The sequence below is a fragment of the Leuresthes tenuis genome, unplaced genomic scaffold (genome assembly GCF_036924035.1).
Source record: "Leuresthes tenuis unplaced genomic scaffold, fLeuTen1.0.hap1 SCAF_9, whole genome shotgun sequence".
Lineage (NCBI taxonomy): Eukaryota > Metazoa > Chordata > Actinopteri > Atheriniformes > Atherinopsidae > Leuresthes > Leuresthes tenuis.
Window position 1 is genome coordinate 20,114,537 of NW_027325363.1, and position 121,896 is coordinate 20,236,432.

Consider the following 121,896-nt stretch of genomic DNA (forward strand, 5'->3'; position numbering starts at 1 on the left):
CTCAGCAGCTAAACCTTTCTTTGCGTACTTAGCCTTTATGATTTATCTGTGAATTTGCCTCCCAGTAGAAACCAATACTGAAACCAGGGTTATGAGTTTAAATACTATTTGATGAGTTTGTTGAGAACACTCATGTACTGTATGTATACGACGGCACTGAAATATTGTTGCATTGCAAGTGTTTAGAATCAACAACACCTCATTGTCTTTTCTTTTTAGTTATTGTTCAAATTCTTTCGGTATATGTGAGGATTCAGAAGATGAGGTCCTTATGCTGTTTTGTGAATGATCAGTTTTCTGGATTTTCTGTAGAATTCTGCTGTCTGTGGGTGAGGTGTATGGAAACCAGCTGTCTAAGTTAAACCTGGGACTTGTGTGGCAGGCATATATCAGGTAAATGCTGAAAGTAAAGTTTTTTTTTACGTTGTTGCTGTTACCCAAGGCATTTTAACCCAAATAGCTGCACTTTGTATAAGACACAGTCACAGAGGACATTTAACCAAAAGTAAACTCCGAAGCAAAGTGAATGGATGGCATGTCCAATCTTGCGCTGAGCCCAGTTTGGCGCAGCACAGATCACTTCTCAGGTCACACAACACGCAGACATGAAAGGATAGGAAAGTGGGGTGTGGCATTCAGTGCATCAAATGGCCCTTTCAGACCGAATACAACATGCACTGTGCCTGTAGCTGGGTTCAGAGCACTGGTCTCTGATGACAGAGCAAAACAGTTTGAGTTTTCAGAACTTCAAGCAGGTCATTTTGTTGTTAGCAGGCAGAGAGGTTCTGGTTTGTGTGCATTATACATGTTGCCAACATGGAAGATGCATCAGTCCCAAAAAATAAGCAAAGCACTATCACTTTCCCGGATAAAAAGAAGAGTGTCCTTAATGTCCAAATCTGTAGAACTGTGTTGTTCTCTCAGACTGCAGTCCAATGCTGACAGGAGAGAACAATGCAAAGTTGTGTCAGAGTTCACGCACACAAAACAGTTTTTCCTGCATTGCTGCCTTCTGCGCCTGGATGAATGCCTCCCGTTTACTGCCTGTGCAAGTATTTGTCACTGCATGCTGCATTGAGCTTTGAATGCTGCACATCGTGAGCTCCCTGAGCTGTCTCCCATGTTGAGTGTGCACTGCCTTTGATGCGGCAACAAACTATAATTTCACAGCACAAGCTACTGAAATTAATGGGTTTCAGAGCACAGCGGTCACCGCATTTGGTCTGAAAGCAAGTGAAAGCAGTTGAGGTACAGCAGTAGCGAGATAGATCTGAACATTCACCTGATGAAACCCTGTATTCTAGCAGCCAACACAAGCAACAACAACTTAAGATAAATGCAGTGACATTGAGGAATTTTTCCACCACATCTTAGCCACAACACAAGAGATTAAATACAATCACTGCATCAGTTAAATTATTTATTCCTACAGATTCCCAATGAGCTTTACGATTGAGTGTTGGCTGTAATGATGAGAAACAGGACAAACACTGGAGCTATCGTAACAGACACAAACTAGACACTATATTACAGAGATCTGAGAAAAGGATTGAGATGCTGTTTAAAATGTATAGAAAGACTGTCTACCAAATACTGAAAGTGAGATATTTGGAGACTTCTTTATGGGTAAGGGATACGGCTGAAAATAGATGTTGGAGCCTGTAATCGTTGGGTCCTCAGGTGGCACTGCAGTAAAAACAGGCGTGATTCTGCCATGGAAATCAGTGCATGGGCTCAGGAATACTTCCAAAAATGTTCTCTGTGAACACTGTTCACCGTGCCATCCGCAAATGCGTTTTAAAGCTCTGTCATGCAAAGACGAAGCTATATGTGAACATGACCCACAAACTACAAAAGCTAACAAAGGTCATCCCTGGGCCAAAGCTCATCTAAAACTGAGGTGAAAGAAAACTGTTATGTACACTATTTCTAGATTGATCAAAATGACTTTCTTTTGTGATAACATGAACATCTGGCTTTTTATCAGCCCTCAGTTAAAAAAAGCCTGCATCTCTGATTGTATGGGTTTGTTTTTGTACCTGTGGAACTGGCAACTTGCAAGTCTGGAAAGACGCCATTGATATGAAGAGACATAAAGCTTTTATAGCAGCATATGTTGCCATTAAGATGACATCTTTCCAGGGGAGAAATTCCAAAAACAAGACAATACTAACTAACATACCTGTATGTATCTATCCCACAGCATGGCTTAGTGGTAAAAGCATCCAGGTGCTGGACTGGCCTATCTGTATTCCAAACCTTTCACCAATTCATCATGAAATGCAAAATACAATAAAGACCCACGAATGCTGAGCAGCTCGAATCCAAAACCCGACAAGAATGGGACCACAATCCTGTCAAAGGTCCAGAAACTTGTCTCTTCCGTTAAAAAACAGGGGACGTTACACATTAGTAAATGTGTTTTTCATGAAATAGTAAAGTGTCTCACTTTCAGCAATTGATAGGTTCTATTATTGAGAAGATTAAAAATTAAATATTGGTATTAATATTTTAGAAGCATTCTGTTTTTAGCTACATTTCACACAATGTCCCAACTTTTCTGGAAATGTGATTGTAGATATTGCTCATTTCCAAATAGTATTAAAAAAATAAAAAATATTAACAGTTCTTTAACTAATGTCATGAATTGCACTGTATCATACCCAAAGTATCTAAATAAGTACTGAATTGGCTTAAGAGGGAAAGGATGCAGACCCCCTCGCTTTTTGTATTTGATGCAATTCTTCATTGTGTTTATTTTTATTTGATTTTGCATTAGTGTGCAACTTTTACCACAAAAAGACTAATTTCATTTTGCATGAACAGCACAGCAACATTTAGAAATAATGATCCTCAAATTGCTGTAACAAGGGAGGCCGCTGTAGTGGTGACAACGCTGAAGAAGGAGCTGACTCAGAGCAAGTTATTCCTCACGTGCTGCCTGATTCGTGCCCTTGAAGCTGTCAGCTGTACAAACTTTTCTTTATGAATGGTATTTATCTAAACTTTGCACAGAAACAGCTGGCAGAATAGTTCTTTGAAAAAGTGTTATTTTTTTGTTTGTTTTTTTTACTTTAAAACTCAAAATTCATTTCATAACCTGTATTTTTTCACCTTTACTGAGAAAAAGAAGCTTAATCAATACTTCTAATTTTGTCAGTCTGTACTATTTTACAAAGGTATGTGTACTTCTATCTGAGTAAAGTGTGCACTTGTACAACCTCTGATGGGTCTTGGTGAATATTTTTTTTTTTTTAAATCAGCCTTACTCTCTGTCGCTCGCAGTCTTCTGTTCAGCAGCACAGATTTTCTCTATGTCTCTGCACGTCTGTGGAGAATAAACAAGATCAATGCTGTTAAATGAGCGAGCGAGAACTTGCTCATGATGTGATGCCTTGTGTGTAGGGATAGGAGCTAAGAACTGGTTACAAATTGTCCAAATCATCAGAATCGTGTTGCTCTGAACTTTTCAATTTCTCTATCGATGTTGGTGGATGCTGGCAAATGTGAATTATACATCAACAACATACAAACCAGGCTTTCAAGTCTAATAATAATAGGATGTTTATGCGATGGGGGCTAATGTAATTTAGAATTGTCAAGTTGATTGTTGATTAGTATTCTAATCAGTTTACAATTGCCATCACATTATTTGTTGAGAGCTGACAAAGAAACTCAACCCAGAGTTGATTTCCTTTGGAATTTCAGTTAGTAATCAGCAGTTGTGCTCATGCTGAAAATCTGTGTAGTTTACTGGTCTAATAGAAAACTGAGCCAAGAATTGATAGGAAAATCGATGAAGGAGACCGATAAGGAGCAGGGATAATGACATTGGTATCAATAAAATCTAATCAATTCCCACCCTTACATGTGTGCTGTATTAAGTCTGTGTGATTTGTACTCCTCCGATGGCATAAAATAAATGTGCATTCATGTAGTGAAAGTGCTTTTTTCTTTTTTTTTCCCTAATTCTTATTTTCTTGCCTTTCTCACCTCATCCAAGACTTCTATGACTAAGCATGATTCAGGTGTGGTAGTCTGTGGCTCAGTCCTGCTCTTGCTGACAGGAACAGCAAACAGTGACGCACAGTAGCGACGAAAATCCTCTTCCTCAGCTGAAAACACACACACACACACACACACACACACACAAATCAAGACAAGAGGAAAAAGCCATGCCCCCCCCTCAGATTCACTTTATCTACCAATTATCTTTTTTCAAAGAGACTTCAAGAGGAACATACGGAGTGAAAGAAGAATACATTTTAATAGGACATTAACATTAGCACATTGCTATTTAATGGTGAAGTAACTATTTTCTAAGCCCAAACTGAAAATGGTTTGCACTTACGTAGCACCTCTTTTAACCCTGCCTTTGTTGTGCAAGTGTTTCTCATTCACCCACAATGTACACAACAATAAAGAAACCCTAAATTCATTGAATCTCCTTTATTCCACATAGACTATGTTAAACTGACAAAGAAAACAGCATCTAAAGCAATTTTCAATTGAACTTTAATGACCTAAACTTTTGTACAGCACAATACGGTACTTTGCTGGTTTGACTCCAGTTCTTTTTGTTAGTGTTCTACTGACTGTGAAAGATTGAAATGTACATGGCTTTCATCTTGTAAACCCTCCTCTTTCAGGCATCAGACTGTGGCATCATGGAGAGCTGCACACTTGGATCTGTATAAATGTATGATATTGATGGAGCTGAAAGCCGTCGCTGACACAGCAGGGGCCCATGATGGTCTGTTTAGTGAAGACGACCACATCACTGCTGGTTCCCTTTAATCTCTGCCATCTGGGAGTATGTTAACATCACGTTACTGTATCAACAAGTGTTCTGGATGGATATTAGTATTTGTGAAAGTGTGCCATGACATGCATCTTCCCACTTTTATAGGAACGTAAACACATCTATTTGTCATAGTGATAAAAAATATTTAAAAAAATTTAAAAATCTATTTCTAAATATTCCTCTTCAGTTGTTTTATCACTACAAGTTATCAGTCTGTACAAGTGCACGAACACACACACTTCTCCCCATTGTTCTATCATATCACCACATGAGTCTGACAGCACAAGAAAATGATAATTTAAAACAAGGGGGTGCTCCCCACATGATGCAGGTAAACAGTTTTTATTATTCATGTGCACACTCATGTCTCACACTTTCTTATTCATAGACAGGAGAGGAGGAGAAACTGCAACATGTTGTAACTGGCATGCATTAAAGGAAAAGTTTCAAGCAGGTGGTAGGAATAGGTTATCAAGTGCTGAAGTGCTCTGCATTTCCCAAAGACACTGCTGCTTTGCCCATATTTGCATATAACAACAAGCGAGAAGTATCAATTAAAACATTCTAAGCAGAGAAATAAAAAATGTATTGTGAATATCAGATTGTTTTTTATTAAAGGGCCGGTGCTTTTCAGAGCTGCAGGAAAGGTCTTCATGCAATTTAGAAAGAAATGTAAGCAAATATGCAAGCATTATTGACATCAAGGCCTTGTTCTCTTACAATATAAAGTAAACACCAGCCAGTCAAAAATAGAGTTTAGGTTCTAGTGTTTATCAAAATACATCTAATATCAAAATCTGAAATCACAAAGACTGTTGCAGCTGGCTTCACAACTGATGTTGTCAAAGGAAATTTGTCTGGCAGAAAATATATCGTCTTCTTAAATCTGAAATCAGCACTGTAAAAAGATCATTCAAGTCTGATTCGTTTTTCTGTTGTTTGTGTGCGTTTGTCTGGCAACAAACAAAGAAATAAGCTGGAGTTAATCTGGTCATACTTCAAAACAAGCATTCTTCTTCTGGGTCATACTGGTTGCAATATGTTTAATGAATCAACCAGAATGTAGACAGGCAGACGGGCAGATTGTAGAGATGCCGAGATATTGTTAAGCCACAGAGAGACTCCATTTATCACACGATTTTAATAAAAATTCATTACTCCTACAACTCTCTGACTGTTGTTATTATTAAACAGTACAGCCATGAGCGCAGGGAATTATTTTGAACCACAAAGATTTGATGGGAGTAATCATTTAAGACAGACAGCTAGAGGGGAGGGGGAAACCAAGAGCTTGCAGATCATATCAAGGTCAGGATCAGAGTCAGTCTTCACTGTTGCAATGAAAGACAGTTGACAACCCCAGGGTCCAGAGGTTTGGAAGCAGAGAGATAACCCCAGTCTACCCATCTCCTTTTGGGAACGGCTGGGGGGCAGAAAGTCAGAACACTCCACTGACTGATGAACCCCAGACAGTGAGCCCTGACTACAAGCCACACCCCACCTCCTCCATTCTTTACCCTGTCAGGCTTGAGCCACCTCTAACAGCTCCCTGCCCACACAATCACAGCCAGTGATTACCCATCAAACTGCCTCGGATGGATGGGATAGCACTGACACATCTGACCCGCTGAGAGACAGAGATTTTGCAGTTATGCGTTTGTAAATGTGTGTTGTGTGTGTGCTTGTGCAGGTCATCTGTCAGATTACCGTCTTGACTTCAGTTTGTTTGCTTTGAGAGTCTGTTTGTGCTGTGCGTATCAGAAAGGTAGGGTGCACAACAAAAGCACACAGCTCCTCAAAATACCAATGGACATCTGTGTAGATGCACCTATGCATGTGGTTGTGTGTATATATGTGTGTATTACCGGTTAGGTTGCTTGCAATCTCCTCTTCGGTTTCTGCACCAGGTAGAGATTTTAAATCTGGTCCAAAGCTCACTGATGAACGATCACTTTTAATTGGTGTTCTGTAATAGAAAAATTATTTCATATCAGTAAATAAATCCGATAAAAATTATACAATTTATGTTATATTTTCATCTTTTTCAACCCCTTTTCCTGACACTTTTTATTATTATTATTACTTATTATATCTTAATCCTTTTTGATATCAAATAGATTTTTTTTTTCCCAAACTTTATTTCACATCACAATTTACCGTACATTTCAATTTGAAATACATATCAATTTACAAAAACTCATTTGAGGAAACATTTGCTTGCTGGTATCAAATAGATGTTATAGAAACTATTTGATTATTAAAACTCACAAAAAAGTGACATAAGAGAGCAGAGGATTTTAATACAATAAAAAGATACTACATCTAAACTAAGAGTAAAGATACCGGCTTACACTAATCAGTCTAATCTAATCTCTCAAAAAGAAGTATTGTGACAGTAAGATGCTACTTAGACACAAATTATGGATGTATATCATTCAATGGCTTGTGAGGTACTGATGCGATGTGGCGCTTCAACATCTTCAGTTTTATATGTAACAATGAAAATAAAAAAATAGCTGTTAGACTCTTTGTATATCTTTTTGTTCTATACCCCTGCAATAAAGCAAAGACAGCAAGAAGGATGAGCCCTTCAATGTAACTTTTTTTGTTGCCAGATTTGCCCTAAGGTTACCACAATCACATGTAATATTTGAGCTAAAATTGCCTTACAAAATTCATTCTATCCAGTAGAGGTATTCCGACACCATTTCAAGCTTCCATCTGTGCACTTAAAACTAAACTTTAGCTCTGTGTAACTCTGTGGCATGGGTCAAATTAGCTGCTCCAGACTCAGTCACACCAGCCTTTGCTTCAGAACAGTTATTCGCCGAAAAAAAAAAAAAAAAAAAGCACAATGTGTGGATCTACAGATTCACTCGAAAAACAGGGTCAAAGCACTGACGATGCCAGGAGGAAATAATCACATGGTCTTTTTTGTTGTAGTTCAAACAGCTGCATCCAGGAATCTGCTGTATACATAGTTCATAAAAAAAAAGCTGAATGAATATATTCTCTTGCTAATCAGACATAAAGCAACATTATCATGCTGCTGAAGTCATTAAGAAGCCATTCTATGCTATTTGTGTTTTGACTAAAGTTCTTCAGTATGTCAGACTGATATGGTGCCTCAAGATTAGTTGATATTGAAATACAGCGTTTTTCTTGAATGACAACAAAGGAAAAAGTTTTAGGTCTTAAAAGAGTAATGGGTTGGATTTAGTTACATCTAGTAGCAAAACTTCAGACTGCAACCAAGTGAATACCCCTGTGCCATCTGCTCCTTCCATGAAGGGGATAACGCATCACAAAGTAAGCGTTAGAGCACTTCTTTTGTGGTAACAATTAGTTTGGCATTTCAAGTGATCTGTTACTCTCTCAAACAGGCAGCCCGCTGCTGTTGCCGTTTTACCGTTGTGTGTTCTGTTGCCACAAAATTAACAAAAAGAGAAAGCAAGAAAAAGCAAATCACCAACTCACTATGTCTCTTCTGCTCAACAGGCAATTGGTGCTGCACACATCAGTGCGCATGTGGAGCTTACCCAGCCAGCGAGACAGCAGAGAGGACAACGCCTACATAGTGGAAGCTCTCACATTATTCTGAAGTTCTCGGCGAAAATGACAAGAGCAGTCATGCTGAAATATCGTACCTTAGTAATAATAAGTGTCTGTCAGCACTGAAGAAATTAATTCAGATTTGCAGAAGCACCTGCAAGTTAACCACAGCTCAACAAGATTTTGCCAGAGCTGCAGTCCCAAAATAATAATTACTAACTTTCAGCTCCGCTCAAGCTGCTGCTCTGAGGAAAATTAATTAATATGTTGCCAGTTATGTGATGAAGAAGATGTCAAAAACTGTGGAGTCATCATCTTTGTGTGAGACCACTGATAAAATCCTTATAACTTGTTAAGTATACGCATTGAGCCCCACGCACTTTTTTATGTTTATTTGTATATGTAATCATTAATTAAGTGCTCTAAAGGAAGTAGTGCATCTGATAACTGCCACTCCACTGCATTTAGTTAGAGCAGCAATCCACATTCAAAGGTAACCAAACTTGTTGAACGAACCTGTACTATAGCTCTGTTAGCTCATAGCTGCTGTTATGTGGCTACTTGCAGCTATTTCTACACAGGCACTCTACTGGGACCATAGAATTCCCTCCGTTAGCTCTCCTCTAGCTGCAAGTAGCCACATAACAGTAGCTATGTGCTAACAGAGCAATAGTACGCGTTAGTTCATTCATTCTTCTTAAAGTATTGGTGAAATAAAGACAGATAATGCTTTATTTAGAGGCTGCATCGTCCCTGCCCTGTTCACTCCATTATGTGGATATACGCCGATCGCGTGTTATTTAAATAGCTTCTGATGGACTTTCGCCAAACTGTTCTCAGTGACTAGATAAACGTATTTCATCCCAGAAATGAGGTCTAGGTTTAAAAATACCGGAGTTCCCCTTTAAGAACGAGGCCTTGCAACATTTGAAAATATAAATGTCATGTGCTAAGGTGATGAAAGCACCTTTTTTTAGAGGTAAAAATATTAGAATTACCAATAGAAAAAAAAAATACACTGGAATGTTAGATTTGGCACACTGGCAGAATTAAAGCCTTTACAAACACTGGTAGAGGTCAGTTCACTTCCCAGGACTAACTGTGCAGACTTTTATTTCAGGCTTCAGTGCCTTGATCACATGCATGTTAAATCTGAGACTTAATGGAAGGACGAACATCCACTAACCTAATAATAATTCCCAGTCAGCTCAGGATATCACACTGATGCTGCTCTGGTCAGAGGTTTGCTTTTTATAATCTGCAGGACGTGCACAAATCTACCAGGGTGATGGAGTTTATGACTCTAATATAGCTTAGCGCTTTTAGCAAATTCTTTAAAGCTCCCTTCTGCTCCACGCTCCCTCCTTCTCCCATTCTGTTCCCCATTATTATTGCACCTTGTTAAAATTCAACCTCTCTTTCTTTCTTCCTGCCAGCCAACAAGTCTCTCTGTTTCTCCATTAAGCTCTTCCACCATCACCGCTGCAGGCTTATTGCACTCCAGATTGGTTCTCTGGTCTATTCCACAGTTAAAGGCTGCTCCAGCTGGGGATTTTGAGTATTCCAGCTCAGGCAGTCAGAGGGCCTCAAACGGCACTCTTCTCTCCCTTCTCCTGACCTGCTCTCCAGTGGAATACTCAGCCCAAAAGGAGCTGCTTAAATAAAGGTTGTAATAATGCTGAAGCCAAACCTGCAGGCAGTGTACTTCACAATAAGTGGAAAGAAATTGCTTTGTACACTAGTGACTTATGTGGGCTGACTACGGAGAGACACGTGTGTATGTGTGTGTGTGTGTGTGTGTGTGTGTATACAGGAGAGTATATTTATGTCCCACTAATAGAAGTGGCAAGAAACAGAAGGAATATGTTTCTAAAAGGAGGACTTGATGTGAGACATGCATGCATGTGTGGTTATATCCTTGTACCTTGTTGTAGAAAGGACCTCAGAAAGTTGTTACTTGGTAACCAAAATTTGATCAGATACACATCTATTCTAAAGTAGCTATGGAGTATCCTGATGTTCATGGGGACATGTACACATCATTTTAAAAAGGTGAAAAAAAAACAGACAACCTTGAAGAAAAACACAAACAAAATACAAATTAAATTTCATTAAAACAAGCAACAAGAACTAACAATGTGATTGCAGCTGCCACAACTTGCTGCCACTATGCCGTGGCACATAAAAAAGCACATTTTTAGTGTTTCTTTGCACCACATAAATGATGGTGGACATTGTTTTAAACTTATCCAAAATTACATCTTTATAAAATGGATTTGCACATTTACAAAACAGTGAGTAATGCACAGGCAAACAAAAGTTCCAAGTAGCAAATGTCATTGGCACAGATCCACTTGCCACAAATCACCTGCTCTGTGCATTAATTGACTCATTTGCACATCATAAACATTCTGTGGAAAATGTATAGAAAATATCTATCATAGCTGCAGTGCATGTTTGAAAACGAGTTATATGTTGTGCATTCACATGGTCGTGTCTACCTGCGGTGCTTCTTGAGAAGCAATCTGTCCAGATAGGTAAGGTTGTTTTCTGTGAACTCCACCTTAACAGTTATCCTCTTGTCTGGCCCTCTGCTCCTTTGTCCTTCTTCTGCTCTGTCTGAAGGGAGGTCAGCCTGGGTCGCCATAGCTGACACTGATACTAGAAGAACGAGGGGGGGGGCAGATCACACACAAAACAGTTAGGATGAGAAAAGGAAAACATAGCCTGCCAGCTTCTCAACACCCCTAACTTCAAGGCGTGAGAAAACGCCACGTCACTGCACTAAAATGCAAAACACAAACAGACAGGAGGAAACAGACTGAGCGTGAGACAAAAAGAAAGATAGAAATAAGTCAAAGACATTTTAGGACTATTTTCAAGACTTTTTGATCGTCCACAGTGGCCACTTTAAAATGGGCCTGGGTGCCACTGGCTTGACAAAAATAATTAGGGCTGGAGGGGCTAGCAGCAATTTGCAGTAGAGCGAAGAGAGAGTAGCAAAGTGTGTCCAAGCAGTAGAGCAGAGAAAATAGAAAGTTGAAAAAAAGCACAAACACTGAGACACTTCAACAGACAACCAGGTAGAATAGTGCAACTAATAAACATTCACATGAACCTGGACACACACTTAACATGTGCAGGTGTAGAAAGATGGCCCAATATAGTGGACTTTTTACATAAAACATAGACACAGCTTAGGCAAATAATGCAGTGGTGTGGCACCCCCCCAAACACTCCGCTCTCATTATCCTAATATGGGTGTGTTGTAAGAAATGCTCTTCTGGTAGCTCCGCCTATTGCTATAGTTGCCTGGTTAGATTTGTTTTATTTGGCTATAAACAGACAGCTCTAATAGAGAGGGGGAGGACATTGAGAGCGTAAAAAGGTGAGGGAACATTGGCCTTAAAAGAAGGAAGTGAATCACACCACAAAATGTTGGATCCGCTATCATATGAGCTGGTATTGTGCCAAAATCTGACCTCCTGCAAAAATCTAACCCACCCACCCCTCCTTTTTAGGCTAATATAGGATAATAAAAGATGTGTTATATTCTTTAAACTCATTTAACACAGTGGACAGATAGGTTTAGCCTACGGGTATGGAGAGTAAAGATGGAATTGAGCAGTTTGATCGTAAAAACACTATCCTGAAGTCAGAATTCCAGGTCTGAGCAGACAAAAGACAAAAGGCTTAGAGCTTGCAGAAATATAGCATGGCATCTAAAGCTACCAATTTTTTAAATCAACTCCATATTCTTCACAGTGGTATCCATCTGCAGTGGCTGAGAGTGCTGCTTTCTTTTTCTAAGCAGATGAAAAAAAGTGCAATCCTCCAAAAAGCTAACAACATAGGCTGTGGAGATAACAGTTTGCATTGATCGAATGCTGATTTGTTGAAAGTTAGCTCAACCAACGCCTTCACGTCAACAATAAATTTCAAAACATTGTCAACAGCTGCACTGAACAATTTCACTGTCTTCTGCAGTATCATCTTCATTATCTCAACACTTAGTTTCCCTCCACTACAAAGCAGATCTTTGTTTATTTTGAGTTCTGTCTTTTCCACAGCAGATTACAGCTGAAGGACCAACAGCAGCGATAATACAACTTAGGGCAGCTCACAGCTCGGCCTGTTCCACATATTTATATAACTGCCATCAACAGACAGCAAAACCCGATATCATGCAGGCATTAACATATAATGGGCCATCTACAACTTAACATGTTTGCTGAAAAAGCTGTGATGACCGGTATAAGATCAACAAAAACATCCTCCAAGCGCATAACAACTTTATCATTTATTTCAAGACTGTGTCTGAATACCATGTCCACTGTTGCAAAACGGCTAACATAGCATGCTTTCAATTAACCTTTCGTGTTAAATACACTACAGCCTCCAAAGCACATCACAAGTGACTCGTACTGCCATAACAATGACAAAGTTGTCAACAGCAGTGCTGCTGAGGCGCTGAATGTTCAGTGACCTAAAAAACACAAACGTATACATGCATTACATACTGAAATAAGGGACACTAAGAGGTTCCCATACGTGGGGGGATACCATCATGCTATTTGTGCTCTTATGTCAGTGTATTATTTACCACATATATAAGTAACCTGAACAGCTTGAAATGAGAATACAATAAAGGAGGCTTTAAACCGTCCAGCAGCTGAAATTCGATCTCAAGCGAGAATGGAAAAACATCCGTCTCTTTCTCTTCAGTTTCCAAACACAGAGTGTTGATACTAAAAGTGGAGACGCAACACTGGGATAAACATGAGATTTGTGTGCCTGTAACAATGTCTTTGAAGCTCACCTGATCTGAGAGGTGTCCACATTGCCTGAGAAATCCTGCGCTGCTCTTCCTCGTGACTCCTCTCTCCTCTCCACTCTCTCAGAGCCTCCTGGAAATATCTTGCTGACTCCTCTTCACTGTACTGTCCTGTAAGAAGTTTGGAGGGCAATCCTCCCTTATAATCTTCAGTTACTTCCACTTTTGTCTCCTCTCCATGATTCAATACCAACACCTACAACAAAAAGAATATCTCATGAGTCATTGATGGCCAAAATGTCGTGCAGGTCTGACAACGTCTCTCACTGAGTCTCATTCATAAAGGGAAGGACAACTATGAATCATATACAGCACCCGAAAGTCTTGCTTTTCTGATGTTAACGAATACAGATTCCTCTGGTGGTATAAAATCAGATCAGCAGTGATAGCACGGATTAATAATTTCTGTCCAGTGGTACATGCAGTTCACAAGCCTGCCTGTAGATACAGCATCAGTTAGGGTTCGTTTGAAGTCTGGTCAATTGACTCACAGGGTGAAGAGGAAGAATTCACGGCACGTAGAAACTTGCTTGATATCTTTCGACTATATTGTCACAGCATGTGAACTGCAAATGGAATGAAATTTCATCCACGGTCATGAACTCTTACAAAAAAAAAACTATTCCATGCAATATGTCTACAAAAAAAAAAAAAAACTGTAGATTTTCTTCTTTTACTTCTCATCTCAAATACTGTCATCCAGGAATAAATTGACAAAGGAATAAAGATGTAAAAGTGCAGCTGAAACTATCTAGAACATTGCCACACAATAGCATTTATATTTCAATAACATAAATGAACGATCAGTTGAGTTTGATTGGAGCGCAAACGTCGGATTTGTAAGAGAATTTATGGACTAATCGATATTAGGTTTAGGCCTTTTTCTTTTTGGGTGACAACTAAAAAAATCTCGTTACAGGCTGACATGTACAAGCATCATACTCACTAACTGCTAAAAATATCATTGTCGCTTACAGAGTCATAGAAAATACTAAAATAAGTGAACCTCTTTTGCAACATTTCTATTAAGAGACACTTTCCATCTATGGTTTGCCAAACACTTCACACATTGTGCACTTCTTAAGCAGTTTTAGGGCAAAGGTAGTTCCTTCCCCCACTATGAACCTTCCAGACCCCTCAGATCATCTGGATCCGGTTTTTTATCAGTTCCCAGAGTCAAAACCAGACATGGAGAAGCTGCATTCAGCTTCTATGCTCCACATGTCTGGAACAAACTCCCAGAAAGCCTCAGATCAGCTGAAACACTCAGTGTATTTAAGTCCAGGTTGAAGACATCTATTTTCAGCTGCATTTCAATAAGCTTGAGTTTCAAAACGGAATCATGTTTTAACTATTGATTTTATCTTTCATATATATAATTTTTTCTGATTTTATCTATTGTTCTTATTTCCTTCTTTTGTTTAAATTTTAAATCATGCTTTTTATTTAATCTGTTTTAATGTCTCTGTAGAGCACTTTGAATCACCTTGTTGTTGAATTGTGCTATACAAATAAACTTGCCTTGCCTTGCCTTCATAATTCAATATAGTTTGTTCAAAGGAGCACAATATATGAATGTATTCTGTGCTTGTATGTTTATTATGTTTATTTTTGAGTCTAAAAGTATGTGCAGTAGAAAGTGAATCAACTACGTAGGTGTATACTGCATATGCTACACTAAGAGAGAGTTCATATCCACATGGCTGTAAACTCAGCTTTTGATCACTTATTCCATACATACCTGGCTGCAATCAGGTTCCAATTCAATAGGTTTTTCCTGAGCCTCTTTTGCTTTTTCTGGGCTCTCGTCTCCTCGTCTGGCATTGGATGAGATTCTGTCATTGGACTCGGAGGTCGTGCTGGAACTGGGATTAAAGGTTCTGGGAGAGGAGCCACTGTTAATCGGCCTCTGAAAGTAGTCGACAATATCACGGGTGCTCACGTGTGTCTGTAGGTCTGTCTGCAACAAAAGACCAACATGACACTACATCAGTGTTGCTATTATTAAACGGATGCGAGGAGCCAAATAGATTAAATAAAGTGAATTAGCAGCAAGTGTGGGAAACTAAAATAAAATGAATTGCATCAAAGCAAGAGCTATGTGGGGTTCCACAAGGACATTTTTTTAAAACTTGCCTGACTTTCTCTTGAATGTTTTAATATGACAAAACATTCCACAACTCAGGCCTCTGTTAAATGTTTATACCACTAAAATATAATTCATAATTAATTCTGTCCATCAAGCAATAAGCAGCATCAGCAGCAATAATCTTTTCTATTTAATTCAGTTCATTGATACAGCATCAATTAACATCAGAAGTGATGTTAGGGAAGTTTACAAAGACGACAAATTCAATTACAATTTTATTTTATTTTAAAAAGAGAAGCAGAGAAAGTTTCCAAAATACAATACAAACTTAAATCTATAATTAGGTGGATTCACTTCAACCTTCATTTAAAAAAAGGTCCCATCTCAGATACCCAGTATCTGATATCCAACACAGTAGACATGTGTTCTGTGGTCAGAGGAGTCCATGTTTTGGCTGAAAAACAAAGTCTGGTTCTATATTCCACAGATGAGAAAGACCATCAAGACTGTTATCAGCAAAAGGTGCCAAGGTCAGCGTTTGTAATGGTATTGGGGTGCATCAGTGTCAGTGGTATGGGTAACTTGCACGTGTGTGAAAGTACCATTGATGCTTTCTTGGAATGTTGGAGGCACATGCAACCATCAAGGCAATATCTCTTCCTGGGAGGTCCATGGTTATTTCAACAGGACAATGCATAACCTCATTCTGTACGACCCCCGACAGCGTGGCTACAAAGACTCAGTGTGTGTGTGCGTGTGTGTGTGTGTGCTCCACTGGCTTACCCCCAGTACAGATCTGTTTTCTGTTGAAAACATATGATGCACCACAAAAAGGAGAACCAGACAACTACCACCACTCACATCAGAAATCTTGTATTCAGCCGGCGACAGATCAAGCAGATCGAATTTCAAGCATAATACCAGCAATTACAATTACGCCATTCCCCAAATGATTTGAACACTATCAAAAGGAAGAATGATGTAACACCATTGTAAACATGCTTTTATCACAGACTTTATGTCAATTTTATGTAAATTAATCCACAAGGAAATTGTGCAGGAAAATACTAGTGATGAACATCAAATTCCAAATAATATTCTTGGTCACTTCATGTTACATGTTGCAGGTATTCCACTCTTGCTACATCTGGTCAGCTACTGACAACACACTTTTTTCTGTCCCCCATATCAGTTTTTTTTTCCTTCTATTAATGTCTCACAAACATCAAACCACAGATGACAACTGTGGTCATCATCTCTAGATATATATATTTATATATTTCCATCTATATTTCAATAAATTCTTCACACAGTTCTTTTACTGTGGCAGCCTTTTTTATAGCGTAACTTGAAGTTCAGCAATGGGACGCCTTTTTCCTTCCCTATTATCATGATCAACTGCAGTGGGTCCCTTGAGACTGACCAACATGCAGTTGGGGTGAGCGTGGTTCGCCGGGTACAAAAGCTGAGCTTCAACCACGTGTTGATGTGTCCTTGTGGAAGACAGTGAATTCCACATTTCCCCTTTTATATATTCATCAGTGTGTGATGCAAAAGTTCTGCAAATATACAAAAAGAAATGCTTTAGAAGTGCGACAATAGAGTGAATGAGAAACATTGTAAAGTTAAAATGTTCTACACAGTTAATGGACAATTTACCATTACAGTAGAAAAAGGAAGTTTAGTAATTGGAGAAGGAGGAACGACTACAGATTCTAAGATTATTAGTTCGAATTTTAGACTGACCCATGCAGTTGTACCAGTGCGTCACTGAAGTGCGAGTGGCTGCTGCACCTTTTGTGAAAAGAACAAGATTCTGGCGCTCATTGAGAGAGTTAGCAGCCCTGATCTTTATTCTATCGCAGTTTGTTCTTACAATATGAGCACAGCAGAGTGAGTGTAGCAGAATCGCAGGACTTTGAGGAAGCGCTGAAAGGCAAAAATGTGGGTGGAGCTCATGAAGAAGTCAGTGTGCAATGCTTCATGCAGTATTAAGTCCATAAGAGGTTTTTTTTTTTATGGCAACAATTTAGAATCATGTACTTTTCAGGAAAATTTGGTAGGAGAGACTAAAGCAGAGGAGAGAAAGTTACCACCACGACTATATTCCTACCTGAAATTGTGTCATCGGAAAATGTGTCATTAAGGGAACTTCCATCACTTTATGTAGTTAGTTATATATACTTGATATAGTTACCCTCCTCCCTCTTCATCTCCACCTAACTTCTACTTCTGATAACACAGCCTTTTCTGTTCTTTGGATGTGGGAAGTTAAAACTCTTGTAATATATTTAGAAGCAACAGTTCTTTTTGTTAGCCGCAAAAAACCTAAACAGCGCTATGGAGTGACAGTGAAGTCCAGAGTTTTTGGAGCCGATAGGTGACAGAGAAACTCTTGAGTTATCAGTGGTGTCATCAACTGGGCATCAGCCTTTACGTTTACCAGCTTGGGCCAGTTCAGCATGTGACTCATGACCCGACTCTGACTAAAAGAGGGAACGGTAGCCTAACAGCAGTCCATGTTCCAACTGTAACGTAAAGTATAATTCTTAGTTAAGTATTTTTCTATTAGTTTGGTGTACGTTTTGATCTTTCAGGCTATTCATTGTTTGCTCTTTCCAACTGTGAGAACATGGTCAAAGGATTGCCGAGTACCAAAGATTTAAAAAGCAGCACACCCTGTGGCAGAGAGGGGCGGAGTGGAGCCGATTGGCTACTTCACAACCCCTACAATTATCTGCTTGTATAGAGGTGTAAATAACTGGCTGAAAAAGCGGCTGCTGTCCCACCGCTCTATTATTTTGACCAAAGCATGTCACAGGAAATTTTGTCAGCTTGTGAAACAATGATATGAAAGATTTCTTTAAGCACAAGTTATTGGGAGGCATAGCCACTTTGCCACACTGTCACCCCGAGTTGATGGGGAACTGCTTCTGATGTTGAGGAATAATCAAGGAACCAACAAGGCACAAGCTTTCTCCCATGGTCTGGAAGCTGTTGGAAGCTCAGTGTCACTGACAACAGTCAAGTCACTAATGAATTAACAGAAGCTGAGGCAACTACCTCTGAATTCTTCACTGTTCTTCATCTCACACCATCAGCTAAGTATAGCAGCTGGAACCTGAAAATAACGGTGTTCAAACACACCAAGACACCAAAGACACATCAAAAGTGTCTGTGGAACACATTAAAAAAGGAAAACAAAGTTTTTGAAAAGAAGTTGTCGAAGTCTTCACACCAACTGCTCGTTAAAATTTGTAAACTGTGCTCACAAGTTTGACCAGCAAACAAGTTTAATTCAACTGTAAAATTTATGTCAAGTGGTCCAATATCCAGCCAGAATTCTGTTTAAATTAAAAAAAAAAAAAAAAAAGCTAAGGAAACTAAATATCACACGTGCTGTGTTAATATCAAAACTCTAGGAGCAGTTGTTTTTGTTCTATTGAAAATACGTTGCATAATCAGTCTGCCACAAGCAATGAACGGCTCGAAGAAATCCATTAAAGCCCAACACTCAAGTGATGTGTGCAAGTAAGTACTGTTTGCAGCCATTTTTTCAATGTCGCAGAGATAAAGAAAAGACAGCAAAAGCTGAGCTTTTCCTTTCCTTAAACACAACACATCTATACTGCAGCCTCTTAACGTTTTCAGATACAAGTGGTCGAAAATAATTAAAACCTCAGGGCCCTGTGGAAAGTGAAAATGTGACGTTAACATGTAAAATATATTACATGCTCTTTTAAACCTCTATTCTTGAACCCCATTATATATTGTAACCATGACGGGATTTTACAACCGCACAATTTGATGAATCATTGATGGTAATAAATCGTACACTTTTAAAACCTCACAGCTTAGTTTAGCTAATCTAGATATGATCAACAGCTTACAGGAGACTTCTCTGGATTTTGTGGAGCTTGACTGCCATCCAGGCAGCATAGACCTGTTTTGCAGCATAGTACCATCGATGTACTCTGCAACTACTTTGTTGCCAACACCTGAAATTGGACCTTTGACACCCTCACAGGGATTCACACTGCCAGAAAAGATTCTACAGGACACAAGCAACAGATACGAATGACAAAAACGATCAGTAATAATTGTAGTCACCATTTGAACTCATCAAAACTTTTTCCATGTGGCTGTATATCCCGTCATTAGATTTATTTATTTTAAATGAAAGTTTGAAAAGAGTCTCGCTTTAAATTTAATTTTTTTGTTCTTGTGAAGTCGTTGATCTTCTGGAGCTACTGAACAGTGTGATTTGGAATGTTTTCATGTACTGTCACACTTTAAAGTTTTAAACTTTATAACTTTAATCTCAACGTCTAATTTCTGGCTGGACAGAGGAGCAGCGCAGTGAGAGGCTCATCTCACTGCGCTGCAGGACTGAGAGGTTCAGGAGGTCCTTTGTCCCCACAGCCATAAGGCTTTTTAACAGTGACTGCTGTTCTTTTCAAATTTATTTAGTCATTGATTGGTAGTAGTAGTATTATTGTTGTTCAATATACAATCATTGTAAATATTTATCTTTTTTTGACCTACTTGACCAATTTGAATTTCCTCCACTGGGGATGAATAAAGTTTTTTTTTCTTTTTTTATTTCCAATGGTGTTAAGTGATAAAGTGTGATATATGGATACTGGATGTGGCGGGCCCCACCCCTGTATGTTGGTCATCCAAACTGTTTGAAATTAGGGTGAAATAATTCTCCAACATCGTATGTGCTCCTGTTTTTGATAGATTATAACTGCCGAGTTCTATGTTCATCTATGTTCATCTTGACTTTTATGAAGAAAGTAGTGTCAAAAGGTCTGTTTGCATTATTAAAGACAGCTAAACTAATTAATCAGTTCCAACCTCCTTCCCCCCCCCCTAACCCTAACCCAATTAGTGTGACTTAATGAAAGTAATTGACCATCCCTTTGAATGTTGCGATCGCTAAGTGTTGTCGGCCGGTATATTATCTTCTCTTTATAAAGGATGGCCCAAAGTGTCCTCTACTACATGAGATAATAAAAAGAGCATTGAAGCCTGTTTCCTTGGCATTTAGAGAATTCTAACAGTATATGGTTGCATCGTATGCCAATGAAGTCATCTAACTCCATGGGAACTTTTTTTTCCTCAAAAAAAATAAATAAATAAATAAATTATTCATTCTTGAACAGAAAACATTGCACCAGCTATTTACCTTTATTTTTACCCAAGGGTCACGCTTAAATATTCAGTTATGTCAGCAGCAACTTTGGACAAAGTGATGATGCTCAGTGTTAAATAAATCAGGTTTGGTTTGAATTAGTTTTGGTTTGTAGCCACAAACTTGAATATACTGTGCACCAGTGTATTGTCTTGCAGGTGGAAAATAAAAAGGTTCCAGCCAGCACAACGCTACACGCTGGCACTACATCAAAGCGGAACTAACTCGAGGATGCTTTTCAGCAGTGGAACCAGTACCTTTAACTTGCCACTTTAAGGGAAAGAAGAGAAAATTAGACATGCTTCTAAATTCAAGAGACGTAAAGACAGATTTTGCACTTCTCATATGATCAGGTTTAGTGTCTCTAACATACAGCGCCACAAAGTGAATGCTTGAAATCATTAGCACCCCGTTTATACTCAACTATATCAGCTTTTGTGATTTCAGTTAAAAATAGTGTATTTTTTTACACTGCTGTGATTTGTCTTAGCCCTAGAGCTAAAAATTAAAAAGCATACAGACAAGGCAAATAAAAACAAAATTATAACATGTAGATGAGTATATTTAAAAAATGGCAATTTGAATTTTAATAATGTTCACAGATAAATCATCCGTCATTGTCTTGCTATACCACACCCTTCGGTACTCCGCATGATATTGACTTGACTTAATGAAATACCAGGAATGATTAGTTAATTGAACATTAACTGAACCAGGTGTATGCATGTCTGTGGAGCTGGATACAAGAGCTAATGAGGCTTTGATGAAATGCTCAACACAAACTGTCAAGGAATCAAATTGATATTAGTTTTTGTCTTTCTGTCCCTCACTCAGCCTCGACTCCTTCATCATTCTTTCTGAGGCAAATCAAACGGGATTAGCAGAGGAGAGAGATGCCTGCGTCAGCTGCGTGTGTGTAATCCCCTGATTTTATATCCTGCCAAAATACATAATTATGCATTACCAGTGACTAAAGTCAGGATGGAAACCCAGATGAACGCTGAAGAGATAGAGTCTTCTCCAGAGTGGTTCCATGGAGCCCCTTCCCTTATGTGCACTGGTCTTTGTCCATGTGAATGGCTTCATCCCTCCCCAACTAGCAGGAGCATAAAGACTGAACAAAAAGCTTCACCATCAATATAAACTAAGCAACTATGTGTTCACAAAGCAATACCTAACCACAAATGGATGCACAGCTGATCTCCTTAGAAAATAGATCAACAGAGCACCTTCAACAACACCAAGAAGCGTGCAAAACTGCAAGCATGCTTGGAAGGAAATATTCCAGGTGGAACAATACAGAGAACACCCAAAATCCAAGAGTACACAGTAATTACATAATGCGTAGGTGCCTGCCATGAAATGTATAAACACACACACTTAGCAAAAGTTAAAAAACTTCACACCCCAGCAACTAACATTACACACAACCTACTAAAGCACCGGGACTGAATATGAGGATCTTTAAAAGGGAAAAAAGGTTGGATATTTTTTTTCCTACTTTATTTCTACTATTGCTAGCTCCAATGATTATTTTGGATACTTTTGTCATTCAGTGTTGCACCCACTCAGGCTCCAACACGCCAACAGCAAGCCAGAGTATCTCAACTGCACTATGCTTCAGGAAAAGGGAAATTTCAGCTGAATGATAGAGTTCAGTTTGAGAAGCACTTCATTTAAGCAAGCAATATTTTTATGTAACAAATCAGTCCTTGTGATATTACCAATAAAACACTGCGTCTACTAGCTTGGTAAAGACTAAGTAACCGACAACACAAATTAAACCAAGTGGGAACGTAGTGTACGTTAATGTTTTGAAGAAACATCAAATTGCAACTAGTGAAAAATGTGAAAAAAGTGAAAAAAGTCCTAATTACGAATTCCAAATGACAAATCAACCATGTGCTGCACCCCCCCCCCCCCCCCCCCCGGAGTACAACCTCTTTCAATTCTACTTTTTCATACAAGACAATAATGAAAAGGCATCTGGTCCTCACAAGACCTTAAAAATGAAGTAAACATAGCCTCAGACGAACAACAACATGTTTTAATCTATACCCCACTACACCACCTTTAGCTGTGATAACCTGAAGTAATCCTTTTCTTCATTACATTACTAGTCTCTCACTTAGCTAAGTGGGACTCCCTATTCTTTCCAAAGTTGCTTTAGTTAATTATGGTTCGCAGGCATTTGTTTTTGCACAGCTCTCTACTCCGTACGTAGGCAGGAGGTGCCAGGTAGCTCAACTGGTGGAGGAGTTGAATCGTGTGCAGACCACTAGTGCCAATGAAATAAATATTTACTTCTAGACTAATTACAGCCTCCTATCTAAAGTTTTAAAAACACCTGAATATTTTTTATTTATCTTCAAAGTTTCACATATTTTGAACTGTAGTGCCCATCATTATTTTACGAGTGCCATACATTCTGGGCATGCTGATGATGGAAAATGTCCAAGCTCGGCAGTCATTGCAGTACAGTTACAACTTTTACCATCCAACAGTAAAAATATTGATTCAGTACCAGATGGTGCTGGTTTTTGTTGTTTATATTTAAAAGACAGCAAAAGAAAGTAAAGCAAGTCTTTGTAGCTTTTCTAGATCACAAATGGAGTAAAGATAACTTCTTAAAGACCTGCAGCTCTGATTGCTTCATCTTGCCCGATTCATTTGACATGTGTCCATAGTGCCAACAGGATCTTCATTTTGGCACTATGTCTTCAGTGTCGTCTCCACTGCTTTCAGTGCACCCAGGTTCAAATGGAAAAAGCTGAAGTGCTTATTTTGTTTAAATATTCACTGAATGTTCAAAAAAAATGTTCACTCAAATATGCAAAAGAGTCCTCCTGAGTGTTTGTGCAAAGATTTGGCATTCACGATTGAGAAAACATTCGTGAATTCATCAGCCCTCCACCACCGTGCTTGGCAGTTGGTAAGAGGTGTTCGTGCTGATATGCTGCCTTTGGATCGCACCATATGTGGTGCAGTGCAGTATGGCCAAACATTTCCACTTCAGTCTCATCTGCCCGACAGACATTGTTCCAGAAGTCTTGTGGTTTGTGCAGATGCAACTTGACAAACCTAAGCTGTGCTGCCATGTTCTTTGTAGAGGAAGGAGGCTTTCTCCTTGCAAACAAGCCATACTTGTACTACCTTTTTCTAACTTTACTGTCAAGAACTCAAGTTTTAACATGTTAACTGAGGTCTGTATGCTCTGACATGTGGCTTTTCTTAAGTTTCTATGAGTATTACATAGTATGAACACAGAGTGAACTTCCTGGTACGTCCACACCACAGAAAATTGGCAAGTGTCCTGAAAGCTTTCCCAGATTGATGGGCAGCAACAATTGTTTCGGAGATCTTTGCTGATGTCCTTGCTCTTTGGCATTGTGTTAACACACACCTCCCGACCAGCAAACAACCAAAACTTCTGCTTTTGTAGAGGCGCTCACACGGGTTGATGATCAGATAATGAAGTGCATTCCATTAGCAGCAGCTGGCTGCTACTTAGCTTTTCAATTCCTATGGAAGTACCAAGGGTGCATTTAGTTTTTCACACACAGCTTCTGCATTTGGCTTAGTTTTTGTTGTCATGTATTGTTGTTCATCTGAGGTTGTACTTACCTAATTTTAAGCCCTGATATGAACCACATACTTTACTATGTGCCCTTATAAGAAAACCTTTTAATGGAAAGAGGGTGTCCTCTCTGCATGTCATGTAGGTGTGTGGTGCTGATGGAGTGTGTATGGAATGGGGGGTAGAATCTACATACAATATAAAAATGAATTGTGGCATTTACCCTGGTAATAAGTTATTCAAGAAATTATTTTTAACACTCGTGGGCAACCTTCAAATCAATTTTTCAATCATTTGCATTAAGCAAGAAATCGTAGATTTCAACCCCAAGTCAAATTTATTTACAACCGAATAACGTTTGCTGAAAGATCACATCCAAGTTCTGCGAAAAAATTAAATATCAGGGGATTATTCAACGATAAAGTTACTTCAACATTGCAGGATATTCTGTTTACGAACTGCTAACCAAATAGCTTCTTATATGACGCAGCATATACAAACATTGCTTTTGGACTGCTGTGTCTTAAAAGTCTTCAGTGTTAAAATTCTCTGATTGTTCCGTGACATGATTTACTATAAGATGTTTAAACAAAGTCTGTTTAGTCCCATTTAATCTTTAATGAAGCTAAAGAGAATCCGTACAACCGGCACGACTAAGCAACTGTAACAGCTGTTCCTCATATTCATGCCTTACTGTATCGGGCTGGTTTTTGTGTTGCTCATTGTCTCCTAAAACTGCTCACTGCGAGGTAGAAGGGCACATGCCAACCACACCTGCATGTTGGTTTGACTTAGTGTGTGCATGTGAACATCAAGGTTATAAACATGCAGCCATTTGAAAGCGATTTGTATTTGATTTGGTATAGATGCTACGGGCAAGTTAAGGCAGCCGTTTTAATAATAAAAATAAGGCAAGAGTTTTAATAACAGACCAACTGTGTGAAATAACTCATTTTCTAAATATAAACTTAGTAAAATTGGGTCACCTAGAAAGCTGATTAACAAATGAATTTAATTACCCAGCCCTCATGTCTCTTCACACATACATGTGCCTATTTCACAAATGTGAAATAGGCTTCTGAAGCAGGGGAGAAGTTTAGAGTAAAAAATAAAAATATAAAAAAAGTTTTATAGTCATAGGTACGAGAATTGAAAAAGAGAAACATGAAGGAAGCCAAAGGGAATGGAGTTGGAAAAGATATAATTGAAAGTATCAGTAGAAAGAGACCGAGAGGACAAAGGCTTGACGCACATATGACAATGTTCACCTGTGTGCTGTGGAGCTTCAGTGCCCCCTTCTGGTGAAATCTAGCAAAGCAGCCAATGCAGTAGTCAATGTACTTTCAGCACACAGACATGCAGTGTTGTAAGAGTGTGCACGTGGGAGTGTGTGTGTGTGTGAGATACCATATGAAACAGGAGGAGGCAAAAATCTATGCATTCATATGGATAGATTTTTTCTTGAATGTGTCAGTGTGTACATGCTGTACAGCCTCGTATACAAGTATCTGCAGTGCCCAGCAGAGAGAAAAACAAACCCAAATCAACATATCTCCCTGTCCTCTATCCTCAACCTTGCCACACAAAATACATATCGCAGAGAAGCCAATTCAATACACATCCATTGTCAAGTTTGAGTGTTTTAGCTGTAAGGTGAGGTCATCTACAGATTTAGGAGCTACGCCAGGAGTTGCAGGGACGTAAACATGGAAGGGAAGATAGGATGGAGGAAAGGACCAGACTTTTGTTCCAAGTCCCAAGCAACTATTTATTAATTTGTTCAATTCCCTTATTTGGCATGTACGTGTAGATTTCCTTTATCGCCCAAGGCTTCATCACTTCTACCTTGTAAAAGTCAAAGTATACTCCAGTCCAACATGAAAAACTATGCAAATTTTGATTATCTTTAGAGGAACTTCATTTGTCTTTTGTGACTGTTATATAGTAGAACAAAGTGTTGACTAACTGACTCCTAATTATTAATTAAGATAAACAAGGCAATGCAATAAACAAGTCAATTCCCTGTGCCAAGCAAATTTCTTAAAGATGAGTAAAGGTCCTTCAGGGCATATTTTTACAATTTTCATTTTTCAGTTCTTTATCTCATCATCTCCCTATTTAGTTCTTTATTGTTCCTGTAATTAATATTATGTGTAATATTGTAAATTTTTTTCCTCACGTCCACTGCTACGTGTCAGTGTATGTGTGCGAGTGTGTACACACGTGCAAATCTACAGCTGTGACATAGCAGTTTAATGGTCCAACATAAAGCAGGGCCTCATTTCCCCTCTCAGGCCCGAGGATAAATTACAGCCACTCCCCAAGGACCAGGCATCCCTATCAGGCTGCAAGCAGCATATCACTGCAGAAAAGTGATGAGGTACTTTTTTTTTTTTTGCCTGGGTGACTGAATATAGCTAGGGGTATAGTGTGTGCACATGCGATTTTCACAAAAATCGCTTGTCATAGCTTAAACAAGTCAGATGTGTGTGTGTTTGAGAGGGCGAGAGCATTTGTTTCAGACAAACTACACACAATATGTGTGCAAATGTGCATGGTGTGTATTTTGTTCATGCATTTTGGCTCATGTGTTTGCCCAGGTATTGGGCTCTTCAATGGACAGTTCACCAGCATCATCAAATACACTAAAAAGTCAATTATTACTTTACGTCCAAACGCGTGTGTGCTGTATTTAAATAACTTATTCCACGGGAAAAAAACGGCCCAGAAAAATGGCAGATGTCACCTCAATCAGTTCAATCTGCCTTTCCTGAATTTCCTCTTCAAGTTGGTCTTCTCATGCCCTTCGCTTGCAATCTGTCTCAGAGGTCTTTCAGAAGCACGAGTTATTCAGCACTAAAGTCTACTGGATTCATATTGAGAAATAGGGTAGAAATTGCACAAGTAGCTGGGGATTAGGAGGTGGAGATGTGGGAGCAACCAGTCATCAAGCATGCATTACTCAGCTCAGTCTGACACAGTCCATTATACACACAAACACAGAGTAAGGCTCCTTTTCCCTCTAATGCACACATACAGTTGCAGGCCGTGGTCCCTCTTTCTCAGCCATAGTGGATGGAGGTGAGAAAGAATAAACAATGGCACCCTCAGGGGTCTAGAGTATTGATGAATGGTTCCAGCTAAACTGTTATCAGTGTAAACACAAACACTCAGATAGACCATCAAATAGGACTGTTGAGTCACAGCAAGAGAAAGGCAGAAAGAATAAAACCGCAGGTAAACATGACAAAGGGAATGCAAAACAAGACATACTGGGAATGTAACAGTTGAAACTACTGACAAGGATATAGAGAGAAAAGAAAGTAAACGAGGACATAAACATGGGTACACCCAACAACCAGGAAGAAAACAGGAGATAATGGACATTTGAATGAAGGAGAGAGAGAGAGAGATGACAGCTAATGCAGTGGAGAGACCAAGAAAAGAAATACAGCATGAGACAGAGCAGAAAAGGGGACAGTAGAGCACCAGCAAGAAATGAACGATAATTAAATGGGGAGTGACTATGAGCCAGAGAGAGAGAAGAGGGCAGAACAGGTGATAAAATGAGAATGATTGAAAATTTCAACATATCTCAAGTTGATTAACACCTGGCTTTTTCAAATAGATGTAAATTAATGTGTCTTTGCAACAATCATTGAGGTCAAATTGCAATAACTTTTTATTCAAGCTCAATTCGCCAAGAAATGGTGAAATGACTTGAAATTTAGTGCCATTATCCCATTTTCAAATCTATTGTCACATTGGATCCCTTAAAAAGGTCCCTCACAATAGGGGGAGGCATACCAATCCAGCAGTCTTGACTTCACCCTGTCCACAGATCACTCCCTTCGGTCTGCTTCCTCTCGTCATCGTAGCACCAACAGTAGGAACTTGGTGTGGAGGCGCCGGCTTAGATGGAGCTAAAAAGAGCAAGTACATTGATGATGCCAACTGGCATGAGGATTTGATTAAATATGACTAACGTTTGCATAACTCAAGTTCTACTTAGCACACAAAAGGAAAAAAGATGCATTTGGACATGAGTAAAGTGTACAGTGAAAATTTTTGAGATTAAAAAAAAATTCTTTAAAAATCAAAACGTACTTGTTATTTTTTTGCTGAAAATAAATAAATCAATGATTAACATGCTTCTACAACTACATGGATTCATCAGCCAGTTTAAGATGCATTTACTGTTGCTGTACATCTTAAAGTCCCAACAGCAGCACATTTTGAAGCTCGTTCTAGTTGTGAATTTATGCCTCAGGCATCTTCAAAGCTTTTTGTCAAGTTTGGCTAATGGTTGGATAGATCAATCTTCAACAAGTCTATGACCAGGGATCAAGGACATTGAAGTTCTACCAGTTTTCAAAGTGCTGATCATAGTTGTCCTTGACTACTACGCTCTACATATTGAACAAACAGGATCAAATGTTTGATCAAACATCCATGTCATATATACATGGTGAAGATATCTTACACTTGAAGCTTTTGTTGTGGCTGTAAACCTCTCACCTGTCAGGGGTTCATCCTTCAGCAGTCTAATCTTCAGTTTGCCTGCTGACAGCTGTTAAATTGACATATAATCACAAGTTAGCAGCACACATTTATGTATAATCTGGCACATCTTTAACCGTATATGTAGTTGTAAGTATGTCTGAACTATTGTGTTCATACTGTATGATTTAAGGTTGGTGAAACTTAAAATGATGAAAGTTTGCTGTGTACACTGCACTAAAGGAGTATGCAGTGTATCCCAACTATACACGAAAAGCAATTAGAAAAAGTAGAAATCTAAATAAATTAATGATCCTCCACACAGCAAAGATGAATACATAGATTTCTACTTTACCTTTTGGATTTTGTTCTCTTTGTTTGTCTTGAAGTTGTTTGGTAACAAGCTGCCATTTAAAGAAATGCATTGTCTAGATGTCCATCTGAACCCTCTTGAATGTCTATTCAAACAGACAATGAATTATTCATCAACACTATATCTCTATAGTATACATGTTTTGTTATATCTACAAAGTCTTATTCCATTATTCATTTTAAATTAGGTGTGGCTACTAAAACAGTTATCAAGATCATTAACAAACTACAACAGTAAAATACACTTATTTTGCAAAAGTACATTTCCATGGTACATTATATGGACATTAGTTTTGGGGAAAAAAAGTGGTCCTTATTTTGAATTAGACTTGACTTAAAAGAAAACAACACTTTGCTCATCCTGTATTTGAGATTAACTGAAAGTGTCATACTGAAGTTGCCACATTGCTGGTCACTTTCACATAAAAAGCCAGAGGAGCAAAGTTATGGGGGGGTTGGACCATGTAACATTTAGGTACAATTTTTAAGTCTAGTCAAAATAACCAACTAGCACCCACAACCAAATATTGAACTTAACTTGAAAACTACATTTTCAAAGACAAAAAAATAAAAAAGTGAATGGTTTTCTAGAGTTGACAACTGAACTCATTACCATAAGCACAACTTTACCTTTGAGTGAAAAGCCAATAAGATTCCTTTACCACACCACCTATTCAGCCAGCTTCAATGCACAGAAAAGCAATATTTTCAGCTGATTTCATTCACTGCCAATAACTTAACATCCACAGTATTGTTGTTAAGTAGTCTAACATGTTTTACTAACAAGTCTGCTCCTCATGCTGTCCAACCTCATGTGAGAAGCAAACGTGAGCATGTCTGAACGAAGTCATGAGCCACACTCATGTCAAATGTAAAAGTTACTGTAACAGAATGATGAAGCAGCAGTATGACCCATCTTATCTCTGAAATGGGCTTAAACCTTTCTGCTGCGGGCACCTGGGTGTTGCGTATTACATATTGCAGGAACAGACGGTTTCTCATGCAGGAGCTTCTGATTTCAGGCTTTGGAGCCTATTAAGGGGGCTTGAATAGGTGGCCATTTATGTGACATGACAGCTCCAAGTCAGAAACTTAGGTGGAGCCAATATCAGATGCCTTATCTTTGTACTGCACAAAATGGTAAAACGCCCTACATAGGTGCCACTTTACAGTTGCATGGCACTAAACCTTATGTTAGAAGAGCAGTTAGGTTAAAACATTTAAGATTTGAGGCCTTTTAAGCTAGGTAAAATCTGCAGATCTGTCACAGCATGCTCTGCAGTTTTAAAGAGGGGCAACTGTTGATATACCAATCAATTATCGCCACAGCGGCCTTCATAGTCTATCATTCAGAAAAGTCAATTACTTTGGTGGTGTTGAACGGACCACATTCATTTTTTCTGTGGAATAGTTATAACAAAAGGCATAGGAAACATTAAAAAAAACCACATTTAGTAGGTGTCCTTTCTATCAGCGTTGAGCATAATGGATATTACATCTTAAGTTGATCAGTTGGATTCAAATGCAAACTAAAGCAGGGGTGGGAGAGCTGCAGAGGCTGGTTTTATATTTGGAAGCCATTTGTTCCAAGGACATTTGGATAATTGAAGTAAATGCCACGTAGTCATCTTTGTACATATCACGGCTGATTTCCTGAAGATGCTGGCAGACATCAGGGAGCCGTAAATGATTCTTAGCACAATTGCCAGCTGGTTTGACCATTTCCTGAAAACAACCTAAAATGGTTTCTGCATCCATGTGATGCTTTTGTAACAGTGATTCTCACTTTAGCTGGGATTTGGCAGAGAGAACACTCATTTGTCTGAGCAGGTCTCAGACTTTGAGAAAGGCTGGTGAGATCCCAAAAGCATACATAAAAGTTAAGGTCATCAAGGTGGATTTCATGGCTGTCGTCGCTCTGCAGCGTTGGCTTGTGGTCACTGAAGTCAGAGGAAATAGCCTGCCACTCACAGTAGGTTTCACCTGGGTCACAGACACTGGTTTTCCTCTGAGGTATAAAAACTGGACAGGTCTCACTTTTCTCAAGACAGCCATTTAGTGCTTGTATAGCTACCTCTGACTTGACCAACCTGCACCTGGCAAGGTTAATTCAATTCACTTCAATAAATTACTTACAATTACACTAATTAATCTCTGAAGGGAATCTATATTGCTGCAGTATGAATTACCATCACAGATATGCCACTGGTATAGGTCGGTATCAAAATAAAGTCAAATAAAAATCAGTAAACTTTAATTTAGTAAGTTAAAGTACATCAAAGAGCAAGAGCGATATAGCAGAAATCTTCAGAGAATGCCATAAATGCATTGGGGTGTTTTTGTACTTCGGCAACAACTTAGCAAATGAGTATACACAGCATCAGAAGGTAACATCCATGTACAGACACTCAACTTCCAGGGTGCAGAGACATTCTGTTAACAAATACTACAATCCCTTTTCCTCTGCAGTTACCGTCTGCCCATACAGTCTTAAATCTGAGTAGAGAGGTGTCCTGACTCCATGTCTCTGAACAAATCAGATTTTTTTTTTGATTAAGGGAAGACATGGTTTAATGTTGTTTATCCTCAACATTTCTGGACAAATACATGCCCACACAAACACACAGATAACCAGTGGAGGACACGTCTTTCAGTTGCACAAAGTAAAGAAGTGTAGAGGGATCCTCATTTAGATATGAGTTATTCATGCTCACATTGTTGAATTATTTATGGTATTTATGCAATTGTGATGTCGGGCTGTCTTTGAAAGAAGTTTATTTTGGATTGAGCTGGCAGCCTGTCAGGGCACAGGAAGTCAGGCTCTGAATTTGTATGAGTGTGGATGTGATGGCAAGCGATGCCAGCAAGCTGACGTTGTGCTGTGCTATTCTGACACTGAGGGTAGGTGTCAGGTAATCATCCTACTAGCATCACCTAGGCAACTAAACTGTTGCTGGTGACGGTTGAGGCACACCCCTGTCGGGGGTGTCCCCTCGGGACGAGCAACAGAGAGAGACGTATGTCTGTGTATATTTGGGGATTACATAAGCAGAAAACTAATTATTTACTCACAATACATAGCAAAGATACATGAGCAGACTCAAACTTGGAAAAAATTGATGGCTAAACATTGCTTTTAGAAGCATAAATATATAGACAATCTGACAATGTTACTCTTACAATATACACTTCTTTCTTATCCAACTGTTGAGTCCTCCTATCCAAAACGCATTTGCCCTGCATATGCCAGCACCCTTCATTGCTCTCTAAAGAGAGAAGGCATTGGCAAACCTGTGCCCACAACATAAGAAAAATAAAAATCTGTGGTCATGAATGTAAAACACAAGACATGGATATTGTGTTGCATGAAAGACTCATCTGTTGCACATAATTAATCCAAAACTAATAGGTTATAAGCCAAGAGAGCAGATTTTTGTACATGGTGCCTTTTCTCACAGCAAATGGTTATGCTCACTCTGAAAAGATGTCAGACACCTCACCACTCATCAACCAGCACACTGAAACTTAGTCACTGCAGCTTCAAACAGGGCCACAACGACAAGCAGCTGATTTAGCTCGTGTTGAGGGGAAACCACAGTATTTTCATTTGAGTGCAAAAGAGAGGGATCAATTCCACCTGAACTGTACAATGCAACTGAAAACAGGTGATCATTTTACATTTAATCAGTCAATCTCAAAGCATAGTTATCTCTGATGATCACGTCAAATGACATCGTGGTTAACAAATCATTAGTTGCTGGTTCACATTAATTACTCATTTAATTCATTTTAATGACCCACATTTTAGTCACCGTTTCAAACACTTTTTACAAATAAAAAATAGCAGGTAAATGAGAATGTCTTCACTGGGCTTTCAGTTTATGAAGTCCAAGGCACCAAAAGCTACCTCTGTAGCAAGAAGAAAGCAAGAATAGCTCCATCACAAAGACAGGTCTACCTATCCCATGTACAAAGGACAATTCATGAACACACTGCGGTTGAATAAAAAAAAGATGAAGCCTTTCAACCTGGCCAAGGACAGACCTTTCTCATTTCCCAAGACAGCCAGCATTAAGCTGAACACCCAAACAGAAATCGCTTTTAACAGGCCAATCAAACCCAAAGGGAGAAGCGATAGCATCTGTGTCCACCACTCACAAACATGCAAACGCAGGAACAGTCTGAAGTCTCAGTCCTCTCGAGGATAAGGCCGGAACAATTAGTGTTGAAGAACTAAATAAACCTACCAAAGGAAAGAACAACTCAGACAAACTGAATCTGAACACCAGCACATCTTTTTTCAGGTAACAGAGTCAAAACATATACAGGCGTACAGTCTGCATGCACACATACAAACTGAAATTGGTGCTTGTTGGAGCAAAAAAGGCAGAAAAAAAATAGAACTAGAAGGATATTTTAGAGACAGCAAAGAAAGCAGGAAAAATATCTCAACAGTACTTTAAAATAAGACGAGAACTAGTCTCTATAAGCCATAAGGCCTAAAGACAAAGCTACATTAAATCTGTGGCTCGGGCAAGGCACAGCTGAGAATGATGTACTATGTTTGCCCAAAGCTGCTTATTATTGCCTGAGTACCCCTCACAAACTGATTATACCACACCTCCTCTGAGCAAACTGGATTTGTTCATCTATTCTCATTCTTACATGAGAGTGCATGTGTAGACTGACTGTTAGACAAAGATTAACGATTGATCTACTCCGGCTGCTCTGCAATCTAAGGGACAAAGAGGGGAAAGCAGAGTGGCGCAAACAAACCAGCACAAGGCAAAGTCTGGGAATAAAGATCTACAGCATGAAGATCTACAGTAAAGTCTTGTCCAAGATACACTGGTACGTTCTAAAAGAGGAGAGACAAAAGGGAGGGAGGGAGAGTCACATGAAACCATTTCATCCACAGCGAAGGAAGGCGGGAAATGCAATGCAATTAATGCGGAAGTCAAATGTAAAAGCCCGACATAAAACAACTGTTGTGTTTTGGTGACCGTCATTTACTAAGGGACTGCAAATTTCAAAAACAAATTTTCTTAATTTCATCATCTTCAGCTCCCTGTATTTTTACGAATGTTGACCAACAAACAAACATGCCAGCGGGGGAATGTGTTAAACTTGAAAAAGCAGTCCTTTTTCACCTGTGCTAAAGTCTTTAATGACGGCCCTGCACAGTGAAAACTGATCAGCTGCAAAGCAAACAAATTAGTAAAGCACTGCAAATCAACCACAGCCTGTCTGAAAATGAAGATTTCTTTTCCTCCAAGCAGAAAAAGGAGAATGCATGCATCCTAATATGAAATATTCAGTTTTCTCAGTTACATAGCTCTCAGCTATCAAATCCACAATAAACCATTTCATTTATTTACATTCAGTGTTGTTGGGCCGGCTGGTCCATTTCTCCAACTCGCACTCAAACTCTTGCAGTATTTTTCCAAGTCATTCAAACTTGCTCACATACAAATGTAAATCGACACATTTACAAACGCACACACACACACCACTGCCATTATTTATAGTGGGCCAACTTCAAAATACACACACAAGCAGCCACCCATGAATATTTTATCTTGGAGCAGGTGGAGTAGTAAATGTTGCAGTATTTCAGTGTGACACAAAAAAAAAAAAAAAAAAAAACTGTTTCTGTGCTTATTTGTAGAGCCTGGACAAAATGGTCCTCTCACCATACCAATTTATGGCTTCTTAATTATAGAAGGAGTTTCACTGGAACACAAAGTAGTGCTTAAATACAAATACATGCACGCATAAATCAGTTGCTACAACAATAAATGAGCATGGAATGCCCTTAAATGTAAATCTGTTGGATAATGGCTATATTGATAAGAATACTAATCTGTAACTGTGTGCCGAGAGAGATCATGGTGCGCTGTGTAGTTTATATTTGCTCTTTCTTGAGGGGATAAACATGTTTTTTTGCAGGTGAGCACTGAGCATACTGCTCATGCTGCTGTCCATGTGCACATGCCGAGAGTTTAGCTTCTTTTCTATACAAATACGTGCACAAACTGGGTCATAAATGTATTTAGTTTTTCCAAAGATTTTCAGATTTTTAAGTCACCCTCATGGGCGTCATTTGAGGAATGTCTTTGCATGACAAAGTTTTGCTAAATGTACACTGTCCCACTTTATTGGAATATGCAATCCAAATATTCGTGTTCAAAACCACACAAGTTAATATTGTGTTTGTCACAACATTTTTTTTTCCCCAGAATAATAATTTCCAGAGAGAACAACAACTTTTAACTACTGACCATCTGCCTGGAGTCTGAACACATACTTAACAGGGAATATCGTTTTGTTAATCTGTTGTGAACAGTAACAGACAAAATATATAAGTAGAATTTATCAAAACAAATCTAGGAATACGAGCATTGTGTACATGTTTCACCAGAACATATGTAAGCCTCCAGCTGCAATCCCCAAAGAAAAGTAAAGCTGTACACAAGTCGCTGCTCCACTTAATGAGCGTCAGCCTGTACCTCAATGGTATGCCATTTCCACCACAGAATCCTTTTCTTGACCTTTACAGGTAGAGGAGTCATTAGGTCCCCCGTCTCTCACTTCGTGTCCTACTCCATCTGTCTCCATTATTCTGTCTCGACTTCCTGCGTTGCACATTCTTTAGCAGTTGTTGCAATCTGTTCCCATCTTCTGTGCCTCTAATAATACATCCATGTCTCACCAATACCCATTTGCTCTGTTCCCTACACCTCCCCAGTCTATATGCAGTCCCTCGTGTCTCCTGCTTGTACAGACTTTATCTCTACATTTGCCTTTATCTTTGCATTTCCGCCTTTATACGATAGTGACAGTTTGTAGAAAGCGGACCCAGGAACTAACATACAGTCAAGGCGCTGCTGAAATAAAAGGTAATCTGTTGCTTAGAGATTATAACCATGGAATGCTCTGGAAATGTTTGGCCATCTACTTGCTGCCTTGTTCTCCTTTTCTTTAGCTGTGCCATAAATCCTTTTGTTAGAAGAAACTGACGTTCTGATGATAAAGACAAAAAAATAAAAGAAAGAAATACATAAACCTTTTCATTTTGAAAAAGAAAAAAGTTTAAACAGCAGGTTATTAAAATAATCTACATCTCAGGCTGCATTACAACTACAATCTGGAGTCCTGGGGCCTGGTCGAATAGTCGATTTTGCTTTAGAAATCTTCTGAAGTGAGTGAAATGACCCGGAAGCATCTGCATAGCAGCCAAGATGAGAGCTGTTCGAATTTTGCAAATGCTAAGAAAAGGAGCTCCAACGCTTCTTTAATTATCTCCATTAGCAAAGGATACTTCGGACCATCCTCTACAACAAGAGGAGAGATCGTTCCATCCCACAATTCCTTGCGGCCACAACTCTTTTTGTACTAATTGCAATTCGTGTGGATAAAAACGAAAACAGGACAGACACGTCCTTGTGCTTCGTGAAGTTTGGAGTATAATTGCACACAAGCGGAAGAAACAGAAAGAAAGAAATTACAAATATACAAGAAATGTTCATAGTTGTTCACTATGCTTCTTGTACTCTCCACCCTCTTTTTATCTCGCAATGCCTCCAATGCGCTGGTGTTTTATTTAGATTTGCCCATATTCCTTTCTTTCAACCTCTCCCTGCCCACTGTCCTCGCTTTCAAGGCCTGTAGCTCTCATACTCACCCTCTTGCCTCCTTCTCTTTACTCATGTTGTCTTTCAACTGTTGCAGTTTCTCCTCCATCGCCTTGCTCTCATCATCCAAAGCCTCAGTGTCCACCTGCAAGTCTTGCATGTTCCTATAGCAACAAAAATGCATGTATACATGTGCAATCAATCAACAACAATCAATCATACAAATGACCTACTCCTCCAGATTGGACAACCAGGCTTTCATCAATATATGTTCTGTGGATCTCGGCACAAGCTGATCCCTGTTGACACAGCTAATCAATAGTTTATTCAATTAGTTACTAGATCGGTGTACCACAAAGCCAAGCATCAACCCAGCCAATTACCTGTAGGCAAACGAGAAACAACAGGAGAAGACAGGCCTAAATTTTGCATTGTAAAAATTGGATAGATCGATGGATGGATATATATTGATGTGGGGGTGCACTGCAGACCTCAAAGTATTTATTTTTTTACTTCAAAGTCCATTTTGCCAAATAAACATTCTTGACTACAAATGAAAATGGCATGGTAGTGAAGTAACGTTAACGGACTTACACCAAACACCCTTAGACGAATTATTGCTCTCAGCTTACCTTGCATTGAGCTTGACAGACCTGGCTTTGTTGTTCGGAAGCACCACAAAATCATCTAAATTCATGCTTCTTCTGTCTAGCAGCTCAGATATTCCTCTTGCATGCGTCGCTGTGATTTTATAGAAAGTCTTTTCTCCTGTGTGGGGGGCAAAAAAAAAAGGTAGTGGTAGAAAACACCATAATTTAACTTTTTTTTGTGTGTCCTGGCAACCATGTGTATCTTACTTTGACAAACACTGGTGTCTCAACACTGTTGCAGACTCAGGTACATCCAAAAACATCATCTTCAAACTCCTTATATCTCAGTCAAATTAAACATCTTAACATCTAAGACACCCCCAGAGGTTCTGTATCCATTAGGTTGGAGAGATTTTGGCAACATAAGGAAGGCTACACAAAATTAAGCAGATAGTTGCAGCTTTACAACAGCATCAATGGAAAGTAACTTGCATAATAGCAAATTCATAAGCCTTTTCAGATTGGATATTTCCGCTCGCTGTAGCAGAGAAAAGCACAAAAGCGAAATAATAATATGAACAATGACTCAGTGAATATAAAAGTCCACTGAGACTGCACAATAAGCCAGGCATTCTCCTCTACACTTATCTTTCCATGATTTTATTCCCTTTTTTTGTGACAACCTTAAAAAAAGAAAAAAAAAGTGCACTGTGAAAGCAAACCAATTATGCTCCCTATCAGATCCCAGCACTCAAGGCAAATCTAATTGATCAAGTAAGTTTGGTTAAACAGCACATTGAAATTAAAGCGACATTGACATTTTGCTCAAAATACCTATCGCAAATACACAAAAACATTAACTGGTCATCCTTTAACAGCTAAAATACCGTCATGTACTCTAGCTCAATACACCTGATTATGGATATATCAGAAATATGCTCATGTTCGAAACTACACGCCTTTCCACAAAGCATGTAAGAAGAAAAAGAAGAAGAAACCCGTTTTAAGAAGTATTTGACTGCCAAACTTAGTAGTGGCTAACTTCAAATGTTTTAAGCACCTGTAAATGTGAAACACACGTCTGAACCGTTGGTCCCTTCAGGCGTCTGTCTAAACTGTTACGAGAAAAAAATCACAGGTGCGTTCATTCTCGTTAATGACTGCTGCATTAGGTTCAACAATGTTGCACGCTGGTTCACTGGAATAACTTATCGGGACTCTATACCATTGTCAGTATCATTTACCCCCCCTGTTATTTTCAGGCTAGTCAAATTGTCTGTCGTAAAAATAGGTCTATGTAACTTAAAGCAAGTAAAAATGAAGCTCACAGCGAACGCTACAGCCTAACAGCACATTAACTTTTAACAGCAGATTGAGAGCATTGAACTTACCCTAAATCCCTGTCAGTTTGCCCGCTTTTGTTAGTTAAGTAGTTTATTTACCTTGGTATCAGTAGGCTATGTCAACTTGTATTTCGTTATGTCTAATTTTAACCTGTTACTGTTGGAACGCTGATCATTTCTGTTGGCATTTCGTCACTATGGCAACTGATGCTACTCTCGCGATAGCTAGCAGCAAAAAAACGCTTACCGGAAGTTGTTTAGTTCTATAGACATACGTATATACATAGACATATAAAGATGTCTCTGCGTATATATGTCTATGGTTAAGTAATAACAGGAGAAATAAATGTGCACCGCTGTGAACTTTTCCCGGTCTATAGTCGTTGACTTATCTTCAACTTTTGAAAAGGATTATTGCACTGTGTTTGGGTTTGTTCAGGGAATAAACATCTCGTCCATACACAGTTATTCCCCAGTTGCCTAAACAATCATGGGAAGTAGGATTTTCCTTCTAATTTAAATCCTCGCAGCATCAAGATAAATTTAATAGCACTGATTAAAGCTTTAAACCCTCGTTATTTTTTTCAGCACGCTTTTAAGTTGTCTTTAGTCGTGTGAGATGAGAATCTCAAGATATTTCATGTTGACAAGCATTAGAGATCAGAGGAAAAATCATTCCCCTTTAGCCCCATGAGATAAATGTGCTAGAATGAATTTGATTAAAAAAAAAAAACAGGAGAAAATAGGCTTGTGTGCATGTGCATGCATGTGTGGTTATGTGTGTTTGATTGAAATTTGTCATGGCTTATGTGTGAATCTGGGAGTTTAGATGTGAGCAGTTAAAAAAAAAAAAAGTTTTTTTTGTTTGCTTTCTTCATTTTTCTACATCCTGGACGGGACACAAGTCCACCTTCCAAAACTCAGTTCATGTTAAATAAACATGTACCCAGAAACAGTTACAGACTTTGGGATCTTGCTTCTGTTTGAAGATGTAGCAAGAAACTATGTTCAGGTTCTCAGAATGTGTACCTGAGCCCAAGCAGTGTTTTCCATGGCATGATAGTGTCTGTTTTTAATGCAGTTTCACCTAAGGGCTTCAAAAATCTATTCAATGTTTGTTTTTGGCCTTGTTCTTTGCGTGCAGATTTACAACCTCATTTGTATTCTGGGCCAAGTAACTTTCTGATGATTGCCAAAGTACTCTTCTGCTACCAGCCATGCCCCCATCTTTACACCATTTTTAGCCCCTCTATCCTTCATTAACATCTTCCCACCGCACCGCAGGACAATAATGGCAGGCACACCCACACCTCATTCCTAAATCCTGCTTTATCTCTTTCCCTTCATTTATCTCTCCCTCTTCCAACATTGTTGGCATATGACCTATTGCTCCTGTCATCAGGGAAGTGTGGGTGTCTGACGTTTTGAGCGTGCTTGTGTGCGTGTGAGCGTGGATGGTCATTCAGGGTTGTGACCCTCCAGCTGCATTCTGTCTCTTCTGCTAAACAGTGACTCGCTCCCTCTCCCGTTCTCTCTCAGCTCTGCCTGCACAGACAGCGGGGCATGCCGTGGCATACCGATGAGTAGACGACTGATGAGAGAAGGAGTAAGAGGAGGGGTGGGGGGTAAAGAAATTAACGGTGGAGGCAGGGATGTGGAGGCACAGCAAGAGGCCAGAAGACGCGTGGAAAAGCAACACTAGAGGAAGAACAAGAGGGCAACATAATGCATGAAAGGAGGGCTACAACAGCGGAGCAGTTGCAGGAAAAGGACAAGCACTGTACTGTGAAATGTCAGGGCTATTTAATTCATTAGGAGACAATGATTATGGCTCTGTACTGAATGTCATCTCCTGGGTTAAACCTACCTCACCAGCCAAATGCTGCATATACTGTTTATTGACTGTTTTGAAATAGCTGGAAACCGTTTAGAAAAGGCAGAGTGGGAGCATCAGCGTTGGAGAGTAGTCAGTCGGCCAGACACAACACAATTTTGGGACCCCCTGGTAGATAATACGCAGAGTATATTGACAAAATAATGACACAATTGTTAAGTTGCATTTAAAAAGACGGCTGGAAGCTTCCATCCATCTGTCTTTTATTCTTGTTTATTCCTTTTCAGAGTCACACAAGGACAGGCACTATCCCTGCATGGACAAATGGAAAGAAAGCTGCCAATCCATCATGAGATTAATACCAGCCATACGTGTTTGTACAGGCAACTTTAATCTTCTATTTCACCTGATAAGAAAGAGGATGCAGGGGTCGGTGGCAGTGAGAGGACCAGAGGACAGGTAAACATTCACCGGACTTTCTTTCAGTAAAAACGGAGCTGCAGTGTCCCTGTGCTGCTCCCCAATAAAGGCTGATGAACACAAAATATCTACATCAACAATCATAAACTTCAAAAACCAACAAACCACAACAGATCAGAATAATATTGAATTATTCTGCTGTTTTATGTCTCTTTAGTTATTGATGTTTATTATTCTGATGTTTCTTTGGTTCATTTCTATTTTATGGAGCTGTGCAGTATATATCTATTTTGGGTGTGGACCAGTACACTCTTGCAAATGACATTTGAAATCTCAGGAGTCCTACTTTCAAAGTTAAATAATGACTAAAAAAAGCTTTTGCTTTATGCTAATTGAATTCTTACCTAAAACTGTCAAACCAAATAAAGCTAAATTCTCTCCAAAACACAAAGAGACAATAGGAGACTTTTAAACTAAGGTCAGTGGAAACCTTCTCATGTAATGTCCTGTTAAGTGAAGCAACATGAAAAAAATTAGTGGGGGAGCAGATATGCACAATATGACGCACACTGAAGATACAAACTGAAGAAGAATGGCACTAATCTGGTTTTATGCTTTCGGGCTTTAGGAGGCCAGTGACAGCTGACAAGAATGGGAAATATCAGAACAGTCAGAGCTCAGAGAAAATTTGGTTATCTCTAAAAGATAAGTTTTAGGTTTAGAATCAGCTGGCATCTTCCTTTAGTTAGTTAGTCCAAACTGTGCACATAATGCTTTTTGAAGATTTAAATAGTCACCATAATGGTTTTAGTGTGACACTCATTTTAAAGTCCATCTACTGCATGATTAAGAAAAAAGGTTATGTTCAAAATTAAAAACAGGAACATGTTCAGATTTCTTTTCAGACGCAGAACAGAGACATTGTTGACAATATAAGCTGTATGAATTCCATCTTTGCTTTTTCTGCTATGGAATAAAAATGCCTCCTGTCAGAAAAGCTGGTGGAAGAAAACACTTTTTGGTTTGTTTGATATGCTCACAGAATTCAGAATTTCATAGAAAAAAAAAAGTTTATTTGCCTTATTCTTGACTTTCATTGCAGCAACTCTCTTGAAGACTGAATATTGTACCTTAAAAAAAGGGTAAAGACTGCAAGTCATTGAGCTCATGGAACAATGGCAAAAGACCAAGACTCCAGATTTGTTTTTAGTAAGCAATAACAATGTTGTTCAACTTCAATTTACCATTTGGGAAAATTTAAAAATGTGTTAAAAAATATCAATAGGAGGAGGGATATAATAGGATAATCTATGTGAAAACACAGAGCCTTTGGAGGAGGTCTAATAAGGAAAACGATACTATAAACATGACATGAAGAATGTAAAACTTAAGCTGATAAATCATTTGTTTTAAGGTAGGTTGAGAATTAAGTTGTAATTTGTTTTCAGTTAGTAAAGATTAATGTCTCAGTTAAGTAGTACATTTATTATACTGTATATTATAGTAGAGTTATTTTTGGTATGTGCCGAAACACTAAATCAAAATGCATTACTCCAAGACAGCTAAGGGCAAATGCAAGTACTAATTTCTGGATCGTAGTCTAGATTTTAACATAATTCGACCAATCAAAAATGAGGACAGGAAGGTCTGCTTTAAACCAAAACTACTATCATGGCTGGCATTGTTGCTCTGGACTAAATGCTCACTGCAATTTAATTGTTACGTTGTTAAAAGACAAGATATTGTAAAGATCTGGCAATAGGAGTTAGAAGTGCTGTGGCCATAATTCGGTCTCACCGCAGTGTGTGATCTCTTACAGCAAGTCCCATATCCCCTAAAAAAAAAAAGATAAAAAATAATGAGATTCTTTCTCACTGAGGTTTTCTTTACTGAAAAGAAACCTCTCTCAGGCCATGACTGTGACGAGACATACTTGGTGGACATGCTAGTTTAAGAGATGTGAGTTATGATGAGGAGCCAAAGAGGCAAGTGCAGAAAATAAGATTCAGTGAAGCTACTGTGGGCCACAGTGGGATGAGAAACATGGACAGGAATACTTGTCTGGGTCCTTGACACAATGAGGAGAGTCCACTCTACTGACCCTGCTAATGATGTCCTCATCCTCCTTTGACTTTGGCACTGTAGGTCCCAAAGGGAGAGTTATTAGCTGAGTGAGTATACAGTGTATGTGTGAATGTCGCAGTTTTTGTATTGTACAATGTGTATCAGGATAGACACAACCGTGACACAATGAAAATGAATGGAAGTGGTACAACAGAACACAAAGGAACAAAAGAGACAAGAGGAGGTACAGTGATGGATGCAGATTCATAAATATGAATATGGAAATATATGGCACATACTGTGTATATCTGAAACTTATTAAAAAGATGCAATGACCAGGGAGAGATCAAAAGAGATAGAATGTATACTAAGACTACCAGATGAGGTACCTGCATGAAAGGCAGAAAGAAAATTGGGAGTAAGAACTGAAGGAAAGTGAGGCAGCGCAAGTGACAAAGAGAGCTGCGGCATGAGTGAGAGAAAGGAGTGTGTGAAGGAGGGAGAAGGATATCAAGGTGTCAGGAGCTGATGGCTGGTCATTGCGTGTCATTGAGAAAGAGACGGAGAGGTAATGAGAGCTGTGGTGGAGCGGAGAGGGGCCAGAGGGCTGGACGCAAAGGCCAAGTGAGAAATTGAGAGGTTGAGTGTGGAAGGGAGGGAGAGATGGATGGGCGCGAGAGATGACAGTGCAGATAGGTGAGGAGGGAGAGGAGCATGGAGGAGCGCACGTGAGTGCCTCTCTGTCATGTGGAGTGGCTCGAGCTGATGGCTCTGTGTCACGCCCCAGACGGGCTCTCACACAGCTGCATACAGACAAAGTGCGTACTTACACATGAGTATCTGATGACAGTTAGCCAAGCTTTAAATCTGGCATGCAGGGACTCTGATGATTACCTGATGTAAAAGAGGAAACACACGGAGGAGGAAAGAAAGAAAGAAAGAAAGAAAGAAAGAAAGAAAGAAAGAAAGAAAGAAAGAAAGAAAGAAAGAAAGAAAGAAAGAAAGAAAGAAAGAAAGAAAGAAAGAAAGAAAGAAAGAAAGAAAGAAAGAAAGAAAGAAAGAAAGAAAGAGGCTATAAAAAGAAGGTGTATCACGAAAAACTTGATAAAACACCAAAATGAACCAACTTTACAGTAGGAGCATACAGTAAATCACACCTTACCAATAAACAATGATAAATTATATATTCTGGCTTTACATTAAGGCTTCACAGCAACACTGACGGCCTGTTTACAAGTACGCTCAAATCAATTCATGTTTGATTCCTGTCTCTTTTTTTTTGGTTTGGTTTTATTTTTTATTTTTGCAATGTTACTTGGTTTTATTATACCCAACTCCAGGAAAGCCCTGGTGTGACAGTAACTATGCCGTCGAAATCTGGGACAGACATGACATCTAATAACCAGGGAACAAGCTGATACTGTTTGATCACATCAACCTGTTGTTCTGCCATGGATTATAAAGAAAAATGGTGGCATGAACATGATTTATAATGAAAAATGAAAAAAGTCTCCCCCAAAGTCTGTAAAACAATGTGCATGAGAGCACTGGTGACATAAAACCCCAATACCTTACACTATTGTTGTTGTTGTTGTTTTTTGTTTTTTTTTTTACCATTTTTATTCTTGATCACTATTGTTCACCCTCTTTTTTTTCCTCATTCACACAAACACAATTTTGCAGATACACACACACACACACACACACACCTGTGCATGAACTCACACATATAACTGAGCTGTACCTCTACTGCCATCTCGAGGTTATAAGTGGAACTCAGAGAGAGCTACACCAGAGTGATGAGAGGCTCCCTGTAAAGCTATCATTGTGATTTTCTTTACTGGCATGTGAGATGAGTAGGCGAGTCGTCGCAGTGTCCCAGAAATCCATAGATGGTTCTGGAAATGTGATCTGCATACTACAAAGGACGTGTCATTTGTTTGCCCAAATGTGTCACAAACATTTTGCAAACCAACGCTGCAGCAGTGTGTGTGAGGCACATGCTTAGAATTGAACAACAAATGATATGCATGAGCAACAGGAAACCATTTCAAATCAATCATGTCAGTTTTCATATTTGTGTGTATGCTTCAGTGATTGTGTGTGCGCCTGCGTGCAACTTCTGCGAGCCCGAAAGAGACCGTAAATGACTGTGTGCTTGTATGGAGAAACTTACAACCTAAAACTGTGATTTTTCGTTACTCTGAGTCAAGCTGCTATGTTAAGAGTTTTGTCTAACATCTTATAGAGTAGGTACTGTTGTGGAGAAAGAAAACTGTAAAAATACCCACCTGTACCAAGCATGCAGGTCAAAACCCAACTCTGAGCCCGCATCACAAAAAAGTTTAGCTCACAGCATACTCTAGATTAGTTTATTTGTATTTAGATTAATACAAATAATTGAAGCTAGGGGACCTGCTGGCTTAAAAAGTATATCTCAAAAGTATATACATTACACATCTAATCTTAATGCAAACAGTAATTGAAAACCATTATTTATCACTTATAGAGAGCTCTATGTAGTTTATGTACCTCCAGAAATAGACAGAGTTATTGCTAAGGTGAACAATGTAGGATGTGTCTGCAGCAGCTCCAGGAGATACATTTTCTTTTTACTTCCCATAACTGTCCACTTTTTCTTTATGCTATGTGTTTTGACTGCCTACACTATACCTCACATTTTGAGGCCATGGTCACATAAACAAAGGACTCTTGAGCGAAAACTAAGTCAGCCAAGCCTTGCTGTGATTTGCCCCATTGTCAGAGACGAAAATTATAGTTTTATGACCCATGACCTGCCTCTTCCTCCAAATAGCCGGCCATCAGCTGAATCAGCCTAGTCGTTTGGGTTCCTAAAGCCTACCAACTCGTTTAGGTATGTAAACCTATTAAGGAAAGGAAATTAAGCCTTGTGTCATTACAAAATATATATATATATATATATTACTCCTTTATTTTAGTCGCATTTGACTCTAGGATAAGAGGCTGAATCAGGTTGCTGCTCTCATACAAGCACAGTTTCCCTAAATTTTACCGGTATGGTACGGTATGGTATGGTGTCTCTTGGAGACACCATGCATTTTGACAAAAGGTCAAAAGGTGTGTATCCTAGGTCATCATCCTTTAAAGGTGCACTACAGAAAACATTTAAACCATTTCTAAAAACTCCATGCAGTCACTGTGGTTGAGTTTGAGGGGGAACAATACACTGGAGTCAGTGTAAGTGATTTCTTACAAATGGTATTTAATTAGCTTTGTTGATCTGTGTTTATTTATTCCATCCAGATGAAAAACATTCCTGCTTTTTAGTTAATCATCCCCTGAATCAGGCAACACCACTCACCGATACAGAGTATCTAAATACAAATATGTCACCAATCATACACACAGGCAAAAAGACAACAAGATCATTTCAGAGACATGCAGCTTTCTTTTCTTTTAATCTGCATTCATTATCTAGGATTATGGATACTTGTGCACGCATGCACATACTGTAAAGTGCATACATGCATACATGGGCACAGCACTTGGGATGGACAGTTTCTGTCATCGCCAGCACTTCCCAAAACAGTCTCTGATTAAACAGCAGCTTAGATCGCTTTAATTTCATGGAAGAACAGACAGCAAGGGAGGGAGTGACGGAGTGAGGCAGAGGAGAGAGGAGAGTGTGTGAGTGAGAGGAGGCAACAGATGTGCGGACAGGGAGAGGGGGGAAAAGGTGGAGGTGGGGGACTGATAGGAACAGAGAGAATGAAACAAGCTGCAGCGAGAGGGGAGATTGAAATGATGGATTGAAGATGAGAGAAAAACAGTGGGACCCAGTAAAGAGGGAGATTACTTAAGCAATGGAAGGCAGCAGAGATGGGCAGGATGTGGGGTAGAGGGAAAGGACATGAAGGAGTATGGCGCAGGAGGAAGGAGATAAAAGAGAAAGAAAGTGAGAGTTAAAGAAAGAGAAAGATCTGAAAGCCTGTCCAGAATTTAAAAAGCCTTGAACAGGAGGTGAGGGGAGGCTGGAGAATATATAAGCTGCAGGCAGGTGGAGGGCTTCAATATTTCAGTCACATAAAATATTTAAATCCAAGCTAAAATCTGTGAACGCTGCATATTTGTGATTGGTCTCATGTCCCGTCACACAACGTGCTCGCTCCTTATACCTCCATCATTGCACACACACACACACACACACACATAAACACAGAACCTATAATGTTTTCATGGCACACACATGCTTCCAGTTAACAGCTGAATGGAGAGCGGGGGTAGATTATTAGAGAAAATCAGCCATGGGGATGCGACCACAGGGCCAAACTGTCACACCCTGTTCTGAGCAAACACAAAGTGAGTGGTTATGTCGGGAGAGCCTAGAGCAAATTAAAGTGGTTAAGCCAGCAGCCAGCAGTGGTTTAAGTGTGCGCAAGTATGTGTAAGGTTGAACATTTCTCTCATTTCAGATGTATTATTCTATAGGTTTCCACACTATAGCAGTTCAAAGGGATTTAGCATTCAGAAAAGACAATATAGTCTCCAAGTGCTCGCACGCTAGGCTTCTGCACAGGGCTTTATGATATATGTAAAAAGCACTCACAAAATCCTTCTGCTTTGAAGAGCTCACTGTGACCTAACAGAGAACTGTAGTAGCTTGCTGTGGAACAAGAGGAGTACTAAGATATGAATACTAACGCCACAGTCACTCTGAACTGTCTATACTGTAGATGGACTTTACAGTTGAATGCCTTGATGTGTGCAAAGAGTTTGGACACTTGAGCTGCAGATGCACACTGCTCCTCACCTTTAAACTCTCAGACATGACAGGATTGATATCACACAGATGTTTCAGTGATCTGAGCATGGACATCAACATCAAACGCTGTAGCTACCAGGCTGTCTAACTGTAAAGTGTTTGTAACTTTGAATCTTTTATATTTTTGATCTTCTTCAACCACTGGAGCCAATTTAGCAGTCGCACCAGCAGAAAAGATGTTTGAAAATGTTCCTGCATGTTAGATAAGAAGATCAACGCTGTATCTTGTGGCAAGACAGCAACAAAGAGGAAAATGCAGCAAAATACAAAATGAGAATTGGATATAAGATAACTGGCATTCCACAGATTAGCGTGGAGGTCATTAGCTTCTGTTGAGATTATCGAGCCTGAAATGTTCAAACATCTCTCCATGAAAGCATATACACTCTGAAAGTTCGTGTCAGAAGCATCAAAGCCAATACATTTCAGGTAGACATGTGTTTTTCTTCATCACTCTTGCATTTCTTAATCTTTAATGTAAAGCCATTCAGTCAGTCTGTGCTCCAACAACTTTATACAGATATGTTTCCTGCTTACAAACCGTATTGGATGCATTTACGAGGAAAAATTGCAGTTACGAGTGTCTGATAAACTTAGTAAGTGTTCATTTTTATGGTTTGTAAATTCATGTTGACTCAGTTTTGAGATAGATTAATCATGACACATTATTTCATAGTTCAGAGTTTTAATTTTGACTTGTGAATGATGTAAACTGTCGATATTTCTGGATGATCTTACCTGTTTTTTGAGCAGCTCTTCCCAGCTGACAATATCAGCAGCTTGATGGTACAAGATTAACATTAGTTGTCCACGTCAAGTTAGACTCACAACCTGTCCATACGAATCCTGAGACACATGTAATTATGTTCTCAGTGTGTTTACAAGAGAAAAGGATCAGAGTTCTGTAGTTTGAGACACATAGAGTAGAATGTGGCTTTATGGATGTTGAACAGATAACCATCTATAGAGCTGATGCAGCCAAAAAAAAATGCATATTTTCGGCTTTGATTAGGTGATAATCACATCTGAGCTGTATAAAGCATTTAGTGATTACAACTCCCGTGGAACTGTGTTTTTCTTTAATTTGACAGATTAATAACAATTGCGAGAAAAATGTTTGTTTTTGCCTGCTTGATGTCACGAACCCTCTGATATCTACAGGTCTACTCCATGGAATACATTATCAGGCCTTTATTGCATCAGAAATGTCCTTCTGCCTTTAGTTTTATCTTTCGGCAGCTTGATCAGGTTAAGATCAGCTGACGTGGCAGACAATTGTGCCTCTTGAGTCAAGTATATATGGCAGCTATTCAGTCAGTGTGTTCTGCCTGGAGATCTATGTTTCTTATACAATGTGATTTTTCTTCTTGTTTCTTTGTTTGTCACATAGATGATACATTTATCTGTGTAGATGTTTGATGTGACGTGTTTTCAGAACCACTTGATTGATGATGATTTGCAACACACATGCTATGCCACAAATTAGTAGGATTGATATTTAAATTGGTGACTGGATACGTCAGAGGCTGAGGCGTAGCGTCTCTGCTTGAAATGTGACAGTGAGTCAAATCCTTTCACAGGAGCTATTTCTTGTTCAGATATAGTCATCATACTGCTTCAACCTTTCCTCACCTTCCCCCTGTCTGTCGAGCAGTTTATCTACAATTTCGCTTTTATTCATCTCCATCTAACCTCTGCCCTCCTTTACTGCAGCTTCCCTCCTCCCATTTCTAACTACCACTGGCTTATTGTCCTTTTCCTCTTGTCATTTTTCCCAAAGTTCTTCTCATGTTTGCCCTCGTTTTGCCACTTGTGAGTTATTTCTTTACTTGTTTCATTCTTTTTGTTCAGTCTTCACACATCATCTTAACTTAACTTTCCGAAGACCTATTCCCTCCGCTTCCTTTCCTTTTTCTACAGTTGGACAGACAAAGGGAGATAAAGCGAGAAAATAAACCTGTTTTGACTTGTGAGAACATCACTACTTACAACCAAAGTGTCTGTGTACCCCTGATCAAAAGGCCATGGATGGAGTACACTGTGTCAAAGTGGATTTATTGCCCTACAACTTCTAAGCATTAAGGGTCTTTAAAAGTGCTGCTTAGCATTTTGATAGCATGCATCTTCCTGCTCTAAGCCAAATGTTCTCACACTAATGCAGTCCAGACACACACAATATAAACAGGAACACAAATATGAACAGGAACCACTTGCATCACGCTCTCTTGGACAGAGTTTCATTGCGAAATGATGAATGGTTTTCATCTAAATTTTATGTTTACTGTTCCCGTCTTTCAAGCACAGCTCTGTCCTAATTTACTGTCCTAAAAATAATGCACGACTGGACACTCTGACCACACCCCCACACGCATTCTCGTCTCGAGAGGACAATAAGACAGCACATCAACCTGATTTGAATAATGGTCTCTCATTATGCTCCTGTACATAACACGCTACAGTGGCCTGAAAAGCCTGTAAAATGGTGAAAACTTTGCAGTCTTCCCCTGACTCCTTATCTCTCATAAAAGATGCAATATCCAGTCATTTCCATCTTTACAAGTGCGGGAGTAATCATCATGCAATTAAAAATGCATTCAGGCAACATCCCCATTAAATGTAATGTGGTGAGCAACAGAAAATAGAGAGTAGATAGATAGGCAGGCAGGAGTCAGAGCAGCAGACTATCTATTAGTCTATCTAAAGCATACTACGCCTGAAATGTTGCACTGCTGACTTTTTCATCTCAAATAATCCATTGAGCATATTGACATAGTTTTCTAAATTTAATCTAAGTGATGAAGATGACCTCAGCATGTCATGATCCGCTGCCAGTACTCCTCTGGCAAACTGAGGATTGATTGGATTGGCATTTCTGCAAAAAGCACATTCACACGAGTTGTTTGTTGTCTTCCTGTATAATTTCACAGCTGAGAGGCTGTCACTTTGCATCTGTAGATGGATTTCTTCCATCGACACGTGTGACTTCATCACCTTATTGCCTGCATCATTAATAGGCACTTTGCTTGTGTGATTAGATCAGCTAATTATTTCCTCAAGTTCTGAAGGCAATTAAAGGCATTAGAAACAACAAAGGCACTACAAAAGGCATTAGGCCGATGCGCAAGTGTGACTTTTAGTTTAACTGATGTATTGGAGACGGATGATGAAGTCATGAAGAAGTGCAGCCTCGCAGAGGCAAAAAAGGGAAAGTGGGTCCATGAAGTACAGCAGAAACACAAGAGTTTGACTCCGTGGCTTTAGTAGACATAACGATAAAGAATGAGTTTAGATGATGAGCCTCTAAACATATTAAACATACTAATGATTTTAGCTAAGATGGTTCCATTCTATCTTCTTATCTTTTAAACGTGATCCTCAGGTCTCCAATCACAATTGACATTGAATAAATAGGAAGGGAGGAAGCCAGAGAACATCCAAACTCCACACAGTAAGGCCCCAGATGGGAATCGAACATGGAAACCTCTTCCTATGAGGTGACGGTGCTAACCAGCACAACACATTGGAATGTCAAACAACAGATTTTAAACTGGTATACTGGCAGAGATTGTGAACTTGTTTGTCCAGGACTTGAATGCTATAAACTTAATCTACAGGTATAACGTTAAAATGAACAAGGATTAGGTTTGGGGAGCTAACTTTAGCTTGGACACTTGGAACCTTCTTTTTTATCTAAATTTAAAGTTTGGTCTCTGCAGAGCAGCATAAAGTGTTTGCTTTCAATCAGTGACAGGCAATGCTGCCAAGAGCCACCTAGAATAATTCAAATACATCACACAGTTGAAAAATAAAAAATAAAAAATCAATGTGCAGTGCATTGCCTCAAATTTTCACATCAATTTGTCAGGCTGTGGTTATTTAGAGAAGATGTTTATTCATTCATTGTTTGTGTCCACTTGCCTCTCACTGACTTTATTTTTTGGTCCACTTTTAACTTTAATTTGGCTTCATGTGCATCTTTTGGAGCATGTTTTACCATCACGCGCTGTTAATTAATGTGTTTAACGTACAACACTTAATGCATCGTAGGCAATCTACAGTTGTTAAAAACTCAGTCATGTAATTCAATGACAAACACAAATATGGATGCTCTTTCAGTTTTGAGGTTGTGCTGCGACATCTGTTCAGTGGATGCCTTTGTGCAATTCCTCTAACCATCTTATCTGAGTCCCAACAGCCGCCCTCAGTAAATTAGCTGGTAATCCCACAGGAAAGAGCACGCAAAGGAGTGAGTAGTTGCAATAGCACAAGCTAATGCTGTATCTCAAGTGTTAAGTGTTCACAAAAAGTTGGGTTGCCTTGATAACTCCCCTGAGACATGTGTAGGAGGCATGTGTGAGTGCGTGTGTTCCAGTTATTAATCTGTATGACAATAAATCTTATTTCCAGTGGCCACTAAAATTAGTCAGGCAATGCCAAGATGAGAACTAAATTAGGTGACAAATGTAAATTTGATTTATGGTAATTATGCTGCAATCAGACAGCCTGGGCTGCAATGTGCATGCAGACTAATTTACCTGCCACCAAACTCATACATATAAATGAAGCCATCTTAAAAATATATAAACAGAGATTTATGCACCGTTGAAACAAATGCTGCAATATTATAAGCCTGGTTGCTTCAGGTCAATTATTTTTGTTGCATGCATGTATATATACATATGTACTGGTACTTATATGCACATGCAAAAGCAATATATTGCACGTTTGCAATAAATGTAACCTAAGTTATGTGTTATTATTACCAAGAAGTTAAGCTAATTCTCTGAAGGCAATATGTGAGAGATTATACTGCAGAATTGTGATTTAATGGCTTTGCAAATGACTGTGTATATGAGTTTATGTAAGATATACACAGTAGTTGCCAATGTGCAGCATGGTCATGAAGATTCATACACGCACAAAAGGAATGTGTGCAAAGTGTGTGTACATACGACAACTGTGCAACTTGGGTGTCACTTTGAAAACTGACCGAATGACTCAAACTGCTAAATTAGAAAAAACTGAGGAGTGTAAATTATGTAAAAACAGACTAGATAAGATGAGTCCACCAAGAGACCCATAAAGCAGCGCAGTTTAATCGGTGAGTTCATTTCATTTCCACTCCTCTCTCCTTTATCACTAGCCCGGTTCATATTCATCTTCATAAGAAAGCAGAGGAAGAGGAGCCAGCTCCCCTAATAGCCCACTGATTTACATGACGAGTGTTTAGCCCCTAACACAAACTCCTAGAAAAGGGGAGCAGAAAAGGTACACACAGGTGTTTTCATACACTTTCTCAAACACACACAAGCTCAGACCCAGGAATGTAATTTATTTTTTAAATAATTAAGATAAAGAATCACAAGCAAACACTAATACACACACGCCGATACTCAAACAGAAAGAGAACAAACAAGACAGGCCCTGCAATAAACAGATGAGTTGGCACTCACACGGTGCTTTGCTTGTTTAGCGTGTAGCTCAATTTGAAATGCTAACACTGCCGTGCGCTCAGGGGTGTGCAGCGGCAGGCCAGCCTCATCAGCCCACTTCCTCGTAATTTAACTTCACTCTTTCAGCACATTGCCGCTGTGCTGTGGCCCTGTATTTTACACACAGTGAATAAAACTAATTGGAAATATGTGGGCACACATCATTTGCATGCTGGACTTACTTTGAATTGTAGATGAAGACAAGGAAGTGCTTGTAATGTACACTCCAGCACATTTAACTGTGTTCGTCTTTCTGCTCTGACCCTTTGAGATGGATGTATGTGTACGCTGTGTACGTGTTGTACATGAATGATAATGACCTGCTGCTCCGTCATTAGAATCCATCATTAGTTAGAGATACGCTGGGCTGGAAAGTAGAGGTGATAATGACAAGGATGAGGCACATGAAACTAATGTTCCACATTGCTCATAAAATAAAGCAGACAGGTTTCAGCTTCATTGTGAATAACCACAATTACATGCAAGAGTACTTTTCACAGGCAGACAGACATGTATGTGTGTATGTATGTATCGAAGAAGAACACGGTATAGCTTAACAGCACAGAGTCAGTATGATGTGCAGAATTCTTAAAATGCATGTTACTAAGTACCGCCTGTAACCACCTTGCACTAAAACTGTTCATCCAATTTATTAGAAGAGCTTGGAGGGGGAATTGGTGATTAGGCGACGGGACCGACAGCCACACATTTACGTTTGCTGGCTGTTGACAATAACAGGTGGAACTCACAGTGAGGACTCCAATTAAAATCAAAATCAACCTGCCTGCTTGTAATTGCTTTTCCACCTCTGCATTGTATGCGAATGCGAGGCTGGCGCTACATTTAATGGCATTCAAATTTTACTGATTGGTTTGGCTATTAGAAATGTCGCCTGCCTTAAATCTTTTAATCTACTCTGTTATCATTTCAAGTGATCTTTATGGCTGCGCAAAAGCTCAGAGAATAAATCCGTCTGCGAGCCAGTGCGTCACAGGGCAGCTTGTCTTATTTCTCCTGTGGATGCCGGAGTACTTTGTGCTTCTGCAGAGATTAGACTGAGCGCCCAGACCCATCAATATCCACGACTCCTGTATTGCTCACAAACACACGCACACACACACAAGCTGTGATGGAGTGAGCGGAACAGACCTGACACTTTCACTCACTGGTGAATGGCTGCACTGATGGACTGGGGCTATTTAGATACACACACACACACACAGAGACACACACTCAGTTGGTGATGAAGTGAAGCCGTTCCCTTTCCTCACCTCATGCCCAGTAGCTGGCTGGCAGCCCAGTCAGGACTCGCCAATTGGCCCCTCCACTAATGCAACCACACAAAATTTTTTGATAAGTTCAGTATGGTATACACACACTCTCAGGCACACACATACACACAATCAGAGAGCTTCACACAATCACTATTGATCTCCCTCCATAGAGACGTGTTGGGCACTTTCCCAATGCTTCACAAATTTCACGAGTTTCAGAAGTTGGTCATTCTGTAAAAATATTCAGTCCTTTGCTGTTTAACTTGTCCTTGAACTTACTGAAACACTTAACTGTCCTCTCTTCTCCACATCTATCATTTTCATTATCCTTCTTAAACTATTCTTCTGTGGATTAATATTACATTATTCCTCTGACTGCTTGCATTTTTATGGTTGTTTAATGATTTTTTTTCTTTTAACTATTCTACTTTTTAACAAGAAAAACAGTTTTTCCTTTCTTTAATTTTTTCATTCCTTGTTGGAGCTAAATACAATCCCCGCCCAGTGAAATAAAGATCTCAAAATCTTCCATTCTCCTTCACAGACAGCGAATTATTTGTACTACATGCAAATAGGTCCCATACAGAGCTTTATATCGTTGTGGGGCACACTGCTGACTTGCCTTGAGAACATCTCCTCTCTTGACCTAAAAATGAGCATTTTTCGCAAAATCCGTGTCATTAAAAATTGACATTATTTATTTTGACATGATTTCTGAGCTCGCACACACACAGGCAGAGTGACACAAAGTTGATCTGTCAGTCGGTATGTTCATCATTACAGTCCAGACTCAAACATCGTAACAACCTTTTCGGATGATGATTTTTCATCGAGGAGCACCAGGGCATGAGCGGTAATGAGATATCTCCATGGCAACTAATTACCATTAAATTTAGATCACACACTCATACTGCTCACCTTGCAAGGCAGATGGATTTTTCAAGAGATTTGCTATTACAAGAAAATCCATCTGTTCAGACTCCACGCTGCGTCTGTGGCCGCAGCAGCTGTTTCATATCCTTCAACTTCCTGTACTGGCAGCTGTCGATGGACTTGTAGATGCAATGACGAAGGCTCCTAAAGAAGTAGACGTTTATGCTTGCAGAAGGTAGCGCAATATATATCTTAGAACCGGAAAGCATGTCTTCATGGAAGGCAGGACCAAGAACAACAACTAAGTCTTTTCTTGATTTCACTCCTCTCCTGAGCAACTTTGGCGAGAGTTTAATTTTGGTAAGTGGCTCCGCTCTGTTGATCTGATTGATTCAAATTAGCCTGTGATTAATGAATAAATGATTCATCAAATCACCTGTCAAGGTATTTTCATTTTAATCATTTCCAACTATGATAAAAAAAAACAGCTGGCATGTCATTATCATACCGGCCCCTCAGTACAGAGCAAAGTGTCACTTGTGTGTCACTCTTTTTGTGTCAGTATAGCCTTAAAATGGATCAAATAAGAGTAAGGCTACTTCAACAGGACATTACAGAGACAGGGCTTCCTCACTTTGACATCTATGAAGAGGCTATTGAGCTTGATAGGCAGTCCTTACCTCCAGTAAGTGCTCACAAGTAGGTGGATGGACATTGGTTTTAATGTTGAGATGTTTTGTATATTTTAACTGAAATCAGTCTATATCAACAACCAGATTCTACCTTTGTCATTGCTGATGACCATTTCATAGCCAGATGACAAAAGCTTGTTGTCAGAACTAGAGCTGTGCTTTAGGGCACTCGCCTTTAGGGTAGATTCGCTCTCCAACTACCACTCTAGACATTCGATATATATGAGGTGGATATAATTGGATTTTCGTTATCTGTTCTGCCTAATATATTTTTCAACTCATGTTGGTCAAAACTGATGTATGCATGCATACATTTTCCACCTAATTGCAGAGAGAATTAAGAGTCCACTGACGTGGAATCAACATGTCATTATGGCTGTTATTGTGTTGGCCCACTGGCATACTCTGACAAAAGATCTTATCAGATTTCTAGAGACAAAAGAAAGACTGGAAGTGACTCACCCAAGTCTCTGAGGAGAAAACACACACTTTTTCGATTTTGAGTTTGTTTGTTGAAATCTGTTATTTGCTTGAAAAAAATCAATCCAAAGCTCAAACTGCTGTGATAATGTGTTTGTGCTCAGAATAGACATTTTCAAATCTTTTAAAGATAAAGACGCTTTAATAGTTTTTGCAACGCACTCAATCCTTTGGGTTATCCCTCTCCATTTTGCTAGGACAATAGATACATCAAACAGTGTAAGGTGGCCATGAAAAAGAGATGGCCAAAAGATTACCAAAAAAGTCAATAAAGCTGGCACAGAAACCACACAACTGTACAAAGACGAATGAACCAGAAAATTATCAGACAGGCTGTAGAAGCCCACTACTGTCTGTCGTCTTTTGTCAATTAGTCCTTGATTGTGTCTCTTCTGTCCTCTGAGCAGCCTGCCTCCTTGTGGTTTAGACACTGTTCATACAATAAAACATTTTTAAAAAGTCAACTAAAAATCTGTCCATTTAGCGACAATCAGCACACTTTTGGTTTAATAAATATAATGTTTTCCTTCCTCTTTCAGTTTACAAATGCATCCATTTCTTTTCATACGGCACTCTATTATCGCATGAAAGAATGCTGAATTCTGTCTGTCCTTCATAGCATGGAAAAAAGACACAATCTTAGAATTTCATGCTTCTCAAAAGTTATATCACTCTTTACGGCTGTGAAAGGGAGTTAAGAATGCTGTTACGAAACACACCTCCCAGCCCTGAGGCACAGAAACGAAATGAGAAAAAGCTGCAGGTTAGTGGCGGTTATGTAACTAAAGTTTTTCTACTTACTCGACAGACAATGCCCTCACTCGCTTAGTGCAGCTAATATTACTGTATGAGCCATTTTCTGTTTGTGCTTTGTGATTTTCCCCTCCAATTATCTGTAAGCACGTGTTGTTTCAATAATCTGAGACACATTAAGAAGGAACGCAGCGTTGAGCAGCTTCAGATGCTGATCATTAGTGAAAAAGGTTAACACTTTTTACATGGTATGAAAGCGCAAAAATGATGACTTTGTTCTGTGGATGTATACGTTAACAAGCCGCTGAACAACAGCAAATGGTGAGCTGAGCGATGGCTGGAACTTTGATCATAGACAAGGTGAGTATTGTTTGGAAGCATATGTTAAGACATACATCACTGTAGAAGTCCCTCTATAAACTTTCTCATTAGTTAAATAGTCCCCATTATGGGATTGTTTTATGAAAGACTGCGTTAAGAAAATTAAATTTTCAGAAAATACTTTCGAAAGGCACTGTCAACTTGGCCCCTACGCTCTTATGCAGCTGCATTCAGAAGTGAAGGACAGACTGTGTCCAGTGGCAAGAGAAAAAAAAAAAAAAACTTGAATCAGAGTAATGAAAAGAAATTAATCAAAACAATTTATTCTAAAGCACAAATAAAAATGTCCACTCAAGAAATGGTGATAAAGTTCCCATTCTGTTGACCCGAGCATGTCTCTGTGAAGAAATACACCGCCACACACTGATAATGTTTCATATGTGATTGAGAGAGATTACTTTGGTATGAGTCTTTGCTTTGTTGTTTTTCAATGTTTAGTTTCTTCTTTTTATAAAGTTATGACACACTACCTACAACAATGATCATTACAAATACATTACAGTTTTATCAGACATGGAAATAAACCCCTAAAACAAAGTTTATGTTTGGACAAATACAGCATAATGCATGAAGCCAGACACGACTCTTCACCTGGACACAGATTTACTTTTATGTGCACTTCACCTCATCCTCACTTCATATCATATCCCCGCCTCTCGTTCCCCTTGTGCAGCATTTAGTCCTGGCTCAACATCAGTCTCGCCGAGTATTGAAGGTGATCTTTTCCCTTCAGATCTGGTGTCTTCTTGCCCTCTGTAGCTGCTCTGGTCCCAGCCTGGATTCCGTCCTGGGTGCGGTCTCTCCAAGCTCCAAAGACCTTCCTACGGATGAGGAAGATGAACAGCAGAGGAAAGAAGAATATTTGAGCATGCCAGTGTGCCCGAGTTAACCTTGTGACACAAAAGATTTTTAATCTGAATCAACAGATTATGGGATCATCAGGATTTGGAGACATAAACCTGCAGGGTAGTTTCAATAAGACTTAACGCACCGATTAAACTGTAGTGGAAAGCTCTTTAATATAAATTACTGTCTCTGCATTTTCTCCTTGCTTTAAAGCATATTCATAATTAACAGTGTATCCTTTGATAACCTTATATGTTGAATATGTATGTAGCCTTTCATTAGCACAATTCCTCTCCTTGTAAACACAGCACAGACAATGAATTAATCCAGCATTATATATTAAAGTAATGTGAAGTAATGAAATGCGGCATAAAACCTTAATGTTAAGTTGAGACTCACCAGAATTAATGGAATCAATCTAAATCTATTCTTAATGCATTGTATTGTGTAGTGTTGCACATATGCATGCTAGCCGTTAATCCTGCATGTGTTTCTTTGGGTTGTGACAAGTTTATAGGAATTATTTTGTGTCACTGTGTGTGAGCGTGGATGTGTGTGGGGGCCTAAGGCAAACTCAAATCAAGCAACACTCAGCAGCCACTGCCTGAGGCTAACTTAATATGGTCTACCTTTTGACACAAACACACACATATGCCAACGCATGGCTTGATGCTGGGTTTCACATCCATTTAGTTAACTAGATGCTACCACCCTCCAGCACACTGTGGAGTGGGAGGTCAGACTTTATCAGAGCCAGCCTGCTCCACAGCACTGGGGAACTGTGAAGATCAAAGGCTGCTACCGTCACAGTGTGGTGCTCAACAAGCTCTCTGTCCAAATGACAATTTATTTTAAACTTGCAGGTTATGTTCTATAGGCTTCTGCAGTGCACTGAAAGCTGTGAGTGTGTGGTTACCTGTCCGAACAAACCCACGGTCTCCCCAGGCAGGTAGCTAAGAGCTATCCTGCAGTCTGATGATGATGAGAGGAGGAGGAGCCTATTACCATGTATGAATATCTCCAAGTGGGTCACATAATCAAGGTGGGGGTGGAAACTATGCAGTAGTTTCGGGAGTCCCTTGTTCAGTCCTTCCTCTGGCTTAAGACAGTAATGCTAAAGAACAGAGGATCTGCCGTTAATTATTTTTTTTAATTTTCCTATTTCAACTAAAAATTAACTTCAGGTTTTTTTATGTCTGGCAAGAGCAAAATCAGCCAAAAATGCTACGGATGACAATTTCTGCTTTGAATCTCCAAAGCACAACCTTCAGTTGTACTGTTAATGAGCATGTGACGATTTATTTCTTGGTCGAACAAACAGCTCCACGCTGAAGGATTCCCATGGCTCTAAGGATCCCAGCTTGTTTGTTAGTTCTAGCTCAGCTAGTTTCACAGTTCTTGGCCAAGAGACCTCTAACTTCTCTCAGCTGAGAGTTAGGACCTCCAGGACCAAAGCAGCCCGGAGCTAGACAAGCAAGTGGACCCCAGAGCAAAGGGCTCTCTTGGCTGGGAGCCAAGAGCGAGATCTGCTTGCTGCCTGAACCAGTAGCTCATGCAGCCCTTGGCTAAAAGGACCTGCCTTTGTAACACATGGAAGCCATAAAAAATGAACACATTACTATCCTGTATCATTTAGATACTTCCACTTGCATGTGACCTTGTATGATTTCATTTCATCTGGTTCCAACATTTACTGCTGTATTACCCCAAGATTAGAAGTGCTATATAGAGCGTAGCATAAACTAAGAATTAACAGGGAAGACCAGCACAACCTGCTGTCTGATGGAGATGCATGGAAGGCTGATTAGCATATTCGCAGATATCCATTTACTAAATGGGGAAAAAAAGGTGCACAATCAGTTCCAAGCCATCACAAGACCATGAGAGGTTTGTTTGTGACAACAACAAGTATTCACATGTGGAATTATACAAAAAAGCTTTCCCTTTGGCTGTAAAGGGATTCAAAACATACAGCTAATGCTGCCAAGAAATGGTAAACAGTATTCTATTTTCAAGTGAATTCAATCCAGAATCTGTGAAGGTAACAAAAGGTCGGGCGGAAGCCAATGAAGACGTCAAAAGTCAAAGACCTGGTGGTTATTGCCAAGAGCACAAAAATCTCAGCTGAGTTATGCAAAAAGTTTGTTTTAGAGTTATGAGAACTGTTTCGCTGCCGTGATGGTAAACAGAGGTCTTTCCACCGAGCACTGAAACGAGCATGAATAATTCTGTTCGTGGTATTTTTGTTTTGCAAAACTGTGAAAAATAATTAAGCAGAAATAGTTACAATTAATCATTAATATCTCTAACACAAAGTCTTACCATCTTTGATCACTTGTTTGTGTCAGTTCCAGACAGAACATGCTGGTCGAATAAAAAAGAAAATCACTATAAATCTGGCATGGGTGTGAATAATTTAGGACTTAACTGTAGCAGTTGTTTACACAAGCAACGCAGTGCATCATCGTACGGTAAGACCTGTGCCTGAATTGAGAAGTCGTATGTCTGAGCACACAAAACTATAAACTGTGCAATCATGTTAGTCATCCATCCAATTCAAAAGCATGCTCCAGACTTGCCGAAGGACAGGATTTCTACCAGAGCACTGAGCTTGCCCAACTTCTGCAACTCTGCTACATATATACATAAATCTCCATAAATTAAACTGGAAGCCAAATGAGACGTAGCCATCTGAATTCATCCTCACTTATAATCTGTGACAGAGAGCTGAGCTCTGAATATTGTGGCAATAATACCCAAGAGGGTGTTCTTTTACTGTGATTATGAGCATGACAACGATGCAGCTACGCCTCATACCAATGGCACGCTCCGAGTCTCCATACTCCTAACTATAAAGTCAAAAGGTCCCTGTGAGGTATCAGAAACTCTTCAGTTTCCACATGTGTGATGTTTTCATGCCACAAAGTGAATCTCAGTGAACATGGATGAAATTAGGAATAATATAGGCTTTTAGTATTACATCGTCTTCTAAATTTGTGGGCTTTTTTCTTTATAAAATGGGATCTTTTTGTTCACAATTAGGCAACGTGAAAGGCAAACATTTCTACATGATATTTTCACATAAATCCCAAAGAAGACAGGCCCATTACTTCTTCCTGCTAATAAACCTGGGGACATTTAATCTAATAGATTCACTGTCTTGATTGTACTTGACAGAAATGAGAAACATGAAAGAGGAAAATATCAAAAGCGCTCTTTCTTTACTGCCTTTTAAAGTCCTTGTTTTGATCTCTGTCTCTGTCTCTGCCTCTGACTCACCAGTCTCCGTCTGTCTCTCTCAGTCTTTGTCACCGTCTCCTCTTTTTAGAATCTTCAAAAATGTGATGGCGGTATGAGGATTGCAGTTTTAGTGTAAAACAATGCATTTTGCTCCAGTGTGTGTGTGTCACAAAAGCCTACCTCAATGTCCCATGTCTTGACTGTTCCTCCTCTATCAGCTGTGACTAAATATTTCCCACAGGGGCTGACCGTCATTACAATTGATCCCAGGTCCCCATTGTGAGCTGTGAACTGTCCCACCAGATGGCTGTGTTGGATGTTCCAGAGCCTGATCACACCCAAACCGCCACAGGACACCAAATCTGCACAACCTGATGGAAAAAGCAGAAATAATCATGTCTGGAAAAAACAATGGGCACCTTTGTTGTTCCTAAGACAGATATGAATTCCCCCTTGTACACGCTTATGTTGAATCTCGAGTATCGATATAACCTGGCATCTGGCGCAGTTGAACCCCATATTAACACTGCTCTATTGAAAACAGCCCAGTAGAAAATATCTACCAATCCAAAGCTCATTGCCACAGTCAGTCAGAGCAGCAGGTATGTTGAGGCCAGGGTGCTTTTTTTTTATTTGTCTGTTTTTGCCAAGTCACTGAACCTTTCCAGTAAGCTGAGGCAAAAGCTACTCATAGAATAAATCAAAATGGGTAGCAAAACTCAAAGAGCCACAGATATTCTTTAGAAAAACAAAAAAAATGTGGACCTTCAGGTCAGAATGCTGAATTGGATAATTAGTTAACAACTGGAGAACGTCACACATCCAATTCTCATTGATGTGTTAAAATGTTCATTGTCTTAGCCCATAGACTTGATGTGTGAATACAATACTCACAGAGAAGACTGCCTGTATTTTCAACTTTCTGTTTTGAACAACAAAGTCAAGGTTTCAGATGTTGTGAATTTGGCAGTTAAAAAAACAGCTTTTGTTTGTGGATTTCTTTCATCTTTCAAGTTAACTTCACCATTACCATAAAATACAACTCTTAGCAACACGGAGGCCAGCCTGCAAGCTCAAACTAAAGTATTCATACAGGTGGGATCTATTTAAAGAAATTGCCAATTTTGGGGGGGGGTATTGATTTCAGAAAAAGATGGGCATCTCGAATACCACTTTACTGATGACTTTTGTATCAGAGTGCAAATAAATCAAGAAATGGCCCTCGGGCTCATCTTCTGTTTCTTTGAGGAACTACCAGCAGCACAAAACCTCCGTCTCTCTTGCATCTGAAGTGTTAAAGATCTTATCCCTTTAGACTATAGCTCTCCAGTTCAAGGATAAACTACTTCTATGTTTATTTCATATTACATATTTGAGACTTCCTTCAGACCATAATGGAGGAGATGGAGCCCAGACTCACAAGAGTGGTCTCTAAAGACTCTCGGTCTGGAGTCATTTGTTTTATGTGTGTAATATAAACCTGTATAGTGCTAATGATAAACCTAAATGCTACACAAGTACATAAACTAAGTCTGCTAAAGAAAAATCTTACCTTTAGATTTAGCAGCAGAGGTACGTCCCGGTATGAAAAACAGTTTGGTGATGGCAGTGCAATTCTCTGAGTCCATTCAAATCAGTTCAGGAGTGGAAGAAATGGCCCAGAATGTGCAAGTTGATCATAAAATTATCGGCAAGAGACAGACAGAGGAGCAGAAGAGCAAGACCAACTTTAGAATTACTGTGAGAAACAAGAAGTTGCTGAATATTTTTGCATTTGTCTGCCAGAGCGACACCTTGCTGCTTCTTATAGTCTTTGTGGTCATCATGTTGCTGCAATTTCTTTACAGCTTTCTCTGTGCTGCTGTTCCACACTATGATCTCTCCATCGTAGCTTCCTGCACACATTAGAGGAAGCACAAACAAAAAGTGACAACTCGTCAGAAATTGTCTTAGCACTGTTGCTTTCATGCAAAGAATTTCAGTGCAAATGATGTACGAGATTTCATGTTTACTCACTCTTCTCACGGGCGAGGAAAGCATCCTAGTGCAAAAAACTTTTTCTTGAAGGACTTCTGTCTCGTCTTTCTGCTGAATCATGCAAACCAGCAACTAAAACTGCTTTAAAACCTCATCTGTCCCCTGCTGCCATCTGTTCAACCAAACTCTTAACTCAGGGAAAAGTGCTTTTCAAGTCATCTACACACACACATATATATACGTATATATAAACATATATGAATGTATATATATAAAATAAACTATGTGCATGTGTGTGTGTTTATCAGTCTCATCAGATGCTTTCAAAGTCAAGCACCAGGAGTTAATAAGATGTATGAGGAGCATGCTGGCTATGGGATAAAAGAATGTGTGAGCAAGCGGAGGTGTGAAGTTTATGAGACTGTCGGTCGCCTGAAATATTTATGCTGTCCAGGGTCGCCATCTGTATTTCAAGCAGCTTTTATTTGGTCTTTTAAGTGTGTGCGTGCATGGCTGACATGGACAGAGTGAATGAGAGGGTGTGGATATGAGCATCATCTACACGAGGTTAAGCTTTAAGATGATGATGAGTTAATCTCCCTCATCAACTTTCAAAAGTGCCCTGATGCGCTGATAAACCCCGACGACATGCAAAACATGCCACAGCACGCATTCACAGTAAGCTCTTAACAAAACGAGGATCTCTTTCATTCCAATAAAAGTCAGATACCTTTTTAAGGAATCAGAATCCACTTGGCCCAACCAGAGATACTGTCTCTTTTATTCCCCACCTTTTTACTTGGTATCTGGTGACTTGACTACATTATCAACAACGCACATCGATCGGCAACAGTTCAGTCTGAGATTTCGATGTGTTGTGCCATCGGTGGGTAATGTAGTCTTGAAGGTGACAGACATAAAGTAACATCGTCTTAATTAATCAGATCTCACAGTGCTTCCTATAGAGACGCCAGACGCTTTAGGCAGCTTTTTTTTCACTCAGGTTACACTCCAACAAATATATAGACCCGAACACCTGCCGCCAACAAAAAGAAGTCATTGTTGACAAAGTTCTCTGATTTCTGCACCACCAATTCCGTTTGTGAAATAGTTTGGCCGTCAATCAAAGTTCAGATGAGTTGGTGCCTCGTCGTTTGGAAGCTATTCAGCCACAGAGGATTAAGGGATCCAAGCAGAGAAGGAAGAGCGAAAAGTAGGGTTGTGACTGAAGAAGGTACACAGGATCCCTGTGTACGTGTACACTGCTGTGGACGTGCGTGTGTGCCTGAGACAGTGTCTGTGTGAGAGAAGTCAAGCAGAACCTCACAGAAGACTCTGCATATGAATGAGAAGGCTTCAGTCCCACATCAACCAAATGTTCCCGGTCCACTCTGCTGAGACACCAACAAATGGATGCATGTACACGCACTCACACGCAAAAGTATGCACTAAAACATGCGCGGGTCCTCCTGAGCGTGCCAGAGTCCAAACAGAACTTTAAATTGACTTTTGTCACTGGTGGCTAAGATGCAACCACTGCTTTCCCTTGATGGCACAACACATAACGTGCTTTGATGAGAAAACATTACTCACTGCAACCCTGACGAACCGTGGGTTGTCGCTAGTATATGCTGTGGTTGTGCTCGGTGGATTTGTGAGACAAGATTCTGCAAAAATAGTTCATGTGGAAAATAACAGAGAGTTCACGTGCACGTTTTACATGAAAGCGTGAGAAGGTAGAAATGGGGATTTGGAGACGAATCGTGCTAATTTCAAATCTGGAAAGTATCAACAAGCGGGAGGTCTTCATGAATGAATCACATTCATGTCATGTTTTTTTGGACAAGGTGTTTGCTAGATGTTAGTTAGATGCCTCTTCAGACATTTCTTATGCCAGAAAAAGTTTTTTTTTTTAAAAAACAGGTGTTGTTTCACGCAAGGCATTAATCACTATTAAATACTATTAAGGAGGCAAACGATGTAGTCAGGTTGCAAAGACCTGCGGAGCCACTGCCAGCTGGTTATGAACCAAATGAAATGGCAGAGAAATCAGCACGTGAAAAGAAACCAACTTATATAAAATAACGTTTACATATGCAAATCAGACCTTGCAGCCGTACAACACACACGCTCGAAAGGCAGAAAAGTACTCCGTCTCATTTGCCCTCACTCCCACTGAGACAGCTTTCATAAGCATCATTTAAATTGGACATTTAGATTCAATTGGAGGTGGAGGGTGCAGCAGGGGACAGTGTGTGTGTGTGTGTGTGTGTATGTGTGTAGAGAGAGAAATAAATGCAGTAAGCTAAACTAGGGAGATGAAAAAAAGCATAGGTGAAAGAGGAATGCCTGTTACAGGCTGGCGGTTTGGGGGGAGAAGAAGAGAATGCAGGCTGCAAGAGGAGCTATAAACACTGACAAAGAAACTTTGAAGAAGTTTCCAAGTTCTTTAAGTAGCTCCTGAAATGTGCTTTTGTTCCAGCTCCAGCGATCTTTCCGAACCATTTCTCCCTTCAGCTTTGAAAACAACCCTTCCTATCTACTTTTCCACTTCTATTCCTCGCTGTTTTGCTTTCAATGCTTATCTCTGAGGCTGATCTCTCGTGGAAACCCAGAGAAGGTCTGCAGTTCAAGTCTCGACTTTGCTCACGCAGGCTGACAAAAAAATTATTTTGAGCTTTCAATATGTGAGCCAAAGTGATGAGCATGCTGGGGCAAACTGCGTATCGAGTGTTTGTGGTTTGATGGTAATAGATGTGGACCAGTCCATTCCCAGGAGCAGAAAAGTCTCAGGATGTGACGAGTGCCGACGGGCCTTGCTGGCACTTCAGAGTGTGCTGTCTTCCCGTGGTAATGACTGTAACACTTCCCTTAATTTGTTAGAGTGCCGGTTTTCCTCATCAAAAGAGCAAGACATTTGTTTCTCGGTTATTGGTGGCTGACAGTCTTGTACTGCTCAATGTGACGACTTGGCAGAAGTGATCAAATGCCACTGGGTTGACTTCAACTGTCCACAAAGACGAAATTAAATCTACTTTATTGTCCTGTAAGGAATCTTGTCACTGATTAATGTACCGCAGGGTACGAGCACCAAACTCTGTTCAGCCAGAAATAGGTCATATTGATGCGGAAATATAGAAAATTCTCAATTGCTCATCAACTTTCGAGCACCAGCAAAGGTTTGCAGCAGAGAACACAAGCGCTGTTATTTTGCTTGGGAATTCTGAAATATATATGGTCTCTTTCTGTCTACACGCATGCACAGACAAACATAAAGAGCTATTTCCAGCTGAGAGACAAGTGTGGAGCTTGAATCCTTTGATAACAACCCTACTTACTATAATCAGCAGATAACTGCTTCCAGTTGTTTTTTCATTTCACTTTAGTTTCCCTGCCTCAGTTTTTTTTTCTTTCATTCTCCTTCTTTTGCACAAGCTCTCCACTCGATCTTAATCTCAGCAGTGATTCAAAAGGAAGCACAAAACACGAAATGGCAGCCACGAACATGCAAGGTTGTGAATCTCTGTACACTTTAGTGAAAATGCAATGTCAATGAGAATATTAATAAATGTCAATTTCTTTATTAAAACCTTCGGTGAAGAAACACTGCTGACACAGACAAACTCACACACCTGTGACAAGAGTCTGTGGAGGCTGGAATGCAGCACAGAGAATATCACCGCGATGCTGAACACCCCCCTTCCATTCGGACGGTTCGACAATCGACCGTGAGAAGGAATGAAGATGGAAAACTGTTAACATCCTGTAGAGACAAACACAAAGAGAAGAAGGCGGTGTTCAAGCAAGAATTCTCTGTGTTGATACACACTACACCTCCTTACAGTGGTAACAGAAGTATTCAGATACTCAACCTTAGCATATACTTTAATACCATTACTTACCACCACTGTGGAAAATATTACATTACAATATTATATCATTTCAAACAGGTGATGTCAACAATGTTCTGCTACAAAATCAGTATTCATGAAAGGACAAGTCATTAAGACGCTGAGATGGGTAGAGCATCTGCAGTTTAAAATATGGATGAAAACATCTTTTTTATGTTTATATACGTTTTGGGATTCTGCGGTTGTGGATGAAGAAAGAGCCGAGGTAACAGCAGCCGCAATAGTTTTTGCAGATGTGACAGCAGCATCAGCAGCAGTGGCATTAGCAGAAATAGCGTCAAAATGTGCTTACAACAACATTTCATCTTGAATCTGCCGTCAGCACATCTGCAAAGAGTTCTGCTCTTCTAAACCTTTGTTATTCATCATCACAGCACTTTACTGGTGCTCAGGCATATGAAATGAAACAATGAGGCACTATGGCTTCAAACAGAAGTATGTCGGTCGGTGGGATGGGGATATTTCGACCAGCATGACGTTGTTGGAGCAGCAGAAGGCTATAGGACTTTGAATTAGATACCATGCAACACAGTGCTTTATGCATTAAACTGTGAGCTAGCTTGATGTGAAGAAGCCGGAAATTATGTGAGTGATGAAAATCATAACAACACTATTTTCTTTTACTGCTCCTAATGTGTTGTCTCTGTTCTCTTTCCCACCGTGACACCCAAGAGAGCAAGATGGTGTGTGCAGGGCTGTGTGTTTGTATGTGGGTTTTGGTCACGTTGCAATTATGTTCACACGGTCACCTTATGCAGACTTGTTCAAACAACAAAACAAAACTTGTTCCAACAACTTCAAACAACAAGGTAAGGTAAGGTTGGATTCCAGTTAGAATTACTCAAGCAACAGATACGCTGAAAGTAAGTCGCTGTGTTGTCCTCTGAAGTCATGGACACAAAACTGTTTGTGTGTTTCTGTGGAGATGAGAGAGAAAGACAGAGAGAGTGGAAGTCGTATAACTGGATGATTGCGCACTGCTGAGTTCAGCTCACCGGGTGTGAAATGATGATGATGATGAAGAGCAGATGTGATGTGGCTATACAAAGGACACACACACACACGTCTATGCACAAATATGAGTTAGCGATAGTACAGCAAATGCGAGCCCCCTGGAGCGCTCTGACTTTCTTAGGGTCCAGATGTCTGGTTGGCTTTGAGCTGCTGGCAGGCTGTCACAGCTGGAAAGGACAGACAGAAACACACCCACACACACACTTTTGTACTTCTATCTTTGTGAGGACAACTTGTGACATCATGCATTTCCTCCCGCCATGTCCTTATCACATTAAGCCAAATTTAACGTTGACTTTGAAACTAAGTCAAACATCTATTTTAAGGTGTGCGTGCGTGTCTGAAAGGGAGTGAAAATGTCCCTAATTCCTGCAAATGTACTCAGTCCCAGGGTTAAAACCTCAAAGTACACCTGACAAAGACAGATGTAACACACACACAAATCAACAACTCACAAAATGATAAACTCTGGATCAAAAATGTTTGTGTTGCGCCACTATTTAAATAAGCGATAGAAAAGAAATATTGAGGGCACCTAAACACACACAGCTTTAGTACCTTTTCCAGCCCATCACCAGTATGCTCCTCCTCAGCAACAAGACCTTCAAGATAACCACAGGCCGACCCAGGCCAGCCTTCATCCTGTGAAGGCAGCGCCCATTGAAGTCCCACACCTGAATGACAAAGAGACTTTAAAGTGCTATCACACAGAATTTGTTGAAATTCAAAACCAGACACCATGAGAGCATCAACCAACAAATCCACCTCAAGAAATTTAACAGATTTACTGATGATAAAACAACATGCCATTTTAACATTACGGCCTCATTTTTCTTTCCAGGAAAAGCAATTAAAAATGCATTATTAGTATTTTCTGCTCTATTTACTATTGAAGGAAGTGTAGCTGGTTGTATTTTTCAGGGAATGATGAAAAGGGAGTGGAACTGGAATAGAGATTGGTGCTCGTACCCTGCGGTACATTAATCCATAGTGACAGCTCAGTAAATATCCCTCACTGTCTTGCAGCAATTCTGCACAATGACAAAGTTTATGCTTGTGTTTGTGGCATTTAACAAAGACACACTGATTGGCTCAATGGGAACGCCATAATTAAAAGGTCAAAATTTCTAATTCTGAATGTATTAACTGCTGCTCTGCAGGTTCAATGTTGATGAAAATTGGAGAGATCATGTTACTTTTTACTAATTGGCCCAATGGGTGCCTGTTTTTTCTGCTGAGGATGACATGTGCAATTGTTTCGAATGACAGTGCGAGCATTTCCGAGGCTGCCTGCACAGGGATGCATGTGGCTTCGCTCACACAAGAACTCATGGGGTCAGGGAGCTGATGTGGTTGATTATATTGATTGATTGCAAAATGGCTAATTATTCTATTTATTCTATTCTTAAGTCTGCAGTCATTATGAAACCTGTGAAACCAAAGCAAAGCAAAGCTGCTCTTGTTTCAACCGAGTAAAGCTTAAACCAAAAGAAGAACAAGAGGTTGAGCAAAACACAAGAAGACACATGTAGACACGCACACAAACGCATACCTACAGCAGAAAAAGAGTGGAAAAACCTTAACATAGAAATGTCACAAAAACATGAAAGGAGTCAAGGAGGCGCCCTCTCTCAATGATGCTCAAGGACACAAGCTGGTACAGAGATATTTTGACAATTACCCAAAAATTTTTTATTTTTTGATAATCAAACTTTTATCATTCACCAAAATCTGTTCAGTTCCTTGTCAAGAACCTTGACAGACAAAGGCTGCCCTGAAATCTAAGAGCCAGCAATCAAGAACATCACTGAGGAATTAGATTTCTTCTTTGTGATGCTTTGTATGATCAGGTTGAAATCATGTTTTTAGCCACTGCAGAATATTTTGACACAATTCATTTGCAGCATGATTTCAATCATTGTTCATGTGCACTGCAAAGTTATGTCTAATCGATTTGAATTCATCTCAGATGCCTCATAATTCATCTAGCTGCTTCTGTCTTCTCTCAACCACGTAAGACTTCAACGAAGCCCTCTTTTGATGGTATATCTAAACCATTCCTCAAATTCTTTAAGTCACTTTCATAGGTTTTTAGTTAACTGCTAAAGTAACAAAAACTGCTTCCAGACCTCATCGTAAATCTCTAATTTAATCATATTTAAACTACATAGACTATATCATAACTCATGTGTTTTTTCTTCCATCTTTGATTAATTCTGTCAGGATCCTCAGTAAATGCAATACTGTTAAGGGTATGTACCTTTCTCTGCTGTGGTTTATATTCTTTGCAATTTTGGCTGAGCGGGTGTCTTGTGTATGTACATGTGTGTGCACACCTACTTTGACCTCTCCGTCAGCACCTGCAGTGAACAGCCTGGTCTGTGTACCGTCAAGGGCCATTGTGGAGATCTCACTGTTGCCGTGGCAACGGTCAAACTGTTTGACCTTTTGGCCTGTGTCAGCCAGCCAGCAGATCACAGAGGAGGCAGAGTCGCTGCTTACAACCTGCAGATATACAACAATTCAATTCAATTTTATTTTATTTATATAGCACCAAATTACAACAATTGTCATCTCAAGGCACTTAAATAATATAGTTCAATTCAAGCCAATTGGAATTCAATTCATTGTAATCATAATCCAATTCATTCATATAGAGCCACTTGAAAAAATTAATATCCTAGCTAAGGAAACCAACAGATTGCACCAAAACTTGTCTTCAGTCCAATCTCCCGTCCTGAGCGTGCCTGTGGCGACTGTGGAAAGGAACGACTCCCTTTTAACAGGAAGAAACCTCTGGCAGAACCAGACTCAGGAAGGGTGGCCATCCACCTCGACCAGCTGGGGTTTGAGAAGACAGAAAAGAGGGAAAAGAGGGGGGGGAAACACCATAACACCATTCAAAGGATACCTGTTGGAACAGGGAAACACAAGTTAATAACCACAGTAATGTCACATGTACATAAAATCCATCCATTTTCTATACCGACAGTCCGTTAATCGGGTAGCGGGTGGGCTGGAGCCTATCCCAGCAGTCATCGGGCGAAAGGCAGGGTACACCCTGGACAGGTCGCCAGTCCATCACAGGGCCACATAGAGACAAACAACCATGCACGCTCACACTCACTCCTACGGACAATTTGGAGTCACCAATTAACCTGACATGCATGTTTTTGGATGATGGGAGGAAGCCGGAGTACCCGGAGAGAACATGCAAACTCCACACAGAAAGGTCCCAGGCGGGGATCGAACCTGGAACCCTCTAGCTGTGAGGTGACGGTGCTAACCACCACACCACCGTGCAGCCCGTACATAAAATCAATTGAGAAATTAAACAGGGGGAAAAAGAGAGCAAAGTGAGGAAAGGTGTGACAGATGAGGTCCCCCAGCAGTCTAAACCTATAGCAGCTTAACTATGGGATGTTTCAGGTTTACCTGAGCCATCCCTAACTATAAGCTTTATGAAAAAGGAAAGTTTTAAGCCTAATCTTAAAAGTGGAAAGGGTGTCTGCTTCCCGGACATTTACTGGCAGCTTATTCCACAAGAGAGGGGCCTGGTAACTGAAGGCTCTACCTCCCATTCTACTTTTAGAAACTCTGGGAACAACAAGTAAACCTGCAGTTTGGGAGCGAAGTGCTCTGTTAGGAAAATATCTTACAATGAGATCTTTAAGATATGATGGAGCTCGGTCATTAAGAGCTTTATATGTGAGGAGAAGAATCATAAATTCTGTTCTGAATTTAACAGGGAGCCAATGAAGAGAAGCTAAAACTGGGGAAACATGATCTCTCCTGTTAGTTCTCATCAGAACTCTGGCTGCAGCATTTTGGATCAGCTGGAGGCTTTTCAGAGAATATGTGGGACAGCCCAATAATAAGGAATTACAGTAGTCCAATGTTGAAGTAACAAATGCATGAACTAGTTTCTCTGCATCACCCTGAGACAGGATGTCCCTGATTTTAGCAATATTACGAAGGTGAAAGAAGGCAGTCCTAGAAACCAGTTTTATATGTGCATCAAATGATAAATTCTGGTCAATAATACAAAAAACAGGAAAGAGTCAAGAGTTTGATTCATTCAATGTTAGGAGAAGACTGAGCTGATATTTTCTTTCTCTTTGACCACTTTTAGCAAAGAGTCACGACTGATGAATATTCAACTCAGCCTGCTGTTTAATGTGTAATGTTAATGTAATATTTACCAGTATGTGTCAAATGAGAAACAAAGCAGCCTCACACCCGATTATGTCACAGCGACATTGGGAGAGAGTGCAAACTGATTCACAATTATGTCTCAAAAACACTTTCAAGGCTCCAGTATCAATATATGTCTGCATATCTAAACTAATATTTCAATGCTATGGCAAATTGTTTTATGAGTGTTAATCTTTTAATTTTCGATTGTGTTTTTATTTAAACTCAACTCAACTCAACTTAGCTTTATTTATAAAGCCCTTTAAAAACAACCGTGGCTGAAACAAAGTGCTTTACATGAATAACAACACGAAGTATAAGACATAAAACATAAGAACAATATAAAAACAATAACCATATTAAAACAACAAAGCAAAAACAGAAACAGAGTCTCATGGTGGGTTAAAAGCCAAGGAATAAAAATGGGTTTTAAGACGAGTGTTAAAAATGGACAGTGAAGGGACTTGTCTAATGTGCAATGGGAGGTTGTTCCATAGTTTAGGACCGGCAGCGGAAAAGGCTCTAACTCCTCTGAGCTTCCGTTTAGCCCTCGGTATCTCCAGGAGCAGCTGATCAGCTGACCTGAGGCACCAGGCAGGAGTATAAGGATGGAGCAGCTCAGAGAGGTAAGGCGAGGAAAGATCATTTAAAGATTTAAAAACACATAAAAGAATCTTAAAATGGACTCTAAAATGCACAGGCAGCCGGTGGAGGGATGCTGTAATGGGAGTAATGTGCTCCCTCTTAAGTGTTCCAGTTAGGAGGCGAGAGGCAGCATTTCGGTAGTATTTCTTCTGAAACGTGGGGTCATTGTGGGTTTTTGTTGTTGTTGTTCTTTGGGTTACACTTCAAATGCTTGAAAAGCCTTTTATAAATAAAGCTGAGTTGAGTTAAGTTGAAATGGTTCAACGCCCAAGTCTTAAGGATCCAAAGACATTATTTACCTGTGTTTTACTGTGCAAACCTTAACACGCTTTCAGTTTGCATTACCTTGAACTATAAAGAATGTGATATCGCATGACTCTGACTGTTAGAAATTGCTTGTAAGGAGGAGGGAGGGGATAAAAAGTGGCATTATACCACAGACTGTCGTGCGAGAGAACCAAGTTCAAATCGTTTCCAATCCAATAATGTCCAACAACTTTTTGCTTTTCCACTTCTCTGTCAGTGGGATTGGTAAAGGTCAGGCATACGAAACATATTATAATTGTGACACTACTATGTTTAAGACACATAGACAAACGTACCTATTATGCATTTCCTTTTTAGATCAAACTATGAGAGATAGTCCACAGCTGCAAATGAGCAGTTCTTTAATAGTGTGGTCTGCCAATACACAGGAAACATTTATGAAGAAGAAACCTCCCAAATAGCTATTGGCATTGTGTTGAGATGGTTTTACTTCTTGCTTTTACTGTTTTAAAGAATTTTTAAAACACACATTATGTGCTAATCATGAGAATCAGTCTCATTTCATATACATACCTGTCTGAACAGACTGTTATACAGCACACAGGTAACGGGATGTTCGTGGCTGCTGGTCCTCTTCTCCTCCTTCATGGTCTCAAGCAAAAGAAGCTGGCTGTTAAATGAAAGCAGCAGGTGTTGCTGCTCCTCTTGGAGAAACAGGAGTGTACGCGTGTCCTCCTGCGTCTTTGGGAAGACACCAGCCAGACGGTGAATGCACACCTGATTGGACACATCCCACAGGCAGAGCACCTAGAGAGATAATAGAGAAAAAGGCTTTTGCATGTTTGTAAGAGCAGATACATGCATGAAGATCCACATGCAGTCAACCCTTGAAGGTACGATTAAAAAGTAACTTGTTCCATAAAAAATTCCATGTCAATATTTTAATTACCAAACAAACACAATAATTGCATGAAGAGTTGCCTCTCCAGCTGCCTCTCTGCTAGATGTTCGTGGCACTTAGTCACAAGGACCTCGCCATATTGCTTTACAGCACTAACCCAGACGACTGCTGCTGTTTCAGGAACTCTTCCAAAGATAACTGAGATAAAGCCTTGAGAGTTTCTTGTTTTGGCAGATGGTGTTTAAGCAGAGGGCAGATGGAACATAAATCACCTCTAAAATATTCATTCTCTTCAGATAGCTAAGAGAAGGAAAGCATGCTACAACAGAGAGTGCAGTGGCAGCAAAGGCACCAACATCCTCTTCGCATTAGAAAGAAGATGGATTTTAAAAGAAATGCTGTCTTCCCTTCGAGAAACATCTGCTCTTTCAACGCCAACACGGTGGAACAGGCTACAAGTGATCTGCACTATAACCCCCCAATTTAAGTTGATAAAAGGAGGGAATAAAAATTAATATCACAATTACATGGCTCTTAATCTTTACATCATCTGTTCCACGCTCCTACCTTGTCTTTGGAATAGCTGAGCAGTTGCTGCTTGGTCCGCATGAAGTGAACAGCAGTGACAGGGTTCGAGTGCCCAGTGAGCGCAAATACCAGCCCAGAGGTCACAAATGGGTTCCACAACAAGACCTGATGATCCACACCCGCTGTGGCTGCAACCCATAAGAATGTCAAATTAACCGCAACTAATTACAAGAAACCATATTGTTTTTCAGCCCCCTCGACAACCATTTCAGAGTTCAATGAGGCATTTGGCATTTCTGATTGAGCGTTTGTCCGTCTAACTGGAGTGATGGAGAACAGCGTGCAAATACAACAGCATTACCAAATACACGGAAAACTGAATTACTTTAAATATGAATACATAATAAATGTAGGTTACAAATACAACAACACAGTTTTAACATTGTTTACAGTAATAAAGTAATGACCACTATTCTGTACTCTGTACTCCAATAATACTGCAATAAAGATACAGTCCAACATTTTGGTTTTCATGTGAAATCAATCTCTTAACAACCTAAACGTACCCAATCAAACATTTGATAGATTTAGATTCCTACTTTTTTTTTGTATTCCACATGGCTTCAGCCTATCCCTGCTGCCACAGGGCAAGAGCTAAACCCTGGACAGGTACCCTGTCCATCACGGGGTCACACAAACATAAACAACTAACAGTCACTCGTAGGGTCCATTTAGAGTCAAACCAATTGCCCAAACAAGTCGGAGAACTGGGAGAAAACCCACGCATAGAGGCAGAACAAGCAAACTCAACACAGAAAAGGCCCAGCTGGGATTCAAACCAGGAGCCTTCATCCTGTCAGGCAACAGTGCTAACCCCCACATCCCAGTGCAGCCCTCGTGGTAAACCCAAAGACATTTTTATACAGCTATTTTTAACCATGCACATCACACTTATTGCATAATATTTATAGTTCACGTTAATTTTTCCAGTTTGAAACTTTTTTCAGTCATTCAAATCAGGGTGAACAATATCCACTCTCCCATCATATGTATAACCTGACATGTGGTAGTGTAGGAATAAAAATTTGCCCCCACCTATTAGGTTGAGTTGACAGTGGTAATCCACATCCCACACGCCCTTCTTTGTAGCATAAGTAGTGACTCGCAGACTCCTGCTTTCCTTTTCTATCCAGCCAATCGCCATGCTGCTCTGTGGTCTGGTGCTGCACGACACAAAGGCCTCAAGAGAGCCCAGGTAATACACTGCAGAAGAAAGGAAAGAGTCACACTGTGAATGAAAAACGAGGTGTGGTGTAATGCATCTAGAAAAGCACGAGTAACACTAAAGGAGGACAAACCTGGAAGATGAAGTCAATTTGAAACATGATGAAAAGAGTACAGCACTTGAATTACATGACATCTAACCTTTATGTTGGTGGTTCTCCTTTTTTACTTGTACGAAATAATCGTATTTAACTGTTATGTGCTAATGTAAATATATGATATTTCCCTTTGATATAACTCTATCATGACCCTTGGTGTCTAACTCTCTTCTGGAGAATTATCCTAAAAGCTTGGCACATCTTCCTCTGAAGAGCTTTGGAAGCAGAAACACTCAAAATTAATCTGAATGGATGGCGGATGAGTGCAAACCAAGTTTCAGCTCTTTACAAAGACGGTCTAATGGGTTCAGGTTTTACACCGTACCACTTGTATTTAAAACCTTTGCCCCAGCCGGAAACTCAGAGCACTCTCAAAAACATTTTCAACAATCCCAAGTCATCTCCTAGATCCTCGATGCCTTGAAATAGCCTCACAGAACGATGCTGCTATGCACCATGCTTCACTGTGGGGATGACATTTATCAGCTGACGCTCAGAGCCTGGTTTTCTTCTTACACATCATTTGGATATTGTAGCTAAACAGTTCAACCTTTGTTTCCACAGATCGGAAGATTCTGCTTCACGTGGTCTGAATGGTGATCAGGCACCTTTTAGTAAGTTTTTATTGGTCTGTCATGTGGCTTTTAGTGAGGAATTACTTCTGTCCGGCTACTCAAACACAGACATGACATGGCCCAAACATCCTCTGCAGGGGAATGTGAGAGGCTGCTGTGATTTTGGGCTCTTTATTCACTGCAGAAATGTACCATTACTCCTCGTCAAATCTGTGCCACGGCACAATTTTGTGTCATTTGCTCTGTGCAAATTCTGTCAACATAATGTCTTAGTTTTCTCTCTGACATACACCATCAACTGTGAGACTTTTTACTGACACGTGCTTGACTTTTTGAGATTTTTCAACAAATTCAGTAAGGCAGAGATGGATGACTGATCGAAGTAGGACAGCACACTGAGTGTCACAACAAAGAGGCTGATTATACGGGATTTCTCTCTCTTTTTTTAAGACAATTAGAAAGTAGCAAACCACTGCGACAACTTTTTCTTCACTTTTACAAAAAAATATGCATAAACCGGTGAAAAAAGAGTAAGTCGAATCAATTTCAAGATGAGTCTGAAGATGTGGAGAAGTTGAAAGAGTCTTAAAACTTTCCATCTGCACTGTAATAAAGAGCAACAGGCTTTTTATTTGCAAGCTCATTTTAAGAAATGAAATAAGAAAACAGACATAAATAAAGAGCATTGGCCACAAAACAGCTCGTCTCCGTGGAGCAGCAAAGCAGCAAAAAAAGTGGCTGGCAAAAGGGCTAAATCAGTTTTTAACTAATTCGATGCAATCCATCACTGCCACATGTTTTGGTGATGACAGACTGTTCATTCTATTTGCCCTCTTCAAGTTAGACATCTCTCCCTGCTCAGGCAAAAAATAAAAAGAGGACGGATATCCACTCTCTAAAATGGCTTTTGTAAATGTGCGATGACCGCAGCCCTGCTGTAGGGTAAACCAGCCACTTCGCAGGCACTCAGCACAGCATAGAATTAGGCCGGGTTGATTTGCTCACTGGCATTACACAAAATGTAATAGATCTTGCATCACCATCTATCTCAATTAACATGCTGATTGAGAAGAGCTAAATTGGATGCCACGTGTCTCTATTAGAGGCTGCTTAGCTTTCAAAGATTGCACAAATAAGGGCTCTGTGCGAGATGGCATGTGACAGTCTCAGGTCAAAGATCGGCCGCATAGCTAGCTCAAATAATTATGTGTGATTACGCTTCGTATATCTCATCTTTTCTCCTCTCTGTGAATCAAAAGATCAGGGGATTTTCAGACAGAGTCAGTGATGAGACTTTCTTTCACTGACTCACACAAAAAAAAACGTCTCTCACGCAGCGACACAGATATATGTCTGCTCGGCATTCTTTAGCCGGTGTTACAGCCACTCTTGCGTTTTTAGTGACGAGTTTCGAGTTAACATAAAAGCAGGAAGATTTACTGCATTTCTACATCAAAGCAAATCTCAGGCTCTGCAACGGACTGCTGCTCATTTTGAGAGGATGTATGTGACCTGAACACTCACTTCAGTTTTCTCTTTCATGTCTTTGGTCACAACAAGATGAAGATATGGTAATGTTGGTCTCGCATACACCCAAACATTCTACACCTCTCACTCCTTGAGGCCCTCTGTCCATACCAATTTCCTCTTAATTTCCTCTCATTTTCCCAACGTGTTCCACCGCCCTCTTCCCTTCTTCCTCCTGTCTCTGGTGGCCCATGAGCCCTAAGGTTTGAAGGTCTGGATAACCCGGCATGTCTAATGGTACACAACCCACTCATACTGCAGGGTAGGAAACTTCAAAAGACCAGCACCAGCACCCCAGAGGTATGCAAACTCACATATACACTCACACTGGCGTCCTCCTTTTCTTTTCTGAAACTCCAAAAACACCACACAAAGAGCCTAACACACACTTTCTGTAAGATTTCATTCAGCCAAAGGCTTCATTTTGCTATTGTCTCCTCTGTCTCTCTTTCTTGTTATCCCTTCTGTTTCCCTATTTGTTGTGATTATTTATGCTTTATTCTTGTTTTTGTTTTTACCAAGACCCTCCTTTTTGGCCAAGCCAGTCTCAAAGTGCCTTAGCTGAATCATTATCAAACAGCCCGATAACCCTTCAGACTCCATTTGAATGATGCAATCGACATAAACTAAGCATCCTCTTTGTTACCCACACTGAGTGAAGACCTCACGCCTCTGACGTTGCACCAGCAGTAAAAAAAAGATCTGGCAATGAAGTGGGTGACTCAGGACCCACCTAAGCATTTTTACACACTGTTGCATAAGCATGCCTGGGGCTTTCTTCCCAGGTGTCAAGGTAAAAGTGTGTGGGAGAGTGTTCAGTAGCCCTGACACCCAGAGCGTGTTTCTCTTTTCACCATCTCAACCACTGCTTTTGCATTTTTCGCTTTAATTCTGTTCCGATAATTAAATCCTTTTTTACCTGAGGCTGCAGGTGAATGCAGTTACACACAGGAATGACAAACAGCTGCAACTATTAGCCAACATGAAACTCTGGTGATTTCAGACGACAGCAACGAGACCTATTTGGCGGTTCAGCTTTTGCTTATCCTAATGGAGCACATCCATAAATTAAACCTGGCTCCTTCATTTGCATGGGTACGTAAACAGAAATGTTTGCACTGAGACAAGAGACAAGAATGACTAACTGCAACTAAAACATGCATTAGAAAATTAAGTAACCATGAAAGAGACCATGAAACAGAGGACTGTAGCTGTTTTTTTGTCCGTGTGTATTCGTTTCCTACCTTTTCTGACCCAGGCAGGAGCATGTGCTTGGTGTGTGAGGACGTAACAGGAGCAATGTTTTCCTTTGACCAACTCATCCCACAGGATGATGTCTTGTGTGTCAGAGTCTGACCTCAGACTGAGTCTGTCAAACAGTGAGATCTGCACTGAAGTAAAAACTAAAGCACTGACCTGGGAAAACACACACCCAACACAATTATTGAGCAATGGACCAATGAACACAATCATATCTGCAGGAAAAGGATGGCTCCTGACAGCGTGCTACCTCACACGCTCCTTTCTTCCCTCTTTTTCTAACTGTGTATTACCTGTCCTCCAACGTCTCCAATGGTGAGGACAGCTTGGTCAGGGTGAGAGGGATCCGTCCAGTAGTCCAGACACCAAGGAACAAACCTCAAACCCTAGAGAATATAACCAGAGTAAACAAGAAGGCATGAATACTGACACTTCTCACGTTACAATGTATGACACTTCATGTACAGACTGCACCTGTAAATGACAGTCGTGACAGAAACACTGGAACAAACAGACTCCCCAAAAAAGCATTCTCAAAGAACACATTGAACTTTTTCAGAGGAGAATTATAGCTACTTGGTTGTTACCTGAAGTTTAAACTTGCAGCTGAAGTCCTGTTCAGACAGTGTGTCATAAAAACAGACCTCTTTACATGTGAAAGCCACAGCTATCTGAGAACAAGAAACAATTTCTTAAAGGAAACAATGAAAAACTGAAATCCTGATAATGTGATATGATTAATTATTACAACTAAAACAGGACAATTAAAAGAGGCAATTCAAAGTAATGATTAATAATTGATGGTCTTACTACAAACGAACATTTCTCCTTTTTAATTTACGCAAAAGCTTCATCTCTGCAATGCAATTAAAAGGACCCAATGATCAATAATTAATTGATTGAGTGAAATAACTGCCTGCCTGTTTGAATTACAATATTTGCTCCAACAACTGTGACTACTTATTCATTCAAACGCATCTCTATGAATACAGATAACAGGAGGCAGCCATAGGACCGTGTCTCCACAACCATGCACTGCAGCAACAACAAAAACTTATCGATTTTTGGCAACGCAACATTTAAAAAAGTTGCCAGATAACCTTGTGCACGTTGTGCAAAACCACCAAGTCTGTGACCCAGAGGTCTTTGGGAGTGACGGTGCTGTTTTGCAGACGATGTGTGCGCAGAATGGACAAGTCCTCCCCATCCCGCAGCACCACTGTTCCTCCCTTGCTCACCGTCAGATACTGGCTTGAACTCTGCAGGTACAACACCTGGGGAGACCAGAGGATATCACAGCACTGGGACAGATAAACAGATTAGCCAGACAATCATAAAGATTCTTACCCTCACAGCAGCTTTAATAAAGCTATGCAAGTTAATTATGGAAGTTGAGTTGGGGCTTTTAAAAAACAACCTAAAACATTTATTATATAATTTACTTCCTCGACTTGCTTGCTATTCTATAACAATAAAACCACACTTCAATAAGTCCATTAAACATGAGCTCCTCCCTAAATCTGCCTCTTATTGGGCACGAGTGAATAAAATTGAGCGAGCCACATTCTGTGCTGCAGCCAATAAAACAATGGAGAATTAATGAATTGCAGGATTTTATTGGCTTAGTTGCAAGATTAAAACTGAGATCTGGAATGAAAAAAGGCTGGAGTTGAATGCATCTGAACAGAGGATGTAATGAAATAAAGGTTTATTATTACTTTCGAACAGAAGCAAGAGCGTAGATGCTGTGTCAGAGTTATTACTGCACACTGTTTTTCCACCACAGTCGACTGAAAGCTTTGATCTCTGGATTAGCCTTTTTTGCATTTTTCTGAAATTACCAATATTCTAATAGCCTATTAAAAATACCACAGGTAAGTCACTGATGCAATGTATCCAGCTATTTCTTTCAACCGATTCACTAAATGAAGCATATCATTTTACAATCTCTTTCAGTTGAAGTGACAGAATTTGCCATTCAGTTTTAATTGCGTCTGCTTGCCCAATGACATCACACTGAAGCTAAATAACTTTTTGGGGAAATGGACAGCCTTAAAGACGTGAGCAACTTTGAGAGAGACGACATCATTACAGCCACCAAACTGAGTCAGGGCATCTTTGAAACGGCAAGTTACTGCATCTGGGGGGCATCTCACAATAATCGAAGGAGGGACATACAAATTTCAGACTTACTGTTGATTTATGCTTTGAGGTTATGGCATTATCGATGGAAACAATAACACTGTCATTGTCAAGTATTACCTGTTAAAGCTGTTGTCTGTTAGAAAAGAGTGACCAGTTTATAACCCAAGCACACACAGAGAAAGAATTTATATTAATTTGGTTTAGCATTTCATTAAATGAAAAACTAACATTTTTTCCTCCTTTAACTCCTGTTTGGTCTTCACTGAGACCTGAGAGAAACATCTCGTCCCTGCACTGCCAAACAATCTGATGACGAGCTTGTTGCTTGGCGTTAGGGTTTTTTTTTTCTTTTAGATTAAAAACAGCCACTACCTGATACAGACACTGAACCAAATGAGTTAAGTTGCAGCGTGTAGAACAAAAAGAAACACACTACAACGTTCTGTCATAGTGAGCCTGTACTGTCACGAGTAGCTTTGCCACTAGAAGCAAGCCCTTTGATCTTAGCAAAACATTTACTATAGTGGAATAAAAATTGATTTGTGCAGCTATAAGTACTTTTTTTATATATATTTTCAGTGTCTATATCTGTAGTAACAGTCATGTATAGAAATTTTTATACTACTTTTACTATAAGTGACATTATTTTGCATGGTTCTTTTAGGGGTCAAACCATTCCAACCATGCAGAAAACAACTGACACAACATTCTGACACTCTGACATACTCAGAATTGAAAGATTAAAGTGGTGAGCCTTCGCTTTATCCACAACAGTAGGCACTTTATACCAGCTCCTTCATTTGCATATTAATTGATAGATGTTAAGGCAGTCCAGAACCATTTATCTCAAAAGAGGTGTGTCATTTTGATGAGCAAGACCCTAATACCTTTAAACGTTTCCCTGCACAATGTTTAGTAATGTGGATTTCCCTCCAGTCAGCAGAGTTTTGCATTCTGAAGTAAGTGAATGTGAGAATGTTTTTATGTACAGATGCTTAAAATGGGCAACATGTTCAGGCCACCAAGCCTTGGAGATTTCAGTGACCTTTTTACCTTTTGAACAGCATCTCGATGCGGACAGGTCAGAGTGCGCGGTGACTTCCAGCGAGGCCCACCAATGGCTCTGCTGTGCTTAACTTTATCAGACAGCTCGAGCAACAGAAAGGAGCACAGCCCTCGCCAATCAATACGTCCATCTTCCTTCAAGCCATCGGTCCCTAGAAGGAGGCCGCGATGCTCCTGAGTGACAACCACACCATCAAACAGCAGGCCATATTCCTCCTTGGACCCAAGGCCAACTGATGTCCAAGCAAGATCAATGAATTCAGCTTTGGACAGAGAGCGAGCTGCACCAGAGGAATCCTGCACACAAGATGAACACGATCACAGCACAAAGTGATGCAAGACTTTTCTCTTGTTTCTACAGCATTTCTAATGAGATCCTGGTGTGGTTCTGCATGATACTGACATGCTCTGAAATGTATATTTTAACCCCTCTATTTTAGTGTTTCACATCTAAATTAAGCGTGCCCTAATGAGGCTTTTAATAAACTGACTAAAAATCAGACTTACAAGGAAAAGGCTCTGTAATCTTTTATAGTCCTTGGTGTTCATCCTGCTTTCAAGCTGTGCCACCTCCATCCTCGTTCCCATGGTTACAGCTCAGACCTGTCAATCAATCACCAACATACAGTACAAGGTCACAGACGTAAAGTCTGTGAATGGTTTGTGCAGAAGTCTCAGTCAAATAGTACATTCGCCTGCATTTCAAGGTGTAGCATTGAAAAAAAAGGATCCCCCAGCTTGAGTAATCCCTTAGTAACCCTCAAAATCTATTTCACAGCAGGCTGTCGTGTCATAATGGTCATAAAGCTGGATCACAGCAGCAGACTTCTTTTTTTTCCTTTTCGCTCAATACAAACAGGCCTGTGTTGAACAGCGTGCAAAGGTCTTTCATTTTCCCCCAACTCGATGGCTTTTGAAGGTGGGTGAATAGGTCTCCAAATAATGTCTCAGACATGGTTTGAGCACGCAGCAGGTTGCCAAGGCTTGACAAGTCTCTGTTACGTCAGCTTGTGTCAAAGAGGAAGAAATCAGATCCACGATACACGTAATAACAGTGCAAGAGAAAGGTGGGATTTGTTCAATTAGCCTCTGCTACAAGTAAAAGCATTTCTGAGGGGAGATGTGAAACAATTGTTTCTTTTCAGCATTTTGTAAAAAATTTCAAAGGGCAATAAAGGGACAGCAAACACTATCAGTTTCATATTTAGCCTGAAACAAACGTTCATGAGAACAATTCACTGGATCTGGCACAAACTGCACTGCAATTTAGATGACAGGGTGTGTAATGAAAGGGAGAGAAAAAAAAATGAAAATCAATGCTTTGCTGCAGCTATTGTTTTATATGAATGTGATTAACTGCAGAGTGATCCTGAAATGATACTTTAATATTCATCTCCGACAACAACAACTGGACTGAAACAGATATGTTCCTGCAACTGTAATAAATGAGGAGCGTGTCGATACTCTCGGCACAATTTGTTCATGTTTTGTTTATGAGTGTGATAACTTTTAATCAACCACATTCTGGCTTGTTTTGTAGCGATCTGCTGGCATCCGTCTGACTGTGACTGCACAAGCAATTCTGAGCGGCATTTTGAGCTGCTGCTTTACCTATACTGTTGTTTGAATTAAACCTATCTGACACATCATGGGACGGCTGTAGCTCAGGAGGAAGAGCCATTTACCATTTAGATCTTGTTGTAATGTCACAGAGAGACCGTCTTTAAATCATAGAAATGTGCTTCTCAGCAAATACGACCCACTTACCGAGCTTCTCTTTCTTATTTCTGGGTAGCCACTTCAGGTGAAGTCAGTCCTAATCAAAATGGGGTTGCTTTGTTAATTTGCAGGACTTATTAGATTTGCAAGTAAACTGTCCAAAAAAAACATTCCAGCTCAAGACAGTAAATGCGAAAAAACTGGTTCTTGGCACACAGATGAATGTACACACACACACACACACAAATACATAATTCAATCTAGGCAGTTTTCAATCATGAAGTTTAAACAGTAGATATTAACACAGACTCACACTTAACAACAAATCCAAACTCACCAAGACAGCCAATTTAATGTTGTCAGTCCACATTAACTGTCCCGGAGTCCCCATACTCCATGGTGCTGAAACACACACATATACCTTTTTTAACAACTCCTAAGTGTATGGTTGGCCTGCTTTGGACTTGTCGGTAGGAAATTCAGCTGATTTCAGTCCCTGCTTTGTGTCCATGCAGAGGTTTGTCCAAGCCAGCGACGCTAAGAAGCAATCAATGCTTCGTAGACAACAACCCCCCAGCTGCAGCATACATACCCCCACAGAGAATTAACTAACTGTTCCCAGTAGCCCCGACAGTGGCATGGGCCACAAACACACACACACACAATACTTTATTATCTCTCACTCTTTAAGACTCAGGCTAAGTTTCCTGGCAACCAAGTAGTCAAAAAGAGTTGTGTTTGTGAGTCCAGGCGCTTTTCTCTGTATGTGCCACAATGAGCGTGCACGCTTGTGTGTGTATTATTTCTATTCAGAGATTAGGCACTGGAGAGAACATAATCTGTGTGAGGTACAACAACTCCCCAACAAACCTGCATATACGCAGTCGCCAAAGCAACAACACAAGAGTTTACAAGAGGAGTAGACTTTTACGTCCACTCATAAACCCTGAGGTGAACCTGAAGTTTCGTAAATAATAAAACAGCGCCACTCGCATGCCTTAGAGATGGCATCCTGGGGGTCAGTCGCTGCTGTGCACATACGCAACAAAAGTAAGAGTAAAGAAGTAACTAAGGGGTTTGTTGAACTCAAACAAAGAGATTGACAGCATCAGCATGACAGTAAGCTTGAATGCACACAAAAACTATACATCCAGCATAGATACTCACATCCACCTTCCTGTCTCAGTGACCATGACAAATTTCCGTGTGTCTTAATGGTCTGGAATAACTTGAATTAGATGATTACTGCGGCCGTCAACAGTGACAGGATCAGAAAATTAGGTCTCAGCAATTTCAATTATAAAGCTTCAAAAATTAAGACTATCACAATTGGATTACAGCAGTGCGCGCAGGAGCCGGTGCGGAACCCAAAATAGGCCAGCATAAATCCACCATGGAAAATCCACTATTATACAGGGAGAAGAATGAAGTTGCTGGAATGGGGGGAGAGGGAGGGGGGGTTGGCAAGGATCTTAGCGCTTGAAGGAGAGAGGTGCAGTCGAAGAAAAGAGAATGCAAGGGCAAGTGAGCGGAAATGAAGCACTTTCATTCTTTCAAATCTGAAGAGAGACCCACTTTCAAAAATCCATTTAAAAAATCTTTAATTCGCAGTAAAAAGTGTTTTTCACTCTCCGTGACTCTTTTCAAAGAGTTCAAGGAATTCCAGGTCTAGTGGCTTTTACTGGTTGAAAAATGTGATAAAGATTGTAGTGAAAATTACAGAGTATGAAAAAGTGATTATAATCAGAACATCTACAGTTGTACGATTTTCCTCAAACCAAATCTGCCCATTTCAGTTTTTTTCCACTTGCATGTGCATACAACTCCATCCATACACCAGCACATCACTTTCTGAGACTTCATTGATGTCAACGTGCTGGCAGAAACACCTCCTGGAGGACCTCTGACAAGGCGAAAAATCAAAAACAGGGTTGCTGGCTGTTATGTTTAAAATCCACTAGCAGAGGATGAAGTTGAAATAAATCTTAACTCCAGTAAAGAAATGGAAAAAAATCAAGAGAAAAATGTGATGCAGTGAACACACATCTCCAGTATAGACATCTAAAATAAACTTTATCCCCTACTGTTTCATTTGAAAAGTCAGGTTCTTTTATACGGCACAAGGTCAGACCTTCATATTCACATGACTGCAATCCAACTAGTTCGTAACTGAAAGAAAAGGAAAAACAACACAGCTGGTGACTTACTGCTCCCCTGAGTGGTTGGTGTTTATGGTGCGCTGGGGTGAAGCAGCGCTGCCAACAATAAAACAGGACGAATAAAGAAGTGAACACAGTCTGCATTCCTAATTCCCATATGCTTTTCTCTCCAAACCTTGATTTCATGACCCATATTGAACCAGTCTGACAATAATGTGTACTGACGGTCACAAGTTGGACTAAAATGTACAAATTCCATCAAAAAACCAAGAGAAATAGTTCTAATCAAGTAATCACAAATTTGCCATGTCAAAATCTCTATTTCTCAGGGTCCAGGTTCTCAGATGTGTGCCTTTACTGCCCATCTGTTTCACATAATGGTAAATTAACTCTTTTTGCACTGATGGTCTGAAAACACAACGACTTTTGGAAAAAAGCTTCGTCGTGGTGGAAGTTTTCCACCACTATTCTCTGATAAACTGACATCCAACTGAAAAATATCTGGCATATTTATCAATAGTGAAATTAATTGCTCGCTGCAGCCACAGGCAAACTGTCAAAATGGTTGAAGAAACGAAAAAAACAATAAAATCCATTTCAAACCAACAGCAAACAGCCCGGAACGGAGAACTTGTGTAAATGAGCGCCATCTTAAGAGTCCGATAAAGTAATGACATAGACAAAAGGAAACCTGCTGTTCCCTCAAAAGATCAGAATTACAAATTAGTCAGCCCAAAATGCTGAAATGTTTCCAAATCATAATGCCTCATTTCTTCTCGAATAAAGACACTGCAGTGTTTGTGAGAGTGTGGCTGCTGCAGAACAGTCCTGAAAGCATACAGTATGGTGTTGGTCTGGTGGGTGAGCCGGCTTGGCGCTGACGAACGCATTTATCCCTCTGGAAACAACCGTGACAGAGACACAAGGACACACGTGTCAATCACACGGCAAAGAAACCGTGACGACAATATTAAGATGGATCCAGGAAACACTTTGATCTGGCTGTAATGGAGAATGTCAGGCTTCAGAGAACACAAGCCAGCATGAATCCACAAGAAATGGGTCAAGGGAATTATTGGTGGATTTGATAGAAGCAGGGCCTGTGATCAAACAACCATTTACATGGTGCTGACAGTGAATATGTGTATTCTCATATGTGAGCGTACAGTCATTTACTGTGTTGGCGACACGTGGGCGTATGTGAAGAAGAAAAGGTTGAACATTGAGAAGACGGAAAGGGTGAAAAAAAAAATGTAAAACCCATGAAACAGACGGTAAATTAGAAACAGTGTTGTACTTTCCATCTTTGAAGTAAGTCTTTAGAGTGTCACTGAAGTTCTTTGAGAAATTCATAAACTCTTTCTTCTGCTGTTCCAGTGCCTAACCATTAAGTACAGACAGCCTCTCAGCTCCGCTTATTTCACAGAGCCTGGTTTTGTGTATAGGTATTTTTTTCTACCTAATGTATCCACTTACCCGTCTGTTCTGATACTGGTAATTCCTGAAGATAGCATCAACTGTGTCAGTTCCTTGGTGGCACTAGTAATCTCTCTGTGGATGACAAGCAGAAGTAGGTGTGTTATAAAATATATATAATAAATATATATATATATATGTCAAAATCTGTCTGTTATTATCAGGCAGTGATATCCTGAAACTGCAGGTCCTTTGATCCTTCGCTTTGTCTCCCTTTCCTTCCCACTACACACAAACTTGTTTTCGCCTTGAACTGTTTCTCCCTGTGTATGCGCTTAAAATCTGACATTTCATAAATTTATTTTCTCTGCATTCCCTTTGGATCAATATCACTTCTAAGCCCTCCTTAAAGCAACTTAAGGAGTGACTCGATGAAAGAATTGAATTTGATAGAGATAATGGGACAAGTAGATAAAACATCTCTGACTTTCTCCCTGTGGTGTGTGTGCGTGTGTGTGTGGGTGTGTGTGTGTGTGTGTGTGTAGTGTAGTGGAGAGGGATCTTAAATGGCACACATTTAACATTCAACTCTCCCACAGAAATGTAACATTCAAAGAAATTTTGTGGGAAATAATTAAGTCAGTATTTGTGCAGATTTGTGGAGCACCATATAATTATTTTCAATTAGCATGCAGAACAATTATTACAGTCATTTGTCAATAGTCGAGTGAGCACAACATGTCCTGATCTCTAAAAAGACATTTACAGCATTTTTTCAACATCATAGCTTTTACCAAGATTTTAGACTTGCCTGCCAGGGTTTAACCCCCGACATTCTTCAGTAAAGACAGTTGAAATCTTTCAAATCATCTCGTTTTAAACTTTACAAATAGTCTCAATCCTCAAACATCTGTAAGTCATGGGCTCCTTTCATCAGCCATAGAGTAAGTAAAAATATATATATATAAATCACATGACTGATGCTCACAAAGCAGGAGAGGGTTACGGGTTACCTTTATAAGAAGACAGGTGAGGAACATTGAGATCAAGCTGAGGTCTGGATGAATAAAAAAAAAATCAGAGAGCATTGCTCATAGGGTTAATAGGGAGGCAGATCAAAACCCAAACACTGCCGACTCTGGAGTGGTAGCGTTCTGTTCTGCCGTGCAGCTACACTTGCCCACAGATATGCATTGCTGGAGAGTCATCAGCACAAAACCTTTCTTACGTCCTCACTACAAAATTCTGCTTAGATGTTCTGAATTCAACAAGCCTGTGAAGACCACGAGATGTGGCGTGAAGTTGATCATCGGATTCAAGAATAGCTCACGTTGCTTTAAACACACTAAAAACACACACAAAAATTCCTATTAACATAATCCATAAAATTTCAAAGACAATCATGATGCATACAAATGAAAATCAGTGTCTTTCTTTGGATTTTTTTATCAAGAATTTTGACTGAAACTTTCCAGCAGAATTTAACCTGATTTATCTTGCAGGGACACAAGCATATTCAAACACAGAACTCTTGACTTTCATAGTCCGTAGTAAAAGCCTAGTCTAGAAAGCCAGTGGCGCCATTTCAGAGCTTGGGGTCTTTCTGTTCAACTCCTGGAACTCAAGCTTTTGTCTGCCAGTCATGAAGTCTGAAAACACCAAGAGGATGAGAAAAACACAAATCTCAAACTCCTCGGTGATGAGCACATACACGCTCATGCAAATGGCTCCGTGGGACACTGAAGCAGAAGCAATCACTAAGGGTGAAGCAAATATCTTCATCACAAATGTAGAAAAAGTGCGGAGTGTGTGTGTGTGAACATGTGTGCACGCACTTTAAAATATTAGAGTTGAGTTTGTTAAGTGAAGACAAGATTAAGGTGGAACTTGCGATGCGCCATGCTGGAGGTACATTTAAAATTCAGCCAAACTCTGTGTGTGTGTATGTCTGTGTGTGTGAATTCATTACTACCATCAATCACTGTACTCGGCAAAAGGAATTCAATTACAGGCAGAGACAAGTGAACGTCTGAAAACAGGAGGAGTTGATTTGTAGGGAAACAGCGCCTCCCAGTGGATAATTGTGCTAATGTAATATCAGCTGGGCCACCACAGAAGCTGAGGTGTACGGCATCCCAGTTGGTTTTTAAGTAAAATGCCTTTTATTTTGGTCATTTATCATTTATCCACTGTAACTCCAATGTTGTTTCATTTGTACGTTAGTCCCATTTGGAATGATACTCTTCCTTTCTCCTTTTAATTGCAACTTACCTTCCACATCATCTCTCTGGCCATGGAAACTAAAGGCCAACAACAGCTGATGTTTTAAGGTCTTCCTCTCCAGTATTTTCATGCTACTGTGCATTTACTGAGTTGCTTTATCTTGTAAAATAGCAAATACAAGGTGAGAGGAAAGCCAGTACAAGAAGGGTGGTAGCCTGTATGAAATGTAAGCAAACTAGTAAAAGGGAACTTTTACCTTTATAGCGGCTGCTATCCAGGTGTGTGCTGCTGATAACTTAACTGTCACATTCACCCACTCTTACAGCACTCTACACAGAGCTTTTTGTTCTAATCATTCACACACATTCATACACCGACGGACGCATCGGTAGGCAACGTGGGGTCCAGTGTCTTGTCACTTCGACATGTGGTCCGGAGTCAAATCACCGACCTTCCGATTGGTGGGAGACTGCTCTTCCTCCCGAGCTACAGCTTAATGCATATCAGGATCTTGTGTCTGTCTGAAAAATAATACACCCAAAAAAACCTACCACATCAAATGAAGAAGACTCTACTGTGAAGAGCTGTGTCAAGTCCTCTCATCTGTGTTCTCCTCGTAAACTGCAGTTCAGTGAAGTCTGATATTTTGGTATCAAATAGCTTTTCTACAGTTCAGTTTTTAAGATCTGCTTGTGAGTTTTTCCTTTTTTGATAAGAAATATCATTGAATAATCAAGCGTAACAGCCAAAAAACTAAGATAATTGTGGAACTGAGCTGTGACATGAGGCCTGACACTGTAGAAACAGTTATTTAGAACTGTCTGAATGAGGTACAGCCATGACTCCGAAAAACGATGGGATTGTGGGTATTGTGAAAATTAAAATAAGTTTTAGTGTTTTGAAAGCCCATATTTAACTTAGAATAATGCATATCATGATATATTGTTTTAACATAAGCAAACATATGAAATGTTGAGGGTGAGAATCCACACAATGAAGGTAACTGGGTAACTGGCAGCAGGTCACTTATGTAATTATGTATAAAGGGAGGATTCTAGAGTCTTTCAGAAGTAAACTAAAGTGGGTCTGGACAAGATTTGCATGTAAATCTGTTCTTCTCTGTCTCTGTAATTCTGCTAACAAACAAGCCAAACCAACAACATACCCTTCGTGAATGAAATATATAATCAATACATAATACTGCTCACCATCTGCACGGCAACATGATGAAACAGTGAAGTGTGTTCAGCCAGAGGCTTCTTCAACTCTGCTTCAACACAGAACAAATCAGGAGGTTGTTCCTGCCAACAGATTACTAATACACAACCACAGCTCATAATGATAAAAGAAAAGGACTGCGACTTTATCATTTCTGCTTGGGTTTAATGAATTATTCTTTTCTTTAATTTTCATTTCATACACTTTCAGACTTTGCTCTGTGAATTCTCCTGAAGTACAGACGGAGTACATGAAAAAGTCAGGGAAACTGAATTTTGACCAGACATTAATGTTCATGGTTCACAGTATCTTTGAAAGGTCACAAAGATCGTGGTCGACACCAAAAGCCCAAAAATATTGAAGCTGATATGCACATATTACACTGCCAATTTAACAAGTAGCGGTGGCAGCCATGTTGAATTGTTTGCCACTCGGGGGGGCTGTCAATTCAAGCGCTTAAGGTGTGTCTAGATACAACAGCGACATGAGTTCATACGCTCTATTGTGTACAACTGATATCAAAAGGGGCAGACCCTGAGAAAGAAAGCCTCCATGTCCTAAAATGATCTGCTTGATTGGAGGTGAAAATGACAAGAAGATTAAAAGGGTCACTCTACTGTTTCTCTGTTATTTTGATCAAAGCATGTCACAGACATTTCAGTAAAACCTCTGAAAATTGTGTCAGCTTGTGGGGGGGGGGCTTTGTGATATATATAAAAACAGCATTAATACTGAAGAAATATAAAAAAGGAGACGCTGGACTGCAGGGGAGCTTAAACCTTACATTAAGTAAGAATGGTAACACTTTTCCCTTTAAACAACTCCAGAAAAATGTATCCTTATTTATCAAATGCTTACTAAATGCTGTTACAGCTTACAGTGTTGGTAAACACTGTAAGCCCTGTCTCAAATTTTTGAGATGTGCATCAAATGCAGTTTTTTTTTTTTTTTTGCCAGAAGATTTTGTTGTAATCTTTCAGGGACTGCCTGTAGTGGACAGAGAAAAGGATGATATGCAGTAAAAGGACTCTGTCAGACCTGAACCTGGGCTGCAGTACAAGCTGTGCACGCCCTTGGGTGACACCCAAGTGTTCAATTCTCATTCACATTTTGTGCAATTCCCCAACAACCTTGGAAACAGCGTTGCTTTTGTTCATATGAGTTTGACTGTGTATTTTACCAAATGATTTTACTACAGAAAGTCCAGATGCACAAAGAAAACATTCGCTAAACACTCAATCATAGCCGTAACTTTTCACTGTACTTAGTTATCGCTCATTCCTTATCAATTCTGCTTTTTCCTCATCACTATTCTACTACATCGTAAACCTTCAGATATTACACAACGATCTGCATACAGCATTTAACGCCCATAACAAGCTCTGCATTTAGGTCTCCTTCTCCTTTGACAAAAGCTGGCCTTGTTTACTAAATAATTTACCCATCTTTTTTTATGTCCGTGGAAACTCTGCCTGCTTCACCTGGTTAAGAACAGGGTAAAACACAATGTACAGACAGCCGGGGCGGTGTCAGCTTCATTCTTCACTTCTTCCGTGGTCATTCTTGACTAATCAATGGTGCGTGTGCTTGTCCGCTGATGCCAGTTTCACTGCAATCAATCACTCATGGAGACTGACACAATGAGGCTAGACAAGGATCTGAAGTAGAAGGGAGCAACACAGGTGAATAAGCAAGGGAGGATAGATGGTAGTAGAGAGAAATAAATGGGCGTGGGATTAAAAAAAAGCATCACATGTACAAAGAAATGCACCATGTAACGGTTAGGATTTATCAGCCTCTTAAGTTCGACGTGTTTAAATGCTTCCTAATAATTGTGTTTCTATTACAGCTCAAACTCTGAATCTTTTACCACCAAAAATATCCTTTCAGCTGTCGACATGATCACGAACAACAGCATACATTGCCAGAAAAGAAAACTACGGCTGCAATACACATATAATAAGCATCTATTATTGTTTTTGTTTCTACCTCAGTTTGGTCAGAATGGAGCGGTGCAGTGTTAAAATAGGTCGCATCGTTTAGGCAGCAGCACACACATGAAAACACACATCATTCCTGACAGGACCGCTGCTTCCTCAGCTGTTGTTTGATGCACAGTAGCTTACAAAGGGAAAACAAAGAAGCAGTGCATGAAAAACTAAGTGCAGCCCCATGAGTCAATAGCTTTCAGAACAGCATTTAGCAGCAGGAACTTGAAATAACTGTTTGGGTTTTTTTTGACAGACTGATATGATGTTATTAGTTTGTCAAATTGCTTGGGAGGATTTTTGACCCACAGTTCATAAACCTTTGCTTCAGCGCCTGTGGGTTTCTGATTGTACTATCATGAGCTTGAACACATTACACGCTGAGGCCTGTAGGGTGTGACATGCAACACTTGGGTTTTTTACACTTTCTCAAAGCATTGCACAGTCTGACTTTGATGTGAACCTGTTGGGATGTCCACTCAAGGTAAGCTGTGGCGAATGTTGTCCACGTGTGAATAATCTTTCTTAATGTAGAGTGATGGTCTCCAAATTGTTTAGACGTGGTCTTATAACCCTTCCCAGATTGATGGGCAACACCAATTGCTCTTTTAGATCATCGCTGATGTCTTTCCTCCTTGGCACGCATGTTAACACAGACCTGAATGCTCCAGACCAGCAAACTGACAAAACTTCTGCTTTTGTAGAGGCGCTGATCATCATTTAATCAAATGCACGTGGTTAGCAGCGCCTGGCTGCTACCTACCATCTTAATTCCTATTTTTTTGTACAATAAATTACATTCACCATGCACTTCTGATTATAAAAGCATCTCTGAATGATAAAATTATGTGCTCTTTTGTCACACTACATGTACATATGTATAAAAAAAAGTGTCAGGACTGAATTAGAACTTGAACTCAAATGCATGACTCGGAGGACAAAGTACAAATGAACAGTCTTTTGTGATATAGTATAAACTGAAAATCACTCCTTCGAGGTAGACAAAGTATCAAAATAACATAAGGCAAGACTATAGAAATAAACAAAGCTCATTAACAAAGTATACAAAAACCTGATTCTGAATGAAACTTGGCATGGACTGGGATATGTTCTCTGACTAAAATAAGACAAGTTGAACTGGCACAGGACAAAGGGAAAACAAACTATATATACCCACACTATAAGGGAATGGGAAACAGGTGGAAACCATCAGGGTGGGGCAGACAATCAGACCAGAGGCAAACACAAGAGGATGGAGCAAGTTACCTGGAACAAGAGGAGAGTTAGAATAATAATAATCAGGAATAAACGGGAAGCCACGAGACAACATAGACACAAAACAAAAAACTAAACATAACTTAACATGACATTATAGACATAACAAAAAGACATTTTAAAAATTATTGAGCGAGGGAGTGTAGTGACTGATCCTTAACAGAGGTTCAGAAGGGCATCAGGTTCAGTGTGTCCACACAGGAGATGAATAATGGTCAAACATAAACACATTCCTCAGTCCAGAACAGGCACACCAGGGATATATATACATATATCTTACATTCTGACTATTGGGCCTGTCAAAGGGAGCGCACAGCATCTTCAGGGTTACCAAATATGCAAAGGTTTTACCCTACTTAACAGGAGCAGCACCTACAGTGAGACAGAGATTGCACAGACTTTTGAGCTTTGAAGATCTCCCTAGATTTGATGCATCAAATTGTACTTCTGATACGGACCTGGCTGGGAATAAAAGGTTTCTGTGTTCGACCAAGTCTGTGTAAGCAGAGTTCTTCCTGTACCATCTACACATTGGCTGTTTGAAGGCGACCATCGCTCATACACCACAGGAGTTATATACTGACATATACTGAGAATTAAGTACAAGAATAAATAGGTCGGTAGTATACTCTGGCAGGCTGCCCGGCATATTAATGGCTGCTCAAGAATATTCGGAAACTTATTCACCGTGTTGTTTAATTTCTTACTATCCAAAATAGTGCATACTTGTTTTACTGTGGATTCAGAAGCAGCAGCGGGACACCAAGTGAAGTTAAGAGGGTCATCACAGAGAGCAGTGGGAGTTTGTAGCATTGTGGCGCTGATGATGAAGATTTTTTCAGTGAATCAGTGACATAACTTGACCTAGTGTTTGCAGCCCAAACAAAATTATTCTCTGCTATTGTTTACTGTGATATGTTGGGAAATACAGCCAAGTAAGGTATGGATCAGCAGCAGCAAGTGACAGAAGATGCGAGTGTTTAGGCAGACATCAGCTACATGAACTCATAAGCTATAGTAAATATTACTTTCACATTAGGTGGGATTAATGCTGAGTATTTAGTCCGGTAAATTTGTTAAATGATTTGAAGTGCAACATCACATGCGCAGCTTTAATGTGCCTTTTAAAAATGTGCCCACATATGAATTGAACAGAGCCAATAAACGATGTGCATCATCAAGAAAGATTGGGGATTTATCAACACAGCATCAGAAAAATATATACAAAAGTATAGTTAGCAAGTTTTATGCTGTTGAGCTGCAGCTGTAGAGAGTCGGTGGGATTGGTGGAGAGGTGGCTGATATTGCCTGTAGTCTCTTCTCTAACTTTCCGCCATGTTTTACAAATGCAATGACCAGCACAATGGACTACAAATCCCAGACATGTGTGGTGAACGTGTTTTCCACTCTGAAATGGTTTTGCTTTGATGACAGGTTCAACCGCTGGCATTTTGCTAACCATTTTAGCACACAACAGAAAAATAAACGTACGGAAAACCCGTTCAGTGCTGAAATAACAAATAAGCTACTGAATTAAAGAACGAGCTGTCGCCATAAAGGTTGCGTGCTACTAATAAGAACTATGTTTACATTATACGGTATATGCTCTACTGTAACTTTGTTTTTTTTTCATGAAAAGTAGAGCGAACAACATGTAAAGTGGAGTATCTGAGAATAATTGTGTTGTATAATAAACGGCCATAACAACCGCTGTTAATTCCATCAAAAAATGTGAATAAAAAGAAAAGTATATCGGCCGAACTCCTAAACAAAAGACCAACCTGCAAAGGCTGCGAGGCTTAAATAAGTTTACCAAGATAATGTTTAGGGCTCTTTGGTGCTATAGGGCATAATAGGTTTGATTCTGGCAGAAGACGACACGGAAATGGCAAACAGTGACTTATTTTGTTACACATCTGAACTCTTTGGCTGAGTTTAATTGGACCAATCGGTGTGAAGGGGGGCGGGGTCTGCGGCAAATTAACAAGCAGTGAGCTGCGGATGGGAGCAGCAGAGAGAAACCGCACTTATTCATCTCTCCATCCACCCGCACCTTACACCCTTTATCGGTAAGAGCTGTTTTATTCATTATCTGCATGGTGGTCCAGTTGGACTGCTGGTAATGATTTGTTCAAATGACATTGCTGAAAAACAGTTTAGCTTCTGCGAGACAAGAAAGAGTACCACAGCCTATCTGAGTTGTTCTATAGAATTACTCTTGCTGAAGGTGTAGGAATGAGTAGGTGTGTGCGTGTGTATGGGGAGGGGGTTGATTACAATGCTGTAATCAACACGTGTGGGCTTTTAATACGAGGGTAAGTGGAGACGCACAATGGTAAGCATATTAAAACCCACTCATTTAAACTGCTGTCCATGTGTCCACCACCCAAGGCTGTTTGAGTTATGCCGCAATTACACTGCTTTTCTTGTCGTTTTTCACTGAAATCGGCTTAGTCGTTGCGTTTTGGCTCTTGTCCTTGAAATGCAGGCAAAGGCGCACTGAGTGAACGTGTGTGAACTAACGAGGCAGATTGTAGTAGCCAGCTCCTACCTTATCCCCACCCCACATATTCACACAGAAATACATCCTCACACCACTTGTTATTCATGCGGGTCTTTATATGTGCGTGTCTTTGCTTTCAGGAATTTTCTTTGTTGTTGTTGTTGTTGTTGTTGTAGCCCAAAATATGCCAGAAATTCAGATGGCACATATTAAATAAGTGTATATTTAAGAAATACAGATAATCTAATCACATACTCCCATTTGTATTGAGATCATTCTGCACCAAAAACGCACCATGCTTTTTTTTTTCCTCTTTTAGTTAAATGGCTTTATATGCAATTTCATGCTCAACATGCAGCACACATTGCTGTGTCCCTCTTTTTTTATATCTTATGGGTTTAATCCACCTCTTATCTGTTTATCAGCCCACTTAGATAATGGCCATTGAAATCCTCAATTAGCCTCATAGTTTCCATTTCATATTCAGGAGGAAAGAGTGCCTTTTTTAAGTCATAATCCCAATGAATTAATTGCATATGCATCTGAATCTCTACTTAATCTCTGCTGATAGCCTGCTGTTTGCTCCCTGCCTGCCTACGGTCTGAGTGCTCGTGTGTGTAGGCCCGTGTGTGTGTGTGTGTCTTCTGCCTATTCCCACAGAGAGCTGCATTAATTGCGTTTCAATAATTAAATGTCTTTCAAATCATCCAAGCGAAACCAAATGAACAGGGAAAGGAGAAGCAGCCGCCTGGGTCTCAATGCGTCGCACACTGAGGAGCTGTGATCGCCTCCCAAAGCTGTGTGTGTGTGTGTGCTGAACTGTTGATGTGTTTCTGTCAGTTATTCTGCTGTGACAATTAGGGAGGGAAAAACCTCTCCTCTTATACCAGAAATGATTTTTACAGACAAGAAACCACAATGTGTGATTAAAAGAAAAAAAGAAAGAAAGAAATTTAGATAAACTACATATCTCTTGCCTTTTTTTTTTTTTTTTTTACTAAATTAACACAGTGAGGTACAACACCTGCACGTACAAGCAGCAAATTTGTCCCCAGTACACTCTGCTGCAGCAAAGACACAGGGGGATTAGTCCATACTTGAGCCAGATAGGATGAGAGTGCAGAGAAATTCAGGGAGAACAAGGTCAGTTTATGGAGAGAAAGAAAGGAAAGCTGAAGGAAGCATCAGATGTAATGACAAAAAATTATACAACTTTTTCTGCATGTTGTCCCTGTGCCTGTGGGATTTTTCTTCTTCCGTCTAAAGAGATTCATGTTAGGTTAATTAGAAAGTGTATGTTAGCCCTGTCATGGCGGCCTGTTAAGGGTGTACCCCGCCTTGCACCTCATATTTGTTGGGATACACACAAGACCCCTGTAACCCGTAGCAGGATGAAGTGGGGGGTATCGTAAAGTTGTGGGTAGTACACTTCCCTGCAAACCATCTCTCAAATTCACACAAATTTAGAATGTAATACACAGACTTGTACACATCCGCATGCACCCTGGAATCGATACATTGATTGATAGTTGACTTTGAGTGGGGGACTGCGGGTAGGGTGGAGAAGATGAGAGTGGCAGTGCAGGTGTTTTTGTAATGCAATCTGTGTGTAAAACACAGGCACTGCTTTCTTTTCCAGGTGCTGAGTCCAAAACCAAGTCAGTGCTTTCTGTTAAAGCAGGGACTCTTTGCAACATGTAGACTGTTCCCTACACAGTCTACAGGTGCAGCAGAGTGCGTCCATCATGAATACACCTGTTGCACTTGTACTTTTTCTTCCATGACGTGTCTGAAGGTCCATACTCATCTGTTTCTCTTGCTCATCCTTCTCTTCGGCAGTCAAATTTTTTAAAAATTTCTCCCATAATTCAGTTTTTGTAACTCCCTCCACAGCCTGAAGTAAGCAAAACAATAACAGTTCAAAATTATCCCCCGACTCTCTTTCATCTCAGCCTCCTCACTTGGATTCCTACTCAGGATCCCCTTCCAGGTCTTTCTTATCTCTGTTACCCCCAAACATTACCGACAAACACACACACATATTTCCCTCATGAGTAGTTGACAGTGACCTAGCTTGCACTCCAGTGTTGTTCAGTCTGTTTAAAAAAGCCTTTAGTCTTTTCACTTTTCCCACTGACCCCAAATACGGACTGATCCAGTTACCTCTCAAAGCTCCCAACAGCTCCCTCTGCACCCGAGCTGTTAGTGTGTGTATCTTTTTGTCTGCTATATATATATTTATATATATATATATATTTATGCAGAGAGAGAGAAAGGAGACACTGTTTAGTTTGCATTGGCAGAGTGTGGGAGGCAATCAACCATCTTGCCATGCTATGCAAGGGAGTTGTTAGATATCAGTGGCTCTGAGTCAAAGCTGGTATCTCCTGCTTCTGTGTGCCTCCGTCTATTGGCCTACTTGTTATTGTCTTTCCACTTTTTTTGTTGTGTTTCTCCCTCTGGGTGTTGCAGCGATTGATACAGGGGATGTTAAGCAAGGTCTGTCCTCCGTGGAGCGCACAGTGACCATCCTGGGACCTCATTCTCAGGTTCCATAGCATATTGTCATTTTCTGACAATGAGCTGAATAAGTTAAGGCACTCGTTTGGGGATTGGCCGCAGTAAGGCTGCTATGCCTGCCACTGGAATAGGTGTAAACTATTGGGGTAGATTCTAACAATGGAAAAGTGCTAATAGAGAACAGTTTAGGCAAAGCTCTTGTTTTTGGCTATTTAAGCAAACAGTCCAGCCATCCCTCAGATGTGGTAAATAAGTACAATCAGCTCAGTTTTGGTCTTTGAATTATGGTTGCTCTTGCACATTCAAAGCAAGAACCTGAACCTCTTTAATCAATCAGGGTTTATTTCTTCCCCAATTGCACATTTTGCACCTTGTGCTGGTTTCTGAATAACTGTCACACTGACTAAGAGGGCCTTTTCATAAGTTGACGTCCATGTAAAAGTTTGAGCTGACACATAAAAAAAGACTTGACAGCTTACGTTTACATCCAGTGTTATTATCGGCTCTTCGTGGAACTTGTTGGACCTTAACTAAAATGTTATTAAGTTGTGATAAAGTTTTGTGCTGGAAATTGAAACTCACTGCAGCTTATTCAGGCAAAGCTTATAACCAAGCTTCAGCACATAGACCATATATAATATGATATGATTGCAAAAAAACGATTTTATTATTATTATAAAACTCACTCTTTTAACCAGAAACAAAAGTCAAAATGTTGCCCCCTGGAAAAGACACATGCCGTAAAGCAACAGTCATGAATGTAACACTCAAAGCAACACGAGAGAAGTTTGTGAGCTGTAAAACTGTGGGCCTCTGACTCTTTTTGAGGTACACTGATCTTGCTAATGCACATTTCTGGGCCTGAAACTGCCTTGGAGCGCCCAGAGGCTGAGATACCGCAGTTCACAACTTTACCAGCCCTGCCTCACACCATTATGCTGTACGGTTGAATGACAGTTTTTGATAGCATCTTTGTGGCCTCATCACCATGACAACAAATGAATGTGTATGGCTGTACAGGTTCAAGGCTTTTGGTTTGTTCAGATGGAACTTTGCAGCTGTTCCGCCATGTTCCTTTCAGGCTTTCTTCTGTCAGCCATTCCAAACGACCCTGTTTGGTCCATTTCTAACTGTGTTGTCAAGAACTTTAACATTTAACATGCTAACTGAGGCCTGAGATGCTGCTGAGATGCAGCTCTTGGCTAACTAAAAAAAGAAGCAGCCGATTTCCTCCTTTTCTTTTTTCTTTAGAATAATCGAATTATTGTCCTCTTAAGCCTGCATGAGGACCTTTATTGATATTTCGTTTCACAGAATTGTCTCACCCAACGTGCTGAATTATTCCTTCCTGAGCTCTCAGGTAATGATAGCTCCAGAGAGGTAAAGCACATCAGCGTGCTGCAGTGAAGATGACAGTGTGTAATAATCATCTTGGGCACTAACACAATTGTAATGCAGTTAAACTGACATTGCACACATTCTTTCACCAGAATTTATTTCTAGATGAAATACTCCTTGCTATTTAGCTGCGTTTAGCTCCCCATGCGCACCGGTTGGTGTAAGGTGGGGGTGTCGGTAGAGCAGACAGCCTGATTGATGAATTGGATCCACTTTATTGTGCTGTGTAATGGAAGTCCCCACCCACCACAGGAGCTTAGCGCTTCCTTTCTCCTTTGACTGCAGTGGAGTTAAAGGCTCTAAACTGCTTTGGACTTTATTGCAGCTGTCTTGTGTAAATTTTCTCTTCTGGTGTTCTCCGCACAAGGTGGTTGAGCAGAAGATGAGAAACAGAAGTCTGATCAATCTGGCAACATTTTACTGTATTCTACCTGATTTGCAGACGAGCAGCGTGATAGAGGTTTTGGAGTGATATAAATCTAGCTAATGAAAACAGTAACGGCTGTGCACCACCCGGAGATTCTTTCAGTTCTTGGTAAAGGACTGAAAAATGCAGAAAGGCATAACAGCGCTCACAGAGACTGGAGTGATTTAAGATTGATGATGCAGGTTTTATGTAAGTTTAATCATTTTTAGTGCGAGTAAGCATGCGTCTTCTCGGATTTGACTCAGTTCAAGTTCAAATTAAAAGCGGCTCCCTTATGGCACCTCTAAAGATAACTCATGAATGATAATCAGAATCCATTATCTCCGTACTGCAGAGCCCTTTAGAAGTTAAACATATTCACAGTGAATTCATGGCAAGATTACTCTGCCATTTTAAAAAGAGCACCCGCTGCAGAAATTCAGGGTTTTTCTAGGCCACACATGATCATGGGCATTTTTTTTTTTCCCAGAGAAAAAGGCGGTGTTAAGAGTTGCGATTTTAGCATTTTCTCGTAATTTGTCAAAACCTCAGCACGTTTGGAAGGGAGAGCCGAACGGAGAAAGTGTTTTATGAGTTGGTCTGAAGAGGGAGATCCTGTCAGCGTTCCCTCATTTCCAGAGACAAGAGAAGTTGCAGGTTTCAGGTTTGTCTTGTTTTTGCATCATTTCTAGTGTAGCCTTGATGTGCGTCTGTGCGTCTTTTTTATTCTAGGAGAGGGCATTAAGTGACGAAAGAGAGGTTATTGGAGACAGAACACTCGAGTAAACATGATATAAGAAAAGAGTTCATCTTCCTGTTTTGGGGGGTTCTCTGTCGGCGTGGCTAAATGAAAAAAATGCTCATCATTTGATGTTGCCCTGGTAACGTCAGTGTGGAAGCCTTAAAGTGCGGGTGGGTGTTTGCTGTACCGGTGGACCTGAAGCATGAATGAGGATGTTCATGTTTAGTAAATTCCCCTGGCTTCCGAGGCATGCTGTGTCTAGGTGTCGAGTTTAAATGGCAGTAGGGATTATGTGCGTGCTACGGTTTTGGATGACGTCATGTTTTGATTGTCGAAATGTCAACTCCCGATCTATTCTGTTTGAGAATTAGGATTACACAGAGAGATTAAAAGCCGCCTTTAAAGGCCAGTGAGTTTAATTGCATGGAATTAATCAAATTGTCAGGATTAAACTCTTGTAACTTTAGCCACAGAATATCTTCTGACATATTCCGTCCTTTCAGTCACGAGAGACGTTTGGTTTCACCGCTTAGGTGGAAGGCCTTTATCACTTATGCTGGGAAACCCACCTGAGTAGACCAGAGCCAAACTAGTGCTAATAGTCATCATGGGCCAAGCTTGCAAAGTGGGACCCTCCTGCAGTCAGCGCGCTACAACTCCAAAAGGTCAGAACGGTGTCACCATTACAAGTAAAAGCCAGCCACCCATGGTGCCGTTATCCACTCACACATGCATGCTTTCACACAGACACACACACGCAGGTACGCTCCAGACTCGCTCTGGCTCAGCTTCATTGCTGGATCTTTCCTTACAGAAAACAGGAGCGACTGTCTCTGAAAAGTTCAGCTCCCACAGCTCAGAAGGTCAGAAACATTACCTGCATTTCCATCTGTGCCAGCTGCCCCCTCCTCTCTCCCTCTGGGTATTTCTCCCCTTTCTGTGCGATTAACAATCAACTAACAGCGGGAAATGTGGGAACAGGTGAACTTGCGTGACTGAAAGCATTACCTAAGATGTGTGTCATTGGAATAATTTAATTGTGTTGTTTAAATCTATGTAAAGCTGTGCACCACAGCATACTGCCTGCCAACTTGAGTATTAATTGCCCTCCTCAGAACCCCTTCACTACCTCCCATGATAAATGAATTAATTGAATGGTTAGGCTGGAGTCATTCTATACTGTTTTTCCTTTCCACTGTTAACTACCCCATCAAAAGACCAAAATCATTCATTAATTCATCGGTGTGTCTCTCAACCTCATTCATTTTTACTAAATAATTTATACTTTAATTGAATTTTTCTTTTTACATTTGTTTGGCACTTCCATTATTTTCTTTCCCCTCCATAAATCAGAACTTGCAGGGAACTGTTTTCCGCTGCCGCTTTAACAGCAGCAGTGATGTATGAACAGCAGGGCCCCTGTTGATTTCACTGAAGAAACATGCTAATCTATTACAATGAGTTGGTTCCTTGATGGGTTTTAATCATTCAGAGAGCTGTGGGGCACATCTTTATCAGACTTTGGCGCGATACAAGTTGATGTGATCAACTGATTGTTAGACATACACGGTAGAAGTCATATATTTGCAGTGTTACTTAGGTAAGTTAATTGTCTTTTGATTACACGAGTGGAGATGTGATCACAAGGCAATTTGTCAGACAGCTAAGTGAGCACACCAAGGAGCAAGCCGTGTAGTCTACTGTCTATTTGACTATCTAAAGTGCACAATTTTTTCGTCAGGCTGACGAAATCCTGCTGGCAGTTTTATCGGTTTAGCGAAAACAGCCACAATACTCGTAGATGGAAGACAAACAAGCGGAAGTCTTTGAAAAGGACGTGGAAACACAAGTCCAACAGGAAAATTTAGCAACTTTTGACACTATTTTCAGTCACATGCTACACAAGGGAGGTTGTACACCAGAAGTATGGTGTATTGTGGATGGAGTCTAAATAAAGCAATCACCCAGTCCAACAGTGTAAAACCCTGATGTGTTTTTAATTGGTTTTGGAGAAACATGGAGGTCTCTGGCACTCAGGGATAATCTGTATCTGGCTTTGGATAAACACACAATGCTCCTTAATGAATGGTCTTGTCATGGGTTTTGCTGACAATAGGAAAAATGTTTGAAAATGATGTGTCCGCTGCAACCCTGTGGGTTGGACTGGGTCATTTTGGGAGGGGAAATTGTTTGTCACATGCCAGAGCGGAGCAGGGGAAAGGACAGGACGGGGCGCTAATTTTCTGGCTGTTACCCATTGTTTATCTTGTTGACAGTACAGTCACCTGCCGTCTCACACGTACAGCATTAGCCAGCAGATTCCAGCCCTGCGTGGGACTGCTAATTGGATCCTTTTTTACAGGCTACATTTCCAGCAGCAGAGCAGAGAAACAAACAACAGAATAGATGTCTGAGTTATCTCTTTCTCACTGTGTCTGTAATCCGTCTCTTTCTCCATCTTTTTGCCATTTATCACTCCCTTCTTCTGTTTGGACAGCAGAAAACAATGTTGCTTGGTAACAACAGCGCCAGAGACAGGGTGCAGCGTGTGTACGTTCTTTGTAAGTTGTTGGGTGGTAAAGAGACACTGGAGGTAGGAAAGTATGGAGACAGGAGAAGGGATGAGGATGCCTAAAATGTTAAAAGCGGACGAAAAATGTGGTGAGAGCTGTGATGGCTTGGAAAAGATGAGGGGAAGGATGGAAGAGGGTTTCTGTACAGAAAGACAGTCTCAGCTATTCACACAGAAAGGTGTCAACACACACACACACACACACAACATATCGATATGTAAGTATGCATGTTACGTTTATTCAACAAGCTTTTCTGCCTTTACAGTTAAAATTGTCACAGTGATTGACCGATATCTTCTGTTTCTTTCCTTTCATCATCCCGCTTTGCTGCTCTCTCTGTCATGCTTTCTATCTCTTACAAAATCCTCTCATCCTTCATCTGTTTCTACCTTACACAATAATCTTCTTTGCCTTTATCTCTTTCTCTCCCCTTCCCTCCCCTCTGCTGTCCCGTTGTCTCTACCTTCTCTCTACGTACGACTCTGTCCCTCACAAATCATTTGCTCTCAACACATCCTCCCTCCATCTGTTTGTTTCCTCTTCCTTCCACATCTCTTTGGCTGCTCATCCCATCAAATCCCTCCTTTCCTTGAACCCTTCCCCTAATCCACCCATCCATCTTCCTATTTTTCCACCCCTCCTCGTTTTCTCTCCTTTTTCTTCATGCCTAACACCTCTTCTCAATCCCCTGTCCTTATACTGTATGACCCTATTCTTCTTCTTCTATCCCTGCATTAAATCCTCTTTCACTCAGCTCTCTGTGGTCTGAGCTGCGATGTTGATCCAGGACGTTTTGTCCCCGCTCCTCCTCCTCCTCCTCTCCATTCTGTTGCCGGGCTACGGTTGCCGGGCGGCGGACATTCCAGAGGACACTACATCAGAGTTCTCTGTCAGACTGTACCACCGGCTGCAGGCAGCGGGGGGTCAGGAAAACATCATTTTTTCCCCGCTGAGCGTGGCTGTTGCCCTGGGCATGGTGGAGCTGGGAGCAAGGGGGGCTTCGCTGGAGGAGATACGACAGGCTGTGGGTTTCAGCCACCTGCTGCCAGGTGTGAGAAACACTCATAAACACGGGCTCACAAGCATAACAGTCAGTTGTGAGGGTATAAAGGGGGGTATCCATGTTACGAAATTGAAAAGTCTTGAATTGACTTGAACAAAATTCATTGAGATTAATTCAGTTTTTAAGGGTCACTTTACTGTCCCCTCAGGAGCACTACCCACCTTTTACAACACAGCTGTAAAAGGTTTGCCCTCTGTAGTTCTGAACAGAGTTTTCCATTGTTTGAAAGGCTTATGGTCATGTTTAGAAGAAGGTCTGTATTGCAAAAAAGATGGACTTGAGTGGTCTTATGAAAAATGATCCAGATGGTCACTGGAAAATGTTGGTACTTAAAGTCATGTTCATCCAGCCGTTGTAAGAGAGCCACATTTCAAATAAGGGCGAATACCCCTTTAGGTAATTTTATCATTTCCGAAAGGGCTCATGTGATATGATCACAAAGATGCACGTTTTTAATTTAATTTTACTTTAGCTTTACATCAATAGATGCTTTTGCGTCTCAGCAGAGTCCACTTTGACTGATTTTAAAATGGCAATTGCTTTGTGACAGATTACCATATTGGATCATTCCCTGTGCTGTTTTTACGGTCCCTTTGAATTTCCTCACTCCATTTGGCCGTTTATTTTCTAGTTACTTTGGGAAGTTAGACAGTGATGTAAATGCTCGATGCTCAATCAGTCATATTTCTGATATTCTTTCCATGTAAAAAAGAAGAATTGTCTTTTTTTTTATTATAATTAGATATTTTATACTATACTTTATAAACTAATACATTTGGGCACTTACATTTGAAGAATTTAGAGAACTTGTAATGTAACTTGTTATTATAAGTTTATATATTTTGCCTTTTGTTTGGTAACTTAAGATGACATTTCTGACAATTTTCAAAATATTAAGAAGCCAGACTTGATCAATGAGCACCTTTTAGTCCTAATATGTTAACCACTTTTTTCTGACCACACTGTGATCATTTTATTTAGGTAATACTCATATTGTAGAGGCCAAGCCAAAGCTTTACGCCACTGAGGTGACCCTCTGGTTTTTTGTTTTTTTTTACCTTGTTTGATGTCATTAAAGTATAAATCAGAATTGCCACTTGAACACTTTGTCCATTTATTTCCTCTTCCTTCACATTGAAACATCCGCACCTTGTTGTATCCAACAATCGCTTCAGCGGTCAAACACTGTTTAACCCTTTTCCAGGTGAAACAACAAAGACAAAGAAGGTTCCTACCTTATATAGCCATGACCGCTGATTACCCAGTGAGACCTGACTCAACACCCTATGTGGCTCCTACACATATTGCAAGAATTATGCTTGTAACAGAGTACTGTGGTTAGTTTTAGCTCTTTTGCTGAAGTAAAGGATCACTACCTGATAAATTTCTCCTAAATTCCACTAATATTCTGGTCTCTTCTGGGCATTTTTTTTCAGTGAGGGATGTAAAATATCCGTCTGATATTTGATTGAATTATATAATTCCTACACATGACTGTATGCAAAAATGTTTGATTTATCTTTTTGTTTCTGTTAAAAAAAAACAATGTATGGATTTGAAAAAATATATATATATTTTTTGCACAGTTCTCTACTCTTCATCCACGCTGACTGTGTGAATGTGTGCGTCTCCTTCTGTTCCCCAGACGTCGAGTTCTCTTTGCTCCAGAACCTGACAGCGGCTCTTTCGGACGACGATACCCACTACATGATCCGATTTGCTAACAGCCTCTTCCTGCAGGAGGGCGTCACCTTCAACCCAGAGTTTCTGCACATGATAAAGAAATACTTTCGAGCCGAAGTGGAAACGGTGGACTTTAGCGAATCATCCGCAGTTGCTGAGCAGATCAACAACTGGGTGGAGAACCACACTGAGAGTGAGTTAGAGGGAGAGGAAAATACAGCATCTGTGCTGCTTACGTCTCCTTTAAAATCACATGAAACATTAAGATACGTCAGTGCTTGTTTGGTCTTGTTGTCAACATTTAAATGAACAAAGCTGTCATTCCCCTTAATTTTAACTTCAAAAGCGGAACTAAACTAGGGGCAGTGCACCCTAATGCGCTCTACAAATCGCTTCATGCAGGTAAAATCCGTGCGCTGCTGTCAGCCGAGGACTTCAGCAGCGTGACCCGCCTGACACTAGTCAACGCCATCTATTTCCGGGGCTCCTGGAAAAACCAGTTCAGGCCCGAGAATACCAGGACCTTTTCCTTCAGCAGAGATGACGGCTCTGAGGTTCAAACCCTCATGATGTACCAGCAGGGAGACTTTTACTACGGTAAGCGTGTGCCTGTGTGAGTACTAGAGGCTTTTTTCCCGAGGTTATTTGAGATGTTAATCTTAGATCTAAAGTATTCATATTATTATTCAGTGTTATGCCTGCGAAAGGCTCCTCTTTTCTGCTCAGTAAGCTCTGGTACGACAGTCAAATTGTCCTCATTTGCAAAAAAGTCTGATTGTCTTTTTAATTCTGTTTTGGAAAGCTGTTTTGTTCATGTCCTTGTTCGTGTGTGAAGTTGTGAGCTACCACATTACACATTACAAGGTTTTTTCTTACATTTTTTATTCTAACACCTCTCATTTTTGTGGTCCAGCTACTTGTAGAGTATATTCCAACCATTTTTCTGCCTTTTTATTGATTCATTTTCAATAATCTGGAGAAATGCCACATTGTTTCAACCCTTGAATTTCACAACACCTTTTCAGTTAATTAACAACAGCGTACAGGCGGCTCAGTGCAACTACTTGTCTATCTGTTTATCATGATCCTACTCACTGCTGCTAAAGTCTGAGCGTTTCAGTTATTCTGGGACCATCAGTACGTCTGTATTATTATTGCACATTTGTATACTTGCGTACACCTACACATGCACCGCACTGTGGATCAAGGAGACGTGTGTGTTTGTGTGGAGAGCATCTTGCGTGCGGGTTTGCAAAACAGGGACAGGTCCTTGGGGAGAAGGCTGCGTTTACTTTCTCATTTTCCAGCACAATCATATTGGTTAAGTGAAATGTTTTTGGAACTCCACATCCAGTCCTCCGCTGCACGGCTGCTTCACTTTGCATCAATAAACGCTACCCAGAGCGCAAATTAATGAGGGATGATCAGTGTCTTTTTTGTAAATTCTTCCCTTTTAAGCCACTTTAAAAGAAAACCGGCTGTCCTCTTAATATTCTCCATCTCACGCTTAAAAATATCTAAGTGTGACAATGTTGCGTTTGGATTCAGACTTAAGTTGGATTAGTTTTAGTTTTTGCATTTACACACTCGAACACATGAGCCTTTCGTGTCTGCCTGAATTTTGCCAGCTACATAAAGTTTAATTTAATTTCAATTTAATTAAAGCATTGGAAAAATGGCCTCACACTGTAATCAATACAGCCAGTCAATGAGTCACTCCATGCCACTATTAGTAGAAGTTCCTCCACAGCAAAGTTCACAAATTCGCAGGAGAAGTGTCTATGCATGGCTTCACATCTTTTAGTGCAACCGAGTGTGCCTTCTCTAAATCAGGCGAGTTCAGCGATGGCTCACAGGAGGCTGGCGGCGTGTACCAGGTATTGGAGATGCCCTACGAGGGAGACGACATGTCCATGATGATTGTCCTGCCTCGGCAGGAGGTACCGCTGGCTTCCCTCGAGCCCATCATCAAAGCACCACTGCTGGAGGAGTGGGCTAACAATGTCAAACGACAGAAGGTGGAAGTATACCTCCCTAGGTGAGAGATGACACACGCAAAAATGCGAAAACATTTTAGAAATCGGTGCTTTTATGCATCGTTTTCAGCAATAAGTGAATACCACACATATTTACATGCTGGAGTATGGCAACATCGTACAAATGCAAGCATGTTAGCCGGCATGCACTAAAAACTAAATCCCTCAGAAGTTCGAGCTGGAGGGATTACTTTGACCTCCCAAAGATTCCAAAACTACGTCTATGATCCTACATGATCTTTCGAAATTTGAAAAAAAAAAAAAGTTTAAAAATGCTGCTTCCTCTGTGTGGAATCAGTTCCAAAACCACTGGAGTCTTACAGGAATTTGTGGTATCACTGAAGCAGCTTCATGGCTACAATTGTTTGGATCGACCATTTATGCCCCTGTTTTGACCTGTAGTGTGTGTCAGTTCCTGCTTGGATGACTAAAATGTTTATATAGGTCTTTCTTTGTTTTAATTAAATAATGAGCTAATTCTGTGTACACAGAAAGATTAGAAATCTCAAGAATACCACTTTCCCGATGAAGATCAATTCTTCGAACCAGACACATTATTGCACAATACCGTATACACCCATCAAATCTGAATTATTGGATGGTTTGACTTCTATAAATACATGCTGCTTTCTAAAATAGGAAGCTTTTGACTCCACTGCAAGAACTGATTACAACATACTTTACTTTCAGGTTTAAGGTAGAGCAGAAAATTGATCTGAGGAGCAATCTGCAGGGGCTGGGAATTAAGAAGATCTTTACCAATGAAGCTGATCTCTCTGCCATGACAGGTGATGCATGACACACACATACACACTCATTTACTTCACAGCGCATATCAGTTCAGTAAACTCTTATAATAAACCTAAAAACAGAGCTAAAAATAGCAAAAGAAAAAACTCTTAAAAAGCCTTAGAACAACATTTCATCTCCATCTTGGCAGCGGGAAGTAGCCTTCAGTGCTTTGTAAGGTAACCAAGGTAACTGGCTCCGTGTGGGCAGCACAGAGCTGTCACATCATTCATTAAAAATAGATGCAAAGAGAGACACCTATTTATACAGAGTCAGAGGAATGCCGCAGAGACAGAAATGTGTTGAGATAATGGCATCTAATTAAAAGAAAAAAAGCCTAATTACACATGACTGATGTGTATCAACTAATATATAAAACGAAGTATGCCTAAACTGTTAAAAACAACCATTGGTTAAACAACCATTAATTACAGTAATACATGTTTTACATTGATAGCACAGTAGAAATCAGCTTGTTTTTACCAGATGGACCTTATGAAACGCATTCTGTGGCTGAACTGGACTTGGGGACATCTTGTGACTGCTAAAACACCGAACATGTTCTCACAGGACGCAGTCTGCTCTTGCAGGCAGGTAGATAAGCGGGGGCAGCTTGAAATGCTTTTAATCGCTGGGGAAGTAATTGTGGATTCCTGTTTGAAGAGACATCACATCTTAAGACTGTGCTGACTGATGTGATTGATCTGTTTGGTTGGCAGTGCTGATTTTCTTTACTTATTAGCACTCAATGCCAGCGTGCTCTCCTACTTTAGCTGTACATACTGCCATATTTTTATGCACATTACAAAGAGAAGCTGATGAGATGCGTGCATTCCTGTGTTTTGTCCAGATGGTAAGGACCTGTACATTGGGAAGGCAGTGCAGAAGGCTTACCTGGAAGTGACAGAGGAGGGGGCAGAAGGAGCTGTTGGGTCAGGTACACCATACTTTTTTTTTTTGTTTCATGTGTTTCTGAAATGTTGACTTCAAGTTCACAAAATGCTGTCATTTACAGCACACCGATGGCTTTTCAACTAATCTCCTCTTTCTCTGTTAGGAATGATTGCCCTGACCAGGACTCTGGTGCTGTACCCACAGGTCATGGCAGATCACCCATTCTTCTTTGTCATCAGAAACAGAAGGACAGGTAAGTGTGCATGTTAACATTAAAGTAAGGACATTTTTTTTTTTTTTTTTTTTTGCTTGACTGAAAATTTACTAAAACAATCACATATAGAAGATTGGGTTTAAAAATCATTAAAATAAGCAATGTTCTCTGGCCTTAGATGCTGAGTAGCAGATCTCAGATCAGCTTGAATGAATCGCACTGTGACAGAGTTCATTTCAGCCAGGGAAAACTGCTTGGATCTGAAATTGCAAACACATTCCAAATATTAAATGGTTTGGTCACCTTCCCGCTGTAGATGAAGTTACCAACACTGTTAAGTTGTTCAGTTTACATTCTCATGGCGTGTTTGTCCTGCCAAGGATTCAGCTGGGACGCATCGGTTTTTCCTCCGCAAGGTAAATTGACCAAGTTCTGTCAGTTCTGGCTTCCAGGGAAGATGCACTTCTGTGATGAAAGCAGAACAGGGAGCTAGTTGGCATGGTTGTGTAGTGCGAGGGCAAAGCTTTGTAGTGGACCTGCTTATAACGTCACAGTGTCGGGCGCCGAGTCGGCTTTTGCTTGTTTTAAAAACCGACTCCACATTGGATCCACTGCGTCGTGGAGCCTTTAAAAATTTAGAACAGAAATTAACTATTTCATAGTTTGAAAGCTCCACAATTCAGTACAACATAGTTCTCAGTCTTTTAGCACCTTTTAGGCAACTGTTATCCAACACATGTAACAATTTTCCATGCAAATCTCTCTCTTTAAAATATTTCGAGTAGTCTGGTACATTTTTGTCTGCTTGCATTTAATAATGCCTATGTGTGTGTGTATGTCCTCTCCTTCCAGGCTCCATCCTCTTCATGGGCAGAGTCATGACCCCCGAAGTCGTTGAGCCGAGCGACCAAGACTTTGACTCCATGTAAACAGATAGCGAGGTCACTCAGTCTCAGCCAGTCGGATCCTGACGTCCTAAATGCTACCTATTCTCTATCACCATCTTCAGCTGTGTTTTATACTCTTTATGGCAAAAAAATGAAAAAGAATATTAACCTATAATTATATGATATATTATATACTGAAACGTGACATGAAACATATGATGTGACTGTGTTTTTATACTGGAAGCTTTAAATTCTTGGACACATACATGCCGATGGAGGAAGGTGTAAATATTCTCTCGGAAAGTTCACTTTGTATCAGCAAGTGGAACACACGGTATGTAATCCACACACAACCCCTTTAAGTTCAGCAGCTTCTTACTCCCTTGCACCCACACATTCAGCACACAAAGTAGTTCCTGTTCAAAAATAGTTACACTTTCAGCTCCAAATATAGTATACGTGCACTGTAAGTTCCACACTTTAATTACACCCCTGTACATTTGGCATAGTGTTCTATATATACATATGTATGCGGAGTATTTATTGCAGAATAAACCTGTGCAAGCAGTTCGCTCTTAACACAATAAATCTTAGTAATATCTGTGTTGTTGAGAGTATTGAGATATTTTTACGCTGTAGGCACATGGCTTAACTGCTGATGACTTATTATGCCTTATCACATCTGAGTGGTTAATTAAGGTCCAGTTGGGCATCTTACAGGTGAGCAGAGGGGACTGCAGAACTAAGGCAGGTTGCCATAGAGATGGAGCAGAGCTTGCAGGAGCTCTGGAAAAGATCTGCTGCACTGTTGTGAATGCGCACACAGAGAGAAACAGTAACACCAGCTGTATTGATTCTTCTATTCAATAAAAACATGAATGTGTTCCCATTAAAAAATATATACAGTATCCCTTCTGTGTGTGTAAAGAGTGTTTTTGTGCAGTTCCAAGGGTGCTGCAGTGCTCTTTGGCGATAAACAACGTGATTATCACTCATTTAAAAGCTTTGTAACTGCTACCACAACTTTCACATCATCTGCTAAGTTTGCACTGGGTTTCTTTAGAAGCCGTACACTGTGAATGATAATCATGGGAGGTTTTTAGTTCTGAAGCCTTCGTTTCCTGAATAATAAAAAGACAGGAGCACGGCAGGAGTTGTCTGTTGAACTGGAACTCGTTGTCCCAGGGCAGACAGTGTCCTGCCAAGGATTCCTGGAGTGAATAGCTCACACGACACACATGCTCAACAGGAAACAAATCACCATCCTCTTTAGGCGTGGATATACAGAGCTCTATAACCATGAACAAAAGATGCCCGAAGCGTGAATGATGAATTGTACTTTTTAAATAAAATGGATACATCACTTTGCAACTGATGGGCAAACGATGATTTCAACTCTGCATATCTGTTGAACTGAGAACAGCCATGCACCAGATTCAGGAGGCTGGTTTAAATGTGATGCTACTGATATTAGCAGAGTCAAAATAACACGTACATATTTCACACACTTCAACAACTTCATCTGCATACATGCATTCTATAGCTTTAAGTGTAAACTGCTAATATATAGATAAAAACTCAAAATGTAATACACAACTGCCTTCCAAACAGCATATTTATTAGCACCTTTTGGTGCAGCTGTACATCACATTCTACACATAACTACACATAAAAGTAAAGATCAGGATTTATTAGTATTATTCTGAAGTATAGCTTGTCCAAAGTATGTTTTTGCCTAATCTGGGCCAGAGCTATGTGGAGGAGATGTAGCTCAGAGGTCAAAATCTGACCTTCAAACCCAATTATAGAAAAGGTTTACAGAAATTAGAGTTGGGGCATGACTGGTGAATCTGACTGACTTTGTTCAGCCACACTTTTGGGTCACATTTGGGCTAAACAGTATTTATCCCAGGGTAAGCAAGGGTTAAACTACAATGCATTCATATAAATGATTCTTCCTGTCCCACAGAGTATTGGACAGATTCAGAGCAGCAGAAAAATCCCTGTCAGTGACATGTTGGTTAAATAACAGAAAAGTTATTCAAAGTTAGAAAAGCTGAAAGAATAGGGTTAACTGTATCTATGTATGTTCTCAAAATAGACTTACGTAATAAAAGACCAAAAACCTGTGTGGCAACACAAAGCTGGGAGTCGTTTCTGAAAAGTCTGCTTTGTTTAAGGCCATCAGGTTGTCACCGCTCCTTTGCCAGTTGAACGTGGACTCTCAGAGCGGGCAGCGCAGCATTGACCCGCAACAGAACACCTGAACCGTGTTGCTAAGCAACCAGCAGTTTAGCTATCAGTCGGTGTCCTGCAGCTCCAGCAGCAGCTCCAACAGCAGCTCCAACAGCTCCAGCAGCAGCAGCAGCGTCTCATCCTCCCACAGCAGCTGCCCCGCTGGTGTCAGTCTCCCAGGCCGGAGTCAGTGAGCCAACGGGACGGTTAACTTTCTCGCGGCGTACACTAACAAGGCCAGCGGGCTCCATGGGTAACAGCTGCCGGACTACTAGGCTAAACCGAGCCGTTCACGATGTGTTAACAAAGGCCGAGAGAATTTACCACAAGGTGACTGGGACATGTCAGAGAGGTAAGCAAAACCAGCTCAAACGTGTACCAGGTGTTTATTTAGTAATGTTTGCTCGTTTAATCTGCCTGATATCATTAACACCTTAACAACCTTTTCAGAAATGTAGGCTACATTTTATCTTTTTTTTTTGGAGGGGATTATCAGTTCAATTCTTTTGTCCGGTTCCTGCTTAGCAGACCACTAAAGAACACGCAGTATGAATTATACAGGCACAGAAGAGCCCAACAATCCCCGGCATACTGCGACTATTATACGCCAATAGCGCCCGCTCAGGTATCCACCGGTGCTATGGCAACGGGTCCTAATCTGCATTGTCAGGCCCAGTTCACTGTAACTCTAACCACTCGGCCGGTGGTCAGGGTTTCAGCACACACAGGGCTTACATTACGAAAGCCCAGCCAACAGCCTCCCTTCACGCAGAGACCAGAGATGTAATAATGTACTCGGGGGACTTCTCTCTCCACCAGTTCTTCAGGCGTGAACACTCTCAGTGGCAGTTTTCCTAAATCCCACTCGTCCCAGTTCTCAGACCTCGGAGCTACACGCACGCCTCTCTCAGTGGACCACAGTCCTGACTCTGGACTGGTGTCTACACCTGTAAGTAAAACACACACACACAATCAGAAAGTTTACTCCTTCCCCACACCTAATCTTTGCTTTCTCTATCTCTGCTCCCTTATCCTCCCTCTTTCATCCTGGGATCTTTCCATTTCAGGCTTCAGCTATCCTTGAACGCAGCCTAATAGTCTCACATTAGTCCCTGCTCCTCTGGATTTGTCATCCCTCCTAACTGCATGAATTAAAAGATGATAAATTCATTTTTCAAATCCTCTCTACGAGTCCAGACACCAAAACCATGGCGAAGGAAGCCTTTCACTGGTGTTCCTATTTAGACATTCCCTTTTTAATATATTCATTGTTTCAATAAATGTCCTGTCTGTCAGAAACAGTTTGTTTTAGACTGTATCAACTTCATGTAGGTAAGCTATCTGTTTATTTGACATTATGAACCCATTTTGTGCTGTTTTTTATTGTGTTCCTGCTGCCTTACATCACATGATCGAGTGACCTGGGGTTGTTTGTCCAGGCTGTGAGAAGCAGCGGTCGACAGAAGTGGGGTCATTCCCGTGTCTAGATTAACAGAAGGGGGTGTGAAGTTACGCAGGCAAAGAACGGGTGAACGGGGTGAGTCTTAGTGGGTTGAAAAGGTCATAGAGAGAGAGAATTAAGCACTGCAACCCATTGGAGTAGTAAAAAAAAAAGTGAAGAGGAATGTATGCTACAGATCATTTTGTTGATGAGTTGAATTTTTATCCTAAAACTCCTACCTAATACCTGCAAAACTGTAGCTGGTGGAGAGACGGACGCTCTGATACTGAGAAGACAGACAGAGAATGATATAAGGGGAGAGGACTAGTGTCAGGACCAGATAATAAAACATGAGCGACTCTTGCCAGCCGCTGAGGAAGTCGGAAGGTGTGTCATCCCGTTACCACATGCAGCAGTAGTGCTTGATGGTCCCAGTAATGGCCCTTTTGATTTTGGCATACTGTAGAGTTAGATTGATGGGGAGCCCTGGCAGATTACACATAACTGGGACTTCTGTTCTCCTCGGCCTTTCTTACACGAATCCCTCTGGATTCGCCCAGCAGCGTGTTATGTAGTTGGCTGTGCGTCACTGGTGTTTTCCACGTTGAAGTCACGCTGAATGCTGATCAGGCCTCAGTCCAGTTGTGTGTGGGTGTATGCGTCACCCCTGATCACCGAGGCTCTGATGGTTCCGTTTCTTTCTTTATTTTTTCTATTTTTTTTGTTTCGATTAATCGCTTAGGTCACTTTGCCGTCTTCTTCTTCCCGTTAGCTGCCATCAAGTCGTTTCCGGTTTGTGCCGTGGTACCGTCTGGAGCAGTGTGATGTCACAGGTGACCAGCTGACCTGCCCCCGGGTTAGAGAAGGTGATCAACATGAGATGAGAAGACCACGTTTTGTTGTTTTCTTTTTAGGGACAAACCAGCAGACTTTTTCTCTTTTTGTTCTGTGATACAAACACAAAGGTCCATCGGCAGAGGAGCTTCGTCTGAGAGAGGGAGTTGACGTCTGTTTGGATAGAGGGAGGAGGAAGAGAAGAGGGGAGGAAGAACAGAGATGGGAGGAGAGACTGCAAGAGAACTGGGAAAACTGCTTTGTAAGTCAACGGGATTGAGGGTGTGTGCGTTTCCAAAAAGACATGCAGCAACATAGAACGAGAGGAAGAGGACGAAACAGTGAAGCCTGATGACGTTTATTTTGCCTCTTTTCAGGAGTTAAATTTGTCCTACCAAGATCTGGGTGATCCCTACCAGCGGGAGAATTTTCTCCGGATCCTCCGGCGGTTGATCCGCGTGGAGAAACTACAGCTGATCGACAACTCTCTCACTGACCTGAGTTCTGTACGTCTGCCAAGGTATAGCCGCCGCAAAGTGAGGCTGGATTAGGGTGAGGGTTTCTCAATTCTCTCGCAGAGACAACAAACACTGTCTCAATATGAACTAGTTCACTCAGAACGCTGATAAATCCTTCAAGGAGTCGCAGCCAGAAATATGGCCGATAGTATTCTGATAATATTCCGGTGTTCACTGAATGCATTCAGAAGTTGGAATGGACAATATCACATTACTCCATAGCTCACGCAGCCTTAATTTGTGACTTTTACTTCAGACTGTCAGCTGTATCTGTGCCTGCTCATCTGTGATACAATTATTTCCCAAATGGCACTCGTGCAGGTGTTTTAAGTGGTTTAAATGGAGGCATAATTAAATATAAGTGGAGCAACTAAGGTAAGCCTCTCGATCGCTGCTGAAGCCAGATGTTAGAGATAATCCTCTTGGATAATGCTGCTTATTTCTTGGCAGTGTCCTGATTTTCTGTTTCTGGCTCCTAGTTACTGTTCTAAAAGCAGATACCTGGCAGTGGCACTGTTCAGTTCTCTTCTCTGTTTTGTGTGCCTGTAATTTTGTCAGTCACTGTGTGTTTAGCGACAGTAGAAATAACTGTGACTGCATGTCTTTTGTGTCGCGTGCTGCTGCTTTTAAGGCCCTTTCACCAGTTACGATCGGTTGAAATGATCACACAAATCGATTGCAGGTGCAGAATGCTCAACCTGCACCATAACCAACTGGTGTGTCTGCGTCAGCTGCCAAAGCTCCCAGCAGTGGAGCACCTTTGTCTGTCGGAGAATGCCATAAGCTCCTTGGGGGGACTGGGAGCTCTGAGGAACAGCCCGCTGCGCTCCCTCAACCTGACCCGCAACCCCGTGACCTTCACTCAGGACTACCGTGCACGGTGAGAAGATTGATGCCATTACAGGGTGCATGTAGGACGAGGTGCTTTTACTCAATCTGTCTCTGCCCTTCCTCTGTGTGTGCAGGGTTTTGTCCTGTTTGCCAAATCTTGAGGTCTTGGACGGAATCCCCAAGCTGCCAGAAGACTCGCTGCCCCTCAGATTAACCGGCCCCGAAACCACCAGGATGTGTTGCATTTTATGACACTCTTCCGTGGTTCGGGTGCGTACGGACTCAACTTTTTTGTTGTCCACTTCAGCAAAGTGCTACACGCTTCGAAACCAGACAGAGGTTTCCGAAGTTCTGCTGAGAAGAAAACGTTTTCCGTTATTTAGTGACAGCATTTCCACAAACTGTCACGACTGTTGCCGAAAAACCCCGTTCAAGGCCACACAGACTGTCGAGTAATAGCATTTTATTGATAATGCGCAAGACTCTTTTCATTTCAGGTCCCCATGATGTTGTACGTATTTTTTTCGGTGAGATTTTTATTGTATTTGTTAAAGGTATTTTGATAATAAACAGAAAATACAATGAAGCGCAAACTATCTTTTGCTTTTTCCACTACACATTAGCACGTGTCGAGTAAAGTCACGCGATAACAAAAAATTAAATAAATCATCTGATTCTTACCAGGTTTTAAAATGATCTAAGTGCAACCTCAGATACACAGCAACACACTACATGTTGCACCGTGTCAGAACATTTATAAGATATCAGGAAAAAAAACAACTAATAATTGTGAGCTTGACCAAAACTGTACAAAATCAAGCTTCTCAAAACTTCTCTTAAACGGGCCTCGGTACACCCAAAACTCTGTAAAGGTATCACCGCTGCCTTTAAATCAGGTTGAGGTCTGGACACTGCGACACTTTGATTCTTTCATTTATCAGAAATCCGTTTTCTTCCTTTTTTTGGGGATCATTGTCCTGCTGATGACCCAGTTCCAGCCGAGCTTTAGCTGTCAGACAGATGGCCTCACATTTAACTCTGCACTACTTTGGCTTCCGAAGGAGTTCATGGTCAACTTAATGGCTTAATTAGTGTTAAATGAATAATCACGCAGTGTGATATGCCGTGAGGTTATATTGGCCTCATTTTAATGACATTTTATTTCACGCCGTAAAACGCGAAACCTTCGAGCGGGCGGAGGGTGCACTTTCTTTTTCTCGTGACTGTATTAGGAGAGAAACAGGACATCCGTTTTCAGGACTCGTTAAATATTTAAAGCGCAGACTCGTTTGGATAATGGCCTCTTGTGTCCTCCCACTCTCTGGATAATGACCCGTGAGCTTCGTGCAGTGAGGCACACGCGCACACACTCACGCACAAAACCACATAACAAAGGTTCATCCTCGATCAATTTCAAGGCACTCACTGGCACTTAATGATGTGTGTGCACATACTATCACACATGGACCTACAGGGGTTACGATGTAGTAATGGACGAGCCATCGTATATGGATAAGCTGTACAATTAGCCCCTTCCCATTGTTGACTTATTCATACGCCCCAGCAGCGCAACCCTCTTTAATAACGCTTTGACTTTGAGCATGCACCTGCAACATAGACACACTTTCTTCACTGATATTGCAGAAGATGAGCATGGATACTGCCACACGTGCACCCAAGCAACTACTTGCGCATATAAACATCCATTGGGGGCTGTGGTACACACTCACACACAAGCACAGGCAGCGCTTTGCTCACACAAATGCAGAGGAACGCAAAATTCGGGCAGAAATAGCTCTCAAACAAGCGTATACAGCCTGGCATAAACTCGCAGTTACATGCCTCGTTGGGATTTACTGAAGTGTCTGCGACGTTGTTTGTTATGTTCAACAAGTTAAGTCTCCAGCTGATGAACGAGAGAGGCTGCAAAGAGACAGGATAATGAGCCCGCCGCATCTTTACACTGCAAACAGGATCCAGGGCACGAAGAGCGCCCGGTGTTTGGAAATGATGATTCGAGGCTGTTATCTTTGCCGCTTTTTCCGATTCTAGGACTTCCTGTGGTAAAAAAAAAAAAATGGGGCTGGGAACAAAAAAGAATTTTAAGGTGTAGAGCTTCAGCTTTCACGTAAATATTGCAGTGGTATTAAATGGAAAGCTTGATAATCCGCGCCAACGGTGAGAGCATTCGTCTCAAGGTAGATCTCTGCTCCAGGCGATCGACACGTTTCCATTCCCGGGAAATCAGCTGTGAAATGACTGGGAAGAGCGCACGGATGTGAGGGATGTGGAGGAGTGATCGTCTCTGCCATTGCCTGTCACCGTAAAAATCGTGAGTGCGTGCATGTCTCCCTGTGGCCTGCTATGAGCACAGTAACGAGACACCTGTTCCTGCTGCACTCCTCCAGCATCCCACCGGGAAATCAGCCATCTCAAAACAGCAGAGGGGTGACAGGATGATGACAGGAAGAGAGAGGGGGGGGGGGATGGAGGGATGGAGGAAGCTTCTTAGAGATGATGACAGGAACTGAGAGGGAGAGAAGAAGTGGACGATCTGATTGAGAGTGTGCGCTGGGGGTAAATGTTGTTCATTAGAGCTAAGTGTATTTCTCAGTCGACCTCCTCCCGTTTGATTATCATTTCATCCTGATTTGTCTGCTCACTCCCCATGTGAGTGAGTTCTCACATCCCCGTTCTTACGCAGATAATGAAATATTAACAACAAGGTTAAGCGCGACTGAGATTGGGAGCATAGTAAGTGTAATTCAGAAAAAGTGCTGCAGCAGTTTGGCTTTAGTTCCAATCGCCAACTCATTGGGTGGATAAAACTCTCACAGGCAACTCCTGTCAGGGCATGGATCCGGTAATAAGAGACCGCATTTAAATGACAAGCTACAAGCTGAAAGTAGAAATATTGTTCATTGTTAGTTCTTCAGTGGTAACAAGTACAATACAACACAAACACCTGATGCCAGAGCTCAGACCACCAAATGACTACTCTTATCTTATCTTTAAACTTTTCCTTAACCTCAGTGGAATAGGTCAGAGAAAGATGTGAATAAGAACTCAAAAGGACTTTGGAAAAGATAAAGCAGTACAAGAAGAGTCGAACCTCACTCGGGTTCTGAAATGCCAGCATAGTTGGCGTGGGTCAGTCTTAGCTCACATGCGTCTGAAAATTGCCATTGGCGCCCTGTGCTCTTCACGGATGAGAGCAGGTTCACACGGAGCGCATGTGACAGACGTGACAAAGTCTGGAGAACGTTCTGCCGCCTGCAACATCCTCCAGCATGAC

At 40.5% G+C, this 121,896-nt stretch overlaps 3 protein-coding genes and 1 long non-coding RNA gene across 5 annotated transcripts; 2 read left to right on the forward strand and 2 right to left on the reverse strand.

Moving 5' to 3' along the window:
• Positions 1-28,914: 28,914 nt before the first annotated feature.
• On the reverse strand, positions 28,915-37,305 carry LOC140313778 (uncharacterized). Its single transcript, XR_011917087.1, has 3 exons — positions 37,192-37,305; positions 36,610-36,723; positions 28,915-29,011 (listed from the first exon to the last, which is right to left on the reverse strand). It is a non-coding gene; the product is annotated as an uncharacterized lncRNA (long non-coding RNA).
• Positions 37,306-56,516: 19,211 nt separating this feature from the next.
• On the reverse strand, positions 56,517-84,884 carry LOC140313642 (cilia- and flagella-associated protein 337-like). The gene is made up of 19 exons (XM_072391641.1): positions 84,804-84,884; positions 83,544-83,639; positions 83,025-83,333; positions 80,927-81,100; positions 80,414-80,497; positions 80,120-80,212; positions 79,811-79,982; positions 76,178-76,345; positions 75,122-75,270; positions 74,227-74,460; positions 70,888-71,052; positions 69,106-69,221; positions 67,255-67,385; positions 65,216-65,289; positions 63,439-63,730; positions 63,198-63,263; positions 61,826-62,016; positions 59,322-59,519; positions 56,517-58,380 (listed from the first exon to the last, which is right to left on the reverse strand). Exons 2-19 carry the CDS (start codon positions 83,622-83,624, stop codon positions 58,201-58,203), a joined length of 2,877 nt encoding a protein of 958 aa, XP_072247742.1. The 5' UTR covers positions 83,625-83,639; positions 84,804-84,884; the 3' UTR covers positions 56,517-58,200.
• A 12,129-nt stretch (positions 84,885-97,013) lies between these two features.
• serpini1 (serpin peptidase inhibitor, clade I (neuroserpin), member 1) lies at positions 97,014-113,650 on the forward strand. 2 transcript variants are annotated; one of them, XM_072392708.1, is made up of 9 exons: positions 97,014-97,103; positions 105,931-106,225; positions 107,885-108,115; positions 108,325-108,519; positions 109,756-109,960; positions 110,649-110,746; positions 111,598-111,684; positions 111,805-111,894; positions 112,708-113,650. In XM_072392708.1, exons 2-9 carry the CDS (start codon positions 105,952-105,954, stop codon positions 112,782-112,784), a joined length of 1,257 nt encoding a protein of 418 aa, XP_072248809.1. In that variant the 5' UTR covers positions 97,014-97,103; positions 105,931-105,951; the 3' UTR covers positions 112,785-113,650. The 2 variants fall into 2 exon arrangements, with proteins under 2 accessions (XP_072248809.1, XP_072248810.1); XM_072392709.1 differs by lacking the exon at positions 97,014-97,103 and adding an exon at positions 102,426-102,525.
• A 1,229-nt stretch (positions 113,651-114,879) lies between these two features.
• Positions 114,880-119,149, forward strand: LOC140313779 (uncharacterized). Its single transcript, XM_072391759.1, has 7 exons — positions 114,880-115,329; positions 115,797-115,926; positions 117,191-117,284; positions 117,384-117,514; positions 117,630-117,772; positions 118,453-118,650; positions 118,736-119,149. The coding sequence occupies exons 1-7, from the start codon at positions 115,319-115,321 to the stop codon at positions 118,851-118,853; spliced, it is 825 nt and encodes a 274-aa protein (XP_072247860.1). The 5' UTR covers positions 114,880-115,318; the 3' UTR covers positions 118,854-119,149.
• Positions 119,150-121,896: the final 2,747 nt, after the last annotated feature.

Bases quoted from the DNA above. Each gene is read 5' to 3' on its own strand.
- LOC140313642 (XM_072391641.1), bottom strand. From the start codon at position 83,624: ATGGGAACGAGGATGGAGGTGGCACAGCTTGAAAGCAGGATGAACACC. The intron at 80,498-80,926 runs GTTATCTGGCAA...TCTTGTTCTCAG, and splicing joins TTTTGCACAACGTGCACAAG to ATAGCTGTGGCTTTCACATG. The intron at 69,222-70,887 runs GTAGGTGTGCAC...TTTGTCATTCAG, and splicing joins GTGCTGACGGAGAGGTCAAA to GTGTGGGACTTCAATGGGCG.
- serpini1 (XM_072392708.1), top strand. From the start codon at position 105,952: ATGTTGATCCAGGACGTTTTGTCCCCGCTCCTCCTCCTCCTCCTCTCC. The intron at 106,226-107,884 runs GTGTGAGAAACA...TCTGTTCCCCAG, and splicing joins TTTCAGCCACCTGCTGCCAG to ACGTCGAGTTCTCTTTGCTC. The intron at 110,747-111,597 runs GTGATGCATGAC...TGTTTTGTCCAG, and splicing joins TGATCTCTCTGCCATGACAG to ATGGTAAGGACCTGTACATT.
- LOC140313779 (XM_072391759.1), top strand. The intron at 117,285-117,383 runs GTGATCAACATG...ACAAACACAAAG, and splicing joins CTGCCCCCGGGTTAGAGAAG to GTCCATCGGCAGAGGAGCTT. The intron at 118,651-118,735 runs GTGAGAAGATTG...CTGTGTGTGCAG, and splicing joins ACTCAGGACTACCGTGCACG to GGTTTTGTCCTGTTTGCCAA.